The following is a 144,179-nucleotide window of genomic DNA, read 5'->3' on the forward strand; positions in this document are numbered from 1 at the left end:
CAGCGTGCAGTGCAGTGCAGAACAAATTTTTACTACACTAAGTCAGAAACCAGTTAAATCAAAATAATACAGATTATACAGATATTAAAATCAAACATTGAAGAAACTGTTACTGTATATAGTTCAGAAACTCTAACTGTGAGAATTTGGTGCTGATTACCTGAACATTAAAGGAGACTAAACCCTATATGATTGAAATTGTCCAAGACTATGTCAAGGGTCAAGGTGGGCTAACACTGCAACTTACAGCAACACACATCAAAGTTGCTGGTGAACGTAGCAGGCCAAGCAGCATCTATAGGAAGAGGCGCAGTCGACGTTTCAGGCCGAGACCCTTCGTCAGGACTAACTGAAGGAAGAGTGAGTAAGGGATTTGAAAGCTGGAGGGGGAGGGGGAGATGCAAAATGATAGGAGAAGACAGGAGGGGGAGGGATAGAGCCGAGAGCTGGACAGGTGATAGGCAAAAGGGGATACGAGAGGATCATGGGACAGGAGGTCCGGGAAGAAAGACAGGGGGGGGTGACCCAGAGGATGGGCAAGAGGTATATTCAGAGGGACAGAGGGAGAAAAAGGAGAGTGAGAGAAAGAATGTGTGCATAAAAATGAGTAACAGATGGGGTACGAGGGGGAGGTGGGGCCTAGCGGAAGTTAGAGAAGTCAATGTTCATGCCATCAGGTTGGAGGCTACCCAGACGGAATATAAGGTGTTGTTCCTCCAACCTGAGTGTGGCTTCATCTTTACAGTAGAGGAGGCCGTGGATAGACATGTCAGAATAGGAATGGGATGTGGAATTAAAATGTGTGGCCACTGGGAGATCCTGCTTTCTCTGGCGGACAGAGCGTAGATGTTCAGCAAAGCGGTCTCCCAGTCTGCGTCGGGTCTCACCAATATATAAAAGGCCACATCGGGAGCACCGGACGCAGTATATCACCCCAGTCGACTCACAGGTGAAGTGATGCCTCACCTGGAAGGACTGTTTGGGGCTCTGAATGGTGGTAAGGGAGGAAGTGTAAGGGCATCTGTAGCACTTGTTCCGCTTACACGGATAAGTGCCAGGAGGGAGATCAGTGGGGAGGGATGGGGGAGACGAATGGACAAGGGAGTTGTGTAGGGAGCGATCCCTGCGGAATGCAGGGGGGGGAGGGAAAGATGTGCTTAGTGGTGGGATCCCGTTGGAGGTGGCGGAAGTTACGGAGAATAGTATGTTGGTCCAACATATTATTCTCCGTAACTTCCGCCACCTCCAACGGGATCCCACCACTAAGCACATCTTTCCCTCCCCCCCTCTCTCTGCATTCCGCAGGGATCGCTCCCTACACAACTCCCTTGTCCATTCGTCTCCCCCATCCCTCCCCACTGATCTCCCTCCTGGCACTTATCCGTGTAAGCGGAACAAGTGCTACAGATGCCCTTACACTTCCTCCCTTACCACCATTCAGAGCCCCAAACAGTCCTTCCAGGTGAGGCATCACTTCACCTGTGAGTCGACTGGGGTGATATACTGCGTCCGGTGCTCCCGATGTGGCCTTTTATATATTGGTGAGACCTGACGCAGACTGGGAGACCGCTTTGCTGAACATCTACGCTCTGTCCGCCAGAGAAAGCAGGATCTCCCAGTGGCCACACATTTTAATTCCACATCCCATTCCTATTCTGACATGTCTATCCACGGCCTCCTCTACTGTAAAGATGAAGCCACACTCAGGTTGGAGGAACAACACCTTATATTCCGTCTGGGTAGCCTCCAACCTGATGGCATGAACATTGACTTCTCTAACTTCCGCTAGGCCCCACCTCCCCCTCGTACCCCATCTGTTACTCATTTTTATGCACACATTCTTTCTCTCACTCTCCTTTTTCTCCCTCTGTCCCTCTGAATATACCTCTTGCCCATCCTCTGGGTCACCCCCCCCCCCGTCTTTCTTCCCGGACCTCCTGTCCCATGATCCTCTCGTATCCCCTTTTGCCTATCACCTGTCCAGCTCTCGGCTCCATCCCTCCCCCTCCTGTCTTCTCCTATCATTTTGCATCTCCCCCTCCCCCTCCAGCTTTCAAATCCCTTACTCACTCTTCCTTCAGTTAGTCCTGCCGAAGGGCCTCGGCCTGAAACGTCGACTGCGCCTCTTCCTATAGATGCTGCTTGGCCTGCTGCGTTCACCAGCAACTTTGATGTATGTTGCTTGAATTTCCAGCATCTGCAGAATTCCTGTTGACTGCAACTTACAGGTTTTTTTTGACACTAGAGAATTTGATATGCAGTAGAAAATCAATACCTTTTGGCATCATTTCTGCGGTAACTTATGAAGACTAATTTATTCAGTGACATTGAGAAGAGCATTTATGATTTGACATTTGAGCTGTCCAATTGTTGCCAAACTGTTCTTATCAAACAAAAAAAAAATCAGCTTTGTGGTGACTTTCAACCGGATGTTTGAAGTGATTGTTCTGCCAAAGAAATGTCTGGCACCCTTTCTTCAGCAGCACACAGTGTTCCTTTATTTTATCCGTAGATGGTTTCTGTGACCAGGCCTCCAGAAATATCTGAGGAGCAGTTCAGGTGAATGCTCAGTGTAGCAGTACATTGTGTCCTCCATCATCCCCTCTCCACTACGCTCTCATTTGACATCCGGTATCCATTATGAACACTAATATCAGACTTGGTGAAGGAAAAGCAGGAAGTATTTTGCTTTCACTGCTGAAAGGCAATTGATCAGATTCTGTCAAGTGGAGAGTATGCACAAATCAACACAGCAGAACACGAAATAAAATTCTGCAGTGCTTAGTCACAGCTGAGGTATCAGTTGGGAATATTGAATACAGTGGATTCCAGTTAATTGGGCCATCAGTTAATCAGGGAAGCCACTTATTTGGGACAATCCTTAAAGAAGAAAAACTAAATTGAAAGTTAGCTGGATTTCCTTTGTATATTTGGGACTCAATGCCATTTAACTAGGATGGAGATTGTTGCCGAACAGTTTCTAACTAGTGTCATGTCAGTCAAGCTGTAAGGCAGTACACCGTGCTTAGAGTGAACAGTTTTTAAATAGCATCAGTTGCATGTGTTTCTTTCAAAAGTAGGCAGATTTGTCACTCATAGTTGGTAAGACAATTCAGAGCTGTTTTGCTCACTGCCATTTCAAGTATTGAGGCTTGGAGGTGCTAGAAAAGACTGGGAGTGAAAATGAGACAATTTCACTACTTTAACAAATCATGAACTGCAAAGAATTTGCAGGTATTGACTATCATCCTGAATATTACAATGAAAATGAAGATTTAGAGGAGGCAATCATCCAAAGCATTGTACGAAGGCAATCAGTTATTTGCATTAGGTGTCTATGCTGATTTTATTCATTTATAGTCAATCAAAAGAACATGGCAATGTACACTGGATGAATTCCTCTATCAATAACTATTAGGAACAAATACATAGTTTTATAGTACTGCAGTAGTATTGGTATTGTTCTAATTTGCACTGTTTTCTATTTAACTGCATAATTGTTACCAGTTAGGTAGTCTTTTTTATCCCTTTTTAACTATTTTCATGAAACTTTGGCTAATTTGGGCAGCTACTTAATTGGGACAAAATGAAATGGCCACAATGTGTCCCAATTAACTGGAATTCACTGTAATATGAAATTTTGATTTTCCTCCTTATGACTCATGTAGGGATGGATGAAATGTGATTTATGCAAACCAGCAAGACTTCTGAAGGATGTTCCCAGCCTGTCATGATCCTCCCATCACTTCTATTTGATCAGTTAGGAGTCCAGTGATTCTTCTACCTGCTTCCCATTTTGCTCTGTTGCAAATGGAATGAAATTCTGATGCTTTTAAGTACACCCCAAGACCTGGCTTCAATTGCATCATAAATCTGAAAGCCATACATAATCTTTAGTCTCCTTGGTGTAAGAATGTATTTCATATAGATCAATATTTTTCAGCTTATGCTGTATCAACATATTCCATTCAGCACTCCTGACGAAACATAAGCTCCAGATGTTTGGGTATTGATGAAAAGTTTCGGCCCGAAATGTCAATTCTATTCCTTTCAGGAACTGCTGAGTTCCTCCAGCATTTTGTGTGTGTAGCTTCAGATGCCTTTATTTTCCCAGCCTAATTTAATATTGTGAAGGCCTTCATTCACATCAGTCTTTTGCTTATAATGTTGTGGGCGTATTGAAATGTTCCAGCTCGTTCAAACTTACCTGTGCAAGTTGATACCCAAAATTATGTTTGAGCTAATAATATCTCCTGTGAGAAATTTGATTGATGCTGTACATTTGCTTTGAGAAAAAGAAAAATCCGTGAGATTCCAATGTGTTTACATCCACCTCCTGTTGAAGGACTGATCATCAGGGAACTGAGCCAGGCACTTCCAAATGCAGGTTTCACTTGTACATCAGATTTCCCATTAGCTCTGATGTCATTAACATGACAGTTTCATTTTAATTATTTAGCACAGAAATCAGAAAAACTCCCAACTATTGACCTTCATAATTAACTATTATTCTAATGATTTAAGATGTACTTGGTCTCTGCCTGAGATATCATGTTTATGTCTAATCAACTTTTTTATTTGTGTAACTTAAAAATGAACACATTCTTTGAGCTGTGAAACTTCAGACTGCTGCTAAGTGCAGTCTGGACCCATCAGAGTAGTGGCACAGTGGTTAAGATAAAGGACAAATGATCCAAATTCTTAGGCCAAAAATACAGAAATAGGGGTTCAAATCCCAGACCATCTGTAGAGTCTAAGTTCAGTTAACAACCTGGAATCTGGAAAAAAAAAGCGTAATTACTGTATTAGACTTGGTTCTGTTGCACAAACCTTACTGGATTTGCTCAAAGACATATCCGGCTCACTGACGCCCTTTGAGAGAGGGGAGGAACCAGAATCAGGTTCATATCACTGACATGAAGTCGTGACATTTGTTGTTTCATGCAGCAGTACCATGCAAAACAGAAAAGAAATGCTGTAAGTTATAATAAGGAATAGAAAACCAATGAAGAGTGTAAAAAGTGAGCAAACCAGTGAGGCAGTGCTCATGAAGCATTTGTCCATTTGATGGATTCCACAATCAGTGCATAATGGTGAATTGATGGAAATCCACCATCCTTACCTGGTCCGACCTTCATGTGACTCCTGTCTTATAAGGTTGACTCTTGAATAGCCTGGCAAATGCCATCTACAAAAAGCACTGCTGCAAGAAAGCAGCATCCATCATCAATGACCTCTGTCATCCAGGGTATGATCTCTTCTTAATGCTGCCATTTGGAACAAGATGCAGGAGTCTTAGGTCCCACATCACCAGGATCAGGAGCAGATATTACCCTTCAACCATCAGGCTCCCAAATTAGCATTGATTCACTGAATTGACTCCACCATCTATCGACCCACTTTCAAAGTCTCTACAACTCATGTTCTCAGTTTTATTTATTTAGTTACGTATTGAATTTTTTTTGTACTTGCATGACTTGTTTTCTTTTGCACGCTAATTGCTTGTCAGTCTTTGTGTGTATTTTTCACTAATTCTATTGTATTTCTTTGTCTTACTGTGAATGCCTGCAAGAAAATGAATCTTATAGTAATATATAGTGACATATATGTACTTTAATAATAAATTTACTTTGAGCTTTGAACTTTGACATCATTTATTTTTCACCACCCACCAAGGACAACTTAGGATGTTTAATGAGACACTTTGTTAAACATAGGGCATCATTGTCAAGTGTTGTATATTTCAGGAAACTCATTGGTGGTTTTCACCTTTCTCTATCTGCACGTCGCCTGACCTACCCTACCCTCAGAGTTTTCATCAGTTCTCCCCAGTTCTCCTTCATCTCCATGGCAACTACATGCTGTCTGTGAAACCTGAGACTCTTAAAGGAGAGCGAATCATGGTAATAATTTCTTAAAGTAAGGATTCCCAAATTCATGGTGTCCTTCTGTCATTGGATTTAGCATTAAGAGAAAAAGCATCACTCATTTTCTGCACCTAGATTACCTATAGCATATTTCGTAGGCATAAAACTCCGTAGTATTCAATGCAATGGAAAAATCACAATCCTCAGGCCTTCTTTGTGAAGCCTTCAATACTTCAGTATTATACTGTAAAGATATAAAATGATAACTTGATCAAGTAGAAAATGCACAACCAGCTGGGGGAACTCAACAGGTTGAGCAGCATCTATTCAGTGAACAGATCTAGACAGTCAAAGTTTTGGGTGGATAAGTCTTCATCTGAACTGGAGTGTCACTTCCCTTCATTGATGTTGCCTGACATGCTGATTTCCTCAGCTTCTTGAGTATTGCTCCAGATTCCAGCATCTGCAGTCTTTTGTGTCCCTACCAAATATTGTGCTTTTTCATTTTACATTTGCTGTATGTGCAATCTAGACACAATCTAAAGTTATTTTGGCAGAAACATCAAGAATCACCAAGTGTGGCTTGTTTTTATCTCAAATGCTACATCCTTCTTTCCTATCAACTGGATGGAGAGAGGTAAACCATTATGTTGCCAGTCTAGCTTAATGGCAGTGATCCCTGTTTTCCAACATGCTCCGGAATAGCTACCTCAAGATACTGATTAAAATGCTTGGTATTGCCCTCCTTCAGGCAAACTGAGGAAAGTCATAGGTAATCCTGTTTCTTTCTCCTACCCTAACCTTGAATGGGCCAAAATCTATAATGCTTAATTAGTCACTAGATAGACCTGCTTGTTGACCGAAGGAATGCAGTCAGGCCAGTATTATTCTGGGTGTCTAGAATTACTCATGTAAACAGCAGACCCATTTTAACTAAATGAACTAATTAAAAAGGATAAAAATAAATTCTGTGTTATAAAATATAAACTTCCTTTTTGTGTCAAGCATTGCCTTGATAGTTCCTATTCACTTCGGGGCTGCTTTCCACAGCTTGTTAGCTTTTAAGAGAGTAAGCACACAAACTATGAACCCTGTTGCCTTGTGAATAACCTTGGCCATGGAACATTCTGTCCTTCACATTACTCCCACTGAACCATATAAACACAGTTGAACTGAATGGGCATACCAACTCTAAAATTAATATTGGAATTAATTTACTTAGCCCCAGAGGAATTCTAAAAAAAATTATATTGGCAGCTGTTTGTCATTCCTATAAGAAAGCAATATTAGATTTGTGGGCACCCACAATCAGTAACATAATGAGATGTGCTGTGTTGCAACAGAGGTGGCCTGAAGAAGAACAGATTGCACATGGTACCTAAAGTAAGCATTACTACTGACAGCTGACCAAAGTGAATGGCCCAGCTGAACTGATTCGGTATAAAGACGACTTGCCTTTCCATTAACTGTAAGCCGATGGACAACAGCATTGCTTTGGAGAGGAACGGTAGCAACATATAAAAAATAATTGCAGCAGCTTTCAGCATTGCCACTGTGTGTCAAAAATGTAAGAGCAAATTCACACAGCTCTGAATGGAAGTGCAAATAAATCATGTGACGAGAATACACATAAATTAAAATGTGAGCTGGCCTGGGCTGGCACCAGTGGGATCAGCAGTTGGTCTGCCACCTGTCTTCAGGAGAAAGAGAGATAAGGAAAACAATGGAGCAGCATTTGGAGATGTTAATGAAGGGACAGAAGGAGAGCTGTCAAGATCGGCTCCCCCTTTGAACCCTGAACTGTTTGAAGTGATGGACAGGTGATACCCCAGCAGGGGGATAAAAAGGGACAGGTTCGCTAAGGCAACAGACACACGACACCCCGAGGTAACGAGACCCTGGAAGCAGTGCGTCTCCCACAAGTCGGTGGGAAGTTTTGGACGGCTGGTCGCGGGACAAGCCATAGACGCACAGGGTGGAAAGGCACGATCGGCGGGAACCTGGTGTGTGTCCACCCTTGCCTGGGTGCCAGGTTCACCGCAGAGAAACGATCGTATCTGGAAACGGAGGGGTCACGGTCGGTGACCTCAGATGACATCACAAAAGGGCTCGCCCGAAAGCTGACTGCAAAGGTCTGTGTGGAAGCCGTTTGAATATTCATTCGTTTTGCTCTCTCTCTCCTTCCCCCCACATTGTCCATCTCCCACGGCAGCGATTACTGCGAACTGAACTGAACTAAATTGAACTGAACTTTGCGTCACTTTGAAACTGGTCATTTACCCCTAGACAACAATAGAGCTTGATTGATCCTGTTATCTTAATTCTGTGTACATGTGTGTTTATCATTGCTGAACTGTTGCATTTATTATCCTTTTGATTAGAGTACTGTGTTGTTTGTTTCTTTAATAAAACTTTCTTAGTTCTAGTAATCCAGACTCCAACTGAGTGATCCATTTCTGCTGGTTTGGCAACCCAGTTACGGGGTACATAACAATCATGATCTGCTAATCTGTTGGAGGCCCTGTATGGCAACAGCAGATGTAAGTTTAACAGACATATGCAGCTTTCCAGGAGGACTGGAAAATTGCCCTATCTGGCAACAGTAGATGGAAATTTAACAGCCATATACAATTTTTCAGGAGGACTGGGATATTGCAAATGTCGCTCCACTCCTTAAGAAGGAGGCAAAAGGTGGAAATTACAGCCCATTTCACCTGACTTTAGTGCATGACAAAATGTTAGAATCCATTGTTAAGGATTAGATTTTGGGGTACTTGGAGGCACGTACTGAAATAGGCTGCAGTCAGCATGGTTTCTTTGAGGGGAAGTCTAGCCTGAGAATTCAATTTGAATTAATTCTTTGAGGAAATAACTGGCAGTATAGACAAAGGAGAGTCAGTAAATGTTGTTTACTTGGATTTTCAGAGGGCCTTTGATGAGGTGTCACACATGAGGCTGCTAAAGAAGGTAAAAACCCATATTAAACACAAGAAATTCTGCAGATGCTTCAAATCCAGAGTGACACACACAAAATGCTGGAGGAACTCAGCAGGTCAGGCGGCATCTATGGAAATGAAGAAACAGTTGATATTTTGGGCCAAGGCTCTTCTTCAGGACTGGAAAGGAAGATGAATAAAAGGGGAAGAATGGATGCCAGAATAAAGAGGTGGTGGAAGGGAAGGATGACTAACAGGAAGGTGGTAGATGAAGTTAAAATAGTTGTGAAAGGTAAAGGGCTGGAGAAGAAGGATTCTGATAGAAGAGGAGAGAGGACACTGGGAGAAAGGGATGAAGAAGGGGCATCAGGATGAGGTGATAGGCAGGTGAGGAGAAGAGGTAAGAGGCCAGAGTGGGGAATCGAAGAAGAGGTAAGGGGCAAGAAAAAAAATTCAGCAGGAGAAATTGATATTCATGCCATCAGATTAGAAGGTACCTAGGTAGAATATGAGGTGTTGGCCCTTCACTCTGACAGCGGCCCTGTCATGGCAAAAGAGGAAACCATGGATTGACATGACAGAATGGGAATAGGGATAAGAATTAAAATTGTATTACAAGGAGGATACTAGCATGGACAGAAGATTAGCTGGCTGGCAGAAGGCAAGGAGTGGCAATAAAGGGGATCTCTTCTCGTTGCCTGTTGTTGATGAGTGGCTTTCTGCAAGGGCTGTTGTTGAGACTGCTTCTTCTTGCGTTATATGTCAATGATTTGGATGTTGAAATTAATGGCTCTGAGGCCAGGTTTGGGGATGATACAAAGACAGGGGAGAGGCAGGTAGTATGAAGAAAGCAGGGAGTCTGCAAAAAAACTTAGATTGGGAGAAAATGTAAAGAATAGGTTGCAGATAGGATAAAGTGTAGGGAAGTATATGGTCATGCACTTTGGTAGAAGGGATAATGGTCTTGTAAGCAGAATGTGGAGCAAATTCAGAAATTGTACATGCATAAGGGACTTAGGATTCCTAGTGCAGGATTCCCTAATGGTTAGCTTACAGGTTGAGTCTATAGTAAGGAGGGCACATGCAATGTTAGCTTTCATTTCCGAAGTGCTAGAATATAAGAGTGAGGATGCAATACTGAGACTTTATAAAGCATTGATAAAACCAATGTAAAGTATTTTGAACAGTTTTGGGCCCCATATCTAAGAAAGGTTGTGTTGCATTGGAGAGAGTCCAAAGAATGTTTATGAAAATAATCCTGGAAATGAAAGGGCTATTGGATGAGGAGCTTTAGATGGTTCTGGGTCTATACCCACTGAAGTTTAGGAGGATGAGAGGGCATCTTATTGAATCCTGCTGAGTATTGGAAGGTCTAGATCATGGAAGTAGAGAGGATGTTTCTTCCGCACTTAGACATACACCGTGCTTAAAGCGAAGGATTTTAGAAGAGCATTAGTTATGTGTGTTTGTCTTCAAAGAGCAATGATTTTTGACACTGATAGTTGGTGAGAAGTAAGACGATTCAGGACCTTTTTGCTCACTGTGGTTTCAAGCATTCAAGCTTGGCAATGTCAGAAACACCCTGGAGTGAAAATAGTAGGAGATTCAAGGATCAGAAGTCACAGCCTCAGAATTGAAAAATGTCTCTTTAGAACAGAGGTGAGGAGGAATTTCTTTAGCCAAAGGGTGGTGAATCTGGAATTCATTGGCACAGATGGCTGTGACGGCCAAGTCATTGGCTATATTTGAAGTGGAGGTTGACAGGTTCTTAATTATTAAGGGTGTCAAACGGCAGGCGAGAGAGCAGGAGAAGGGAGTTAAAGGGAAAAGAAATCAACCATGATCAAATGATAGAACAGACTCGATAAGCCAAATAGTCTAATTCTGCTCCTATGTCTTATGGTCTTATGGACATTACCTACATTCGGTCCACATTCCACCTTGGTCAAACCCCACTTGGAGTACTCTACTCAGTTCTGGTCACCTCACTACAGGAAGGATGTTGAAGCCATAGAAAGGGTGCAGAGGAGATTTACAAGGATGTTGCCTGAATTGGGGAGCATGCCTTATGAGAATAGGTTGAGTGATCTCAGGCTTTTTTCCTTGGAGCGACGGAGGAAGAGAAATGACCTGATAGAGGTGTATAAGATGATGAGAGGCATTGATTGTGTGGATAGTCAGAGGGTTTTTCCCAGAGCTGAAATGGCTAACACGAGAGGGCACAGTTTTAAGGTGCTTGGAAGTAGGTACAGAAGAGATGTCAGGGCTAAGTTTTTTACACGGAGAATGGTGAGTGCGTGGAATGGGCTGCCGGCGATGGTGGTGGAGGCGGATACAATAGGGTCTTTTTAGAGACTCCTGGACAGGTACATGGAGTTCAGAAAAATAGAGGGCTATGGGTAATGCTAGGAAAATTCTAAGCTAAGGACATGTTCAGCACAGCTTTGTGGGCCAAAGGGCCTGTATTATGCTGTAGGTTTTCTATGTTTCTATGTTTCTATTCAATGCTGCTGCTAGTGAAAATATCAAAGCAGCCTGTGGAATGTACAATGGATTCTGGTTAATTGGAACAGCTGCTTATTTGGGGCAACTCTTAAAGAACAAAAACTAATCAAGAAAATAACTGGGATTCATTTTGTTTATTTGTGACACTGTGCTGTTTAATTGGAACAGGAGACTGTTGCCAAGTTGTTTCTAACTAGCATCAGTTGTATGCACTTGTACAACCATTAGACACTACACCGTGTTTAGAGTGAACATTTTAGATAATGATCGTTGCCTAACTACATCCATGATACACGCTTTTGAACTTTTCAATGATTTCTAGTTCCCTGGCCCTCATCGTCTTATTTTCACTATGGATGTCCTGTCCCTCTACACCTCCACCCCAACCAAGAAGGCCTCAAAGCTCTCTGTTTCTTTCTGGATACCAATCTAACCAGTTGCCCTCCATCATCCCTCCATCTGGTGGAACTTGTCCTCACTCTTAATAATTTCTCCTTCGGTTCCTCTGACTTTCTTCAAACCAAAGGTGTAGCCATGGGCATTTGCATGGGTCCCAGCGTGCCTGCCTTTTTGTCAGCTGCATGGAACAGTCTATGTTTTAAGCCTACAATAGTATCGCTCCCCAACTTCTCCTATGCTACACCAACGCTGCATAGCTGCTGCTTCCTGCACCCATGTAGAGCTCGTTGACTTCATCAACTTTGCCTCCAACTTCCACCCTGCCCTCAAACCTACCTAGTCCATTTCCAGCTCCTCCCTTCCCTCTCTCTATCTCTCTGTCTCTGTCTCTGGAAACAGCTTATCTACTGATGCCTATTATAAACCCACTAACTCTCACATCCACCTGGACTACACCTCTTCCCACACTGTTACTTCTAAAAAACACCATTCCCTTCTCTCAGTTCCTCCATCTCCACTGCATCTGCTCTCAGGATGAGGCATTTCACTCTAGAACTAAGAGGGTGCCCTCCTTCTTCAAAGAAAGGGGCTTCCCTTCCTCCACTATCAATGCTGCCTTCAACCAAATCTCTTCTATTTCACACATGTCTGCCCTCACCCCACCAAGGATAGGATTCAGGTCCCCCTTGCCCTCAACTACCACCCCACCAGCCTCCGCATCTGGCACATAATTCTCCTCAACTTCTGCTGTCTCCAAATGGATCCCAGCACCAAGCGCATCTTTCCCTCCCCCCACCTCAATTTTCTGTTTTCCACAGGGATCACTCCCTACATGACTCCCTTATCCATTTGTCCCTCCCTGCTGATCTCCCTCCTGGCACTTACCCTTGCGAGTGGAACAAGTGCTACACCTGCCCCTACACCTCCTCCCTTACTACCATTCAGGGCCCTAAACAGTCCTCCCAGGTGAGGTAACACTTCATCTACTGTATCTGGTGCTCACAGTGTGACCTCCTGTATATTGGTGAGACTTGACACAGATTGGGAGATGCTTCGCCAAGTACCTATACTCTGTCTGGCAGATAAGGTAGGATCTCCGTGTCCACCCATTTTAATTCTACTTTCTATTCCCGTTCCATCATGTCAATCCATGGCCTCCTCTGCTGTTGCAATGAGGCCACACTCAGGTTGGAGGAGCAAACACCTTATATTTTGTCTGGGTAGCCTCCAACCTAATGGCATGAATATTAATTTCTCAAACTTCCAGTAATGCCTCCCCTCGCCTGCTTCACCATTCCCCATTCTGATTTCCCTCTCTCACCTTATCTCCTTAATTGCCTATCACCTTCCCCTGGTCCTCCTCCCCCTTTTCATTCTCCCATGGCTTCCTGTCCTCTGCTGAAACTGGGAGGGTGTGGGGTGGAGTAAAGAGCTGGGAAGCTGATTGGTGAAAGAGATACAGGGCTAGAGAAGGGGGAATCTAATCGGAGAGGACAGGAGGGGGGAGGAGCACCAGAGGGAGGCGATGGGCAGGTAGGAGATAAGGTGAGAGAGGGAAAGGGAATGGAGACTGGTAAAGGGGGCGGCATTACTGGATGTTCGAGAAATTGATATTCATGTCATCAGGCTGGAGGCTACCCAGACGGAATATAAGGTGGTGTTCTTCCAACCTGAGTGTGGCCTCATTGCAGCAGTGGAGGAGGCCATGGATAGACATATTGGAATGGGAATGGGAAGTGGAATTAATATGGGTGGCCACTCTGAGATCCCGCTTTTTCTGGTGAACGGAGTGTAAGTGCTCAGTGATATAGTCTCCCAATCTACGTTAGGTCTCAAAATATACAGGAAGCCACACTGGGAGCACCAGAGACAGTATATGACTCTAACAGACTCACAAGTGAAGTGTCGCCTCACTTGGAAGGACTGTTTAGGGCCCTGAATGGTAGTGAGGGAGAAGGGGTAGGGGCAAGTGTAGCACTTGTTCCACTTGCAAGGGTAAGTGCCAGGAGGGATATCAGTAAGGAGGGACAAATGGACAAGCGAGTCACGAATGGAGTGATCCCTGCAGAAAGCAGAAGTGGGGGGGGGGAGGGGAGGATGTACTTGGTGGTGGGATCCCATTGGAAATGGCAGAAGTTGCCATCCCCTTCTCTGAATAACCTCCGCCTCTGTTGCATCTGCTCTCAGGATGAGGCTTTTCACTCTAGAAAGAAATAGATGTCTCCCTTCTTCAAAGAAAGGCACTTCCGCTTCCCCCACCAACAATGCTGCCCTCAAACACATCTCTTCCATTTCATGCACATCTGCTCTCAACCCATCAAACCCTCTATCCTACTAGGGATAGGGTTCCTCTTGTCCTCACCTACCACTCCACTGGCCTCTACGTCCAACATGTAATTCTCTGCTCCATCACCATCTCCAATTACAAGTTCAGGGTCCCCCCACCAATTACAGCTTTCCCTCCTCCACACTTTCTGCCTTCTGCAGGATCTCTCCCTACCTGACTCCCTTGTCCATTCAGCCCTCCTCACTGGTCCCTCCTGGCACTTAATCTTGCAAGCAGAACAAGTGCTACACCTGCTGTGACACCTCCTCCCTCACTGCAATTTATGGGTCTAAACAGTCCTTCCAGGTGAGGCAACACTTCACCTGTGTGTCTGTTGGGGTCACATACTGTGTCTAGTGCTACCAGTGTGATCTCCTGTACATCAGTGAGACCCGACATAGATTGGGAGACTGCTTCGTTGAGCACCTACACTGCATCTGCCATCCATTTTAATTCCACTTCCCATTCCCATTCCAATATGTCTATCCATGGCCTCCCCTACTGTTGCGATGAGGACACACTCAGGATGGAGGAACAACACCTTATATTCTGTCTGGGTAGCCTCCAACCTGATGGCATGAACATCAATTTCTTGAACTTTGGGAATTTCCCCCCTATTCACCATTCCCCCTCCCCTTTTCCCTCTCTCACCTTATCTCCTTACCTGCCCGTCACCTCCCTCTGGTGCTCCTCCCCCCTTTTCTTTCTTCCATGGCCTCGGTGCTCTGCTATCAGACTCCCCCCTTCTCCAGCCCTGTATCACTTTCACCAATCAACTTCCCAGCTCTTTATTTCACCTCTCCCCCTCTCGGTTTCACCTATCACCTTGTATTTCTTCCTCCCCTCCTCCCACCTTCTTTTCCTGACTACTCACCTTTTGTCTCCGGTCCTGCTGAAGGGTCTCTGCCTGAAACATCCACTGTACTCTTTTCCAGAGGTGTTGCATGGCCTGCTGAGTTCCTCCACCATGTTACATGCATAGGTTAGTTGATAGGTATGTCATTTAATGTCAGCAGGGCATGTTTTTGCTCTTGTGCTTCTCAGCGGAGCATCATACAGTATTTATGTAAAAACATGGAAGAAAAATACCCACCTATCTATCCCATCCTATTCTGACACAAAAAAAAAATCCATCAGGTAAATCCAGCATCATCAGTGCCCCTCAGGTCTAATGAGAAAGTAAAATAAAACAGGCTCATTTTGGAAAATACAGAGAATTTCCTTTTAAATGCCTGAAGATGATCAAACAAACTGAGGAGTTGTTGTTCATTTATTATTGTCATGTGTAGCACCATACAGTGAAAGCTTGTCTTGCTTTCATGCAGGTCAAATGATTACACAGTCAACTGAGCTTGTGTGTGATAGCGTCACTCCCAGCCATCCTATGTATAGAAGTTATCTTGTCTTATATAAATGGGAAAGTTATCTACTCCCTTAATCCATGTAGATGTTTAAGTAATGAAAGATTAGGCTTTGTTGATGTTCAAATATATCTGGATATGCTTGTACACAGGCTGTTTAAGGATAACATGCAAGTGTGTTAAGTATTTAAGATGGCAAATTCAGCCTGTTGGCCTCTATTACCAGAGGATCTGAATGCAAGAGTAAGGAAGTTGGATTCCAACCGTACAGGGCCTTGGTGAGATCACTTGCAGTATTGGGTACAGTTTCAGTCCCCTTTCCCAAGAAAGAGTAATGCAGCAAAAAAATTATGAGACAGGTTCCAGGGTGGATAGCACTGCCAATGTGAGCAGAGATGGAGTACGGCTGGGACAGTGCTCTGAGGAATGAGAGGAATTGAATTGACTTTATTACTTACATCCTTCAAATACATGGAGTAAAAATCTTTATGTTATGTCTCCATCTAAATGCACAATTTATAGTAATTTATAATAAATATGTACAACAGGACAGTCAATATTCCACAATTGTATCAGCATGAATTAATCAGTCTGATGGCCTGGTGGAAGAAGCTGTCCCGGAGCCAGTTGGTTTTGGCTTTTATGCTGTGGTACTGTTTCCCAGATGGTAGCAGCAGGAAAAGTTTGTGGTTGGGGTGACTTGGGTCTCCAATGATCCTTCAGGCCCTTTTTATACACCTGTCTCTGTAAACATCCTGAATAGTGGGAAGTTCACATCTACAGATGCGCTGGGCTGTCCGCACCACTCTCTGCAGAGTCCTGCGATTAAGGGAGGTACAGTTCCCATACCAGGCAGTGATGCAGCCATTCAGGGTGCTCTCAATTGTGCACCTGTCGAAAGTTCTTAGGATTTGGGTGCCCATGCCGTCTGAGGTGAAAGAGGCACTGTCGTGCCTTTTTCGCCACACAGCTGGTATGTACAGACCACATGAAATCCTCAGTCAATTCCATTCCCATTCCGACATGTCTGTCCACAGCCTCCTCTACTGTAAAAATGAAGCCACACTCAGGTTGGAGGAATAACACCTTATATTCCGTCTGGGTAGCCTCCAACCTGATGGTGTGAATATCGACTTCTCTAACTTCCGTTGAGGCCCCACCTCCCCCTCATACCCCATCTGTTACTTATTTTTATGCACACATTCTTTCTCTCACTCTTTTTCTCCCTCTGTTCCTCTGAATATACCTCTTGTCCATCCTCTGGGTTCCCCCCCCCCTTCTTTCTTCCCAGACCTCCTGTCCCATGATCCTCTCGTATCCCCTTTTGCCTATCACCTGTCCAGCTCTTGGCTCCATCCCTCCCCCTCCTGTCTTCTCCTATCATTTTGGATCTCCCCCTCCAACTTTCAAATCCCTTACTCACTCTTCCTTCAGTTAGTCCTGACGAAGGGTCTCGGCCTGAAACGTCGACTGCGCCTCTTCCTACAGATGCTGCCTGGCCTGCTGCATTCATCAGCAACTTTGATGTGTGTTGCTTGAATTTCCAGCATCTGCAGAATTCCTGTTGTTTGAAATCCTCAGTGATGTGTATGCCGTGGAACTTAAGCTGTTCACCCTCTCAACCCCAGATCCATTGATGTCAATAGGGGTTAGCCAGTCTCCATTCCTCCTGTAGTCCACAACCAGCTCTAGAGGGAGAGGTTGTTTTCTTGATACCACTTTGTCAGGGTGATGACTTCTTCCCTGTAGGTTGACTCATTATTATTTGAGATTAGGCCAATCAGTGCAGATCTCAATAGAACATACAAAATTCTCAAAGTGCCTGAGAGGCTGGATAGAGATAAGACTTTCCTTCTGGCTAAGGAGTCAATGATGAGGGGCATACTTCCACATAATAGCCAAGTTGTCTAGGACTGAGATGAGGAGCAATTTCTTCATTCAAAGTGTGGTAAATGTTTGGAACACTATCCTGGGAGGGCCATGGAAGATCAGTCATTGTAACCATTCAAAACACAAAAAGAACCCTGAATATTAATGGAAACAAAGGTCACAGCAGCTGATAAATGGGGCTGTCACAGACTAGTATATAAAATAGGAAATGGATCTGAAATTGTATTGGTGATAGAAGGCAGTGATTGTTTATAGGATTAGAAACTCATGCTCAGTGATGTGCCACACATATCAGCACTCAGACCTTTGTTGTTTGTTCTATACATTAGCAATCTTGAACTGAAATAGGAAGCACAGTATGGTTGGTAAATTTGGAGATGTTATGCAAATATCATCTCAATATGGTATGGAGATGGTATGAAAATAGTGTTGCTGATTGAAAGTGGGTGGTCATCGGAAGAGGGGGAGGGTCTAACATGTCAGAGGAAGCACAGGAGAGAAGATCTGAAGTAACACAATATTCATAAGACCACAAGTCTAGAAGACATTTCAAAAATATAAAGGACAAAATCAAGCTAGAAGAATAGAAGTACAGTTTTTTTTTCTTTATCTGTGGTTTCTGCTCCAATAGTGACAGAACTCAGCACCAGCCTGAATGAGAATATCACCACTGTCATGGGCATCATCAGCAAGTATGTTGTAGACTGTGTACCAAAGTGGACAATCCTGGTATTCCCAGAGTAGAATCTGTGGATAAACTCAGAATCCACTCACTACTGAAGTCTAGTACTGTGACATTACAATAGCACAACAGGTCCACAGCAAATGGCTCTTCACTCAACCCTTGTACACCTGGACAGCAAAGATGTCACAATGGGGTGCTGGAAAACAGACTCAAATGTGAGACACAGACACTGAAGTACAAGGAACAGGACTTGACTAGAGTAGGGATGTGACAGCATTCAGACCAGGAGTAGGGACAAGAACACAGACTGGGGAAAGTGGGACCAGGACTAGAAACCATGGACTAGGAGACAAGGCTTTGACTTTGAGCCCGAGACTGGACAAGGACCCAGAACCTGGGTCTTGCCTCAGGCTCAGACCCCAGAACCAGGCAAGGACATGACATGGCTTCAGGACAGGACATGGCTGGGGATTAGAGGCCAGAACTTGGCACCAGGATCTTCAAGGCCTGGGCTCTTCATCTTGAAATGCAGAAGCTGGAGCTGAGAGACTGACTGGGAACTGAACATCAACATAGAGCCAGGACTTGTCCTGCAGAAAGCCAGGGCTCATCATTAACACAACACCAACATGAGACAGGACAGTACATAGACATAGAGCCAGGACTTATACTTAGACAAGTCAGGACTCAACTTCTCCACACCTAGGTGGGACAGGTCCACTTATTGGGTAACAGCAGAATGGCCAGGCTTACCTAACAGAGGCAAAGACAAGACATGTCCCCCTGCAGGGCAACAGCAAAATGGCCTGACTTACCCTATGGAGGTAAGGACAAGGCAGAACAAGATGAGACATAACCCTTCCCCCCCCCCCCCCATAGGGCAACAGCAGAACTGCCTAACTTACCCCACAGAGGCAAGGACAAGAAGGGACAAACACCAAAGAACAACAGACAGTTCCATCTCTGCATTAGGGTTGTTACAAGTCACAGTTACAGTCAGCAATCTCCACTAGCTACAGAAACAACCAGATCCCTACCTAGCTCAAAGTGGCTGATAGCCACTCAACTGGCCTGGGAAACAGCCAAATCCATACCACAAAGACTACTCCAACAAGTGGCAACAAGGCTGCATGAAGTAGTTGCCCTCCAACCAGGCCTAGAAATCACAAATGATTTCACTATTATTCCATCAGCAGCTTGCTCCAATGGGGACTGACAAGACAAACCAGCAGCCCACACTCAATCCCAAGGCTACTTATATTCCAAGCCCAAAGATGGGGATCAGGTGCATATGCTTAACTCAATCAAACAAGGGACAGCTGGAAGACCAGGAGTCCTGAGTCCACAGACCTGACCGTGAACCGGAATGTGGACTTCACGGACCGGACTATGACAAGAGGTGCATACACCTGGATGCTTTTTATTGATTACAACTCTACATTCATTACTATCATCCCCTCTAAACTAATTAATAAGCTTTAAGACATTGGCCGCTCCTAGTGCAATTGGATCTTCGATTTCCTTACTTGTAGACCCCAGTCAGTTTGGATTGACAGTAACATCTCCTCCATAATCTCCTTCAGTACAGGAGCGCCACAAGGCTGTGTGCTTAGCCCCCTTCTCTACTCACTTTGTACTTATGACTATGAGGTGAAGCACAGCTGCAATGTCATGTAAGTTTACTGATGACACCACTGTTGCTGGCCAAATCAAAGGTGGTGAAGAATCAGCATTTAAGAGGGAGTGTGAAAATCTGCCTGAGTGGTGCCACAACAACAACCTCTCACTCAATGCCAGCAAGACCAAGGAGCTGGTTATTGACTTCAGGAGGAGGAAACCAGAGGTCCATGAGCCAGTTCTCATTTGTTGATCAGAGGTGGAGAGTGTCAGCAACTTTAAATTCCTTGGTGTTATCATTTCAGAGGACCTGTCCTGGGCCCAGCATGTTAGTGCAATTATGAAGAAAGCACGACAGCACCTCTACTTCCTTGGAAGTTGGTGAAGATTTGGCATGACATCTAAAACTTTGACAAACTTCTATATATGTGTAGTGGAGAGTACATTGACTGGCTGCATCACAACCTCGTATGGAAACACTAATGCCCTTGAACAGAAAATTCGACAAAAAGTAATGGATACCATCCAGTCCATCATGGGTATAGTCCTCCACTACATGACAGGCTTTTGTAGGAAAGCAGCATCCATCATCAAGGACGGCCACCATCCAGGCCATGTTCCCTTCTCATTGCTGCCATCAGGAAGAAAGTACAGGAGCCTCAGGACCCACACCACCAGTGTCAGGAACAGTTATTACCCCCTCAACCATCAAGCTGCCAGTGGAGATAACTTCACTCAACTTCACTTGTCCCATCCCTGAATTGTTACCATAACTTTCATTGTCTCCTCATCTCATGTTCTTGACAGTTTTTATTTAATTATGTATTATTATTATTATTTCTTTTTCTCTTCTTTTGTATTTGCAGAATTTGTTGTCTTATGCACATTGGTTGTTTGTCTGTCCTCTTGGGTGCAGTCTTCCATTGATTTTGTTATGTTTCCTGGATTTACTGAGTATACCCACAAGAAAATGAATCTCAGGGTTGTATATCGTGATATACAAGTACTTTGACGATAATTTTACTTTGAACTTTTGAACTTTGAAGTTGAACTTCAAATCAGGTGAGTTTCACCTTTATAAGAAATTTAGATATCTCCTCTGTAAAGCTAACAGGATGCCAAGAGATAACAACAGTCCAAGCTACAGTAGAGTCTCAGTCATGCTGGCAGGACTTGTGTGCCTTCAATACAATGTGAGGCCACCTCACCATCAACAGTGCATTCTTTCCTGATGAGCTTAATGCATTCTATGCATATTTTGAACGGAAGGAAATTGGCATATTACCACCCATTCCAACAACCTTTAATCTACACTATCTGAACATACAGTCATCATTGTGGATGTAAAATCAGGTTTTCAGAGAATGGGGAAAGTAACTGCCCCAGATAGTGTCCCTGGCATGTCCTTAGGTCCTGTGCAGATTAGCTGGCAGGGTATTTGCAGACATTTTAACCTCTCCCTGCTCTAAACTAAGGTTTCCGCCTGCTTTAGGAAAACCACAATTATCCTAGTACCTAAGAAAAGCAAAGTAGTGTGCCTTAATAACTACCACCTGGTGGCTCTGGCTTTCACCCTCACGAAGTGCTTCAAGAGGCTGACCAAGGCATGCATTAACTCTAGCTTCCCAGACAACCTTGAGGCATTGCTGGAACAAGGGTCATGGTCTGGTCAGTGAAGTCTGCGTTCTGGTTCACGGTCCAGTCCATGGACTCCGGACTCCGGGTCTTCCAGCTGTCCCTTGTTTCAGTCGGGCTTAATCATAGGCACCTGATGGCACCCCTCAAGGCTGTGTCCTCAGCCCCACTCATCTACTCCCTTGATCTACACTCATGACTGTGTATCCAGATTTTGCTCTAACTCCAGATAAAAATTTGGATCATAAGATATAGAGCAGAAGTAGGCCATTCGGCCTATCGAGTCTTCTCTGCCATTCAATCATAGGCTGATCCAATTCTTCTAATCATGCCCTCTTGCCTGCCTTCTCTCCATACCCTTTGATGCCCTGGCTAATCAAGAGCCTATTTATCTCTGCCTTAAATGCACCAATGACTTGACCTCCACAGCGGCTCGTGGCAGCAAATTCTACAGATTTACCACCCTCTGATTAAAGTAATTTCTCCACATCTCATTTCTAAATGGACGTCCTTCAATCCTGAAGTTGTGCCCTCTTGTCCTAGAATCCCCTACCATGGGAAATAACTTTGCCATATCTAATCTTCTCAGGCCTCTTGATATTTGGAATGTTCCTTTGAGCTCACCCCTCATTCTCCTGAACTCCAGGGAATACAGTACAGCCAAAGAGCTGCCAAACATTCCTCATACAGTAACCTTACATTCCTGGAATCATTCTTGTGAATCTTATCTGAACTCTTTCCAATGTCAGTACATCCTTTCTAAAATAAAGAGACCAAAACTGCACATAATACTCCAAGTGTGGTCTCACAAGTGCCTTATAGAGCCTCAACATCACATCCCTGCTCTTATATTCTATACCTCTAGAAATGAATGCCAACATTACATTCGCCTTCTTCCCCACCGACTCAACCTGCAGGTTAACCTTTAGGGTATCCTGCACAAGGACTCCGAAGTCCCTTTGCATCTCTGCATTTTGAATTCTCTCCCCATCTAAATAATAGTCTCCCCATTTACTACTTCCATCAAGGTGCATGACCAGACACTTTCCAACATTGTATTTCATTTGCCACTTTGCCCATTCTGCTAAACTATCTAAATCTTTCTGCAGGCTCTCTGTTTCCTCTACACTACCCACTCTCCCACCTATCTTTGTATCATCAGCAAATGTAGCCACAAATCCATTAATAATGTCAAGTCTATGGTATTTCCAGTTGAGATATTTGGCTGTGAGTACTAGACTATTAGTAAGGAAGATAGACAATACTTTTTTTAATCCTTCCCGTTCTGCTCCTCAGGACCTAAATACCAGGTGAAAGGACAACTAAGTTCACTTGTCATGCTCTTCCCTGCATTGATGAAAACAAGCAGTGAATGCAGAACAACTTCATGGTCGTCCAGTGATGGGAACCTCCAACTCCAGTCACCATCACTTTAATTTTCCATCTCACTCCCATGTCTGGCATCTCCACTCAGTCTCTTATGTAGTTCCAATGAAGCTCAATACAAGGTTGAAAAACACCACCTTGTCTTCCACTCACATACGTTGCAGATTTTTGCAGTAACGTTGAGTTAATCTGTTTCAGATAATCAGCCTGTACAGCCTTGTACCTCTCATTTCCAACATTCAGGTTTGTTTTCCTTGGCTCTCTCTCCTGTAAATTCAGATTGCACTCATTCCCTCCTATTTTAACTTCCCCAGATGTCTTTTTGACCAGAAGCAATATTTTTACTCTTTTCTCCTTCTGGTGCAGCCTATCTACTGAGTAGTTACAACATATTTGACTAATTCTGTGAATTAGAAGTGGCATGGTAGCATAGTGGCTAGTGTAACATTATTACAGCACCAGATCTCACCTTCATTTGCTGTGATGAGTCTGTACATTCTCCCCATGACCGCATAGGTTTGCTCTGGGTTCTCTCACATTCCAAGCATTTACAGTTAGGGTTAGAGAATTGTGTGCATGCTACACTGGTGCCAGACGTGTGTGTGATACTTGCAAGCTGCCAAGCACAATCCTTGCTGATTTGATTTGACATAAACAGCACTGAATGTTTCAATGTACATATGACAAAAAAAAGCCAATCTCTTTTTATCTCTTAAACCTCAAAGGCAAAGCACTAATGTGACAGCAAGTCTCAAACCCCGAACAAGGTAGTAATTGGTGTGCTCTCTTTATAAATACATATCAATCCTTCAGGATGTTGATGCCCAGGAAACTGAGGGTGCTCACTCTTTCCACCTCTGACCCATCAATGAGAACTGATGTGTATTTTCTCAACTTCCCATTCCTTGGTCCTTGGTCTTGTTGGCAATTCTTACAAAGCCATCTTTGTGAAGTTGAATTCAAAATATTCTGATCATCAGACCATTATCTATCGAAGGAGAAGCCAGAAAATTGCTGGCCTGTTGTGGAACATCAGCTGTGGAAAAGTTAATGACAAAAATTTCTCCTGTTTTTTTTTCAGTAGTGTCATTAGCTATTTCATAAGCAGTTAAAAAGGGAGGTCAGGGCAGCAATAAATCAAAAGGGACCAAGCCTGCAGTACATTGTGTGGATGTCAATGGAATGAGTTAAGATCTTGGAGGGCCAGCTGGAGAGAACATCAACAGGATTGCAACTATTCTGCAGCAAAATAAAGCTGCTACAAAGATTGATGAATCCATATGGACTGTGGCAGTTTAAGAAAGCTCTGCCTTGGGATAAGGCAACTTAAAAAGTGAAAACTCCAGGCTCTTGCCAATGCTGCCCACATTCTGAAAATGGATAACCATGTACAGTAATTTGTATTTTAAATTGTGATGATGCACAATTTTACGTATAATATATTGGGCTAAAAATACCAGATTATAATTTTATTTGACAGTGCATAGTTTGCTTTACATCACAATGCATTTATAAGAGTTTTGCCAAGTATACCAGCACAAGTCTAATAACCACTCTGCATATTATGGGATACTTGCTTGTACCTTTTGAATGATCCTGTAACATGTTGTGATGCCAAGAAACACAGAGTTCATTTGAGACAACACTACACACTACATTTACTCTACAACAAAAATATTCACTGTTTTAACCAGTTTTTACTACTGTTGTGTAAAGTTCCAGGTGTCCTTTTGGCAAACCACAGATAGTTTAACATTTAAAGTTCTTATCCCGGGTGGTTCAAATGACCTCAGTCAACAGTTACCACAAAACATTAATATTTGTCTACTGCTGGAGTAATCACATCACTATAAAAGCTTGGGATGTGTATAGATTCCAACACTGAGTTCAGCTTCTCAATAAAGGGAGAGTTCTATCAAAGGTACCAGTATTGTGGGTAATCTCAATACACCAACCCTTCAATTAGCTTTTTCTGGTGATTTTTTTGGTATTCTAAATAAGTAAAATGGAATAACTTTCTATTAGTTACGTACATCTTTCTACTTTCCATAATGCTATTTCCTGGCATTTCTCTAAACTTCTGCTTGAAAGAATTTTGATGATGTCTGACGTCCAGTGACATAGTGATGCCTGACTGACCCAGCAACTGAAGCTTTCTGAAATCAGCTTGGTCTTGATCTGAGCGCTGTTTGAATCCTGTGAAGGTTCTTGCAAAGTCTGTGCTGCCCTTTTAGATGCATAGACAGCTAGATACACCAAACTAGCATCCAAATCTTAGGGACCCAATCAGAGAAAGCTCTTGGAGACCAAAGAGAGTGCAAATGCTGGAATCTTGAACAACAAGTTGAAAGAACTTAGTGGGTTGAGCAGCACCTATGGAAGGAAGAGAATTGCTGAAACTCTGCATCAGGACTGAAGCGGGTACTAATAATATTGATACCTTGTATCAGGAAAGAGAACTCTTTGTCAGCAGCTTGATGAACAACATCACAACAACAGTTCGTAGGCACACTGTACGTCAACTGATCAGAGAAGGACACATTGGGATTCTGCAAAGTTGCCTTGCATTGATGCTATTAGAAACTGATTTCTATCAATCTCCTGAAATAGATTTCCAAGGCTTGATCAAAACTAAGCTAAGGTATACATTCTTTTGACTTAATGACAGAACTGGAAATCTCTTGTGTCTTCAGCTTCCTAGGAAGTTAGGGTAGATGAAAGTGTTTGAGGCGCTAATTTACTCCATGACAATATGGATACTGCCACTGCAGATGGTTCTGGAATTCATTTGAAGTGAAGACCTTCAAATTTCTCTGTGCAGTCCTTATTAGTTCCACATGAACCTGAGGTTGATTCAGTGCCTGTCTTCGTGAAGCATAGAGATCTGAGACTCTGGCTTAAGTTCAAAGTGCACTTCTGAATGAGCAATCCAGAAGTTTGAATCTAAAACCTTATATACTAACAAGGAAATATGAGAATGTGAAGTACTTCTAACACCACCTTCTAACACCACCACTTCTAACACCATTTAAACAACTCCTGATATCCATTTGAGTACCCATGAAGCTGTTAGGTTAGATAACTACCACTTTTAAGGAAGGAATGTTACCATCCTTGATCTGGCCTGTCGATGATTCCAGATCCAGAATGCTGTGGTTGACTTTTAACTACCTTTGGAAGCGTGCCAGCAATCAAATCACTAGCATCAGAACATCCAAAAATAATGTTATATGAACAACAGACTGACACTGTCTTCTAATCAGATCTACAGGCAGGCAATAAGTTCAAGCGATGTACTGAGAATGAAGTGAAATATGTGGTGTTTCAAATTCATCCTAGGAATGAAGATTATACAAATGTTTCTTATCCTGACTAGTTGCATCATGGTCTGGTACAGCAATTCAGATATGCAGGAATGTAAGAAGCTGTAAAGAGTAGTTAACTCAGTCCAATACATCACAGGCACATCATACCCCACTATCAAGCGTATCTACATGAGACATGCCTTAGGAAGGCACCATCCATCATCAAAGATCATCACCATCTCGGCCATGCCATGTTCTTTCAGCTATCATTGAACAGATGGTACAGAAGTCTGAAGTTCCACACCACCAGGTTCAGGAACAGTTTGCTTTAGGTCATATCTGGAAATTCCAGTTGGCGGACAATTTCCCTCCACGCTGCTCTGACATATTGGGAAATCATGTACTTGGCAGATTACAGCAGTGGTTTGCCTTTGCCTACTGCTGGGTGAGTTTAAAGAGATCACCACCTCTTGCAGTGGATGACCAGGACGTCTAAGTGCCTTGTCGTGCTCTTAGCACTCCACAAACGCCTGCTGACCTGCCTTCTTGACCGTTGGACCATTAATCGGTCTCCTCTGCTCAATCTGCCAGGGCCAGACTTCACACGCTGGGATAGACAGATCCCCTACCTTGTCGAGGGTCGAAGACCCGTCAGCTACCCTCACCTGGTTTGGCCTGTCTTCTGAGATGGTTTACCGGGGTGTGGCCACTGCACCTGCCACAGGTGAGAGCTGAGCGCTGGGTAGGGACCAAAGGTGGAAGAGCTGCCCTGAAAAAGGGCACAGCAGGCCCCCCACCAGAGGTGCTACCCCTCCCTAGGCACCCCATACACCCCCCAAGAACAGTAACTTGCCTTCAACTATTCAGTTCTTGAACCAACCTCAGAACCCTAATCACTGCCCATGCTAATCATAGCAACATTAACTACTTTGACCATTTTACAATATTGTGGGCTTCTTTTTTTGTTCAAATTGTGTCCTTTCTTCTGCAAATTGTTTATTTTATTTCTAGTGAATGTTCTGTCTGTAATGCTCTGTGCCTGTGATGTTGTTACAAGTTAACTTGTCATTGCTTCTGTGCATAAATGAACTTGAGTTTATGATAATAAACTTGCCTTTGACTTTCAAATTCAGAGTGAATGAACAGCTGGGGAAGAATCTAAAACTGAAACTTCAATTAATGGTGTCTGGTGGTAAATCACCTGAATGGATATTAATTACCTTGCTGCTTTTGAGATCAGGAAGTCCGGACACATCTACCACTCTATGTTAGATAGGTCAAAGTGACAACAGTCACGTCAAGGGAAGGAATAAATGCATGGACATTTTTCTAAATGGGGATCAAATTCAGAAATTGAAATTGCAAAGGGAATTGGGAGTCCCAGTGCAGGATTCCCTAAAGGTCAACTTGCAGGTTGGACTGGTAGTAAGGAAGTTGAATGCAATATTAGCATTCATTTCAAGAGAACTAGAACATAAGCGCAAGCATGCATTGGTGAAGCATTATAAAGGTGAGATTTTACTGCTCTTGGAGACAATAAAAATCGGCTGAAGACAGAATTGTTTCCTTAAGGGGAAATCTTGCCTGACAAATCTGTGTAAATCAATTGAGGAAATAACAGGCAGGATAGACACAGGAGAGCAATTGGATGTTGTTTTCTTGGATTTTCGGAAAGCCTTTGACAAGGTGCAATACATGAGACTGCTAAACAAGATAAGAGTCCATGGTATTACAGGAAACATTTGCATGGACAGAAGATTTGCTGACTGTCAGAAAACAAAGAGTTGGAATAAAGGGGGTCTCTTCTGTTTGGCCACTAGTGACTAGTGGCTTTCTACAAGGGTCAGTGTTGGGTCCACTACTTTTCACATTATACTTTAATGATCTGGATGACAGAATTGATTGCTCTGTAGCCAACTGGATGATACAAAGATAGATGGAGGGGCAGCACACACAAAATGCTGGAGGAACTCATCAGGCCAGGCCCCATCTATGGGAAAAAGTACAGTTGACATTTCAGGCCAAAACCCTCCAGCAGGACAGGTAGTGTAGAGAAAGCAAGGAGTCTATAAAAGGACAGATTAGAAGAATGGGCAAAGAAGGAGCAGACAGAATCCAGTACATGAAAGTGTACGGTCATGTACTTTGGTAGAAGAAATAAAGGCAATAACTATTTTCCAAACAGGGACCAACTCAGAAATTGGTGGTGAAAAGGGATTTCAGAGTCCTAGTGCAGGATTCCCTAAGGTTAACTTGCACATTGAATCATGAATAAGGCAGGCAAATGCAATGTAAACATTCATTTCAAGAGGACTGGAATATAAAAGCAACAGTGGGAGAGTCTAGGACCAGAGGGTATAGCCTCAAAATAGAAAGACATCTCTTTACAACAGAGATGAAGTATTTCTTTAGCCAGGTGAGGTGAATCCGTGGAATTCATTACCACAGATGGATATGGAGGTCAAGTCATTAAGTATATTTAAAGCAGAAAATGATTAATAAGGGCATTAAATGTTATAAGAAGAAGGCAAGAGAATGGGTAGAGAAGGAAAATAAATCAGTCATGATTGAATGGTAGAGCAAACTCAATGGATTGAATGCTCTAATTCTGCTTCAATGTATTATGGTCTCATGGAGTCAAAGACTGGAAAATTACCAAATATTTTTGAATGCTATTGCTGGAATGGTGCTTGGGGATAAAGTGCTGAGGGACAAATTTGGACATTAATGAGTACTGTATGGTAAAGCTGTTGAAGGAAATATATTGCGTACCTTTGGGCAGGACTAAATCAAACTGAGGGGCTATGCTTTTGTGGCTGAACTCTGAAGAATATAGTGAAGGTGAATGGTTGGATGAAAATGCATCCAAAATTGTCATGAGCCCTGCGGACCTGTGCACCTGTATCTGTTAATTGTTGCCTCATCTAGAGTTGTTAAACCCTTGTGGTTTCTGTTTAATCCTGTCAAATTTATTTTGACTGGCATGGGTTTTCCATGCACTGTGATTATTTAAAGCGGTCTCCCAATTAGCACTTATCCTGGGGCCCTTTTATTTCGAAAATGTTTCATCTCGTGGTATTGCGCAGTTGTGTGACCGATGTTCTGTCGGTCTGTTGAATAAACTCATACTTCTGTCTCCACATGGAGTCTGTTGTTCTTCTGCACCTGGGTTCAGTCGTCTGTCAGTGGACATCAGGATACAAAATATTCTGAGTATTCCCAACTGTTCAACATTCGGTCATGAATCAGAGAATCCCCTGTCATAAAAATGCTGGTATTTACAATTCCAAAACATCCAAATACTCCAACAGGATCAATCAGTCTCTCTTTAAATATAAAATAGTAATAGACTACTTAGTTTTATATTCAACATTTGGATTAAAAACCCAACATAGATAATATTCCACCCTGAGATAAAACTCCACACTTGAGTAGTATTAAATTCTGGGATAATGTTCAACACGTGTAAAATTTCACATTGAAGTAATATTGAGCCATGGGACATTTCTCTGTGCTGCAATCATATTCCAAATGGTTACATTTTATATTGATGTAACACTCCATATGTTTATAGTGCATGCTGTTTTATATCTCACACTAGATCAATAGTGTACAATGAAGACATGCACCACTTCCTTTCTGACTAATTTCCAGACATAGCTAGAGGGCCTCCTGCACCCCTAAGGTCTTGAGTAGCTCAATAACGTTTGTGATGATGCCACCGTTCATGAAGGTATTGGCTACAAGTACAGAGCAATCAAACTTCACAATTACACAGAGCGTAGCCTTTACCAAAAACTTGCATACTCTGAATGGAACATTAACTGGGATGACAGCTATCTTAACTATTGCCTTTCAACACCCCACTGTGTGGCAGCAAAGTGTCCACAAGTTTATTATTAGCAAACATGTCTATGAGTGCACAGGATGCCGAACATTATGTACTTTAAGGAACCATTTCATATCTTTCGAGATTTAGTATGGTAATTATTTCTTTCCCAACTATCCTCTGGGGTCATCCTGAACTAATCTTGCTGGGGTACAACGAGTCACGTTCACTGAACAACACCAGAACTAACATAATGAAAATATTATATTAGTTTAACCCCTCCACCTCTCTTACACTCCTTTTTATCATGTTGGTAGTTTGCTGACAAGATGTCAAAATGGTTTGCATCTGAACTGGAAGGTGCCCAGTAGTTTGATAGTGCTGTTTGGGAGGGTTTTAAATAGAGGGGCAGGGGGATAAGAACCACTGGAACAGGGCAGAAGGTGGGAAGGTTGAGGGCAAGAAAGATGGTGAGACATGTAAGACTGATAGAAAGGGGAAGCTGATGAACAGTGAGGGATAGAGGAGCTGAAATGTGTCTATTTCAGTGCTAGGAGCATTATGGGTGAGGAGGATGAACTTAGACCTTGGATCAATACAAAGAATTATCATGTTGCTGCCTTTACACAGACTGGTTATGTGAGGGAGAGTTCTGGCAGTACAACATTCCTGAGTTTTGTTGTTTTTGATGTGACACAGAAGGGGTAAAAGAGGTGGAAAGGTTGGACTACTGATAAATGAGAATGCCTCAGCAGTGCTCATTGAGGGTTCATCCACAGAGAGAATTTGGGTGCACTTCCAAAATAAGAAAGATGTAATTACGATGATGGGATTATACTATAGGCCACCGAATAGGGACCGAGAGGTGGAGGAACACATATACAGTATAGACAGATCATGAAAAGTTGCAGGAATGATGAGATTGTCATAGAAGGGAACTTTAACTTCTCCAGTATTGACTGGAATTTCCTTACTCTGAGAGACTTGGATAGGGTGGGATTTCTTTGTGGATCGGAATCAGAATCAAGTTTATTGTCGCGACCTTCTATGACATGAAACTTGCTGTTTTGTAGGAGCAGTATCCTGCAAAGACATAAAATTACTGTAAATTACAACACAAAAAAAGAGTAATAAGCTAGTGCTTGTGGGTTCATGGACCTTTCAGAAATCTGATGATAGAGTGGAAGAAGAAGTGCTTGAATTATTGAGTATAGGTCTTTAGGCTCCACTTTCTGATCCTTCTATAAATAATCTTTGGAATTCTTATCAAAGAAATCTGTGGAAGTTCAGTCGCTGAGTATACTCGAGAAAGAGAGTGATACATTTTTGGTCAATAAGGAAATCAAGGGCTATAGTGTTAGTATAGGTAAATGGCATCACGATTGGCCAAGATCTTATTGAATAATGGAACACACAACCAGGGCAAGTGGCTTACCTCTGCTTCAAGTTGGTATATTCTTTTATACAATCCATCAACATCTACTTATCAGTTCTACCATTGACCCTTTTGGATTCATCTGCCACAGACACCATCAGACGCCCGGCTACCGGCGTCCTCATTGGGTGCAGCCTTTGCCTGAAGAGGCATAACCTACGAAGTAGCAAAGGCATGCTTACCTCCTTGCAACACACATCAAAGTTGCTGGTGAACACAGCAGGCCAGGCGGCATCTCTAGGAAGAGGTACAGTTGACGTTTTGGGCTGAGACCCTTCGTCAGGACTAACTGAAGGAAGAGCTAGTAAGAGATTTGAAAGTGGGAGGGGGAGGGGGAGATCCAAAATGATAGGAGAAGACAGGAGGGGGAGGGATGGAGCCAAGAGCTGGACAGGTGATTGGCAGAAGGGATATGAGAGGATCATGGGACAGGGGGCCCAGGGAGAAGGAAAAGGGGGAGGGGGGGAAAAACCCAGAGGATTGGCAAGGGATATATTCAGAGGGACAGAGGGAGAAAAAGGTGAATGAGAGAAAGAATGTGTGTATATAAATAAATAATGGATGGGGTACGAGGGGGAGGTGGGGCATTAGCAGAAGTTAGAGAAGTCAATGTTCATGCCATCAGGTTGGAGGCTACCCAGACGGAATATAAGGTGTTGTTCCTCCAACCTGAGTGTGGCTTCATCTTTACAGTAGAGGAGGCCGTGGATAGACATGTCAGAATGGGAATGGGATGTGGAATTAAAATGTGTGGCCACTGGGAGATCCTGCTTTCTCTGGCGGATAGAGCATAGGTGTTCAGCGAAACGATCTCCCAGTCTGCGTCGGGTCTTGCCAATATATAGAAGGCCACATCGGGAGCACCGGACGCGGTATATCACCCCAGCCAACTCACAGGTGAAGTGTCGCCTCACCTGGAAGGACTGTCTGGGGCCCTGAATGGTGGTGAGGGAGGAAGTGTAAGGGCATGTGTAGCACTTGTTCTGCTTACAAGAATAAGTGCCAGGAGGGAGATCAGTGGGGAGGGACGGGAGGGACGAATGGACAAGGGAGTCGTGTAGGGAGCGATCCCTGCGGAAAGCAGAGGGGGTGGGAGGGAAAGATGTGTTTGGTGGTGGGATCCCATTGGAGGTGGCAGAAGTTACGGAGAATTATATGTTGGATCCGGAGGCTGGTGGGGGGGGGGAGATGGGTAGGTGAGGACCAGGGCAACCCTATTCCTAGTGGGGTGATGGGTGGATGGAGTGAGAGCAGATGTGCGTGAAATAATGGGGGAGATGCACTTGAGAGCAGAGTTGATGGTGGATGAAGGGAAGCCCTTTTCTTTAAAAAAGGAAGACATTGACTTCTCTAACTTCTGCTAATGCCCCACCTCCCCCTTGTACCCCATCTGTTATTTAGTTATATACACATTCTTTCTCTCTCTCTCCTTTTTCTCCCTCTGTCCCTCTCACTATACCCCTTGCCCATCCTCTGGGTTTTTCCCCCCCTCCCCCTTTTCCCTCTCACTGGGCCTCCTGTCCCATGATCCTCTCATATCCCTTTTGCCAATCACCTGTGCAGCTCTTGGCTCCATCCCTCCCCCTCCTGTCTTCTCCTATCATTTTGGATCTCCCCCTTCCCCTCCCATTTTCAAAGCTCTTACTAGCTCTTCCTTCAGTTAGTCCTGACGAAGGGTCTCGGCCCGAAACGTCGACTGTACCTCTTCCTAGAGATGCTGCCTGGCCTGCTGCGTTCACCAGCAACTTTGATGTGTGTTGCTTGAATTTCCAGCATCTGCAGAATTCCTCGTGCTTACCTCCTTGACTTAGCTAGCCATGATCCTACTGCTAGATCTCGTCTAGTTGCATACCGGTAGAACAGCACCTTCACAGCTATTACACATCAAGGGGCAAGAGAGGGTTCCAGATGTGGAGGTGCTCAAACGTGCTGGGGCAGTCAGCGTAGAATCGCTCATTACAGCTCCTCAGCTGTGTTGGACTGGTCATGTCACGAGAATGAGCGATGATTGTTTACCCAAAGCTGTTTTCTATGGTGAGCTACATGAAGGAAAAAGGAAGCACGGTGGTCAGAATCTGCCCTACAAAGATGTGCTCAAGCACCAGATGAAGATCACTGACATGAATGTCAACAGCTGGGAGAAAGATGCCTTGGACAGAAGAAGTCGGCACTGCGTTGTCAAGAAGCCAATCCCAGCTACCAAGGAGAAAAGGCAGAAGAAATATGAAGCAGACATTCGGTGCTAGACTAGTCAAATCACAAATGCAACCGATGTGGGGGACAGTGCCAATCCAATGCTGGTCTTGTGGCCCATAAACGTGCCTGCAGAGACTAAACTCTCAGCACAGTCAACATTGAAATCGATGGACAGCCGAAGAACAAGACATCAGTTCTATCTGAAGAGATAATATTGATAGAGTTTTTGATTTCTAGAATGTACTTACAGTATAAATCCATTCTGTGTGTTGGACAATGGTTCTGTAAATACTTGCTTGTCTTGGTGCTGTGTGTGACCTGCTTTGTGTTTCATGGAATCTTTTGATAATTCCAGCATATAAAGAGGCTATTCAGCCTATTGTCTCTAAGATCAGCAACTGAACATAACAGTGTAAAAAGTCTTTTTATCACAGTTTTCCATGACCTGAGGCCATCAAATTGAATATACATCTTCTGATCTTGGTGACAGCTTCCCCCCTCTCTCCCACATCGAAACTGATTTTGAGCTGTCATTTCTGCTCTCAACCTTCGTTACTATGAGCTGGTGCTTCTCCAGTCCAGTCTTACATCTGGTATTCCCTAGAAACATCCTCGTAAATCTCTTCTACTGGGAAAGTGGTAACTGGATGGTGTTTTCTGATAATAATCTAACCAATTTACAAATTCAGCACGAGCTCCTTTCTTTTCCACTTGTTAGCCTCTGGATGTGAATCCTAGGAATCTTTTTGGTTTAGCAACCATTCTCAATACGTGCCTGCCATTTTCAAAGATATCTTCACACACCAAAGTCCCTCTGCTCCTTCATACCTGCAATGGAAATGTAATTTAGTCAATATTTGTTCGCCTCATTACTTCTGCCAAAGTTGATCACTTCACATTTCCATACATTAAATTTTGTCTGGCCTATTCCACGGGGTTACATGTTCCACATTCTAACCACTCTCTAAGAACGATCTCTGAATTCTTTAATAGATTTATTGGAAAGTATCTTGAATTTTGAAGTATACTGTACATTAGAAAAATGTTTCTACTTTTACTCCAAGTAACCTATTTATAATTTTAAATATCTTTGTAGGTTATTCTCAAGCTTGACTTTTCAAAAGAAAAGAACTTAGTGAGGCACACAAAGAGAGCCATGAGATAAGCATTTCCATCATCCCCATATATTCACAGTCTTTTTCATTATATGCAGATATGATGCCTGCAGCTCTCTTGACCCATGACAGCACGTTATAAAGCCATCAGTACTGCTGAAGTATGCTGCAAAAGACTATGTGGTGATATAAAAATTACAACTGAGCTGCCCCTGTGCAATCCTTCGAATTCATTGGAAGAATAAGTGAACCAATTATTTGTGTTCATTCCCAGACAAACATCCTCGGCGTGGAAGCATTCAGTTGCCTACACTGTTGCTGTGCAAACCACCAGACTCCCAATCAGACCATGCTGTTCCAACTCTGCCTCGGAAAACACTGGAAAACAGAGGAAAAGATGCAAGGATGTGCTCAAAGCTTCAATGATTAAAAGAAAAAGTGCTGCTGGTTTAATAAGGCGCTACCTGAAAAAATGCTACATCCTCATTGACTCTTGAGTATCATTGGCTCATGATCACTCAATGTGGAGGAGGACAAATCGAATGGTAATGATAATCATAAGTTCTTGTTTTGGAAGCATAATACACTCAGTATAAATGGTGGTTACTCAAAAATTTTCCACCGATGACCGAATTGCCTCACTATCAACCTTGTTATGATCTTGCACTTTTTCATGTACTTGCACTGCACTTTTTTGGTAGCTCTTACATCAGCTTTTCACTGTAACATAAGAGATTCTGCAAATGCTGGAAGTCTTGAGCAACAACTACAAAATGCTGGAAGAACTCAGCAAGTTAGGCAACATCAATAGAAGAGAATAAACAGACATAATTTTGTGCTTATTGAAGGATTGCAGCCTAAAATGTCAACTGTTTACTCTCCTCCATAGATGGTACCTAATGTGCTGAGTTCTTCCAGCATTTTGTAGATGTTGTTCAAGCTTTTCACTGTATCTTAGTACTTGTGACCAATACCAATACCTGTCCACTGCATCAGGCAATACCTGGCACGTTGGTGGAAGAGTCCTTGGTTCTCAGATCGGCCTCATCAGTCATCTCAGAACTAAAGTGAAAGCAAGTCATTCTCAGTTCCAGGGGATAACTTAAGGAGGGGAAGGGGGAAACAAAGTGAGCAAGTTACTTGTCTTAGGCTCTATTGCGGGATGTACAAAGCAGCACATCATGAATAGTAGTGGAAAATTGTATGCTTTATCAATTTGCAATGAAAAAAGTACTCAAGTCCTGTATGCTGCAATATTGCTGCCAACGACAATGGTTGTGTAGAACATAAATCAATATCAGTGGTTCTTGCTATTAGACAGCTGCAATCCAAATTCATCTGGGATATCTTTGCAGAAACAGATGATTGTATTTAAGAAAACTCAGCCCTTTAGAGATCATCCTGTTCTCACAAAGGTCTCCAAGGTTTAATTAAAATCTGTTTCTTGGAGTTAGCCATCATTGCATGGTCTTATTTTCAATCCAATTAATGAGATGTAGGTGCACTCCCTTGGCTCTCCCTGGACTGCTGAGTGCACAGCATTGGATGAATGGTTAGAAGGTTGAATTAATGCCAGTGTAGCCAGACATAAGGCAACTGAAATCACGGTGCCATCATCACTGTTCTAGGAGGGAAAATCATTATTGCTACCTTGGGTCTTTCCAGCTCACTATCTTCAACAACTACAAAAAGCTGAGCAGTTCAAGAAATGGGCTTATCACCAGCACCTCTGCCTTGCAGGAATGAATAAAAAGATAATGGGTCTTCCATGAGGGAAATGCCCCTTAGAAGGGTTGAACTACCAGGTAGTTATTTTCTCACAGGTCCTCCGGGACAATATTGCTGCTATATAATTCTATTTACAAATGTCAAGACAAAGATGGTTCTGTTGAAAGTATTTCTAATTTTGAGCAAAATCACATCATAGGAAGATAATATTCTATAGGCCCTGTTTTTCCTTTAAATTGAAAATGATCATTCCCCTCCACCCCTATAGATATATTGGTTATAATGCTGATATCTCTACTTTCTTCCACACAGCTATGGGTATTTCTTGATAAAATAAGTTGGTTTCAAGCAAATCAACACCTTGCAGTCATGATCCACTAGGATTTATGGAATGATTGCTAATGACAAGAGATGAATTGGATCAAGGTTACCATTCTTCCATCATACTGACAGGTTGTGACTGGAGGGGAGAAAATTCAAACGATTGAAAGTGCATTTATTATCAAAGTGTGTATGCAGTACACAACCCTGAGATTCATCTTCCCCAGACAGCGGCAAAACAAAGAACCATGAAACTTGCTCAAAGAAAAAACCTACTGATTAATATATAATCTTCATTGTACTGCAGAGTATCGGACATGAAAAATTACAGTGCTTCTGAAACCAAGGAACTGGAGGCCACCACTACTACTACTACATCAACTCAGGCCTAGGGGGCTGGCGTCGGGCATGATGACGAACTCTCCATTTCTCGCTCTCCCTCATCAGTGTGTTCAGTTCATCTACATTAGCCGCGCCGCTGACTTCTAGGAGCGTGTTCATCATAGTCATGGGAGGGCGCCCAGGGTTTACCCTCCCATGCTTGGGCTCTCATATGATGACCGGGCTGGCAAGTAGCTCGGGGTGGCGTAGACAGTGCCTCGCTAGTTGTAGTCTTCTCGCGAGATCAAGCGTTTCCTTAAACAGGGCTCTTGAATAATGGGAGAGTAAACACTTCAGCTTCCCTCTGTTTCATAAAGTGTTCCTCTTTACCTCCTCTTATTCAGTGTCTTGAAATGGTGTAAGGACATTCAAAGTGACTACCACATGCTTCTCCTCCTTGTATAACTCATGCTCCAGCATTTAGTGTCATCTTTCATCAGCTTTTCTGATAGCAAATTTGTCACGAGAGATGGTAAAATAATTTGCCTTTATCTTGCAGCTGCTGCAACAAAGACCTGACCCAAAATGTTAACAACTTTTTCCCCCATAGAAGGGGCATGAGTTCCTCCAGCGCATTGTTTGTTGCTCCAGATCCTAGTGCCTGCAGTCCCGAGTGAATTTATCTGCAGCTGCTATTGTGTACCTTCTTTCATATCATTCTCAACTCTTTAACTTGAATTGGTTCTTTACTCTGCACTTTGCTCTGCTCCCATTCTAGCTTTTCTGACTCATTTGCCCAGTGCTTTTCCCACTCCTGCAGAAAACAAAGCTGACCTTGGCAATCGCAAGGACGCCAGAAACCCAAAATACTCATCTGCGTGCTGTAAGTTTGAGATGTTGCCAGCGATGAATGATGGCTGGAGTTGTGTTAATAAAATGTTTATGATAATGTGCAAAAATTAAATGAGAACTCTTAAACTAACAGTGCATCATTAACTTATCAGTCCTCTGACATAAAAAAGAATCGTTCCACCATGTGTTTAATCTTAGCATCTCTATCCCATAGGCTAAACGTAAAGTTGGAATTGCTGCAATTTACCCTGAAGGATGCAACCATAAAAATGAGTCATCATTGCTCCTTAACTATTAGTTGTCTTGTTGCTGCTGTTATAATTTAATCTTGAAGGTCGTAATCCAAACTAAATATACACAGCAGAGGGATACCGAGTGGGTATATGTGGCATGTGATAAAATACAGGGGAAATTGAAAAAAACACAGGGGACTCTGAAGATGCTGGAAATCCAAAGCAACACACACAAAATGATGGAGGAACTCAGCAGATCAAGCAGCAACCATGGAAATGCATAGGCAGACCACATTTTGGGCCAAGAACCTTCTTCAGGACTGGAAAGGAGGAGGAAAGATGCCAGAACAAAAAGGTGGGGGTAGGAGAAGGAGGACTAGCTGGAAGGTGATAGGTCAAGCCAGGTGGGTGGGAAAGGTAAAGGGCTGTGGAAGAAGGAATCTGATAGGAAAAGAGAGTGGGCCATGGGAGAAGGAAGAAGGAAGGGACCTAGAGGGAGGTGACAGGCAGGTGAGAAGAGGTAACAGGGCCAGAGTGGGGAATAGAAGAGGGAAGGTGGAGAGAAAGGAGAAATTGATGTTCATGCCATCAGGTTTGAAGCTACCTAGATGGAATATGAGGTGTTGTTCCTCCACCTGAGCGTGGCCTCATTGAGGCAAAAGAGGTGGCCATAGACTGACATGTTAGAATAAGAATGGGGAGAAGAATTAAAATGGTTGGCCACCAGTAAATTCCGCTTTTGGTGGATAGAATGGAGGCGCTCGACAAAGCGGTTCCTGAATTTACATTGAGAATCCTCAGTGTAGAGGAGGCTACATTAAGAGCACCATATACAATAGACCTCAACAGAGTCAATAATGTAGTGTCACCTGGAAGGACTGTTTGGGGACCTGAATGGAAGTAAAGGAGGAGGTGAATGGCAAGAGTAGCATTTCTGTCATTTACAGGTATATATGCCGGGTGTGAAATTAGTGGAGAGGGACAAGTGGACAAGAGAATCACAGAGGGAGCAATCTCCACAAAGCAGAGATTGAATGCAGAGACTCATGGGGTGCTAGGTGAGGACAAGAGGAACTCCAACTCTGTTAAGAGAGTGGGATGATGGGGTTAGTGCAGATGTCCGGGAAATGGAAGAGATGAGGGTGAAGGCAGCATCAATTGTGGAGGAAGGTAAAACCTGTTCTTTAAAGAAGAAGGACATCCCTGATGTCCTGTGAAGGAAAGTCTCATCCTCGGGAACAGAGACAGTGGGGACAGAGGAACTTAGAAAAGGAAATAGCATTTTTACAGGAGACACAGTCAGAAGAAGTATAGTCAACATAGCCATGGGAATCAAAGGTCAAAGTTCAAAATTCAAAGTAAATTTATTATCAAAGTACATATATGTCACCATATGCAACCCTGAGATTCATTTTCTTGTGTGCATTCACAATACAAGAAACATAATAGAATCAATGAAAAACTATCCCTAACAGGATGGACAAACGAAGTGTTAAAGACAGCAGAGGGTGCAAATAAAAAAAGAAACAATAAATAAATAAATAAATAAATATTCAATAACTATCTAGAACATGAAATGAAAAATCCTTGTGAGTCCATAGGTTTTGGGAACTGTTTAAGGATGGGGCAAGTGAAGTTATCCCCTTTAGTTCAGGAGCCTGATGGTTGAGGGGTAATAACTGTTCCTGAACCTGATGGTGTGGGTTCTGGGGCTCCTATATCTTCTTCCTGCTGGCAGCAGCGAGAAGAGAGCAAGGCATGGATGATAGGGGTCCTAGATAATGAATGCAGCTTCCCTGTGGAAGAACTAATAATAGATTGCTCAGTAGTGGGGATGGCTTTAGCCATGATGGATTGGTCGTATCCACTCCATTTTGCAGGATTTTCCATTCAAAACATTAATGATTCCATGCCAGGAACACTGCAACCGGACAACATACTCTGCACCACATATCTATAGAACTTTGTCAAAATTTTAGATAACATCCCAAATCTTGGAAAACTCCAAAGAAATTGGAGAAACTGAATTGCCTTCTTTGTAATGGCACATATGTGCTGGACCCAGGACACATCCTCTGAAGTGATAACACCGAGGAATTTAAAGTTGATGAAGTCTGTACCTCTGATCCCCCAAGGAGAATTGGCTCATGGATTTCCAGTTTCCTCCTCCTGAAGTCAATAATCACCTCCTTGGTCTTACTGATGTTGAGTGAGGTGTTGTTGTTGTGGCATCACTTAGCCAGATTTTCAATCTCCCTCCTACACGCTGGTGTGTCACCACTTTTGATTGGGCCAATGACAATGGTGTTATCAGCAAAATTTAATACGGCATTGGAGCTGTGCTTAGTCTCACAGTCATAAGTATAAAGCAAGTGGAACATGGGCCTAAGCACACAGGTTGTGGTTCACCTGAGCTGCTGGAGATTATGGAGGAACTGGAGGTGCCAAACCGAACTGACTGGGGTCTACAAGTGAGGAAATCAAGAATTCAGTGGAACAAGGAGGTATTGGTCTTGAAGCTTATTGTTTAGTTTTTAGGGGATGATAAGGTTGAATGCTAAACTTTAATCAATGAAAAGCATCCTGATGCATGCATCTTCACTATCCAGATGTTTTAGGATAGAGTGAAGCACCAATGAAATGACATCTGCTGTTGACCTGTTATAATGGTAGGCAAATTGGAATGGATCCAAGTCATCTTTCAGGTAGGAGTTGACATGTTCATCACCAACCTCTCTAAGCAGTTCTTCAGAGTGTATGTAAGTGTTACTGGACAATAGTCATTAAGGTAGGTTACCATGTTCTTCTTAGGCACCGGTATAACTGAAGCCTGCTTGAAACAGGTGAGTACTTCAGACTGCTGATGTGAGAGCTTAATGATATCAGTGAACACTCCAGCTAGTTGATCAGCACTGGTCTTCAATACTAAGCCATGTACCCTGCCTGGACCATATGCTTTCTGTGGGTTTACGCTTATGAAGGATGCTCTTATGTTGGCCTGAAGGACTGAAATCACAGGATCATTGGTTTCTGTGGGAGTTTGTGAAGGTTTCTTCATGTTTTGAGTGTCAAAGTGAGCATAGAAGGTATTGAGCTCATCTGGAAGCAAAGCCTTGTTGTCACCTATGCCATTTGGTTTCACTTTGTAGAAGGTGCTAACATTTAAGCCCTTCTGCCGCTGTTGAGCATCCTTCACTAATTCAAGATTGGTGTGGAATTACTACTTCACAGTGAGATAGCTTTCTGGAGATCATTACTGGACCCCTTGCATTTTACTTGGTCGCCAGACCTGAATGTCACTGATCTGGCCCTCAGTAGATTGTGGATCTAATGGTTCATCCCAGGGATCCTGGTAGGAGAAGACTCTGAATGATATTGTGGGGACACACTCATCTATGACTGTTTGTAGAAACTCCATGAAAACATGGTGTTGTCATGAGGGGGCGCTGAAGGCAGACCCAAGTGCAAGACAGAGACACTGAAGTACTAGGAACAGGACTAGGTTTGTCAAGAAAGCAAGGGAAGAAACGACACTGGACATTGACACAGGCCCTGGATGAGACTAGGATTCAGGACCTGGGCTAGGACTTGGACTAGAGACACGGAACCCGGACGGGGAACTAGGAATAAGGAGCCTGGACTAGGAACACAGAACTCTGGAACCAGAGCCTGGACATGGACCCAGAACCTGGGTCTTGATTGGGACTCGGAACTGGAACCTGGGTCTAGGCTAGGACTGGGGACTAGGATCTTGGCAAGGACAGGATGTGGCTACAGGACTGGACGAGGTTCTTGGACGTGGCTTGGACTGGACGCGAGACCCCTGGACAGGACGAAGGAACTCCAGCACCAGGCTGGGCGAGGAATCTCCAGCACAGGACGTGGCTCTTGGACTAGGTTTGGCTCGGCTCTTAGACTCGGCTTGGTTAGGCTCTTGGGTACGGAACTGGGACTCCTCCTTGGAGCGCAGGGCCAGGGCCCTTTCTAGGATGCAGGGCTGGGATGACTGCTGAGGACACTTATCGAGGGAACTGCTGAGGTAAACTGCCGAGGGACTCCTGGACTGGATGAGAACATGAAGCTTTGGCTTGGACAGGACTGGAACACGGCACCTGGAACTTGGAGCACAGGAAGGCAGAACACAGAGCTGGGTCCGCTCCTTGGGAACAGGACTTAGGGCCGGGACTCTTCTTTGACACGGGCACTAAACATGGGGAGACAAAGAGATAGTTCCAAATTCAACAATAGATAGTTCCTTATCTTGGTACGGCAAGGCTCCGGTCTCACTTCAGCAGATGAACTTGACAGGGATGCAGGCAAGACTTCAGAAGGAAGGGGAAGGGAAGGGAGCAATCCAGCCAACAGTCCCTGGTTTGCAGAGGTATTTATGTGCCAGATCGAAATGAGATTAAGGCACCCAACAGAACAAGGGAGAAAACAGGAAAACCCGGAACAAGGATCGATGTACCGGACTGTGAACCGGAATGCAGACCTTACGGACCGGACCATGATAGGTGTATTAGTTCAGATCCTCTAATTGTTCTTTGAACGTGGCCCTATCCTCCTACTTAAGCAATCCCGTAGCTGCTCCTCTGCCTCCTGCGACCACTGCCTTACTGTCCTTATCTCTGAAGCTTTGTTCTTTAGCATCCTCCTTTATTCAATATGACAAGGACAGCCAAGTGATCAGATTTACTGAAATGCAGTCTAGGCATGGAACGGTAGGCATTCCTGATTGTAGTATAGCAGTGTTCAAGTGTATTGGGCCCCCTGGTGCTGCAGGTGATATGTTGATGATAACTGGCAGAGATTTCTTCAAACAAGCCTGACCAAAGTCCCTGCCAATGATTCGAAGGGTGTTGGGTAGATTGTTGCTTGTTTGCTGATGGTGGCCTTATGTTTTGTAACTTCAAAATATTAAACTAATTGGAAGAAACTCACCGGAGTGCAAAAATAGGGATGTTGTTCGAGTTTACTTTAAGCGAAGCACGTACATGTCATGTGGTAGTGTCATGTATACAATTAACACATTTTACATATGACTTGTAAATAATTATTTGAACGTACAAGAATGCTTAATCAAACAATATATATACAAGATCACTCAAATATTATTGAAATATTAAATACACAACACTCCTCCCTGCTTAGCTATAAACTCAACTCAATAGAGATCGCATCTCAACTATATACACAGCATAATATATACAGTAATTCAACTACTAAATACAGACATCCACAGCATAGTAAATGTTAAATAGTTCCAGTCAGGTTTAAAAGTTTAATTACTGTGAAGGATTTCTTACTCCTGTAGGATAACATTTTTTCTGACAAGTGGGATTACTCTGCTTGGCAGGTGAGACTTGCGGCTATGAAATAATCTTAGGTTCTGGGGCATCCTCTGTGGTGATTGAAGGAGCTGATGCTGAGACTGCCAGAAGTGGTTCTGACAGCTCTGGATACCTTTCATCTCCTTTCTTTTTCTTTTTCTAGTTTCTGCATCTTGATCTTTGGAAGGTGCATTTAGTTCACTGGAGTATTCTCTAATTAATCCTTCTATTGCTCCCTTTACAATTTGATCTCTCCTCGTGGTTTCCTCATCTATGATATCATTTGATGAATCATCTGTTTTCATATTCTATTGACTCCTTTCTTTTTAGCCTTCCATTAATCCATCTGGGCTTTGGCCTTTACATCTATTTTTACAAGCAGCTTTTTGTCTCCCACTTGAAGTTTGTGCAATAACATTAACACATGCAGAGTCGATTCTGGTTCTTTATACTCACAAAAGCCGAATGCTTGCAACTTTCCTGAAGCTTCCTGAACTCTCTTCCAGCTTAAAACCAAGTCACATTTTGCAAGAAACTGCCTGATGAACATATCAGAAGCCAACAAATCCTGTTGCAGTCCGACTATTGCTTTCATCATTTTTGCAATTCCGCTGAGCAACATGGTTCTTCCTTAGTCCAATAAGCTTTCCAACCAGAGGCACAGAGGCTGGCACGAACACCTGTTCATCATCTGTTGGGCAAAGGTTCGTGGTGTTTGGCATGGAAGCAGTTGTGGCATCATCCAGTACCTTTCTTGCAGTTGACTTTATTGCTGAGGGTTTGGCATGCAAATAGTGGGTGGGTCTCCAGTCTAGCTGTAGTTGACTCAGCCGATCACAACCCCCACAATGCTGGTCCTGGCTGACCACGTACAAGCCTAATGTGGCTTGTTGCTTGCTGTATGTCACAGTTACGAATGTCATTCCCACTGGAGTTATCTTTTCTCCAGCATAAGTTCTTAATTGTGTATCTGCAGGCTTCAGTTTGGTATCTCTGAAATGCCATTCAAACTCATTTTGCAGAATGACAGAGACAGCTGAACCAGTGTCCAATTCCATTTTAATTAATTTCCTGTTCACTTCTGGCATAATCCACATTGCTAGTCTGTTAATTTTCATGCTGTTAAACTCCTATTAAGCACTGTTAAACTCCTACACAATCCTATGTCACTCTCATCACTATCAGATCTTTCATCAACAGCATGCAGTTTAATGCTCTTTTTGAAACCACAGCTTGACTTTGCAGCTTTTTCCCTTCCCTGAGCGGTCCATTTATTTTTGTCTGCCCGACATACTCTTTGTATGTGTCCTACTTTGTTGCATTTTCTGCAAGTTTTGCCTTTAAATCTGCACTTGTTTGGTGTACAGTATGTGATCCCCTGCCACAACAGTAGTACAGTTTATTCGGTCAGGCTAGTTTCTGTTCAGACAATGCAATTTTGTTCATGATCACTTTCATTACTGATGGCAACTTAATTGTGTCTCCGTCTGTAGTTTCCACTGCTTCTTTGAATGTAAGCTGTATTTCAGTAGAAACCAGTTTCTGAATGCTTTCTTTTAAGATTCCACAAATTAAATGATGTCTTAGTGTATCATTAAGACCATTACTGAACTGACATTCCTCAGTTAATTGCTTCAATTCAGCCATGTACACTGAAATGGACTCCCCTTCTTTTTGATTCTGCTTATGAAACCTAAAGCTTTCTGCTATTAACAATGTATTTGGTTCTAAGTGTTCCTGCGTCACTTCTGCAATAGTAGAAAACCTCATTTCTGATGTTTTGGTTGGGGCAGTCAAACTTCAAAGAAAACTGTATGCCTTTAACCCTAAAGCAGCTGGCAAAATTGGCACTCACTTCCACTAGGTTATTCCATTTGCTTCAAAATACTGTCCCAATAGTTCAGTATACATGAGCCAGTTACACGTTGTGTAATCAAACTCGTCAATCTTTCCGATGTAGCCAGCCATTTCCAATTTTTTTATGATTATTATCACCTGGTACTCACTCTTCCTGAACCCTGAATTCTTCTGTTCACGGTCTATTTAAAAAAAAAATTCAATTGTACCTTCCCTTCCAAAGGCTGTCTCTCCAGGTGCTGTGGTGCTTCTTTTAAACTCAACCATTCCTCGCACATTTCATTTTATTTTGAATGTCTCCCTTGCTTTATCAGGTCAGTAGTCATGTCCGGTTCATTTTAAAACTACCTCATCACTAATGTTATGTTTTGTAACTTTAAAATATTAGATTAATTCAAAGAAAAGGAATCCAAAAATATGGGTGTAGTTTGAGTTTGCTTTAAGCGAGGCACGCGCATATCATGTGGTAGTGCGATGACGTATGTAATTATATTTTTATATATAATCCATAAATTATCCTTTAAATTAACAAGAATGCTTAATCAAACTATATATATAATACAAGATCACTCAAATATTACTGAAATATTAAATCTTCAACAGGCAGCATGCAATACATTGAGTTTAACATTGGTTTTTGTCAGTATATAGACCATGGTCAAGATCATGGAGGAGAAATCTCTTATTAATTAGAATTACTGGCACTTAATCATTAGATGTTACAGGTTGGGGAACAAGAGTGCAACAAGACCACCGTATTTGAGCGCCACAAAGAGCTTATTATGAAACACAGACCCCTATCATTCGCCTTCTCCGAATCTGCAAACTGGTCCATCCTGTGTGTCAAGAAGCCCTTGTGTCTGATTGCTGAAACTGGCTTGCCTGGAGTGAGCCATATCTCTGTGAAACAGAGAACACAGCAATTCCTCATTTCCCTCTGATACAGCAATCTTGCCTTTAGGTCCTCAGTCCTGTTCTTCAGTGACTGTACATTTACTAACAAGATGCTGAGTAGAGGAAGTTTCATTCCCCTCCACTTTAGCCTAGATTGGAGTGTTCCCCTCCTCCCTCTCTATTGGCTGTGGCGATGTTCCCTTGTCTGCTTAAAGTGTGCCTGAGAATGAAGTCCACCAAGTCCTTTAGAGGATTGTGAAATCATCTAGTTTGTTAAAGGCTGTTGAATTGAATTGCCTTTATTTCTTACATCCTTCATAAACATGAGGAGTAAAAATCTTTACGTTATATCTGTCTAAATGCGCAATGTGCAATCATAGTAATTTATAATAAATATTATGTACGACAGGATAGTCAATATAGCATAGAAATACAGTTGCATCAGCATAAATTAAGCAGTCTGATGGCCTGGTGGAAGAAGCTGTCCCGGAGCCTGTTGGTCCTGGATTTTATGCTGCGGTACTATTTCCCCGATGGTGGCAGCTGGAACAGTTTGTGGTTGGGTGACTCAGATCCCCGATGATCCTTCAGTCCCTTTATACACATTTGTCTCTGTAAATGTCCTGAATAGTGGGAAGTTCACAATTACAGATGCGCTAGGCTGTCTGCAATACTCTCTGCAGAATCCTGTGATTAACTGAAGTACAGTTCCCATACCAGGCAGTGATGCAGCCAGTCAGGAAGTTCTCAGTTGTGCCCCTGTAGAAAGTTCTTAGGATTTGGGGGACTTATGCCAAACTTCTTCAACCATCTGAGGTGAAAGAGGTGCTGTTGTGCCTTTTTTACCACACAGCCGCTATGTAGAGACCACGTGACAGCCTCGGTGATGTGTATGCCGAGGAACTCTCAGCCCAAGATCCATTGATGTCAATAGGGGTGAGCCTGTCTCCATTCCTCCTGTAATCCACAACCAGCTCCTTCGTTTTTGCGACATTGAGGGAGAGACCATTTTCTTGACATCACTGTGTCAGGGTGTTGACTCCTTCTCTGTAGGGTGCCTTGTTATTATTTGAGATAAGGCCAATCAGTGTAGTGTTGTCAGCAGACTTAATTAGCAGTTTGGAGCTGTGGGTGGCTACACAGTCATGGCTATACAGAGAGAAAAGGAAGGGACTTAGGACACAGACCTGAGGGGCACCTGTGTTGAGGACAGAGATAAGGGAGGCCACTCTTACCACCTGCTGGCAATCTGACAGGAAGTCCAGCATCCAGCTACATAAGGCAGGGTGAAGGCCAGGATCTCTGAAATTCTCGTGAAGCCTAGAGGGACTTATGGTGTTGGATGCTGAACTGTAGTCCAAGAACAGCATTCTCACATAAGCATCCTTTTTCTCCAGATGTGTAAGAACGGTGTGTAGAGCAATGGCTATTGTGTCATCTGTCGATCGGTTGTGTCGGTAGGCGAATTGTAGGGGGTCCAGTGTGGGTGGTAGCAAGCTGCAGATGTAGTCCTTGACCAGCCTCTCAGAATATTTGTTTATTATTGAGGAGAGTGTGACAGGACGCCAGACATTCAGACATGTTACCCTGGTCTTTTTAGGTACCAGAACAATAGTGGATGTTTTGAAGCAGGAGGGCACTCTACATTGAGAAAGGAAGAGATTAAGAATGTCTGTAAACACCTCTGCCAGTTGTGTCGTGAACATCCTGAGTACCCGCCCTGGGATACCATCTGGTTCCTCAGCCTTGTGGCTCTCCACTCATTGGAAACACCTGCGTACTCCAGCCTCAGCGATGACCAAGCTGCAGGTCACTTCAGCGGCTCTCCTCACGCTCGGTGTTGTCAACATTGAACCGAGTGTAAAAAAGTATTAGCTCATCTGGGAGAGAGGCAGCGATGTTGGCAGCACCATTGCACTTAGCTTTGAAGTCAGTGATGGTGTGCAGACCTTGCCATAAGCTGTTGGTGGGGAGTTGTGTCTGGTTCTTGTCCCTGTATTGTCATTTCACTGCCTTGATGACTTCGCGTAGATTGTAGCTACATTTCTTGAGTTCCTGTTGGTTACCGGCAATATAAGTTCTGTCTCGTGTGGTAAGTGCTGCTCGCATGGAACTGTTGATCTAGGGTTTCTGTTTTGGATAGAGCCTGACTGATTTTTGGGGTCAATATCCGCGGTGCACTTCCGAAGCAGCTTGTGACCCCATCCATGAACTCAGAGGCATCCTTATCACGAAAGACATTCTAGTTGATGTCATCAAAGCAGTCCTATAGCATGGAGACTGATTGGTTGGACCGGCAGTGGACGGTTTTAACTATGGCCGCCTCGTTTTAGCTTCTGCCTGTACATTGGAAGAAGCAAGATGGAGGAGTGATCCGACTTTCCAAACGGTGGACGAAGGAGCACTTTGTAAGCGTTGCAGAAGGGAGAGTAGCAGTGGTCAAGTATGCTATCTCCCCATGCCAAGACTTAGGAGAGACTTTAGTCGGCGTAGCCAGTGGTGATGAAGGCAACCTCTGGGTGTGCGGTCTCCAGGGTGCTGATGGTCTCATACAGTTCTGTGAGAGACAGGTCAGTATCAGCCTGCGGTGGAATATACACAGCTGTGATAATAACAGCTGTGTACTCTCTAGGCAGCCAGAAAAGTCTACACAGCTGCACGAGGTACTTCATATCTGGAGAACAAAAAGATTTGAGGGCATGCACATTCCGGGGGTCGCACCAAGTATTATTGACCATGAAGCATACCCCACCTCCTTTACTCTTCCCAGAGAGGTTTTTGACCTGTCCGCCCAGAACAGGGAGAACCCAAAGGGCTCGATGGCGTGATCCGGTATCTCCTCTAACAGCCCGGTATCCACGAAACACAAAATGTTACATTCCTTTGTTTCCCACTGGTAGGATATACTGGCTCTCAGTTCACACAGCTTGTTGTCCAGGGACTGAATGTTAGCCAGGAGTACGCCAGGGAGCGGCGGCCGATTAGCACGCCCACTCAACCTCACCAGGACACCTGCTCTTCTCCCTCACCTCCAACACTGTTTCCATAGTAGCGGCATTGTAATAAATGGGCCTTCCATGGATCGCATAAGCAGGGCTTCCCAGTGTAGAAAAGGCAGCATGTTGTGGGTAAATAGAAACATAGAAACATAGAAAACATGCAGCAAAATACAGGGCCTTCAGCCCACAAAGCTGGGCCGAACATGTCCCTACCTTAGAACTACCGAGGCTTCACCCATATCCCTCTATTTTTGAAAGCTCCATGTAGCCATCCAGGAGTCTCTTAAAAGACCCTATCATTTCTGCCTCCACCACCGCCGCTGGCAGCTCATTCCACACACTCACTACTCTCTGCGTATAAAAACTTAGCCCTGACATCTCCTCTGTACCTACATCCAAGCACGTTAAAACTATGCCCTCTCGTGCTAACCATTTCAGTCCTGGGGAAAAGCCTCTGACTATCCACATGATCAATGCCTCTCATTATCTTGTTCACCTCTATCAAGTCACCTCTCATCCTCCGTTGCTCCAAGGAGAGAAGGCCGAGTTCACTCAACCTATTCTCCTAAGGCATGTTCTCCAATCCAGGCAACATCCTTGTAAATCTCCTCTGCACCCTTTCTATGGTTTCCACGTCCTTCTTATAGTGAGGCGACCAGAATTGAGCACAGTACTCCAAGTGGGGTCTGACCGGGTTGCTATATAGCTGCAACATTACCTCTCGGCTCCTAAACTCAATCCCATGATTGATGAAGGCCAATGCACTGTATGCCTTCTTAACCACAGAGTCAATTTGCGTAGCAGTTTTGAGTGTCCTATGGACTTGGACCCCAAGATGCCTCTGATCCTCCACGCTGCCTACAGTCTTACCATTAATACTATATTCTGCCATCATATTTGACCTACCAAAATGAACCACCTCATACCTATCTGGGTTGAACTCCATCTTCCACTTCTCAGCCCAGTTTTGCATCCTATCAATGTCCTGTTGTAACCTCTGACAGCCCTCCACACTATCCACAACACCCCCAACCTTTGTGTCATCAGCAAATTTACTAACCCATCCCTCCACTTCTTCATCCAGGTCATTTATAAAAATCACAAACAGTAGGGGTCCCAGAACAGATCCCTGAGGCACACCATTGGCCACCATCTTGGATCAAAAGTAAATTACTTAAATGGAAATGACAGGCTGCAGATTGCTGTGAGTAATTCAGAAGAAGTATATTTAGAAGTTTTGTAAACTGCCTGCAACATATTGCTGTGGTTCGCCAGCACTATCTTGCCAAGTTTAGATTATATGATAAAAATTGGCAGTTTATAAAAGCAGTCGATAAACAGTTTGTCACCAGAGATGGAGACGGGGAGATCAACAAAGGGGAGAGAGGTTTCAGAAATGGACCAGGTGAATTTAATTTAAGGACGGGAGAAAGTTGAAGGCAAAATTGATGAAACTGATAAGCTCAGCATGTAAGTGATGGAAAATGATTGCAAAACTGAAGGCCAACTAATTTGTATTTTCCCAATTTTGGATGATTTTCATGCTGGGTTGATACTTATAGAAATGTAAATTCTCGATAAAAATTAAAACTCACTTTTTCTGACATTGAAATGTTCTTTTAGGTAGAAAATTAGAAGTATTCACCAAGCACTGTGAGAAGAAGCCCTCCTTCATAAATTGTCAACCACTTACTCTTAATACTCTAACCTCTAAGTCACAGATTCTCCCATGAGGGGGGACGTCCTCTCGGCATTCTTTTTTCTGACATACCTTCTCTGAATTTTAAATATTTCACTGAAACATTTCTATTTTTCAAAGTTGCAATCAGCATAGGCTCAACTTGCTTTGTTATAGTGCAGCACCTTCATCCCAGAAATCAGCCAAGTGAACCATTTTTGAATGTATTCCAATGTAGACATATCCATCTTTAAATAATCTAAACTTGTGTTCACTTCTCCAGGAGCTATCTCTCTAAAGCCTTGATTACTGCAACAAGATTTCTTTAATTTTACACATCATATCTTTTATAATAGAAGTTAACATTCCATTGTCTTATCAAATTACTTGTTTGACCTGCTCAGTAATATTCATGTACCAAGCATCATAATCCCTCGTAGTCCATTTGTAATTAAGCTTCATTAAAACAATATTCTGCTTTCTCTTAATCCTCACAAAACAGCTGCACTTGTAATATCCACTTTATACTCAAAGAACCCTACATGAAAGGGCATCATGTATGAAAGAAACAAAGTTGCCATTTTGATCAAGGATTCTTCATTAGAACCAGAAAGACAAGAACACTTGCATGTTTTAAGCTGCTGTGTTGTTTGTCTTCTTATTTTTCTGGCTATAGTGGCCGCTCTTCACAATAACAAGTATATTGTTTTGGGTAGCCTCCAACCTGATGGCACGAACATCCATTTTCTCTCTTTGGTAAAAAAAAATGTTCACGCCCTTCCCTTCTTCTTCTGTTCCTCATTCTGGCCTTTTACCTCTTCTCACCTGCCTATCACTCCCCCCTGGGTCCCCTCCTCCTTCCCTTTCTCATGTGGTCCACTCCTTCCTCTCCAGCCTTTTACCTTTCCTACTCACCTGGTTTCACCTATCACCTTCTAGCTATCCTCATTCCCCTCCCCCCTCTTCTTTTTCTGGCACCTTCCCCCTTCCTTTCCCGTCCTGAAGAAGGGTCTCAGCCCAAAACATCGACTGTTTGCTCACTGCCTGACCTGCTGAGTTCCTCCACCATTTTATGTGTGCTGCTTTGGATTTATAGAATCTGCAGAATTTCTTGTGTCTATTATATTGTTTTGGGTGATGTTTTGGGACAAATTAACAGAGGATAGCCACAACGGTCACATCTTTGGCATGTGCCTCTATGGCTCAGAAGGGAAGGTGAGGGGAGGTCCATAACCCCCAAAATTTCCTTTATTCATTTTTCCATTCTTCTGCTAGACCCTGTGAGAGCTTCCAACATTTTTTTTACTTTTGTGTTTCCAACATCAGCAGATTTTTGTTCCAAAAAAGCACCTCGCGCTACTTTAGCAAAATTCTATCAATTCACTCATCACACCAAAGTCAATTTGCAGACTCTGTATCTTCCTCACAATTTATTTTCCGAGCCACTTTTGTATCATCAGCAAATTTGGCTACAATACACTAGATCCCTTCATCTCAGTCATGAACATAGATGGTAAGTAGTTGAAGCCCCAGCACTCATCCTTGTGCTCACACTAGATATGGGTTATCTAGTAATCTGCATCTAAAATTACTCAATTATCCCAAATCTTGAGTTTGTTCTCCTCAGTTAGTTACTTTACTGCATTATCTATGCTGACATGTTACTCTAATGCTATGAGCTCTTTCTTTGTGTGATCTGAGTCACACCTCATTGAAAGCCTTATAAAAACCTATGTCCCCATTATGCATTCCTTTAGTTACATTCTCAAAGGGCATTAACAATTTGTCAGTAATATTTCCCTTCATAAACTCAATCCGTACTGTATTATCATTTTCTAAGTGAGCTGCTACCGCACTTCTATTAAAGATTCCAGAGTCGGGCAAATTTTCTATGGCTTCCGTGTTGTGTGATCCAAAGCTTATCACAGAGTTAAAAGCAGACACTGAGTTTTGAACATGTTGGTTCAGAGTCATGTTTTTAAGCGTAATGTAAATAATGGTCAGGTAACAGTTTGTGAGGGGATCCAACTACAACTGTGCAATCGAACTACAAAGCTTCAATTTCAACACAGAAAGAAAATTGTACAACACAGGGTATTCCATTTACTTCACTGCTGTCAACATCATTACCTGAATTCAAGGCAAAAACTAATAAAGCAATATCTTCAAAGATGAACATTCACCATATTATCAATATGACAGATGGTCTGTAGATGAAAGATAGTTTAAGCAATAAATATACTAATTTATTTAAAAGTGAATTACTCGTGCTATATTTTGGACCAAACACTAATAACTGAAGTGTAGAAAGCTCTGCCTAGGAAACAACCATAGAACTGGTGAGGAATTTTGTTATTGACTGCAAGGATGTTACTGCAACTGGAAGGCCGAGTTATAAGGAAGGATTGAATAGGTTAATACTTTTTTCCTTGGAATGTAGAAGATTGAGAGGAGATTTGATAAAGGTATACAAAATTCTGAGAGGCATAGATACGGTAAATGCAAGCAGGCTTTTTCCACTGAGGTGGGGTGGAACTACAACTGGTGGTCAGGGGATAAGGGTGAAAGGTGAAAGATTTAAGGGGAACATAAGGGGAAACTTTTTCGCTCAGAGGGTTGTGAAACTATGAAATGAGCTGCCAGCACAAGGCAGTGGATGTGAACTCAATTTCAACATTTAAGGGAAGTTTGGAGAGGTACATGGATGGTAGGGGCGTGGAGGGTGATGATCCCAGTGCAGGTCAATGGGAGTATGCAAGTTTAAATGGTTCAGCATGGACTAGATGGGCCAATTGGCCTATTTCTGTATTGTACTTCTCTATGACTCTATAATTGCTAACACTAAGTTAATAACCATTGCTGGTTACACCCACACCCATATATTCAGCTCTATTGATGTTTTTCCTTGTGATGTTGGGAAAGCAAGGTTCTTGTCAACTTCGATCAAAGATGTTCAAAGTTTTGATCAAAGCTTGCAAATGACAAAATAAGTGCCTGAATGATCCAAGGGTTATGTAATGGGTCCTGTCAAAGGCAATATTTTTCAAGTTTTATATTTCTAATTTATGGGATTTGTGAAATGTAGGCAAGGTTGAAATTTATTGCCCATCTAAATTGTCCTTGAAAAGATTGTGCTAACTTATCTTCTTCAACTATTGCCATCCTTCTGGTGAAGGAACTCCCATATCATCCTTGAACACACCTCCCACTGGTTCCTCTCTGTGACTGCTTCATATGCGGTCCCACCTCCCTCGTTTATTCCATGATTGTTTCTGATAATCTTCAACCCCTTGTGCAAAGAGAAAACAGTCAGTATATAGAAGTGAGGATGAGGGCTGAGCCCGAGGCTGGTGGGCAACTAGATTGACCCAGATAAGGAAGGAATGATGGGTAGATAGAAGCAGATGGGGAAAGGATAGGTGTTGAGGTAGATAAGGCCTGGGAACATTCATCCTTTACTGCGGTGCTAGAAAGTTTGTTAATCCTGTAGAACTTTCTCTATTTTTGCATAAATATGATTTCTACAAACCACACCTTCAATCTCATCTTATTGATTGGAACATCTGACTCCAAATAGCTTTTATAGAATGTTGCCCCAGAGGCTCTCATACTTTATCCAACAAATACATGTAATATTGGATCATTTTTCTCAATAAATAAATAAACAATATAATTTTTTTGTATTATTTATTTAATTGGGTTCTCATCATCTAGGTTTAGGAATTACGTGAAGATTTGATCACATTTTAGCTCATATTTATGCAGAAGTATAGAAAATTCTGCAGGGTTCACAAACTTTCTAGCACCACTGTATATCAAAAATCCAAAGATTCAAAGTACATTTACTACTAAAGTATGTATCCAGTATACAACCTTGAGTTTCGTCTTCCCACAGACAGCCACGAAGCAAGGAAAACCATGGAATCTGTTCAAAGAAAAACATCAAACTCTAACCGTGCAAAAAAAACACGCAGATGGCAAAAAGAAGAAACAAAGAAAAACACAGAATATAAAACACCAAATCATAAAGCCACTGAAAGAGCCTAGTCCAGCTCAGTTCAGCCCAGCTGAATGCTATGTCTTCGTTACCAGCAGGCAACGGAGCCAATTAACCCCGATCAGCGTCGCACAAAATAGCAACAAAAAAGGAGCGACCAAAAAACAGAAACACATTAAAACGTGAATGACAGAGTCCAATCCACAAACTGCCTTGACTAAACTTTGTCCAAGACCCAGGAATCTGGCACCATCCTCCAGCAGTATCGAGTAAGAGGGCAAGAGAGACCTTTTGTTACCAGGCACCTTCCTCCCAGAGCAGTGGGCAAGAGGGAGAAAGGGGCTGGTCACACACAAACACCTTCTTCCGGCAGCTGCGAGTGAAAGGGAGAGAGAGGGACCCTTCAGCTGCAGGTAGTCGGTTGTGGAAACTTGCCGCCGTCTGCTCTTGTCCAATGCTTTAATCAGCAAGATCGGAGTGAAATGGAATCGATCATGGGCTCGCTTCCCATCTCCAGGCTTCTTGACCTCCAGACCACACACCTTGCTTGAAACCTCTTTGAACTCTCTCGGAGACAGCAAAACACCAGATCGCGCAATCGTCCTGAAAACAAACCACTAAAATGTAGATCAGAAACTCCAACAGTGGCATAGCCACATTTGAAAGAAAAAGAAGTAAAAGAATTTGTTCTGTGAACCACCTGGAGGATAGTTTCACTGTCTATGCTTACAAGGAAATGCATAAATACAACCTGGTTTTTGGACCAGCATTCCCTTTTACAATAATCTTATTGCTGTTAGTTGCACATGTGTGCCACAAACACTTGCCTGTTTCTAACCTTCATTAAAGTCATCCATTGTGTAAATCAGAAAAGTTTGTTTATCTGCATGATTGCATACTCTTTCCCATTATCAGTACATATGAGCATGGTATGAGGAAACACAAACTCTCATTACCAATGAGGAGCTCTTCCCATCATTTACCAAACTTTTGTTGCTATCTCAGAACCTTTTCTGTCTGACTACTTTCAAGTCACATACATGGATGTCTTGTATGATTTTCCTTGAAGTGCAACTGGTGGTCAAAGGTTATGAGTGTGATGAACACTTGCCTATGATCCCTTCCTTATGCTCATGAGAGTGAAGACAAATTGTACTATTAACAGAAGCATCCTTGAATGTGAACAGAAGCTACAGTGACAATCTGTATGATCTAAATATTTAACTGCTAGATAGTCTTGGAATATTTGAGCCATTTCTTTAATGAGCACAGACACACAAAAGCACTAACAAGAAAATACATGGGGTAATAAGCATAGGCAGCAAGAATATTGGAATATATTTACTGAGGAAATTATGTCAAGATTTTCATTACAGTTCTTTGATTGATGGAACTTCCTTCTGCTGCCAATAACCAGGCAGAGGACTCACTAACTTATGGGTTAGGAATAACTGAAGGGCCACTCAAACTCCAAGTTGCAATTTCTAAGTGTTAAGAACAGCAACATCTGTAATGCTCAGTATTTACATCTAATCCCGTACACCAGTGAAAAATCTAATAATGGTATGATTGTTATTTCAGTCTCATTCTGCAAAGAAAATAAAGTCACATGTGAGGAATTTTCGGTAGCGTGTCCAGAGTCACATGGATATAATTAAACATGGTTTACTATGAACCTGCCAGAAGGAGTGGAATCTAATCAGTTATCTTTCAGGACATACAAGTATATCCACACTACAAGTGTGTGGGAGAGTAACTGCACAGGCAATTTCACAATCTGCAACGGGGAACCAAGATCAATAGGAAAGCTTCCCTTGAAGGCAATGCATGTTTACACACTGAGTTACTGAACTGAGCACATTTTCAAAGTCGATAACCAGAAGAAAATTTATCTTGGTAATTTCAAGATGGATTTCCAGTAGATTTCAGTTGCTGTGTAAATTGACAGGAGTTGTCTTATTAATTTTGTATTCATCACCTCACTGTAGAGAGCAGATGAAAAATAACTTATCAAAGAATAATACTTCCATATTTATAAAACTAACCAAAACCAATTAAATGTCATTCAATAGCTCTTGGAAAGCTTTAGAATAGGCAGTTTCATTCAGCAGATAGTTTTTTTCTTTTTTCTTAATTGGTGTCTACCTCAGTCTGTTTTGGTCTATCACTCAGTCTTTGTCAATTTCTCTCTTCAATTAGCCTCCTATCTCCCTTTCTTGGTTACTCTTCCATAACTGATTACCTAGTCTATCTTTCGATCCCTTTACTTTTCTGATGTTTCATAACTTTATTAGCTCTCATATATATAATCTTTCACCCTTTTAATCAATATGTTACTTTGCATGAAAATGGACTTCGTTTTTTGTTGTAGTTGTGTTTCTTTCTTGCAAAAATGTGTATAAATAATTTTTAATTTTGTTTTTTTTCCTGAGAATGCTGCTTATATGAGGCTTTGTGCTGCAAATAAGATTCTCATTACACCTGTGTACACACTTACTTGTGCAGATGTCTATAAACTCAACTTTGCATCTAAAGTGGAAGCAGAAGATAATTACAATTCATAATCAGGTGTGGTTGGATTTAAAATTTAAAATCATGCGTAACTAAAACATTAGAGCATTAGAAAGTCTTTGACAAGAACAAGCCATTTGGCCCAACAAAGCTTGCCAAATTCCTATTCACATAGTGTGTTGAGATAACTATCGAGTTTAGATTTGAAAGTCTCTAAGGAACTACCGTCAACTACACAACTCGCTCTGTTAAAAAATGTTTGCTGATGTTAGTCTGAAATCTCCCTTTAACCAGTCTCCACCTATGCCACCCATGCCCTTGATGAATTAATTTTAACTAGCAGCTGACATCCACCTTACTGAAACCTTTAATGATCTTGAACACTTCTAAATTGTCTCCTCTCTTTCTACATCTACCTACGCTAAAAAGATCTAATTCCCTCAATCTTTCTTCATAGCTCATGCGCTGCAGATCTGGAATGGGTCTAGTCACCCTCCTCTGGACATTCTCCAGTTCCTTTACATCCCTCACACAATATGGAGACCAAAATTGTACACAGTATTCAAGGTGTGGCCTCACAAGCACACTATATGGCTTAAAGAGAACATCTCTAGACTTGAACTCCACTGAGTGCATTTCATAGCCCAGTATTCTACTAGCCTTCCAAATCGCTTCTTTACATTGTCTAGATGTTGATAGTGATGAGTCCACCAGGACTCCCAAATCCTTCTCGTACAATGCACTTTCCAACTCAGGACCCCCCCCATTGAATATTTATATTTAATATTTTTACTTCCCATATCTGATACTTTACATTTACTTACATTAAATTCCATCTGCCATTTATCTGCCCACATCAGGATTTCGTTTAGATTTAACTGTATTGACTCTGCTGCCTGAATGTTATTGGCCCATCCCCCTAATTTTGTGTCAATGGTAGACCTTATAAGTTTACTTATTATGTGCTTATCCAAACCACTAATGTAAATTAAATACAGTAGCGACCCAAAAACTGATCACTGCAGAACACCCCTTTTAACATCTTCTCGGTGTGAAAATGATCCTCTCACCATAGCTTGTTGGTTTCTGTTTTTGAGCGAATTTCTGCACCGATTCACACACCTTACCCTGAATCTCTACTTCCTGTAATTTGATTATTAGCTTCTTGTGGGGTACCTTGTCAAACACCTTCTGAGAGTCCAAGTAAATGATATCAATCGCTCTACTGTTATCATAAATTTTAGTTGCTTCTTCATAGAACTCCAGCATATTAGTAAAACATGATTTCCCCTTCAGAGTCCATGCTGACTTTCTGCTAACATGCCTGTTCTTATCAGCTGTTTTTCCATCTTATTCTTTATTATTGTTTCCATTATCTTGCCTACAATAGACATATTAAGCTTACTGGTCTATAGTTACCAGGGTCAGTCCGGTCACTCTTCATATATACTGGGACAACATTAGCCCATTTCCAGTCCTGAACGGATTTCACCAATCTTCAATGACATTTGAAAAACACACGTTAGGGGTTTGTATATATAATCACAGACCTCTTTAAGTACCTTCGGATATATGTTGTCAGCCGTGGAGATTTATTAACTTTCAGCCTTTTCCCCCTGAAGCAGGGTCTCACTTTCTAAGATCTCTGAGTCACTTAAAACAACCTTATTTTTCTGAACAGCTACTGGCATATTCATCGATGAATACTTTAGCAAAATATGAGTTAAGAGTATCTGCTATGTTCTTCTTTGCATAATTTAACATCCCAATATTATTATTAATATATTTAACTTCCTCGTTGACTTTTCTTATACTACTAAAGCATTGAAAAAATCTCTTAGGATCAATCTTGCCTTTTGGCAATCCAAATTTCCTTATTGACTGTAGCTCTCATATTTTCCTATGGTTAACATTATTACTATTTTTTCTATATTCCTTATGTAGCTGTCTTTTCTACAATACTTTTATGTACATCTTTATTCATCCATGTAGTTGATCTATTGTTTTTAATTGATTCTCCCAACCTTGAGTATGAACATTTTGTGCACTGTGTGTATTACCTCTTTAAATCGACCCTATTGTTCCTCAACTGACTCAACATCAAGCAGTTCCTTTCAGTTTACCTTCTGAAGTCTTTCCCACATCTGCAGAAACTTTTCTTTTCCAAAATTATATTCTATCCCAAAAATCTTCAAGATTAACTATTCATAAAACACCTGTTCCTAAAATCTCAACAACTTCCGTACTCAAAATTGTATACTGAATGTTACAGTCAAATCTAGACAGGCCTCCCGTTTTGCTGGTGCAAGAACATACTGAATCAAAAAGCAATCATTCAATAACTTAATGAATTCATTTTCCTGTCGTTCGTTAGTCATTGGGTTCTCCCACGCAATATTTGAGAAATTAAAGTCATCCATAATATAATATCACCCTCAGAACTTGCTTTTTCAATATTCTGATAGAGTTGTTTATTAAAATCACTATCATCATTAGGGGGTCTATAACATACTCTCAATATTATTAGTGCTGAGTACTAATTAAACAGGCAAGTTGATCTGAGGACATGGTAAGGAGTATAAAAAAATGAGTTGATAAATCCGCACTGGGATTTTGCATGATACTGCTTTAAAAGACCAAGCATCAACAACATCACATTGGCATATTGAAGTCAATGTAGCTGGTGCCAGAATATTGTACATTAACTTGGAGAAATGGGAACATTGGGTTCATTCATTTGGCTCAGGAGCATGAATTTTCATTCTGTTGGATCATATCTGATCTCTGATCAATTAGAATTCTGTCATTTCTCCACACCTGTATATACTCAGTCCTTTGTACATTAAACGTAATCAATCTTTTCTTCCATCTATACCATAGGGTTGTTCCTGCGATTCAAAGTAAAATTTATAAATACGTGTGGCTTGAGAGTTGTGTGTCAGGCATGGCTATAAGCAGTACTGGGACTCATAGAAACATAGAAAACCTACAGCACAATACAGGCCCTTTGGCCCACAAAGCTGTGCCGAACATGCCTCTACCTTAGAACTACCTAGGCTTTTCCCATAGCCCTCTATTTTTCTAAGTTCCATGTAGCCATCCAGGAGTCTCTTAAAAGATCCTATCGTTTCCGTCTCCACCACCGCCGCTGGCAGCCCATTCCACGTACTCACTACTCTCTGCGTAAAAAAACTTACCCCTGACAACTCCTCTGTACTCTATCACGTCACCTCTCATCCTCCGTCGCTCCAAGGAGAAAAGGCCGGGTTCACTCAACCTATTCTCATAAGACATGCTCCCCAATCCGGGCAACATCCTTGTAAATCTCCTCTGCACCCTTTCTATGGTTTCCATGTCCTTCCTATAGTGAGGTGACCAGAACTGAGCACACAGAGGACTTCATTGGCTCCCTTCCTGTTTACCGCGTATACCTCGGACATTAGATATAACACTGAGTCAGGTCATCTGTAGAAATTTTCTGATGACTCAGCAATAGTTGGGTGTATAAAAGGAGGACAGGAGGATGAATACAGGGTGGAGGACTTTGGCAAATGGCACAAGCTGCATCATCTGTAGCTCAACATCAGTAAGACAAAGGAGATGGTGATGGACTTTAGGAAAAGTAGGCCTGCACTGCTCACAGTTACTAATGATGGTGAGGACATGGATGTGGTGAGGACCTTCAAGTACCTGGGGGTGCACCTGAATGACAGACTTGAGCAGAGCTCCAACACAGAGGCTGTGTGCAAGAAGGGCCAGAGTCACCTCTACTTCCTGAGGAGACTGAGGTCATTTGGAGTATGCAGGCCTCTCCTTCACATATTCTATCGGTCTGTTGTTGCTAGCATAATCTTCTATGTGGTGGTGTGCTGGGGCAATGGCATCAACATGGGTGATGCCAACAGGCTCATAACACTGATTAGAAAGGCAGGCTCTGTTATAGGAGTCAAACTGGACACACTGGAGGCTGTGGTAGAACCAAGGACCTATGGAAAATCCTGGCAATTCTGGACAATATTTCTCACTCGCTGTATGCCACTTTGGATGAACAGAGGAGCACATTTAGTATTAGACTAAGACAACAGCACTACTCCAAAAAAGGATGTATGAGGTCATTCTTTCCCTTGGCCATTAGGCTCTGTAATGAGTCAACCTATAACCGGAGATGTGATGACTGCCTCCTGTTAGACTGTTTGAGGTAACTTATTTTTTATTCTTTCTGCTTCTCTTCTAATATTTATGTATCTGTGCACTTAATGCTACTGTGACACTGTAATATCCTTTGGGACCAATAACGTATCTATCCATCTATCTAAAAACCCATATTAACTTTCTCAAAGCAGTGGAAAGTTATTTAATGCAGCATTGACAGCATCACTGACTCAGTGGATGGCATCCGTTAGTCTCGTGAGACCATGGATGTGCTCCTGGAAAGTCTTGCTTCGGTCTCTCCAGGGCACAGGCCTGGGCAAGGTTGTATGGAAGACCAGCAGCTGCCCAAGCAGCAAGTCTCCCCTATCTATGACACCGACGTTGTCCAAGGGAAGGACAAGGGCCGATATAGCCTGGCACCAGTGTCATCGCAGGAGTTGCCAGAATGAGGCTGAAAGCAACGTCGGACTGCCTTAGGGACTCCAGCTCCGGATTTGTCCTCAGGGTTTACTCCCGAAGCCTTTCCCATAAGTGGGTATGGCCACAAGGCAGCGGAGGTTTGAAATCAGAGTTTTCCCTCTCTTAGATGGACTGCCTTCCCAGGCTGACGAGCTCTATCTACCCGAAGCACTGGTTTTAAGGTGCCAGGACCCGACTTCACCCCTTCTCCTGTCAGTAGAAACAGCTACACCGGGCTTAGAGGCTAAGCCACATGAGAAGGCCGGGGGTTGGACTTGGTTGTCAGAGGATATTTGAGGCGCATGCTGTGAGGAGCACTTTTAGGTAGTGGGAGCTTGTCCCCACTGCCACTCCTCGGCTTGACAACCTTGGAACCACTGACTCAATAACACCTATAAAAAGTGTTGCACAAATTAACTCTTTAAGCCAAGTTCATGCTAGTTTTCTCTCAGTGTATTTGACTGCGTGGCTGAATTCTGATTCTGATTTTGATTAGGCCAGGTGTCAGGTGGTTGTTCAGAGAAAGTTGCATAATTAATCACAGTTTTAAAATTTTAAAAACTGGCCAAAATGAGTGCCATATCAGACTCCCTCTGCAGTCCCAATAAAGTTCGAAGCATCAGAAAAAGAGGCTGAACCTTAGAAGTGAAATATTAAAATCTGTTCAAAAATAAAGTTATCGTCAGATGAGAAAATCACAAAATTGAAAAGAAAAGTCTTTACCCTTATAAAGATCTGTTCTAAAATGTGGTAGTTAACAGGAGAAAATATCTGCATCATTGTGTAGGTAACTTTATATTATTTTATAGTGCATACAATTTCAAATTAAGTGAGTTTTACCATGGAAACCTATCAAAGCCACTCTGAAAAACAACCTCATTGCACAAGCACAGAAAGACATCCTTCACCATTATACCATGAGATGATTTGGACTCCGTCCATCGTCCTTTTACCAAACTCTCTGGAAGCTTGGACTCAGCACTCAGTCCTAATCAATCCCAGAAGTGAATTTAGATGCATACAGATTCCTCTTGAATTAGATCATCAGGGAACTTAGACACAAATCTCCGCTGTCAATTGCAACAAGGAGCACTGACACAGGTCTGCTTTTTTCTGCACCTAATGCTAAGTAAGAATTATTTGATAAGATTAGTTTTGATTTGTATTGCCTTTTTGAAGAATTCCTTTTCTCCCACTAGACGCAGAGAACAAAAATAGTCCCTAAACATTACATGTTTCTATTTCTCTTTTCCAGGTGTGTGACACTCATAAGACTATATTTATGACATCTCTTATCCCTTACTTCCTGGGTCATTTGGAAGTCCAAGCACAACTGTAATATTAAAAAAAACTTAATATTTAACTGCCTTGTACTTCAATCTGATGTGACAGTGTGCATTCTCTCCAACCAAACCACAATTATTATCCTATAAAACTGTGGATGTGAATGTTAATAGAAGCATAATCATCATTAGTGATGGGAACTTGGTTTTGTATCTGGTGCTGCTTGCTATTCAATTATATCATTAGAATTGATAAAGGCATTACGTTAGATAGTGATGCCATTTAAACATTTGCAAATGAATTGGATGCTAATATGCAATGTTATGTGCAAAGAGTGAACACTTGATTCAGCTGTCAGTGCCCCTGCACTTTGGAAATGCCAGTACAAATGGGGAATATCAGGTAGGTTTGAATGACCAATTTTTCTTTGTGGAAGTGGTGGGAATAACATACATAATCTATTTCCAGTGTCTAGTGTCCTGACGAAGGGTCTCGGCCCGAATCGTCGACTCTACCTCTTCCTAGAGATGCTGCCTGGCCTGCTGCGTTCACCAGCAACTTTGATGTGTGTTGCTCTATTTCCATGTGTTCTTTGGCAGTTCATGACAGGAGAGAAGATTGGAATGAGTTGGCTATGAGCTGATTTTAATTTTTGACTAAAATGTAATTCATTAAAACTAGTTTGTATGCACCATTAAGGACTGACATTTGGGCGGAGCTGACAGGAATGCTGAGGGTATGCTTTGGGGAAGTTCAGTGGGGAATGGGATTGGTCTGTGCAATGATTTAGACATAATGGTTCAAAATGGCCCACTGCCAAGTTGTAAGAAAAGACAATAATAGTAATTTATTTATAGAGCACTTTTCATACAGACAATGTAGCTTAAAGTGGTTTACAATGGGATAAAGTGCAAACTTAAAAATAAAAATAACAATAAATATGAAAATAAAAGACAAAAAGGTGTTGGTTAAAAGCATGGTTGCATAAATAGGTTTTGAACAGGTGTTTAAAAGTGTCAAATCAGTCTGTATCCCTTATAGTTTTATGTGTTGAATTCCACAGTTTAGGAGTGTAGTTCAAAAAAGCTTATCTTTTGAGGGAGATTATTTAAATTTAAGAGACTGGCGGTCTCTTAATTTAGATACTTTCTTTACAATCTCACCTTAAACCAATGTGCGTACCACCATGTCATTACACTTCATATCAATGGGGTCAGAACAGGTGGCTGGGTAATCCCATCAATTTTGAACTACTGGCAAAGTCAGATTTCAGTCTGTGTTTGTTGATACGTATATAATGGGATAACATTCTTGCGCTGTAAAATATGCTGGTGGCAGCCATAAACTGTCTGGAAAAGAATCCACAAAACTAATCAACCTAATGAAATGGAAAGCTGTTTAGAAACAAACTTGGAAAAAGACCAATTGATACTAACAAATGTAAGTAAAGAACTTTGAAAAGACTAACAAGATCTATCACTCAGCAATGTTTGAGTTAAAGTGAAAGTCATAGTTGAAACTGATAATTGGGATAGAACTATCTGCTCCAAGGATAAACAAATTAGTCTAGGTTGGTAGAATTTGGTAGTGAATAAAAATCAAACTTGTTATCTAATGAGAGAAGTGAAGTTTAGAGTCATAGAAAGATACAACATAGAAACAGTCCCCTCGACCCACTGAGTCTGCACCAGCGATTACACTAATCACTAATACGACCCACTCACACAAACCTTATATGAATTAGATTGTGAGGACACTCAGTCCTCATTTATTGTCATTTAGAAATGCATGCATGCATTAAGAAATGATACAAAGTTCCTCCAGAGTGATATCACAAGAAGAACAAGACAAACCAAAGACTAACACAGACAAGACCACATAATTATAACATATAGTTACAGCAGTGCAAAGCAATACCATAATTTGATGAAGAGCAGACTATGGGAACGGTAAAAAAAGTCTCAAAGTTCCGATTGACTCCCGATAGTCCCCAATAGCAGGCGGCAGAAGAGAGAAACTCTCTCTGTCATAAACCACCAGGCTCTGACAACTGTTGATGCATTGGAAGCACCCGACCATAGCCAACTCTGAGTCTGTCTGAAAGCTTCGAGCCTCCAACCAGCCCTTCGACACCAAGTACCGAGCACCATCTCTGCTGAGCGCTTCAACCTCGTCCCGGCCGCTGAGGATTTGGGGCCTTCCCCTCCGGAGATTCTGGATCACACAGTAACAGCGGCAGCGAAAAAGGCATTTCAGAAATTTCTCCAGGTGTTCCTCCATTCTCTCACGTCTGTCTCCATCAAATCAGGATTGTGCACGGCACCCTACTTGACAGTTTACAGATATCATTCACCAGAGGGGCCGCGCAAGCTGCGTCATGCCGCCATCTTCTCCTCCTCCTCCTTTTAATCTCCACATTCTCATCAACTCTGCAAGATTTTACCATTCACTTTCACACCATAGGTAATTTACATTGGCCTTCTAACCTGCACATCTTTGAAATGTGGAAGGAATCTAGAGCCCGGCGAACACAATGGAGAAAGCACAAACTTCACATTAAAGGTGCCCAAAGTCAGGATTGAATCTGGGTCTCTGGCACCGTGAAGGATTGGTTCCACTAGCTGTGCCACTCTGCCATATCTAATTTAGGGTATTGTATGTAACAGCCTAAACCTTAGTTGTTAATTAAATATTCATATATATATTCCTAAATGACTGTAAGTTTTCCATTACCTTGGCTCAGCACTTTAAAATATGTTTGGGCATTAAGAATCAAGCTCGTGTAGAAAGGTAACAGAGATTTCTCTTCAAAACTGAGCCAACACAATGTCATTTCTGGCAAAAGGTGCAGTTGCTGTATGAGATATGTTCGCAGACAGCTACTACCATGTATTTACGATTTTGGATTGAATGATGGAAAGTTTTGTCAGTCAGTGGATAATATATAGTGTTTAATGCTTTATGGATGAATAAATGTGACAGCAGCCTGTTATTCCACAGATACAGTACACTACTATTGGGAATAGGTGGGTGAGAGGTGGGAACGTAACAAGGCAGAGGAACAGTCAGGAGAAGATACCTTCGAATCGTAAAAAACTTTGATTTTCATTTTCATGGTCATTCAAGCGAAGTCCTCTTCGCCTCTGAGAGAGACTAAATGCGTGTTATGAACTATCAATTCCCAGCCTATGACAGAGTGCCAGGCATTGCAAAGTGCTGTTGCATTACCAATTTCACTGAGTGTTGATAAGAAGTACACTCCATATTACAGCATTATTTCAGTTAAAACAAAGTACTGCATCGAGCAATGTGCTATCTATCAACATACATCAAAGTTGCTGGTGAACGCAGCAGGCCAAGCAGCATCTATAGGAAGAGGCGCAGTCGACGTTTCAGGCCGAGACCCTTCGTCAAGGGTCTCGGCCTGAAACGTCGACTGCGCCTCTTCCTATAGATGCAGCTTGGCCTGCTGCGTTCACCAGCAACTTTGATGTATGTTGCTTGAATTTCCAGCATCTGCAGAATTCCTGTTGTTTAATGTGCTATCTATGTTTGTTTACAATCCTTGCAGAAATATCCTGGCACACAGTTTTCATACGACTCATTTAACTTGGGAGCTCCAATTTTTTTTCAATTAATTTCCAAAGCGAGTTGATCAAAGACATTCTGCAGCTTCACCTCCTGGGGGAGTTTTTAGTTTAATCTGCATGAACTACCAAATCAAAATTATAAATACTAGTAATATGAGGCTATTTAATCAGAAACTGGCAGAAGAGGAGAGCATCTTAAAATGATTCAGATATGCTGGGCTTCATTTTTTAAATGATTTTTTAAGTTCTAAAGCTCTGTCAAGCTTTCAGCGAAAGTATCCTAAATCCCATCAATCTTTGAAATCTGCAAATGGTTCTCCATTATAGTACTTCAATTAATTGTTTCTTATTTTGAGAGGCAATTTAAAGCATTACATAAGGTTCAGTGACTTCACTCTGAAAACTCTCAAATAGTGGAGAAGGAGGTGGTTTTGTTGGTGGAAGGGAGGATATTGACTCAGCTTTCATGATAAAGTCTGTATCTGGTACTTGGCAGCTTTGGGCCATGAGTATGAATCATTAGCTTCCTGAAAGAATAGAAATTAAATATAAAGCACAGAAGATTATTTTCTAATGTACATGCTGAAATTGTGAGACTGAATCTCGCTTATTAGGAGTGTGGCTCAGAAAAGTAGGAAAGTTGGAAGCGCCTGAATGACTTAAAATGGCTGATTTAAAATTTAGATGGGGTAGGGGTGTTGGGTGGAATTCCTGAGCTTGCACTTTCACTTCAGAAGCCTGAATTTGAGGATATTTTAAACAAAATCTAAGACTTGCATTTATGTTTTAACCTCCAGAACCACAGCATGTTCCATATGGCTTTACGGCCAATGTGATCATTGTGGAACTCCAGATTGACAGGAATGAAAGTTATTTATTTCTCTTGGTAGTAGTAATCCTAATTTATACGGGATTTATATACTCAACTTTGTCTCACCTAGCTGTATGCAGCTGAAATATTTTGCAATTCATAAAGTTGAAGCATACCTAATCAAATGTAATAAGATATCATCCATACTCCTTGTTGTAATGGTCATAGAGTCATGGAATGAACAGCATAATAACTTAACGGCCCATTTAACCCTCTTCTCCTGCTTTCTCCTGTAATCTTTGATGTCCTTACTAATCAAAAACCCATCAAACTCTGCTTAAATATACATAATGACTTGGACTCCACAGTGATCTGTAGCAATGAATTCACCACCAGGTTAAAGAAATTCTTCCTCATATCTGTTCTAGAAGTCTGCTGGTGACTAATAGTGTTCTTCAAGGTTGATGTTGGCTAACATTGCATGGTAATTATCTGCACGATGTTTTTGTGGTCATGTTGGCCGATGATACAAAGATAGGTTGATCATTTCAGTGAACTTGTCATGGGTTCAGCACACAAGTGCAATTATGAAGAAAACATGGCAGCATCTCTACTTCCTTAGAAGTATGTGAAGATTTGGCATGACATCTAAAACCTTGATAAACTTCTATAAATATGTGATGGACAGAATATTGACTGGCTGCATCACAGCCTGGTATGGAAACACCAATACCCTTGAAAGGAAAATCCTACAAAAAGCAGAGGATGCATCCAGTCCATCACAGGTGAAGCCCTCCCCACTGTTGAGCACATCTACACAGATTGTTGTCGCAGGAAAGCAGCATCCATCATCGGGGAACCCACAACCCAAGTCATGCTCTCTTCTTGCTGCTGCCATCAGGAAAAATATACAAGAGCCTCACTGTAATTTCTTCAACGGTTTGATCGGGGCACAACTGCACAAGCACGTGGATGTCAGCCAGTGAGAACAGTGAGAAGAGTTTAAAAGGAGACAATTATTTCTTCAGCGGTTTGATCAGGGCACGACTGCACAAGCGCGTGGATGTCAGCCAGTGAGAGCAGTGAGAAGAGTTTAAAAGGAGACAGCTTTACAGAGTGGGCATTAGTGTAGAGGGAGACAGAGTAGGAAGGCTTTAGCTCAACGGGGCTTAGGTGATAGTGGGTCGAGGCGAGGTAGGTTGCCTGTGTAGAATGCAGACGGGAAGTATGTGTGTGAGGCCGGTGTTCTGCGCTGGGTGTCAGATGTGGGAAGTCTGGGAGACTCCCAGCCTCCCAGATGGCCACATCTACACCAGATGCGTCGAGCTGTAGCTCCTTGGGGACCACAATAGGGAATGGAGATCCAGCTCGAAGACCTTCGTCTGCTCAGGGAGAGTGAGGAGGTGATAGATAGGAGCTATAGACAAGTAGTCACACTGGGGCCTGGGGAGACAGATAAGTGAGTAACAGTCAGGAGAGGAAAGGGCAAGAGGCAGATACTAGAGAGTACCCCTGTGGCTGTACCTCTTTAGCAATAAGTACTCCTGTTTGAGAACTGTCGGCATGGGTGGCCTAACTGGGGGAAGCAACAGTGGTTGCGCCTCTGGCACAGAGTCTGGCCCTGTGGCTCAGAAGGGTAGGGAAAGGAAGAGCATGGCAGCAGTGATAGGGGACTTTACAGTTAGGGGGTCAGACAGGCGATTCTGTGGACGCAGTAAAGAAACACGGATAGTAGTCTGCCTCCCAGGTGCCAGGGTCTGGGATGTTTCTGATCGTGTTCACGATATCCTGAAGTGGGAAGGAGAACAGCCAGAGGGCGTGGTACATATTGGTACCAGCAACGTAGGTAGGAAAAGTGAGGATGTCCTGAAAGCAGACTACAGGGAGTTAGGAAGGAAGTTGAGAAGCAGGACCACAAAGGTAGCCATCTCAGAATTACTGCCTGTACCACGTGACAGTGAGTATAGGAATAGAGAGAGGTGGAGGATAAATGTGTGGCTGAGGGATTGGAGCCAGGGGTAGGTTCAGATTTCTGGATCATTGGGATCTCTTTTGGAGCAGGTGTGACCTGTACAAAAAGGACAGGTTACACTTGAATCTGAGGGGACCAATATCCTGGCGGGAAGTTTGCAAAGGCGATTGGGGAGAATTTAAACTAGAAATGGTGGGGGCTGGAACCAAACTGAAGAGACGGAGGAAGGGATGGTTGGCTCACAATTAGAGAAAGCTTGTAGACAGTGTGAGAGGGAGGATAGGCAGGTGATAGAGAAGGGATGCACTCAGATTGATGGTTTGAGATGTGTCTATTTTAATGAAAGGAGTATTGTGAACAAAGCCGATGAGCTGAGAGCGTGGATCAGTACTTGGAGCTATGTTGTTGTGGCCATTAGAGACTTGGATGGCTCAGGGACAGGGATGGTTACTTCAAGTCCCAGGTTTTAGATGTTTCATAAAGGACAGGGAAGGAGGCAAAAGAGGTGGGGGCATGGCACTTTTGAACAGAGATAGTGTGATGCTACAGAAAAGGAGGAAGTCATGGAGGGATTGTCTACTGAGTCTCTGTGGGTGGAAGCTAGGAACAGGAAGGGGTCAATAATTCTACTGGGTGTTTTTTATAGACCACCCAATAGTAACAGGGACATCAAGGAGCAGATAGGGAGACAAATTCTGGAAAGGTACAATAATAACAGGGTTGTTGTGGTGCGGGATTTGAATTTCCCAAATATCGATTGGCATCTCCCTAGAGCAATGAGTTTAGATGGGATAGAGTTTGTTAGGTGTATTCAGGAAGTTTTCTTGACACAATATGTAGACAAGCCTACAAGAGGAGAGGCTGTATTTTATCTGGTATTAGGAAATGAACCTGGTCAGGTGTCAGATCCCACAGTGGGAGAGCATTTTGGAGATAGTGATCACAATTCTATCTCCTTTACCATAGCATTGGAGAGGGATAGGAACAGATAAGTTAGGAAAGGGTTTAATTGGAGTAAGGGGGAATATTGGGCTATCAGGCAGGAACTTGGAAGCATAAATTGGAAACAAATGGTCTCAGGGAAACGTATGGAAGAAATGTAGCAAATGTTCAGGGGATACTTGTGTGGGGTTCTGCATAGGTACGTTCCAATGAAACAAGGAAAGGCTGGTAGGGTACAGGAACTGTGGTGCACAAAGGCAGTTGTAAATCTAGTCAAGAAGAAAAGAAGAGCTTACGAAAGTTTCAAAAAACTAGGTAATGATAGAGATCTATAAGATTATAAGGCTAGCAGGAAGGAGCTTAAGAGTGAAATTAGGAGAGCCAGAAGGGGCCATAAGAAGGCCTTGGTGAACAGGATTAAGGAAAACTCCAAGGCTTTCTACAAGTATATGAAACGCAAGAGGATAAGATGTGAGAGAATAGGACCAATCAAGTGTGACAGTGGAAAAGTGTATATGAAACCAGAGGAGATAGCAGAGGTGCTTAATGAATACTTTGCTTCAGTATTCACTATGGAAAAGGATCTTGGTGATTGTAGGGATGACTTACAGTGGACTGAAAAGCTTGAGCATGTAGATATTAAGGAAGAGGAAGTGCTGGAGCTTTTGGAAAGCATCAAGTTGGATAAGTCACCGGACCTGGATGAGATGTACTCCAGGCTACTGTGGGAGGAGAGGGAAGAGATTGCTGAGCCTCTGGTGATGATCTTTGCATCATCAATGGGGATGGGAGAGGTTCTGGAGGATTGGAGGGTTGCGGATGTTGTTCCCTTATTCAAGAAAGAGAGTAGAGAAAGCCAAGGAAATTATAGACCAGTGAGTCTTACTTCAGTGGTAGGTAAATTGATGGAGAAGATACTGAGAGGCAGGATTTATGAACATTTGGAGAAGCATAATATGATTAGGAATAGTCAGCATGGCTTTGTCAAAGACAGGTCATGCTTTATGAGCCTAATCGAACTTTTTGAGGATGTGACTAAACATATTGATGAAGATAGAGCTATAGATGTAGTGTATATGGATTTCAGCAAGGCATTTGATAAGGTACCCCTTACAAGGCTTATCGAGAAAGTAAGGAGGCATGGGATCCAAGAGGACATTGCTTTGTGGATCCAGAACTGGCTTGACTAAAGAAGGCAAAGAGTGGTTGTTGACAGGTCATATTCTGCATGCAGGTCAATGACCAGTGGTGTGCCTCAGGGATCTGTTCTGGGACCCTTACTCTTCGTGATTTTTATAAATGACCTGGATGAGGAAGTGGAGGGCTGGGTTACTAAATTTACCGATGACACAAAGGTTGAGGGTGTTGTGGGTAGTGTGGAGGGCTGTCAGAGGTTACAGCGGGACATTGATAGGATGCAAAACTGGGCTAAGAAGTGGCAGATGGAGTTCAACCCAGATAATTGTGAGGTGGTTCATTTTGGTAGGTCAAATATAATGGCAGAATATAGTATTAATCGTAAGACTCTTGGTAGTGTGGAGGATCAGAGGGATCTTCTGGTCCGAGTCCATAGGACACTCAAAGCTACCGCACAAGTTGACTCTGTGGTTAAGAAGGCATACGATGCATTGGCTTTCATCAATCATGGGACTGAGTTTAGGAGCCGAGAGGTAATGTTGCAGCTACATAGGACCCTGGTCAGACCCCACTTAGAGTACTGTGCTCAGTTCTGGTCGCCTCACTATTGGAAGGATGTGGAAACCATCGAAAGGGGGCAGAGGAGATTTACAAGGATGTTGCCTGGATTGGGGAGCATGCCTTATGAGAACAGGTTGAGTGAACTTGGCCTTTTCTCCTTGGAGCAATGGAGGATGAGACGTGACCTGATGGAGGAGTATAAGATAATGAGAGGCATTGATTGTGTGGATAGTCAGAGGTTTTTTCCCAGGACTGAAATGGCTAACACGAGAGGGCACAGTCTTAAGATGCTTGGAAGCACGTACAGAGGGGATATCAAGGGTAAGTTTTTTTTACGCAGAGGGTGGTAAGTGTGTGGAATGGGCTGCCGGCGATGGTGGTGGAGGTGGATACAATAGGGTCTTTTAAAAGGCTTCTGGATAGGTACATGAAGCTGAGAAAAATAGAGGGCTATGGGTAACCCTACGTAATTTCTAAGGTAAGGGCATGTTCGGCACAGTTTTGTGAGCTGAAAGGCTTGTATTGTGCTGCAGGTTTTCTATGTTTCTATGACTCACACCACCAGATTCAGGAACAATTATTGCAGCTCAACCATCAGGCTCTTCAACCAGAAGGGAGAACCTCACTAGTCCCATCACTGTACTGTTCCCACAACCTGTGGGATCACTTTCAAAGACTTCATCTCATGTTCTCAATTTTCATTGCATGCTTATTTATCAATTTATTTATTTATTTATTTATTTGACATTATTTATTTATTTATTTTGTATTTGCACAGTTTGTTGTCTTTTGGACTCTGGCTGTCTCCCCTGTTGGGTATGGTCCTTCATTGATTCTATTATGATTATTGTATTTATTGAGTCTGTCTGTGAAAAATTGAATCTTTGAGTTGTATATGGTGACATCTAAGTAATATGATAACTACAGTATACGCATATCGAATAGAGTAAAAATCATGCAAAAAAACAGAAATAATATATATTAAAATGGTGAGGTAGGGTTCAGGGGTTCAATGTCCATTTAGGAATCGGATGGCAGGGGGGAAGAAGCTGTTCCTGAATCGCTGAGTGTGTGCCTTCAGGCTTCTGTACCTCCTACCTGATGGTAACAGTGAGAAAAGGGCATGCCTTGGGTGCTGGATGTCTTTAATGATGAACGCTGCCTTTCTGAGACATCGCTCCCTAAAGATGTCTTGGGTATTTTGTAGGCTAATGCCCAAGATGGAGCTGACTAGATTTACAACCCTCTGCAGCTTCTTTTGGTCCTGTGCAGTAGCCCCTCCATACCAGACAGTGATGCAGCCTGTCAGAATGCTCTCCATGGTACAGCTATAGATATTTTTGAGTGTATTTGTTGACATGCCAAATCTCTTCAAACTCCTAATGAACTTTAGCCGCTGTCTTGTCTTCTTTATAACTGCCTCAATATGTTGAGACCAGGTTACATTCTCAGAGATCTTGACACCCAGGAACTTGAAACTGCTCACTCTCTCCACTTCTGATCCCTCTATGGAGATTGGTATGTGTTCCTTCGCCTTACCCTTCCTGAAGTCCACAATCAGCTCTTTCGTCTTACTGACATTGAGTGCCAGGTTATTACTGCGACATCACTCCACTAGTTGGCATATCTCACTCTTGTACACCCTCTCATTACCATCTGAGGTTCTACCAACAATGGTTGTATCAACAGGAATTCGTAGATGGTATTTGAAGTATGCCTAGCCACACAGTCATGGGTATATAGAGAGTAGAGCAGTGGGCTAAGCACATACCCCTGAGGTCACCAGTGTTGATCGTCAGCGAGGAGGAGATGTTAGTCATATTTTATTGATCCCGGGGAAAATTGGTTTTCATTACAGTTGCACCATAAATAATTAAATAGTAATAAAACCATAAATAGTTAAATAGTAATATGTAAATTATGCCAGGAAATAAGTCCTGGAAATATATCACTAATCTACACGGATTGTGGTCTTCTGGTTAGCAAGTCGAGGATCCAATTGCAGTGGGAGGCACAGAGTCCCAGGTTCTGCAACTTCTCAATCAGGATTGTGGGAATGATGGTATTAAGTGTTGAGCTATAGTCGATAAGGTGCTTGTGTTCTCCAGGCTGTGTGAAGAGCCATTGAGATTGCATCTGCCATTGACCTATTGTGGTGATGGGCAAATTTCAATGGATCCAGGTCATTGCTGAGGCAGTTCAGTCAACACATTTCATCACTATAGATGTGAGTGTTACCTGGTGATAGTCATTAAGGCAGCTTACATTATTCTTCTCAGGCACTAGTATAACTGTTGCCTTTTTGAAGCAAGTGGGAACTTACGCCTGTATCAATGAGAGGGTGAAAATGTCCTTGAATATTCCCGCCAGTTGGCACAGGTTTTGAGAGCCTAACCAGGTACTCCTTTGGGACCTTCCACCTTGCAAGGGTTCACTCACTTTAAACACAGCCTAACATTGGCCTCTGAGACAGAGATCGCAGGGTCACCGGGTGCAGCAGGGATCTTCACAGCTGTAGTTATATTCTCCCTTTCAAAGCTGGCATAGATGGAATTGAGTTCATCTGGTAGTGAAGCATCACCACCATTCATGCTATTGGGTTTCACTTTGTAGGAAGTAATGTCTAGCAGACCCTGCCAGAGTTGCCATGCATCCAATGTCGCCTCCAACCTCGTTCGAAATTGTCTTTTCTCCCTTGAAATAGCCCTCTGCAAATCATACTTGGTTTTCTGAACAGGCCTGGGTCACCAGACTTGAATGCCTCAGAACTAGCCTTCAGCAGATGACGTACCTGCTGGTTCATCCACACCTTTTGGTTTGTGAATGTACAGTAAGTCTTTGTGGGCACACACTCATCCACACAGGTTTTAATGAAGTCAGTAACAACTACAGCATACTCATCCAGGTTCAAAGATGAATCCCTGAATACAGTCCAGTCCACCGATTCAATGCAGTCCTGTATGCTCCTGTGCTTCCCTTGTCCATACTTTCTTGGTCCTCACTACAGTTGCTGCAGACTTCAGTCTCTGCCTATACTCAGGGAGTAGAAGTACAGCCAGGTGATCAGACCTCCCGAAGTGAGGGCATGGAATAGCACGGTAGGCATTCTTGATGGTGGTGTAGCAATGATCTAGTGTGTAGTTTCCTCTGGTATTGTAAGTGATTTGTTGATGGTAATTGCTTAGTGAGTTTAACAGACTGGCCTGGTTAAAATCTCCCAAAATGATGGTGAAGGCGTTAGGGTGTGCTTTTGTGCATGTTGATCCCATTGCTCAGATCATCTAAAGCCTGATTGACATTGGCCTGAGGTGGAATGTGTACTGCTACCAAAATGACCCAGAGAACTCCTGCAGTAGATAAAAAAGGGCATCACTTCACTGCTAGATATTCTAGGTCTGGTGAGCAGAATTGGGACAGCACTGATCTTGTGCACCAAGAAGAGTTGATCATGAGGCACACTCCACCTCTGCTTTTGAGAGATTCTATAGATCTATCCTGACGGTGTACAGTAAACCCATTGATCTGAATCACTGCATCCGGTACGGAAGGGGTTAACCAGGATTCCATGAGACAAAGGACACATACGGTCCTAATGTCCCTCTGATTCAGCACCCCAGCTCTGAGATCATTGACTTTATTCACCAGAGACTGCACGTTTGCTAGCAAGATAGTTGGTATTGGGAGTTTAAAACCCCGTTTCCTTAAACGCACATGTATCCCTGATCTACTGCCATGTTTCCTCCGTGGAGTCCTACGTGGATGCTTCTGTCCACAATCAGTATTGTTTCCATCAATTTTAAGCAGTGATACTTCATTTAAACACATTATAACATCTTTGTTGACTGTACTGACCTTGGAAGCAGTTGTGCTTTTTAGCTGTAACAGGCTGAAACAGGAATATTTAATTGTATCCACTGCTGCTACTCGAGTCACCCCCTAGGTGCCCCGGAAAGTGCCAGAAGCAGGCAAGGTAGCCTTTGTTTATCACAGAGAACACTGTCTGTTTCTGTACTACATTATGCATGATGACCACTAAATTTCTCCTCTCTCACCCAACTAGAATGTGCTACACATCCTCTTTGTAGTCCCCACCCTTGTGCAAGAACCTTCAGGATCTTTCAGAACAGTCTTTTCTATCCCTCTCCCTGCCTCTCTGCAGTCACATTTCCTTGTCCCTGACCATTCACGAAATTTGAAGTAGTTAATCTAATGGAAAAGGGCTGAAAATATATTCGATTAAGCTTTCATTCCTCTTCATTGTCCTGTTGGTTCTGCATTATTCTTGATAGGAAAGGAATGGGGAAGGATTTGTGTTGGTGGTGCAAGTCAATGCCTAGGTCTGCCATAGGCCCAGGCTTGGCCTAGTGATGGAGATTTGTAGTTATCTCAGTTCCATTCATGATTAATGCTGAAATAACCTGATGGCTGGACTTAACCTGAATACTTCGAGCAGATTATAAAAGTAAGCACCCCACAATGAATAGGTTCTTATTTATTTGAGTACATAATGTAATTTCAATATTGAAAGACTTCTTTCCAACCTTCTGCAATTTACAGCCTGCATAGCTCTCAGGCCAAAAGCCAGGTTTGCATCTCCTAACCTCTCAGTCCAGTAGCCACACTCCAATAACCATGTGCTGGTTATGTGCTCCCTGTGCTGGAAATGACAAGTCTGGTAAATGTAGTTTCATGGCCACCAGCCAAGCAAAGTGAGGGCATGTTACTTGTGGGATTTCAGTCCCAACATTCCTTGATTTTTGGAGTGGTAAAAAACAATGGTTAGCAACCATTCATCACATTGGACACTGTCCCACTAGCAAAAACAAGACTGGGGCAAAGTTCATATGTTCCAGTAGGTTCACAGTCCTTGTGAATTTCCAGTTCCTTCTCTTGGTTATAGATACCACTAGCTCAGTCAGAAATTGTTTTAATTAATGGTGAATGGTTCACATCACTTCTCCCTAGTGAATGGTATAGCTATCCTTGACCCATTAATCAGCAGGACTGGCTGTTAAGTCAACAATAGCTCTCTGGAAATTAGGAGCCCATATACCCGAATCAGGTATCAAATTGCTGAGTCTGCCATCAAAAAAAGGTCAAGCTGATTCAATCTCCTGATCTCAGGAGCAACATCTTGCAGCCAGCTTTATTTTGAACAGATGCAATTTACCACCCATCACCAAGCAGTCATTTTTTTTTGTTGTTAGATAATTTGTAGATGTGAATTACAAGACCACCAGTCTAAACTGAAAGAAACTTATTTCTGTTCTTTAACGGGCACAGACCCTCAATAGTGAACCTCTTTCAAATGATGTTCAGTTTCAAGTATTAAAGGTTGCATGTTCAATGAATCCTTCAATTAACTATGCATGAATTATACTGCACCAATTACTCTGTTCAATGTATGGGATCTGCAATAGACTTAAATTAATCCTCTTTCGATAAACCTATTCTGACTTTAATAACCAAGGTTGAAAATCCCACTCAAATAAAAATAGTTAATTCCAATTGCGTCTTTACCAGAATAAAACTTTTTAAAGAGTCAGAATAAAGTGAGCTGAATTATTTATGAGGTGTATTATTTGGTTGGAGGAATTTAAATTGCACAGTGAGGTATCAGCACTAACCTGCCAACCTAATCAAAGGTGATAAATATGCAGAGCAAAATCAGTGGTAATCTCCATTCTGATCAAGTCGCTGCTGCTAGCAGATTTTATACACTTGTCATCTAAACTGAGGTAATTTATAAAATAGCACTATTAAAATTCCAGGCAAAATGTTCAATGAACCAAAAGTCATATACAAATCTTAAGGATATTTGGAGCACCTCTGCAAAACCTATTCACATAGTGATTAATCAAATGAAATGATTGTTTCTTATCTCATAAAAGATCTTTACCTCAATGTGTTTCGTGCACCAATCAATAATATTGCAGGCAGCATCATGTTAATATAATCATGGCTAAGTACAGAGCCAGGACTGAAAACAACCTGAGGCATGAGATCAGATTATGGAGTGACAGCTGGGCAGTTTAAATTCAGTTAATTAAAAGAAAATGGACTCAAGCAATACCAGGTTAAAGTCATGGTAATCATAAAATTGCTGATTGTTGTAAAACCCAAATGATTCTCTAACATTTTTTGGTCCCATAATTACCCTCTCAGGCCTAAATAGGATTTCAGGCCCACAATAACCGTTAACTGTCTGCTGAAGTGGTCCAGCAAATCTTTCAGTTGGATAGACCATTGACTCGGGGATTGGATTTGAGTACAATAATGATACACACAGTCCTTCTGAGAACATCTGGTGATAGCTGTCCCACAGACAAGTCAAGCACCACCCCATTCATGGATATACACAAAATCATACGTTCAAATCAATGACCTGGACTCTTCCTTCAGTGAATATAGAACGTAAACATATACAAAGCCGGTCACGAGGGTAGCATAGTGGTCAGTGAATGCTGTGACAGCTCAGTGCTTCAGAGGTTTGGGTCCAGTTCCATCACCATTTGTAAGGGGTTTCTCTGTCCTCCCCGAGAAACGTGTGGGTTTCCTCTGGGTGCTCTGGTTTCCCCTCACATTCCAAAGACACACTATTTAGTAGGTTAATTGGTCATTGTGAAATTGTCCTGTAATTAGGCTAGTGTTAAATAGATGGGTTGTCGGGTGGTGCGGCTCGTTAGGCCTAAAAGGCCTATTCCACACTGTATCTCAAAAATAAAAGAAAATAAAACATGACCTTCAGCCTGTCGGATATCTATACTGACAATGATGTCAATTCAAAATAATCCCATCAGTCTGAACATGATCCATATCCCTTAATTCCCTGCCACTCAGTTGCCTATTTAAACGTCTCTTAAATGTTAGTGTATCTGCTTGCACCACTTCACCTCCAGCAGCTTGTTCCAGATACCTACCACTGTCTGTATAAAAACCTTAACACAGAACATAGAATCTACAGCACAGCACAGGCCCTTCAGCCCACAATGTTATGCCAACCTTATAGACGACTCCAAGATCAATCCAACTCCTTCATAGCCCTCCATTTTTCTATATTTCATGTGTCAATCTAAGAGTTTCTTAAATGCCTCTGATGTATCTGCCTCCACCACCCCTCCTGACAGTGCATTCCATGCACGCACCACTCTCTGTGTAAAGATCTTACCTCAAACATCCCCTCTATTTTTCATTTTATTTATTGAGATACCGCACGGACTGGGCCGTTCCAGCCCTTTGAGCAGCGCCACCCAGCAATCACCCAATTTAACCCAAGCCTAATCAGGGGGCAATTTACAATGAGCAAGTAGCCTACCAACCAGTAATTCTTCGAAAGGTGGCAAGAAACCAGAGCACCTGAAGGAGACCACACGGTCACAAAGAGGACATACAAACTCCTTCCAGGCAGACGCGTCAGTGGTTCGGGTTCAGTTCTGTCCTGTAATTAGGCCGATTAGGCTAGCCTTTCCTCCAGTCACTGGAAAGTTATGCCCTCTGGCATGAGCCATTTCCTCCCTGGGAAAAGGTCTCTGCCTGTCCACTCGATCTGTGCATCTTATCATTATGTACACCTGTATCAAGTCATGTCTCATCCTCCTTTACTCAGATTGCAGAATTGCAACTGGGCCGTTTAAACTTAGTTAATAAACAGAAAATGCATTCTAACAATATTGGTTAGAGCCAAGGAGGATGATGGGTGACTGGAGGATGAGGGGTAACTAGAGAATAAGGGGGTTGATGGGAAAATGAGGGTGACAGGAAGATGAGGGGAGTGATCGAGGATGGGGGAGTGATCGAGGATGGGGGTGTGATAGATGGATGACAGGGTGACTGGAGGATGAGGGGTGATGAGAGAAATATCTTCCCAGGTAAATTGCTTTTAAACTTTTGTGTTTTCATCTTAAAGAAATGTTCTCTGGCATTTGATATTTCCATCCTGGGAGAAAGACGATCTGACCTATCCAAAGTATACCTCTCATCATGTTATATATTTCTATCAGGTCTTCTGTGTGACACGCCAGAGAAAACAATCCTAGTTTGACCGAACTCTCCCTACAGATAATACTCTTTAATCCAGGCAACATCCTCTCCAATGCATTCACCTATCTTTTGCAGTGCCATGATCAGCACAATGCACAGTATTCCAAATGTAGCCTAACTAAACATTTTACACCCTCAGCATAACATTCTGACTTCTTTACGCCATGCCCTGATTGATGAAGACAAACATGCCGTACACTTTCTCTACCTCCTTGTCTACTGATGTGGTAACTTCAGACAACAACAGACTTGCAGCCCAGATCCCCCTGTACTTCAAGGTTCCCAATGGTTCTGTCATTTACAGTATTCTTTCTTCTTACATTTGACCTCACAAGATGCAACATCTTATATTTCTCTAGATTAAGCTCCATCTGCCATTTTTCCATTTCTCTGTCTGCATTTCCGGTTGATCTACATTTTATACAACATAGAAAATTGAACAGTATAGCCCTTTGATCACAAAGTTGTCCTGAACTTTTATCTTACTCCAAGGTGTATCTAATCCTTCCCTCCCATATAGCTTTCCATTCTTCTTTCATCCGTGTGCCTATCTAAGAGTTTCCTAAATGCCCCTAATGCCTGTACTATCACCCCAGCAGAATGTTCCATGCATGTACTGTTCTCTGTGTGAAACACCTGCCCCTGAATCTCTCCCATATGCTTCCTGCCAACCACATTAAACCCATGTCCTTTTATATGTACGGGGTCTCTTCTTTGTACGTTAGATTTAAAATGGCTTCTATGTTATGTTAAATGCTGAGAAAGTCTCCAGCTGGACATTTGCTTGGGTTAATACAGATAGCAGGCTGCTATTAGCCAATAGGTGTTCATGTTATCATTACTTGGGGTGATAATGCTGTCTCATATGATTGGGAACGGGGTCTTTGGCGGGGAGTCGGAGGAGAGACGGAGAGGACGGCGGACGTGCGAAAAGGCTCCGATTGATCACTCCGGGCGGTCCCGAGCCGGGAGCGGATAGGGTCCGGGCGGTCCCGAGCCGCGAGCCGACGGGGTACGGGTGGTCACCAAGAATTTCTGAGCTCCAACTTGTGCACGAAGAACTTGAACTTTGATAAGTCTGGTGCCTTTTTTCCATTACTTCCTTTTCTGTATCGAACTTATATTAATTTCATAGACTTAGTAATATCTATAAAGTGTACTTGGTAAAATGTACTGTGTGTGCTGGCTGATGACTGATGTTGGGGACTGATTCGGTGATTTGGGTGACATTGGTACAGCAACCGACCCAGCGGGAAGCGACCAGGCCGGTGCCGGGCAGGATTTCCCCTAGACATATACGAGTCAATATAGCGGAGCATTACAAGTAGGGGCTACGTCCGGGATTTGGATCTTCGGTAAAGCTGTAATAGTCGCCACATTAAGTAGTGCGAAGATGGATGGAGATAAGATTGTAAGCTGGTGTGAATTAGAGGACGTACCGGTGAATCATGCGTGCGTGCTAAGTGGGGTGGATTTCTGCATTTCGGGAGATGTACTGGTGGGAGGGTTGAGTTTGATTAAAGGTATCAGGCAGGTAGAACTTACAGCTAGAAGGTGTGGGAAAGAAATGGACTCTAGCTGGGTGTTGGTTCGTACGAGTGCTGACGTCATGATGTTGGAACTGCCAGCGACAGTCAGCTTCCAGGGGGAGGCGGGGCCGTGGTGTCTCCACACCCTCCCGGAGGAATGAAGTGAGGAGATATTGGAGGAAGAGCTAGATGACCCCAGGGGAGGTGCCAGTAGCCAGTGGTTGAGGGTTAGAGTGGGAAGGCTTGGCCACGCCCCGTCCCCCAGTTAGGGGTGAGACCTCCGAGTTAGCGGCCGCCATTACCTCCCTGGTGAGAAGGGTCGAGAGGCCCCGCCCGAAGCTGAGAATTTTCTCAGGAGCCACGCCCACCCCGGAAGGGGAGGACGACTATGAGGTATGGATTGAGAATATGTCCCAGTTGTTGGAGGCGTGGTCAGGTTCGGATGAGGAAAAGAGACAACGATTGGCGGAAATTTTGAGGGGCGGGGCAGCCGGTGTAGTCCGTGAGCTGAGGGCAGAACGATCCTCAGCTTCCCTGACGGAGTGTTTGGACGCTTTGGAGATCCCTGGCGACTTTTAGCGGAGTTTCAAAACATGGGGCAGGGAAGAGAGGAAAAGCTCTCAGAATACATTTTCCGGCTGGAAGGAAGGCTTACTGGGTTGCGGCATCGAGGAGTAGTGAAGGCGGACAAAGTGGCGAAGTTAAGGATGAGTCAGATATTTAATGGTTCCCTGGAGGAGGACAGGGCGGCTTGGAGTACCTGGCAATCATATAAGAGGAGCCCCCCTCCATCATTCGGGCAGTTGATTAGAGAGGTACGGGAGGAGGAGAGTGCTTCGGGCCGAAAAGGGGGCTCGGACCACCGGGGACGGTCTTCAGTGGTTCAGGAGGTAGTAGCTGGTTTTGAGAACAGAGAAATCCAAGGGGTCCTGGGGGGGTGGGGTAGAGGGGGAATACCCCCTTTGGTGGGCGTCCTGGGAGGAGAGGGGCGGCGGGTAGGGTGTGCTATAACCGTGGGAAAGAGGGGCATTTCTGGCGGGAATGTGAGTGGACGGGGGTGTGCTACAGCTGTGGGGAAGTGGGTCACTTGCGGAGGGATTGTGAGAGACGAGATGCTCCGAGGGGGGAGGACCCCGGGCCACTAAGAAGGGAGAGATGTCGGGAAACTTAGGAAAGGCTCAGTGAGGGAACGGACTGGAGTCTCAGGAGGAACACGTTCCCAGAAATCAGCCATGGAACCCCCAAAAGCACAAGCCCTTATTCCGGATGGACTGGTGGGACCCCATTCCAGCGTGTCCCTACGGATAGAGGGAATCTTTGCAAGAGCCACCCTTGACACCGGATCGCAGGTTACCTTACTGTACCGGTCGTTCTACAACAAATATCTGAAGCATTTGCCAGTAACCCCGTTTAATACACTGGAGATTTGGGGCATAAGTGATGGTGATTACCCATACGATGGGTACTTGTCAGTGAGATTGGAATACTCGGAGGGCGATGTGGGAGTGGCGGAAGCCCCTGAGTTGTTGGTGTTGGTTTGTCCGGACCCGGTGGAAACCGGTGGCGCTGCCCTGCTGGTGGGGACTAACTGCCCTCTGGTGCGATGGCTCCTGGAAGCTTGTAAGGAGAGGCGGGGGAGAACTTTCCGGAGGCCCTCTTGGTACACCCAGTGTTTCGAACGGTGTTTGAAGAAGTGGGTGACACCCAGGGACGGGATCCTGAGTGCAAACGAGGGGCGGTGTGGTGTACTCAGGCGAGGCCTAAGGTGTTACGTCCAGGGGAGGTGGCACTAGTGATGGGGACCCCCAGATTCCCCGGAGTACCGACAGGCGAGGCCCTGCTAGTAGACGCCCCAGAAGACCTTGAATGGGAATCCCAGTTCCCGGCTGGGGCGCTGGTGAGACCTGAATTGAAGAGGCCCTCAGCTGTACAGGCACGGCGGATGGGGGTGATGGTAAGGAACAAAACGGAGAGGGAGATCACTTTTAAGTGCGGGATGCCCCTTGCGCACTTGTTCCCGGTTACGGTGATGTCTAGCGCCCCGTGAAGCCCACTGGAGGAAAACTATTGGAGAACGGGGGGCTGACCGAGGAGGCCTTTAATTTTGAGAACTCCCCTGTACCACTGGAGTATAAGAGCAGGCTGGTGGAGAAGATGCTGAAGCTAGGGGATGTCTTTTCTCAGGGCGAGTTTGATGTAGGGTGTTCCAAGAGCACTCGGCACACCATTCGGGTAACAAATGACACCCCGTTTAGAGAACGGTCGAGGCGGCTGGCCCCAGCAGATGTGGAAGATGTGCGGCAGCACTTGCGGCAGTTGAAGGATGCAGGGGTTATCGCGGAGTCCCGGAGCCCCTATGCGTCCCCCATAGTGGTGGCAAGGAAGAAAAATGGGAAGGTACGCATGTGCGTGGACTATAGGACCCTGAACCGGCGCACTGAACCCGACTGGTATACAGTCCCGAGGGTGGAAGACGCATTGGCCTGTTTAAGTGGGGCGCAGTGGTTTAGTGTATTGGATTTGCGGAGTGGGTATTACCAGATTCCAATGAGTGAGGTCGATAAAGAGAAGACGGCCTTTATCTGCCCCCTGGGATTTTTCCAGTTTGAACGGATGCCCCAAGGCATATCGGGAGCCCCAGCCACCTTCCAGCGGCTCATGGAGAGGACAGTGGGGGATATGAACTTGCCCGAGGTGTTGGTGTATCTGGATGACCTGATAGTGTTTGGATCTACGTTGGAGGAGCAGGAGGAGCGGCTACTGAAGGTGCTGAGTCGGCTGAAGGAGGAAGTGTCACCAATGATTTCTGAGCTCCAACTTGTGCATGAAGAACTTGAACTTTGATAAGTCTGGCGCCTTTTTACCATTACTTCCTTTTCTGTATCGAACTTATATTAATTTCATAGACTTAGTAATATCTATAAAGTGTACTTGGTAAGACGTACTCTGTGTGCTGGCTGATGATTGACGTTTGGGATTGATTTGGGTGACATTGGTACAGCAACCGACCCAGCGGGAAGCATTCAGGCCGGTGCCGGGCAGAATTTGCCCTAGACATATAGGAGTCAATATAGCGGAGCGTTACATATATTAGCCATTGCCACCCTGGAACAAGGTGCTAGCTGTCCACTCCATGCTTCTTAACATCTGATACACCTCTATTTAGTCTCCTTTCACCCTCTTTCACACCAAAGAGAAAAGCACTAGCACACTCAACATTTCTTCATATAAGACATGTTCTCTAATCCAGGCAACATCCTGGTATATTTCTCCTGCACCATTTCTGAAGCTTGTACATCCTTCTTATGATGAGGCAATCAGAACTGAACATAATATTCCATGTCTGGTTCAACTAGAGTTTTATAGAGCTGCAACATTACCTCACAGCTCTTGAACTTAGTTTCATGATTAATGTAAGTCAACATACCATAGACCTTCTTATCAACTCCACCAACTTTGAGGGTCTCTGAGCATGGACCTCAAAATCCATCTGTTCCTCCACACTGCTAACAACCCTGTCATTTAACATAGTGCTTTGCTATCAAGTTCGACCTTCCAAAGAGGATCACTTACTACTTTCCTGGATTGAATTCCATCTGCCCAGCTCTGCATTCTGTCAATGTCATATTGTAAACTACAATAACCTTCTACATTTTCCACCACACACCAAACTCCGTGTCATCTGCAAACTTACTAAATCATCCCTCCACTTCCGTCTCCATGTTGTTTTTAAAAACCACAAAGAACAGGGGTCCCAGAGCAGATCTCTGTGGAACACTATGAATCACAGAACACTCTCTGTCTTCTGTGGGCAAGCCAATTTTGAATTCATGCAGCTATATTTCTCTGGGTTTGATTTCTCTTGATTTTCTGAATAGACCTACCATGGGGAACCTTGTCGAACACCACATCCACTGCTCTACTGTCATCAATTTGTTTTGTTACTTCCTCGAAAAATTTGATCAAGCTCATGAGGCATGATCTGCCCCTCACAAAACCATGCTGACAATCTCTAATGAGACTATGCCTCTTCAAATGTTTGTAAATCCTGTCTCTAAGAATCCTCTCCAACAGTTTGCTCACCACTGATGTAAGGCTCACTGTCTACAATTATCTCTGTTAACTTTCTTGAATGTATCCTGCTGAATTATTTGCCAATCTTCCCCATTATCCAGATGTTTGCCAACTTTCATGACATCTACAAACCTACTAATCAGCCCATCAATATTTTAATTTATATGCATCACAAATTTCTGACTCTGAGCTTAAATTTTCTCCTTTGTCTTCAGGATGTCCTAACCTTTCCCGAGTTACACTCTTGACTTTAATGTATATAGAAAATGTACAGGGATTGAGATTCCATTTAATCCAAATGTATGTAGAAAATGTATTGAGATTCCCTTTAATCCAAATGTATGTACAGTAGAAAATGTATTGAGATTCCCTTTAATCCTATTTGCCAAGAATATTTCATAGCCCCTTTCAGCCCTTCTGGTTTCCTGTTTAAATTGCTTTTTGCTTTCTTTATATTCTTTAAGAAATCTGTCTGAAATAAGCTTCCCAAAAATTACAATACTTCCTTTTTGACTAAACGTGCAACTTCTCTTGTCATCCAAGGTTCCTGAACCTTGCCATTATGTTTCTTTCTCACAGGAACACTTTGATCCTGAATTCTGACCAGCTGGCCTTTAAGCAACTCCCACACATCAGTTATGGACTTGCCCAATAACAGCTGCTCCCAATCTTTTTGTTCCAGCTCCTGCCTAACAGTGTCAGAATTAACCTTTCTTATTTTAGACATTTGCGCTAAAGTTCAGTTTCATCCATTTCCATAACTATTTGAAAACTTGCAGTTATGATCACTATTCCCACTGAAACTCTGATCACCTGGTCAGGCTCATTTTGCAGAGCAAGGTCTGGTACGCCCCTTCCCTGGTTGAACTATCTACATACTATGTTAAGAAAATCTTGAATGTAATTCATTACAAGGGTTTTCTTTGGGTTCGGTTTTAGGGACTTCACTTCCTTTCATTCTTTCTAAACTGTATAAACGAATGAATAATCCAATAGTTAAGCATACTTTACGTATATGGTTTCAATTTCGGAATTTTTTTGGGTTGAATCAATTTATTTTAGCAAGTCCTATTATATCTAATTTTCCACACTTATATCCCATGGATACTTTGGAAAAAATTTTAGATTTAAAGCTTTCTCAGAAAGGTGTTGTAGCAATTATTTATAATATAATTATGAATTTATGTCCTGATGTATCTAATAAAATTAAAACTGATTGGGAAAGAGAGCTTAAGATTATTATACCGATTGAAAAATGGGAAAAAATTCTTCAATTTGTTAATTCATCTTCTATATGTGCTAAACATACATTGATACAGTTTAAAATAGTGCACAGAGCTCATATGTCCAAAGATAAATTATCTCGTTATTACTCTTATATAAATCCTATATGTGATAGATGTCATTCCGAGATAGCTTCCTTAACTCACATGTTTTGGTCATGTCCTTTGTTGGAAAAATGTTGGGAAGATATTTTTGATAATATATCAACTGTTTTGAATATAGATTTATAACTTCACCCAATTACTGCTATTTTTGGGCTACCAATGATAGAATTAAATCATTTAACCTCTTCAGCTCGTTGGATGATTGCATTTCTTACTTTAATGGCTAGAAGATCCATTTTGCTGAATTGGAAAGAGATTAATCCTCCTACTATATTTCATTGATTTTCACAAACTATGTTGTATTTAAATTTGGAAAAAAATTAGAAGTGTTGTTTATGACCCTTCCATTAAATTTGAAAAGACTTGGAGGCCATTCATTCAGCATTTTCATATGATGTAATTTGACCATTTCCAAACTTATTTTACTTCTCTGTAATGTTGGTTGAGAGGAATGGAGTCGTCGACACTAAGGTTTTCTTTTCTCCTATTTTTTACGATGTTAAAACAGCCCAGGTCTTTTTTTTTAGTGTAGTTGATTAATTCTGTTTAGATTAGTTTTTTTGGGGGAGGGTTATATATATATTTTTTTCCTTTTTCATGATTTTTGTCTAGATGTTTCTTTTTGTTCTGTATTATTCATTGGTATCCTGTATGATTGGGAGTTTTGTCAATCAAGTATTTTTTGGTTTTATAATTACTCATGTTAATTACAACAATGTATTCCCAATAAATTTGTACTACCATTATGTTATGTTTATATTTTATGAAACTAATAAAAAGATTGAAAAAGAAAGAAAGAATACGTTAAGTTCGTCAGGAAGAGAAGTGCCACAGTTATTGATATTCCCAGCCTTTTCTTTGTGCCCAGTGATCTCATTTAGACCCTGCCATAGTCTACTGGCATCCCTCTGGTTAGCCTGGGCTTCCAACTTGGCTCGATATTGCCGCTTGGCACCCTTAATAGCTTTCCAGAGTTCATGTGTGGATTCTGTGTAGCGACTGGTATTCCCGGATCTAAAAGCCGCAGCTCTAGCCTTTAAAAGGGGCTTGACCTCATAATTTATCTAAGGTTTCCAGTTAGGGAATACCCGGATCGTCTTGCGAGACATACAGTCCTCCGTGCATTCCCAAATAAAGTCCATGACAGCTAAGGCATACTCATCGAGGTTAGCTGCCGAGTCCTTGAATACTAACCAGTCCACCGATTCAAAGCAGTCACGGAGGACCTCATCCGTTTCCTCCGTCCAACGCGACACTACTTTTGACACCGTGACCTCCTGCTTCAGTTTCTGTTTGTCAGCTGAGAGGAGGAGTACGGCCTGATGGTCCGATTTTCCGAAGTGAGGTCGTGGGACGGAACGGTAGGCATCCTTGACTGCTGTGTAGCAGTGGTCAAGTATATTCGGGCCTCTAGTGGGGCAGAAGACATGTTGGTATAACTTTGGCATCACTTTTCTGAGGTTGGCCTGGTTAAAGTCCCCGGCTGTAATGAGCAAAGCCTTCGGATACCTGGTCTCAAGTTCACTGATGTTGGCATACAGTATGTTCAGAGCACACTCCACATCCGCCTGGGGGGGAATGTAGACCGCTGTCAGTATGACTGAGGTGAATTCCCGTGGCAGATAGTAGGGACGACACTTCACCGACAGGTGTTCCAGGTCCGGGCTGCAGGAGCTTGTCAGTGCCACTGTGTCAGAGCACCATGCAGTGTTGATCAGTAGGCAGACACTACCTCCCCTCGTCTTGCCCGAAGACGCCGTGCGGTCCATCCGATGGATCAAAAATCCCTCTGGTCGGATGGCACAGTCGGGGGTGGCAGAGGCAGGGGAGAGCCAGGTCTCGGTGAAACAGAATACACAGCAGTTCTGCATCTCCCTGCAGTAGGTGAGTCTCCCTTTAAGAACGCAGAGCCTTGGTCCAGGGGAGGGCAGGAACATGGAACACAGAACCAGGACCCCTCCTTGGGAACAGGGCTACCTAGCGAAGGCGTGGACACAGAGACAGTTCCTACCTCAAGGTAGCGGCAAACGGCCGGACCTACCTAGTGGAGGCGTGGGCACAGAGACAGCTCCAAACAACGAAAGACAGTTCCTTATCTAGGCACAGCAAAGCTCCGGTCTTGCTCCAGCAGTAGAAATTGACAGCGATACAGGCGAGGACACAGGCAAGTCTTCAGGGCAAGGCTCCAGACACATGTTGTAGGGCTCAGCTCCAGACATAGGTTGCAGAGCAAGGCTTCAGAAGGAAGGAGAAGGGAAGGAACAGATCCAACCGCGGGGTAATGGCAAAGATGGCTTAACCTACCCCAGGGAGGCGAGGACAGGATACTGACAAGACGAACCAGCAACCACACTCGAACCCAGGGCCACCTATATTCCCATCCCCAAGATAAGCATCAGGTGCCTATGATTAAGCCCAACTGAAACAAGGGACAGTCAGAAGACCCGGAGGACGGAGCCCACAGACCGGACCATGAACCGGAATGCGGACTTCATGGACCGGACCATGACAGCTAAACGGACAAGTTAGGCTTACCCTTAAGTTAGTTTTAGGCCCTTTGTTTTAATCAGACCACCAAACAGGTTTGATTAAGGACAATTTCAGATCCTTTTTTCATGATGAATTCTTTCCTTCAAGGTGCATCAAAGGCAAGAAAGAGTAGATTTATTTATTTTTTTGAGATACAATGCTGATTAGCCCCTTCTGGCCCTTTGAGCCACGCTGGATAGCAATCCCTGGATTTAATCCTAGCCTAATCACAGAACAATTTCCGATGATAAATTAACCTACCAACCGATACACCTTTGGATTGTGTGAGGAAACCAGAGCATCTGGAAGAAACGCTTGTGGTCGTGAGGAGGACATACCAACTCTTTACAGCAGTGGGAGTTGAACCTGGGTCACCTGTCTCCTGTACTGTACGCTACGCTACCATGCTGCCCTTGATTTGACAGTTAACTCCACCCTCATGTTGTTGTGGAGGACTGTACTGTCCAACTATGTATTCCACCTGCCTTCCACCATCAGTGTCGTTAATAGATCTAATGGTAATGTCCGAGGACAGTGAAATGCTCCTTATCTTCTACCATCGGTTACCTCATTTGCCAAATAAGAAATTTCCAGCTCAGAAAGTATATTACTTGCACCTTATTTTTGTTCATTGAAACTTGGATGTAATTATCCGTACCCACTGTTTTCAGCAACATGCAGCTAAGGTTAATTGTAGAATACTGTGCAATCCTTCCCTGCAATGCTGGTGGTCATCCATCATTCACCCTGGATTGTTTCTCACTTCAGGCAATTCACCAAACTTGTGTTTATTCACTAAGATCAGGGGCCATGTCAGATGAGGCCATACAAGTGCAGCATAGTTGGGATTATGAAATGTGCTGGCAGCAATTACAGATGGAGAAAGGCCAAGATACAGATATAACTACATTGGGACCTACTCAGCCTCCAATTAGCATGATAATTTGATTAGTATGAATATTATTTTCACATTCAGTGTCCTGAGTCTCTAACAAGGTTTATACAGGTTGAGCACTCCTTATCTAAAATGTTTGAGACTGGAAGTGTTTTGGATTTCAGATACTTTTGGATTTTGGAATATTTGCATCTATATAATGAGATTGCTTGGTAGCTTGGGGATGGGACCCAAGTCTAAACTCAAAATCAATTTATGTTACATATAGAGCGCATTCATATACTCTGAAGGTAGTTTTTATATAGTATTTTAATAATGTTGTGCATGAAACAATATGTACAGTACATTGAGCCATCAGAAAGGTAAGGTATCACTACCTTGGCCGCCCAGTTGGACAGTCAGTGGCTGTTTGGCATCACCATCATTCCCGACTTTGTCTTTCACCTGTTCAGCACACTTACTGTATGTACTGATGCAGCCATTCAGTGTGTTTGACTTTCATCAGTAAAGTTCTTGGCAAATTCATCAATGAATTTCTCTGCTGCTTTTAAGGTCAGCTGCTTCTAGGAGTTGTAACACAGCCAGATTGCATGACCATAAATGCCGTGCTGTAATTTTTCCCAAACAACCAAAGTTGAGCAAGATATGGGAGGCACTCTATTGTTAGCCTGTGGCATGATGTATTCTTTGTAACTTTGTTATAAGAAGAGTGCTCATTGTGCGGTGTGATGTGCTAGCCTGATTCAAAGCAATCAGTATGTAATGGCTGAGAGTTTGTTTTCGGGGGTTATCCTGCCAACAGATAACAGGAAAGCAGTAACAAGAAATGCTCTCAAATTGAAGTAAATCCTATAACAGACCATGAGCAGTGATATCAGTGCTCAAAGTTCCTTTCTATTTATAAGGCAACATCAAATTGCTCGCTATTGAATTAATCACCTTTGCACCATTTGATGAAATCCTGAGTCCTAGCCACCATGAAAATAGTAAAGAATACTAGTTGTAGTGAACAGCTGCAAATGTAGTTATTCTTCATGAAGGATGCACTGTTCCTTCCCAGCCTTCACTGGCATTTCCAATGTTTAGTGTAATATTGTGATTATTAATAGTAGTGTTAAGGACAGGAATTCACTTATTTTATATTTGGCACTAAGTGTTATCTCTCAATTTTTTCCTATTGGATGTAAAAACCCTGAAATTCTACTCAGAGATTTGCAACAGTCCAGCTGCCCTCTGATTCATACAAATGACTTCCATTTCCTATCCCAGAAATGCCTTGATGGGAGTTCCTGTAATATAAGTATTCCATTTTACTTAAAAAAAAAGAAATCACTTACTTAAAAATAACTGGTGTATCAATCAAATCAACAGAAATTCTAGAAACACTCAGTAAATCAAGCAGCATCAGTGAAGAAAATGTTTCCAGTTAAGGGCTCTCAGTAGGAATGAGAAACCTTTTGATGGGTCTTTGACCAGAAAAGTTAACCTTGTATCACTTTCCACAATGGTTGTCTGATCTATTGAGTATCTGCAGTAATTTTTGATTTTTATTTCTGATTTCAAGCACGGGTCCTATTTTGATTATGAATCATGAATATAATTTAAAACTGAATTATTTCCCATGCTGACCGGTAACCCAAAACATTTACTTTTAGTTTAAAATAAGCTTTGTCCAAACTGATTTCTTCTTGTAACTGGATAGAGAAGTACAGCTACTAAATTAAGACCTTTCATTTTTTGTCACGTAGATTAAGAAGGAATGGAAAGATAAATACAAAAAAAGTCAATACTTTTTTTTTATTTGAAATAAATCTGTTAGACTATTATACCACCTAGGAGATAAATGGTGTAAGATTGCAATGGTGAGTGAAGATGGCAGTTGAGATATTTCTAACAATTATTAATGTATGACAAACTACATTCAGCAAGTGACAGGTGTCCTGCACACAGCAGCAAATATCTTTATAAATTTCCAAGTGCAGGCTAGAGATGTTCACAAACAAAAGAATGTCTGCAGATGCTGGAAATCCGAGCAACACAGACAAAATGCTAGAGGAACTCAGCAGATCAAGCAGCATTTATGGTCAGATGTCCAATACTGAGCTATATAATTTCTTATCCATTATTTGTGAGATTCTCAATCTTCATCACATTAAGTCATTCCACCATTGGTTGCTATGCTTTTAACATCAAAGACCTTAAGATTAGTGATCTCCTCCCTAAAGCTCCCAGTCTGTTTACCTCTCTTCCTTCCATTAATATAATGCTTAAACTTATCTCAGTGATCAAGTGTTTAGTCATCTACCCTAATATCTCCAATCATGATTCTTGGGATATTCTGCTAAATTAGTGGCATAATATTAATGCAAGTTGCTGGATTTCCCAGAGCATAGGCCTATGCAGAGTACCTTGATAACATTTAAACACTTTGTAACAGGAAGTAGACAGGGAACTCTCGATGAACGAAGAATGCCTTTATTGATCACTTATCTATAACGATCCAACCTGTCAGGAGATACAGAGGCTTACACCTTTAAAAGGGCTGTTGTAAATGATATCATGAATCATTTGGATCATTTCAGGACTGCAGTACAACAAGAAAACAGTAAAATGCATCTCAATAGTTTTGAGGACTATTTCCATTGTGTTCCCTTCCTTATTTATCTTTTTCTTCATTTTTTAAGCCCTGTGGTGCTTACAGAGAGGACAATAGTAAAAGAGAATATAAAAATAGATCAGAAATGCTGAAACCTGCAATGTAACATCTTTCCTATGACTCTGTAAGCAGATTAACATATTTCTACTATAGCCTTCTATTCAGCACCTATCTGACTCTCTGCAATAACCACATGTCAACCAATTCAGCTTGGACAATCCAAAGTGTCAAAAGTATTTGAAATCGGAATGCCAAATATTTTGCACATTTTTCCAACCTTGATAACTTAGCTTCTCTCAAAGGAAAGGTGTGGGGGCTCTGCAAGGGGTTGCTGTATGCAGAAAGCTCTAGGCTGTTAACTAAGAATTGGTTTCAGAGTGACCCTGCTTTGAATACAATCTCCAAGGAGAACCTACAATTGAGATACATCAATGGCCCATACTTGGTTATGTTGAGCATAATGCCAAAGCTGGCAGAAATATCGAAAGCAATGGGGAAACTGGTGAAATTTAATGGCAGTCCCGGAGGAGGTAAACAGTATTGTGAAATTGGCAGTCACATTAACTAAAACTTTACATAAGAAGGAAACCCCTTCTGGGAAAAAGGCAGTGCATTGGGAGTAATGAAATAAATTTCCTCCCATAAGCCAGCACATGAGGCTGACTAGCCTCTTTCTAAATGGCCCTTTCTCTCCCTGATTTTCTTGAAGTCAAATCCATTCACTATCTTTTCCTTAAATTCATGAAGTACATCATCATGAAATTACTGCATGAATTATTTCTTATCACTCCTCACGGGCAATTCTATAAATAAAATGATCGCTCTATATCTATATCCATGCACAATTTGAGTCTGCATAACCTGATATTTTTACGTGGAGCTCTGACCTTGTGAGCTGAATTTGGATTGTGCATAGCCAGCATACTTAATTTCCAGGAAATACCAGCACTGTTCAGTCAGCAGTTTCTGTACAAAAGCATTTGTGAAGTACCTAAACAAGGAGAACCAGTCTTAGAAACGTTCATCCAGGTAGTTTTTAATTTAAGTGATATGTTTTTTTTAAAAAGTGCTGTGTTTATAATTAATTCTGCGTCTGTAAATTTTCCTGAAGTTCAAAGGTTGTCAGTTGAGTTTATTGAACCAGTGTGTGAAATATGGGGTTATTAAGAAAGCTGCAGTGAATTATGCTTCTTCACCAGAGCTGAGCAAAACATAATAGATTTTGTTGCTCATAACAAATGAAACTGATAGCTATTTCTGGACATTTTTTGTCAATTCTAGATAAGTGCAATTTCAGAGAAAAGATGCTAACATAATTCCAGCAAAAAGAAAAATGCATTTATGTTTTAACATCAAGACAAATGCACTCTATTTCCTGTCAAGGTGATAGATATCACCCTAATAGTGAGACTATAAGCCCTAAGTCCATGACGAAACTATAAGCAAACCCTTTGTCAAAGACTCAGTGAACGTTAATGGCATAAGAGCTATTTATTTGATGTACAATGCCAAATCTCTTCCTGGCTGTGAGTGCAGTTTGTTAATGCTACATGCTATGTGGTATCCAATCACAAACAAGAGAAAATCTGCAGATGATGGAAATCCAAGCAACACATACAAAATGCCGGAAGAACTCAGCAGGCAAGGCAGCATCTATGGAAAAGAGTAGAGATGGCATTTTGGGCAGAGACCCTTTGGCAGGACTCACCAGAAACAACGACTGTACTTTTTTCCATAGATGCTGCCTGGCCTGCTGAGTTCCTCCAGCATTTGGTGTGTGATGCTATGCGGAATATTAGCTTTCATGATCCTCTGCAGGTCAACACTTGACATCTAAAGCTCATACAATTTCTTTACCTTGTGTACTGACCAACTGTTCCATTATATTTCAGTCATCAGACCACATAACAAGTCAATGTTTGTGGTGGTATATTCCATATACCTGTCCACACTCGGAACTCCATAGTGTTATGCCAAATGCTGTTATGAGACAAACATGTAGCATACCTCTGGTATGCTGATGCAATGATTACATCACTCAAATCCACTACAATCTGCTCAGTGTATCTTATCCCATGATGTTCGCTCACCGCAAGCTGCCTTTCAAACACACCCAGCCCTTGCCAGGTATTTTACAGCAGAAGGAGGAGCATAGCTGTGAACAGAAAGATCAAGGTAGGAAGTGATGATGGGAGACCATGTTGAGAAGAAAAGTCTCTACTCGCTGAACCATCAAAGCCTAGGTATTGAATGCCACAAAATATGGACAACATTTAGATTTGGGCACACATATATTAAACTTCATCAAAAAAAAACTAATTGTCTTCTTCATGAATTCAAAGATGGCTAAAGCTGGACCCTGTCATCAGTGTCCTGCGGGTTACCATTATTATGGTGTGTTTTCTATTAAAGATGAGGTAGAGATCAGCAATACAGAATAATAGAATCATAGAGTCATACAGTAAAGAAAAAAGTCCTTCAGTCCAACCTGCCCATGCCAACCATGGTACCCATTTAGCTAGCCACAATTTCCTGTGTTCAGCCCATAGCCTTCTAAACCTTGTCTATACATTAACATCCAAATGTTTTTTAAATCTCATTAACGTACATACCTACCTCAACTGTCCTCTCTGACAGCTCGTTCCATATACTCACCTTCCTCGCCCTCAGGTTCCTTTTAAATTGCTCTCATCTTACCCTAAATCTATCCCCCTAGTTCTGAAATGACTGTTATGCCTGCTTTATCTATGCCTTTCATAATTTTAAACATTTCTGTAAGGTCACTCCTCATTCTCCTAAGGAATAAAAGCCTAACCTGGCCAACCTCTCTCTATAACTCAGGCTGTATAGCTTTGGCAACATCCTTGTAAATCTTTGCACTGTTCCCAGTGTCACCAACTCTTTCCTGTAACAAAGTGACCAACACTGTACACAGTACTCCAGGTGCAGCCTCATCAACTGCAATATAACATCTCAACACTTACACTCAGTGTCCAGACTGATGAAGGTCAACATGCTAGATGCCTTCTTCATCACTCCAAGCCCATAACATTTAAATCCAGCTGGACAGTCAGCCGTTACATGGGAAGATCACCAGCTATGACTTTGCCTCCAAGGCATTTACCATCCTGATCTGGGAATATATCTGTACTTCTCTGTTGTCACAGGTTAAACACCTTCAATGCACCACCCATAGAGCTGGGTTAGAATTAGCATTTATTGCCTGTCTTCCACAAGGCTTTGAGTCCCCCAGGGTTTGCATGCAGTGCTCTTCAAGTAGTTGCAGCCCAGCTCTGCGAAGTTGCTGGCATGCAATGGAGCAGGCTGCAATAATCTTGAAGGATCAGAAGCAGCATTGCAGGCTAAAAGTCCCTTTATTATGGGCTCTCCAAAAACCTTGTAAAAAAAAAAGTATGGAATATTGCCCTCTGAATAACTTAAGTGTCTTGGGATGTTATTTCAAGATTTAACAAGTTACAGTTGCTCATTTGCCTCATGAACTTTCCCCTTTATTGTAGGGATTTCCAAGAATCTGTCTCCAATTCTGCTTTTAGAAAAATAATGAAGACTTTCCCATTTATCATGCAGACTTGCATTCTCTGGCTATATCCACCAAAAGTCCTTCTATAAAAACACAACCTCACGAATCCACAGAGCTTAGCGTATGAATCACTACACTGCTTGATTGTCCCGAAGGCTACTTGTCAAAAAGTTGTAGGAATGCAGCAGCACCTTATATGGATGTATGGTGAAGTTGAATCATAAAATCAAATGCAGGAAGGGTTCCTGGATCAGAAATTTGAAAAAAACAAGCTTTCCTGTCATCACATGCCTAGATCCCCCTAGCTTTATCCGACATACAATATCAGAAAAGAGTCAATCGAGTGATAGAACATGAGTTGATAACAGATAATGGGACTGTGATTTAAATGGTGGAAGGGAATAATACTCTTAAGGATGTGATGATCTTAAGCATATATTCTGGGAGAAAGAAAGATGGAAATTGGTACCTGCATTTTAGCTGATGATAAAACTACATCAACAGTAAACTAAAACTTATACACTTGTAAGTCAAGCTAACCTCGAATTTGGGGAAAATTGATGCTATTGTCTTTATATTAAGGTTGAAGAATGGGCTTTCAACTGAGTATTAATGCTGAAGATTTTTCATTTTCAAGTGATTTGCACATCCAAATAAAATGCAAACAATGGCAATGTTAATTGAAGTCACTTTGACAAAGTAACATGGCTGCGCATTTAAAATATACAAATGGGCAAGAATAATTAAACAGAAATGCAAACCCTGAAAACAATCTATAATCCACCACCAGATTCTATTTTAGAATAGTTTTCTGAATATACTGTAAATAAATAAGAAAATATCATAAATATAATGCAATAAAATTAAAAAAAAAGTAATTGCAAGTTTAATACAAACATTGTTTACCTCATTGATAGGTCTTGTGCATTTAAAATTAGAGTTTGATTGCAGTGAAAGAAGAGCTTGGGCTTCCTTTTCCCTTTAGAAACAAAGGCATTCAGAACTTGTGCTGAGAATACCAGTGAGGCAATCAGTACTCACGATTATAATAGAAGAAACTAAGGAGAATGCATATGTGCAGTTAAATGCAGAAATTTGGTTTCTAAGGGTTTGTTGTTCCCTGATCCAGAACATGATGTGATATCTTGCAGCTTCTACATGAAATCTTCAGAATCATTGTACTTTGAAGCTGTAATGAAAATATTTTCAAACTTGTTCTGTGTTCTTTTCTGATTCAACAGTAGGCATGCATGTATGTATTTGCTAGCAAAGGAGACGCATTAAACAACAAGAAATCATTTTATTAGAGTTATATAAAATATGCAATAGAACAAGGAAAACAAATGGTTAATGAATGAGCAGTACAGAAAACAAACCAATACTTTTTTAAAATTTAGTGATACAGTGCAAACCAGCCCCTCCGTCCCAACAAGTTGCACCATGCAGCCACTGACCTATTTAACATTAGCCTCATCACAGGGCAATTTTCTCCGTCTCTCTCTCTCTATCTTTATTCCTATCTTCTCCAACTCCTTACACTTCCACCAGTTCAAAGAGAGGGTTCTGCCCTTCTCTCTCTTCCTCTCTCTGCTTACGCAAAGAAATTATCCCTCGTTATACCCCCCAAAACCCCTTACACTTAGTATATTTCCATGAAATTCCCATGAAGTGGTACCTGCATCTGAGCAAGTATCTCACCTTGCCCAGACAAAGATATTTTTCATCCACCATTATGGTGAAATTAACATTCCTTTAACTTTCTCAAAGCATTGCTGTGGACTGTTTCTCTCGTCACAATCTCAGTCCAAGCTAGCACCATTTTGTCTGGCAGACATCAATTTTATTTTAGCATATACCAAGGAGGAATCTCATTTAACTCTTTTCTGAGAAGATGATATTTTAGAAAATGCAGAAAGTATTACAATTTGTTGCACGGAGTTTAAGTGAGTGTAAGATTGTGTGGTTAAGCACAATACCAATGCCATATTTAAGTTTGCTGCTGACACAACTGTTACTGGCCGAATCAAAGGTGGCGATGAATTAGGAGGCAGACTGAAAATCTGGTTGAATGGTGCCACAATAACAACCTCTCACTCATTGTCAGCAAAACCAAACAGCTCATTATTGACCATAAGAGGAAGAAGTTGTAGGGTCCATGAGCTACTCCCTATTAGCAGATTGGTAGTGGAGAGAGTCATTAACTTTACATTCTTTGGAATTTCAAGAGGGTCTCTCCTGGACCAACACTTAAGTACCATCAAAGAAGACGTCAGCACCTCTACTTTCTCAAAAGTTTTGCATCGATTCAACATGCCATCTAAAACTTTAACATATAGATGCACAGTGGAGAGTATGCTATCTAGTTGCCTCGTAATCTGGTATGGAAACACCAACACCCAGGAATGGAACAGTCTACAAAAAGTGATGGATATAGACCAGTCCGCCACAGGCAAAACTCATTGAGCATGGTTACAAAGAGCACTGTCACAAGAAAGCAGCATCCATCTTCAAGGACCCCTGTAATCCAGGCCATGCTCACTTCTTGCTACTACCATTGGGCAGGAGGTACAGGAGCCTTAGGTCCCACATCATACGGTTTAGGAACAGTTATTACCTTACAGCCAAAAAGGTTCTGAACCAGCAAGGATAACTTCATGCACCTCAATGGTGAACTGACTCCACAACCTATAGAGTCATTTTCAAGGACTCCACAACTCATGTCCAGAGTATTGTTTGTTTATTCATCTGTTTCTATATAGTGTTTCATAAGTTAATTGTATTTCTTTATTTTCCTGCAATGCCGTCATGAGAATTAATCTCAAGTTAGTATATGGTGACATATCTGTACTTCGATAATAAATTTACTTTGAACTTTGAAGTGAGTGTTTGATGCTCCCAAACTCTCTAGCCTAAACATTTAAAAAAAGAAAAATTATTATTTTCATTCTGTTTTGACTTCTTTCTTAATCTCATGTGTATGCTGTTCCATGTACAAAGCTTAAAGGTCAGATAAACATTATGAGCCTTGTGCTTTTTAACTTGCTCGCAATGAGAGCTCATTGAGGTGATAAGCTGTGATACCTGCATGGAGAAATTATTGCTACGTCCCAGAGATCTCCTAGAACGTATGCCCAACAGCAATGGAGAATTAAAATTTACTCCGCAGCGATCAACGGAAGGCGATTTTCCTTTGCTATCCAATGTAAAATCCGGGCCTCAGAAACCAGTGGATTGCAAATTATTCACATCATTTAGATTTTTTTCTACAAATGCCTCAATAATTTGAAAATCAAAAGCTGCATATGCTGGAAAATTGAAACTAAAAAAAGACCAGAAACACTCAGCAGATCAACAACATTATGAGGAGAAAAACAGAATTACCACTTCAGATTAAAGATATTTGATCAAATGATATGCTTAGTGTGTCCAGAATTTTCTGATTTGATTTTGCTGCAACATTATTTAGCATTGTACACCAAATAAAGAGCTAAAAATATTTTCAGTAAGACGTCACTCCTTTGAAAAATGGAATGATGCATAATTCTTGGTAAGTAGCAATCATGTGATATAATCAACATATCGTCAAGGTCACGAAATGTTCATCAAAGCATATATTTCTTGCTTGGTTCCCATGTGTGATCTTTAATTTGCATTGTTTGAATTAATGGAGCTGACCTGAACTTGACAAGTTGATGACAATGTAAATCACGACAGCACATCACTCCAGGCAACACAAATGGGAATCCAAGACTCTGCTAACATATTGTGGATTATCCCTGAGGCCTTTTTATTTCGTGCAGTTAATGGAAAATTAGTGCCGAGATGCAATTTCCTGATACAAAGACGGCTCAGTGGAGCCACAATGATAAAATATTCAGTCCGTTTCCTCCTCTGATGCTAGTAGGACAATGCATTAACCCCATCCCTGATTCTATCCTAAATCCTGGTGCTTGGATAGTCTGAATAAACAGAAATCTCTGAGGTCAAATCCCAGATGATTTTAGATTGCTATTTTTCTACTCTGTTGGGAAGACACTGCACTTTGGCTTCACTTTATAACCCTTTAATTGCTGTCAGATTCCTTTTCTATGCATAGAATGAACAAATATCTTTTATTGATCTTTTGCAGTCAAAATGAAAGCAACCAGTTTTACCCATGAATGGCAACAAAGGCTTATGAGCATAGTTCCTTCTAAGCTGTGTGTGTGTGTGTATGCACGCACACATACGTTTTTCAACCAGCGTACAAAGGAAATTAATGTGCACACAAAAGGTTGGTTACCTAAAATACTGTAGTAGTTAATAATTATACTTACTGAAAATAATCTTTTAGCTAACTGTTTCTGTTAACTAGTTAGTCGGTTTTTCAAATACCACAATGCACGTCACTAATTTACGTCACCTCACCTATCCTGTTCCGGTTTGTACAGCTGCATCACGGCGGCAGCCATGTTTGGTGGACAGTGTTCATATTGTAAAGTTTACAAAGATCTGTTTCAAGTCCTGTAGATGGCTTACTAAGTTTTTATTGAAAAAAATATTGATTTACTATGTTGAATTCAAAAGAAGCGAAGAACGGAAGGACAAAAGAACTGCAGATTTGTTTAAAGTTGAATGGCTTAACAAAATAGTAGAAACTATTACACCAAAAGCTCTTGAGGTCATGAACATTCAGTTACGAGAAAAACTTATGTATGATTCGGAAACTGGAGTTATCTGTTTTGTATTGTCGTGATGCGAAAGTTGCTGGAGAATTTGCTAGTGGAAAGAAGTGGGATGATATTTGGAAACTTGACTTTTTGAAGCATCATTTGGCAAGTAATTCACATTTGGATGGTGTACAAAAAGCTCAGGCAAAAGAACCCGTCATTACCCGTTACAGCAGTGCTACGCATGTTACGGTTGAGTGCAGATGAACAAGAGCAAAAACGATCAAACCCAGAGGAGATCAAAGTTGAGGTACAAGAATGGTCAGCTTTTGATTCCTCCGCATTTGCAGATTGTGCCTTCACATTTAACGATGCACAAGTTAATGCCTTATGTCTATAATATCATGATTTTCTAGCTGAAAATATTGTAATAGTTAGACAGCTTAATGATTTCAAATTTTCCATGCAAGAAAAAATTAAATCCAAACCGATTTCAAACTTTGCTCAAATGATGACATTTGTACTTCAAAATGAACAGTTTTGCGACCTTGCACAGTTGATGGACATTGGGGGAAACTTTCTTGCATCTAGTGCGGACTGTGAGCAAGGTTTTAGCTGAATGAATCAACTCAAAAACAAGCTGAGAAACCGTTTAGGTGAATGTCATTTGGACATGTTAATGAGAATCAAAAGCTATTTTACAAAGAATGGGTAAATGCCAAAGACAGGAGAGAGAAAAAACAACTGAGTGATTTAAATATGATGAAAATTAAATATCTCCAACCTGATGGCATGAACATTGACCTCTAACTTTTTGTTAATGCCCCTCTTCCCCTTTGTACCCCATCCCTTATTTATTTATTATTATCACTATTATGATTTTTTTCTTTCCCCTTTTTTTCTCTCTTTTTTCTTCCTCTGTCCCTCTCACTATAACTCCTTTCCCATCCTCTGGGCTCCCCCTGCCCCTCCACCTTTCTTTCTCCCTAGGCCTCCCGTCCCATGATCCTCTCCCTTCTCCAGCCTCATATCCCTTTTGCCAATCAACTTTCCAGCTCTTAGCTCCATCCCTCCCCCTCCTGTCTTCTCCTATCATTTCGGATCCCCCCCTCCCCCTCCCACTCTCAAATCTCTTACTATCTCTTCTTTCAGTTAGTCCTGACGAAGGGTCTCGGGCCGAAACGTTGACTGTACCTCTTCCTATAGATGCTGCCTGGTCTGCTGTGTTCACCAGCATTTTTTGTGTGTGTGACTTAAATATGTATGCTATTTTGTTGTTGTTCTGTGCAGTTTTATGTCAAATATTTTGTAAACCTACATAAACTGTCCCATGAGTACATTCAGTGCGCACATAGAAACATAGAAAAACATAGAAAATAGGTGCAGGAGTAGGCCATTCAGCCCTTCGAGCCTGCACTGCCATTCAGTATGATCATGGCTGATCATCCAACTCAGAACCCTGTACCTGCCTTCTCTCCATACCCCCTGATCCCTTTAGCCACAAAGGCCATATCTAACTCTCTCTTAAATATAGCTAATGAACTGGCCTCAACTGTTTCCTGTGGCAGAGAATTCCACAGATTCACCACTCTCTGTGTGAAGAAGTTTTTCCTAATCTCGGTCCTAAAAGGCTTCCCCTCTATCCTCAAACTGTGGCCCCTCGTTCTGGACTTCCCCAACATCGGGAACAATCTTCCTGCATCTAGCCTGTCCAATCCCTTTAGGATTTTATACGTTTCAATAAGATCCTCCCTCAATCTTCTAAATTCCAGAGAGTATAAACCTAGTCAATCCAGTCTTTCATCATATGAAAGTCCTGCCATCCCAGGAATCAATCTGGTGAACCTTCTTTGTACTCCTTCTATGGCAAAAATGTCTTTCATCAGATTAGGGGACCAAAACTGCACACAATACTGCAGGTGTGGTCTCACCAAGGCCTTGTACAACTGCAGTAGTACTTCCCTGCTCCTGTACTCGAATCCTCTTGCTATGAATGCCAGCATACCATTCGCCTTTTTCACCGCCTGCTGTACCTGCATGCCCACTTTCAATGACTGGTGTACAATGGTACCCAGGTCTCGTTGCAGCTCCCCTTTTCCTAATCGACCACCATTCAAATAATAATCTGTTTTCCTGTTCTTGCCATCAAAGTGGATAACCTCACATTTGTCCACATTAAATTGCAACAGCCATGAATTTGCCCACTCACCTAACCTATCCAAGTCACCCTGCATCCTCTTAGCATCCTCCTCACAGCTAACACTGCCGCCCAGCTTCGTGTCATCTGCAAACTTGGAGATGCTGCATTTAATTCCCTCATCTAAGTCATTAATATATATTGTAAACAACTGGGGTGCCAACACTGAGCCCTGCGGTACCCTACTAGTCACTGCCTGCCATTCTGTAATGGTCCCGTTTATTCCCACTCTTTGCTTCCTGTCTGCCAACCAATTCTCTATCCACATCAATACGACACCCCCGATACCACATACTTTTGTCACGGGAAAAAATTTGCACAACTTAAGATTTTTGCTCACCATTGACTACTAAAAATTAGAGGGAACATTGCTTATGAGTTAGCTTGCTGATGTCCAAATCACAGACAAAAAAATCTGGTATGTATTATGTGGTACAATATATTGAGTGAGATGGTTAGAGTGAGCACAGCTAAAGCCTGCAGATCCATGCAGAATAGTCAGTTTGTAGAATCAATCAGCATGTCTCTGCTGCTACAGTCAGACAGGTCCAGCCCAGGTGTCACTTACAGTGGATTCTTATGGGGTGCTTAATTGATTTAGATTTAGATTTTCTTGGTAAACGCTTCAGACAAAAGAATTACTAGATCCTGGATTTTGGCCCATTCAGTGAGTAGGAATTGGGTGTAAAAAGTGGAAACTGTTCGATTGACAATCTGGTTAGTACTCCCTCATACCTCAAATGATCAAGAACACATGAGGACATCTCTTTTCAATTGATAATTTATTTCTAGAAAATATATCATCTCTTATTCTATAACACTGATGATTTAGCAGCACATTTCCAAGTGTCCAATATTAGGATGAGAATCAAAGAATTACCTTGTGTGAAGCAACTAGCCACAAAGCCTGTAAATACAACTGACATGAAATTACTCTTTTCATTACTGACCTAACCCAGTAATGATGTTGCTATTTTTCTACTCAGTTGGGAGGACACTGATCTTTGGCTTGCCTCTATAACACTTTAATTGCTGTCATATCCCCTATCTATGTCATAGAACAAACATCGCTGCCACGCCTCTGCCACTTACCCAACCCCACTGATCCCATTATCAAAGTACGTTTATTATCAAAAAATGTATACTATATACAGTCTTGTGATTTGTTTTCTGACAGGCAGCCACAAAACAAAGAAACCCAATAGACCCCATTAGAGACCGTCAAATACTCAATGTGCAGGAAAAAAAAACAAATCACGCAAACAATAAAAGTAAGCAAACAACATTCAGAATTGAAGTCCACGAAAGTGAGTCCACGGCCACAAAGCCAGTCATCACTGCAGCCGACTCAGGAGCCCATTAGTCGCAGGCCACAGCCCCAGTGTTCAGCATAGAGATGAGTAAACCTTGCAGAGCAGTGGCTGAACACCAGCTCATCCCTCACCTCTGGCCCCAATGTCTTGACCTTTTCAATCTGGCCCAGCGCTTAAACTGTCCAAAGCTCGGGTCACTCATCACTCTCTTATCCGGGTCCTGCTGCTTCAATATGCTCTCAGGCCCAGGCCCCTCAGCCTCGATTTGGCCCATACCCGACCTTTCCAACTCAGTCTGATACTTAAATTAGTCAAACCTCGGGTCTTTTCTTGCTCTTGGGCCTGAGCCTGGGCCCCACTGCCTCAAATCAGGCTCTCCTCCACTTGCCTCACCTCGGTTCTGCCACTTCGAATCATCTTCAAGTCCACTCCTTCAATGGTCAAACATTGGCTCATTACCCACTCTCGGGCCTGAGTCTTGCCGCCTCGATTCAGCCCGTACCCACCACGCCACAACTATCCTGCACCTTCAAGACCAGCTCACACTGCAAAAACGCCAGGTCGTACGGGCGGTTCAAAAACTTAACTCCAAAAGGTAAGTCACAGGCGATTGATTGCAGTGATCGTATCCGAGATAAAGTGTGATTGGTACAGTAATCTATAGTTTTGTTTGTGTTTTTGCTACCAGTAAGATGTTGCTGTGCATCACCAGCACCGTCAGAAACTGGATCTGCAGCTCTTCCCACTGCAGCAAGGGCAGTACATATTCCCTCACACCCACAAGCACCCAGCTGACTGCCTGCTAAGAGAAGGGATATTGCTGGAAGGCCTGCATAAAAATTAAATGATCCAGATCCTGGTTAAAAAAAGTCACGGATAGGTCAATACTCAAGGAAAAGGCTGGATAGGATCTGAAAGAATCCCAGTGGAATAGTATGGCTTTATTTTACATTATCTGCGATACAGCAGTGCCAAAATAGGGACAAAGATATAAAATTATGAATTTGCCAGCACAAAACAGGTCCTTCAGACAATTGAGTCCCTGATGAGTGTCAAAAGTCCGTTTGTTCTAATTCTACACCAATGTCATATTCTCTCCGCATTCCCATCAACTTCCCCTACATTCTCCACATCCCCCACACACTAGGAATAGTTTACAGTGGCCAATTAAACTACCAACCGATACATCTTTGGAATTTTGGAGGGAATCGGAGCACCCAGCAGAAACCCACAAGGTCACAGGAAGAACATGCAAGTTGTTATGCAATGAACCAGAGTTGATTAGAGGGCTTAAGGTAAAAGAACCCTTAGCGGTAAGTGATCATAATATGATCAAATGCATCCTGAAATTCAAGAAAGAAAAGCTAAAGTCAGATGTATCACTAATACAGTGAAGTAGGGGGAATTACAGAAGCATCAAAAAGGAGCTGGCCAGAATTGATTGGAAAAGAACACTGGCAGGGATGATGGCAGAGCAGCAATGGCTGGAATTTCTGGAAGCAATTCAAAATGGAAAGAAGAAATACATCCCAAAGAGGAAGAAATATTCTAAAGGAAAGATGACACAACATGGCTGACAAGAGAAATCAAAGCCAAGATAAAAACCAAAGAGAGCAAAATTAGTGGGAAGTTAGAGGATTGGGAAGCTTTTTAAAACCAACAGAGGGCAATTAAGATGTCATTCAGAAGGTAAAGATGGAATACGAAAGTAATTAGCCAATAATATTAAAGAGGACACCAAAAGTTTCCTCTGATACATAAAGTGTAAAAGAGAGGCAAGAGTGGATATCGGACTGCTGGAAAATGATGCTGGAGAAATAGTAATGGGGGAATATGAAATGGTGAACAAACTGAATAAGTATTTTGCATCAATCTTCACTGTGGAAGACACTAGAAGTATGATGGAAGTTTCCACTTGTCAGAGGTCATGAAATGATTGAAGTACCATAACCAGAGAGAAAGTTATTGGGAACCCGAAAGATCTGAAGGTAGATAGGTCATCTGGAGCAGATGGTGTACACCCAAAAGTTCTGAAAGAGCTGGCTGGAGAGATCATGGCGGCATTAGTAATGATCTTTCAAGAATCATTAGATTCTGGAATGGTTCCAGAAGACTGGAACATTACAAATGTCACTCTACTCTTCAAGAAGGGAGAGAGGCAGAAGACAGGAAACTATAGGCCAGTTAGTCTGGCCTCAGTGGTTATGAAGATATTGAGTAGATCTCAGGGTACTTGGAGGCATATTTTAAATAGGGTTTAGTCAGCATGGATTCCTCAAGGAAAAATTTTGCCTCACAAATCTGTTGGAATTCTTGGAAGAAATAACAAGCAGGATAGACAAAGGAGAATCGGTTGATGTTGTGTACTTGGATTTTCAGAAGGCCTTTGACAAGATGTCATACATGAGATTGCTTAACAGGCTACAAGCCCATGGTATTAGAGAAAAAATTCTAGCATGGATAAGGCAGTGCATGATTGGCAAGAAGCAAAGAGTGGGAATAAGGGGAGCCTTTTCTGACCTGCTGCCGGTAACTAGTGCTGTCCCACAGTTCCACAGGGGTCTGTGTTAGACCGATTCTCGTTATGTTATATGCCAATGATTTGAATAATAGAATTGATAGCTTTGTTGCCAAGTTGAAAGACAATATGAAGATAGATGAAGGGGCAGGTAGTTTTGAGGAAGTAGTGAGGCTACAAGAGGACTTAGACTGATTAAGAAAATGGGCAAAGAAATGGCAGATGAAATATTGTGTCGGGATGTGTTTAGTCATGCACTTTGGTGGAAGAAATGAAAGAGTTGACTATCTTCTAAATGGAGAGAAAATGTGCAGGACTCCCTAAAGGTTAATTTACAGGTTGAATCAGTGGTGAGGAAGGCAAATGAAATGATAGCATTCATTTCAAGAGGACTAGACTATAAAAGCAAGGATGTAATGTTGAGTCTTTATAAAGCACTGGTGAGGCTTCAGTTGGAGTATTGTGAGCAGGTTTGGGCCCTTATCTTAGAAAGGACGTGCTGAAGCTGGAGCGAGTTCAACAGAATTTCACAAAAAATAGTTCCTGATTGAACAGCTTGTCATATGAAGAGACTTTGATGGCTCTGGGCCTGTATTCACTAGAATTCCGAAGAATGAGCTGTGATATCATTGAAATCTATCAAATAGTGAAAGGCTTTGATAGAGTGGATGTGGAGAGGATATTTCCTATGATGGGAGAGTCTAAGACCAGAGGACACAGCCTCATAACAGACAGGTATCCTTTTAGAACAGAGATGAGGAGGAATTTCTTTAGCCAATGAGTGGTGAACTTGTGGAATTCTTTGCCACAGGGAGCTGTGGAGGTCAAGTCTGTATGTATATTTAAGGCAGAGGTTGATAGATTCTTGATTGGTCAGGGCATGAAGGGATATGGGGAGAAGGCAGGAGACTGGGGCTGAGAGGAAAATAGGATCAGCCATGAAGAAATGGCAGAGCAGTTCTTATGATCTTGTGAAATGCAGGAGTGAACCCAGGTCCTTGGAAATGTGTGTCAGCAACTTAACTAGATGAGGTAGTGCCTTGCCCCTGAAGAACAGGAGTACTTCACTAGCTTTATAAAATTCAGAATGTTCTGAGGTAACTGGCAATGGCAAAGTCAGGTATTACAGATGTATTCAGTTGTTCAAAACCTGGGAAAATTCCTAACCCTGTTATTAAATGATGCATATCTCCAGGAAATTAGATGGTTAGAAAGATGGGTAGATGAAACGACTGACCAAAATCACAGGGCAGGGAGAGGGTGGAAGCAGAAATGACAGTGATGTTCAATAGACTTTTAGGTAGACGATAATTATTCAGGAATGGAAAGATATGGATCACGCGTAGGCAGAACACTCGTTACATTTGGCATCATGCTCAGTACAGTCTTCATGGGCGGAAGGGCCAATTCCTGTATTGCACTGTTCTATGTTCTGAAACTTCAGCTATTGCCAAAAGATAATTTTATCATCAAGTTTTGAAACCCTAATAACGAATTTATGAAGAATCTGAACTGAGATTAATTTTAATAATTTTACTAACTCTAACATAACGTTCTACTTCAGCTTCCCTGGCACATATTTTGGACAGGTCTTTGTATTGCATCCTTCTACAGAACGTGATGTTAGCAAAGTATGGGGGATTCACTAAGAACCCAATGGTTCATTTTGAGATGATCATACCCAGAAGAGGCACCCCGACTTCAACACCTCACAGACTTCCAATACTCAGCATCTCAGATGATATATAAACAAAGGCTAGTTATATAAGTTCTCAGAATACTCAGGACATCTTTGAATCTATGCTCTGGAATGGGAAAAAAAGTGAAAAGCAATAACATTTTATTGAAAGTTAAATATCAAACTGCCACGTGACAGTGTAAGGACGAAATGTGTCATGGAGAATCAAAATGAATAGCTAATAAACTGGGTGCATGAATCTGAATTACTGACTGAGTCTAGTTGAAAGCCTAAGAGTCTATCATATGCAGTGTGTTCTGTCCTGATACCACTCTGTGGCATGTATAAAGCAGACATTGTCAGGTGACAGTGTTTCAGACATTCATCAAAAGAAACTGAGTGTGCATGCTCAATCTAACACAGTTTAAGAGTTTACAAATTCTGTACCTGTGGTGCTGCACAGGAAACTCTCAGAAGCAAGGAAATTTTTATACATTATGTAAAAGGAACATTGATGTATATTCATCCAGAGTAAAATGAACACAAGATAAGAGTTTTTAAGTTCTATTCTCATTATTTTCCTAACAATTCCTGAAATTGTACATTTGCCTGTAACAATAGAGCATAAACATTTTCTAGACTGGGAACAAAAAGGTTTGTAAACTTCTGATATATAATATAATAGACAAAATAGTTCAACAAAAAAGTACAAGGAAGAAAAGCAGTGTCAGGTGAACGCTGGAATAGCCACAATGGAGACATTAAACACATACTACAAAATGGAATAAGGAAATCTATGCTAAAATAGAAAAATAGTGAATGCAACAAAAATAAAAATTCAGCTGATTCAGTTTTTTTAAAATCAATTCAGACTCTATTTGGAATTAACAGGGATTTGTCACATTCAAAGATTAGCATTAATGAAGAACAATAAATTAACAAGCAGCCATATGATAAAATATTCTCTTGAGCTAGAATTCTTTCTCTATTCACATGTGAAATGTACAATATATAAATATTAGCTTTCTTTGTCACATATACATTGGAACATTGAAACATACAGTGAAATGCTTCATTTGCGCCAAGGGTTGGCTGGGGGCAGCCCACAACTGTCACCATGTTTTCGGCCCTAATATGGCTTAACCACAACTTTACTGACTCTAACTCAAATGTCTTTGGACTGTGGGAGGAAAGCAGAACACCTGGAGGAAACCCACATGGTCATGGGGAGAATGTACAAACTCCTTACAGTTGGCAGCGGGAATTGAACCCTTATCTTACAGCAGGTGCTGTAATAGCATTACGCTAACCACTACGCTACTGTACCACTCCGGATGTGCTAGATCCACTTGAGTTGGATGTGGGTTCAAATTCAGACTAACGCTCACTTGCTCTAGTGTCCGGTAGAAGCTACACACCAAACAGATTTTGCCCTCTTTATCTCAACCAGACCTTCAAGATGACGATGACTTGCTTCCATTCCAGTTCAGAGGATTTTGTGAAATAGATGGGACCCACAAACTCTGCCTCAAATGAAGATGGGGTGGGGGGGGCTCCAAATTTGAGATTATCAATTCCATTCCAAAGGCACTTTTGCCACTTTAAAGAATCCTGGCCAAAGACTCCCATGAGTCCATAGCTACGTGACACATTTCCAAGGAGGCGCTGAGAATGCTTTGTGTGTATTTCTGAGAACAGCCTTGAGTTACTTCCTTTATCCACTTGATAATCTCTGACCCTGGTGGAACTCAAAGTAAATTAAGTGTAATGAGGGATTGAGGATGTTGATATGGGAGAGGATACAGACATTTGCTTCTTATTCTGCCAGTGGATGTGGAGGATTTTGCAGGGGCAATATTGGAGCCATTATTCCAATGATTTAGGTGCCAGCTGGTGGTAGACCATGTCTCAGGCATGTAGGAGGCAGGGATCACTGCTTCCTGATAACTTATCAATTGTTCCAAATTTAAGATCTTGATCTTCAAACACGTTTTCCTCAGATGGTCGAAGGCTGTGCTGGGAGACTGAAGAAGATGGCTATCACCAGAATCCATCTTAGCTGATGGTGGTCTCCAGTCTGGGAAGACATCCACATTTTCCAAATTTATGACCACTTATTATAAGAGGGGATGATATTGATCAGAGTATGCAAGTTTTGAAAGGATCTTTGTTTGAAAGATGTTAGGTTTAAGGCCCATTTCCCTGTATGCTTCAGTGAGTGAGCAGACAGTGACTGGGAACTTGTCCTCTGAATGCATAAATGTCCAAGTGTCGTCTGTGACACTGCAGGTTGATGGCAGTTGCATATGTTGGAAGTGGTGGTGCCCTTCATTATGGAGTGGAGGCAACATAGATGGACTAGTTTCCTATTGTCTTGGTAGATTAGCTCCACTCCAGTGTGAAGCTTGTTGGAGGTATGGCTTGACAGACTGAGGGAAGTATTGGGCACACTTTTCACTTGTCCGACCTGAGTCTGCATCCGTTGTGGGCCAGTTGGTTAAGCTCACTGCTTTCATGTCTCCGTGGAGAGATGAAGATGGACTCCTGCAGGTTGTCAGGTTTGAAAATAGTGCTCCACTTCTCTCTTGATTGATGGAGTCAGAGGATAATGGTAGGTGCTGCTCCCTGCACTTTTCTTGGAATTGAAGGTAACATGTATTGTGTTCCTAGTTGGACATATCCACATTCTTGGTTCAGGGACAGCCCTTCAGTCACTGGGAGCAGGCAGCTGTGGAAGACATTAGCATTGTCTTTCCATGTGGCAAAAGGTTGGGAGGATCCTCGGCATCATGACTAAAACACCAGTGGTGGCTAGTTTGCTCTGGTGACTAATTGATAAAATGTCCACTAACTCAAACGAAGAATGCCCTTTGGAACCATCTTACCAATGGAAGTCAGAATGACTCCTGGGAAACCTGAACAAGGCGAGGAGTTGATTGCAAATGATTTTAGCAGTTTGACAACACAGAATGCAGGCCCCGCCTAAGAAAATAATGGAGAACGTTATGCACTAACAAACTGTGCAGCTGTCTTGGTGCTGTTTGAAGTTAAACACCATGTTAGATAAAGCACCTGTATGAGGTAAAATTGTCAAATGTGTGCCCAGTTCATTCATCTCAGTTTTATGCCAAGTCTTCAACTATAAGTGATTTCCTGAGACACTGGAACTCAGACGTGGAAAGAGGTCAGTGTCTACAGTTGCTTTCCCACCTGGGAAAGTCATTGGAGTAAATCACTGTGTGCTGTAAACAAGAACACCCAAATGCCATTAATTTCTTCAATACAGGTCAGACAATTTAAAGGATTTATTTATACAGTATGGCAAAAATTTGCGGTTTGCTGCCACATGGAGTGATTGAAGCAGTCAGAATTTATGTATTTGGTTCAGAACCCACTTTTGTTCCTCATTCATCACAGAGACATTTCAGCAGCCAACAAAGTCAGTAATTTTCTCCCAGTTTGCTCATGATATCACCATTTGGCTATCCACCAAATTTTGAAAATAACATCAGGATAGCTCCTGTATGTCTGAATAGTACTCTGTTGAGTTTCTGGAAAACTGGCTACGTCAGTAACTATTTCTTCTGACAATCAGAAAATCTCATAGTTTGTGTTTCAAGGACCAGAATCTAAAGAAATATAGACCATCAACATTCAATCATGATCAGTGAAAAACAGAACCTACAATCCATAATTTTCTAGTAGGCTCAAGCTTAGATTTGACATTTTGAGGTCAGCTGGGCCAATTCTAAGTTCTTGTTTAATCATTTGATATCAGTTGCCAACCTTTCTCTAGATTATAGGAAACCATCCAGTCCGGATTTGGCTCACCAAGTGATAAAGATGATATGCTTTATGCAGAATGCAGAACCAGAAACGAATGTTCCAGGCAACGTGCTTGCATGCTATCTGTGAACTTCTGATGTTAGAAGGAAGACTCCACTTCAATGTCATAGCAGAAATTTCCTCATCAAAAGAGGCCAGAGCTGATGGTAGGAAGACAGAAGTCCCACTTGTACTTGTGACACGACGCACTGCACAACACAACACATGGACCTTGAGCACATTGATGACAGAAATTAATGTTCACCTGAGCCTGTAGCCATGAAATCCATCAGAAAGGACAGCTACAACTCCCACAATGTGCCCAGTATAAAAATAATACTGAAACAATAATAAACCTGGGCCCTGATTTGCAAGCTGCCTGTGGTCTGAACAATTAGCACATATCCTCTTCATTCCTGACAGGAAATCCTTAAAGTGATGAGTTGCTGGAGGAACTGCCAAATCCCCCATTCATTATTAGGAACTATGTTACAGAGTCAATATACTGTAACTCCATCACACAACCCAGACTGTTCAATAATCTGTTGAAAGTCAAAGCACAATGACATGATGCTGTGTGTGTATACACACACATATCTCAAATTGCATTCTCAACATTCCAATGGGCAGGAACTATATCATTATCAGTAATTATGACAATTGGGACTAGAAATAGTTTCTCTGTGAAGTCACTGGATCCTTGTGTATCATGCAGGCTATTATATGCTTGCGACTACCACGGGCATCTCTGTTAAAGAATATTCACATTCCACATTGCAATATTAAGACTAGCATTTAACATTTTCCAATCATTTAAATGCTCCAGAACAAATTAATTATCTTTAAAGGCACAAGAGATTGCTGATACTGAAAATCTGGGGCAATGCAAGAAGTACTGAAGGAACTCAGCAGGTCAGGCAGCATGTATGGAAGGAAATGTTTCAGAATGTTTCAGAATGATGAAGGGTCCTTCCATAAATGCTGCCAGACCTGTAGAGTTCCTCCAACAGTTTTTGTGTAATTATGTTTGAAATGTTGTTGCATTAGGTGCATAATAACAGAAATGCAATTTAGCTTTCTGAGTCTATCAAACCATGGCAGATCTGGGGGCCAACCCACCTACCTCATCCCATGTTCTTATTTGTCTCAGATTTACAGTTTAGATAATTCTGCTAATTGCACAATAGACCTCTGTTCTGTGAAGATGTGTAGCACAACTTCATTGCTGCAAGTCTAAGTTTTGGCATTTAGTCCCACTTCCCTATCATCACCCTTAATATTTTCAATGTTAATTAGATTGACGATTAACAGTAGAAATTCTAGAAGTCAAAGTGCCATGAATCCATATTTACCTAATGTTTTGGTTGTAGATAAATATTAACGTGCATTTTTCACACACTGTAAAATTAAGTGACACAATTCTGAACACTGGCTATGTGCTCGCAATATCAATTTCATGCTATTTCATTGGCACCTGTCTTGTCAAACAGATTTTTGAAAATGCAATTATCAGACAGAGTAGCCTATGTTTGGGAGGCTTGGTTGGAACAGCAGGTAGAAATCCTAAGCAACACACACACACACACACACACAATGCTGCAGCCACTCAGTAGGTCAGGCAACATCTACAACATCTATGGAAAAGAGTAAAAAGTCAACATTTAGGGCCAAGACCCTTGTTCAAGACTGAGCAGGGAGGGAAGGATGCCTGAAATTCTGCTCGTTGGTTATTTAATGAGATGGTTGAACCCACAGTTTAGCCAGGGACTGACTTGGGAGAAAAAAATGCTTGGATTCAATAGACTTTGGATTGCAATGATGGAAGAGGTTATTATTGCTCATAACTGAACAGAAACTTCTCCAGATTTTTGTGCAAAATATGAAATGTTTAGTGTTAGTCCCACTGGGCCTGCAGTACAAAAGCAGCAACAGCAGGGGGAAGGCTACCTTGCTCCGAATATTCCAGATAGAATACTCCCATTCCCTCCATTGTGGGAAAGGTTTTCAAAGCGAATGGTAAATGGTGTCTGCTACCTGCTATCAACTGTGGTGCAGCAAATGTCTGTGAGTAGACCTCTCTGTTTGTTGCACTGAAACACACAATAGCTCCAAGCTTCTGGACTTCTGGATTATTTGTAGCGGTGGCAGACAATATCTATTTCGTCTCCCATTTTGCAATGCATCATCCTGCTGCTGATTGTGATGTCACAGATTTACTCCAGTGATGAGGAATTAAACTCTTTCTCCTAAAGTAGAGAGCAGCAAATCACACGTGCAAGTGGTGATGAACCCCCTAAAGATCCAGAGAGCATACAGGTGGCACTGTGCACTCAACACAAGAATCTGAGCTTGTTCCGATGAAGGGTTTTGGCCCAGAACATCAACTATTTGCTCTTTTCCATAGATGCTGCCTGGCCTGCTGAGTTCCTCCAGAATTTTGCATGCATTACTTTGTTTTCCAGCATCTGCAGATTTTCAATCACAAACATGAGAAAATCTGGAGATGCTGGAAATACAACCAACACTCAAAATGCTGGAGGAACTCAGCAGGCCACGCAGCATCTATGGAAAAGAGTACAACGTTTTGGGCTGAGACCCTTTGGCAGGGGAGTCGACTGCATCTTGTGCGTGTCTGCAGATTTTCCCTTGTTTGAACGTAATAACCCTTTTATCCCAGGCATTCTGTCTTCTCCCCTCTCCCATTGGACAGAAGGTACAAAACCCTGAAGGCACATATCACCAGGTTTAAGGACAGCTTCTATCCTGCTGTTATAAGACCATAGAGTAGACACTGTGCAGGATAAGGTGCACAATCTACTTCGTCATGGCCTTGCTCTCAATATTTCTGTAAATGACACCAATGCTGTGACAGAGAGAGGGTGATAAAAGCTGGTTAATTGCCCCCATTTTGTCTGGAAGAGGTATTAAAAGAGGGAGATAAGAGAGAACAGAGGTGAAGGAGGTTAAAAATGCTGGTAGGGTGAAATATGGTTTATTGTCTTTGCTAGAAATCTGAAAAAAAGAGGAGAATGTATTTTCTAATGCAAACACGAGGAAATCTGCAGATGCTGGAAATTCAAGCAACACACACAAAGTGCTGGTGGAACGCAGCAGCATTTTATGTGTGTTGAATGTATTTTCTATTCACCTTGAATGAAAGAACACAAATAAAGAAAAACTCCAAGCCCCTTAACCACATAATTCCCAGATTGCCACCACCGTGCTGAAAGGCATCTCAGCATTCCTTTGAGCACTGAGTATGAATAGAAGAACCAATTAATTGAACTTGTGGAGCCCCTTCTACATAGAACCAATGGCAAAACATTCAACACTTAATAAATCAAGCTTATCAGCACTTTTCACTACTTCTCCTGAACGCTCCACCAGAGATAAGAAGTACCTAAACTGCTGGATGACAGCAATGGAGGAGATTGAAGGTAACCCAGAGAATGATTTTAACCAGCTTTGTGTCTGGGTGGTCTTGCAGAACTTGGTTGCCAATGCTACCTGCAGAGGACAGGGTTACAATGACAGGACTTGCTGTGGGTAGACTGCTGATTCCTAGTGGCACCCTGAAACGCCCATGGTGAAAATGAGTTAGGAAGCTGAAAGGTGTGGAAATAATGGAAGTAAAGCAAAAGGTTTGAAGACTGTAATTTACACATTAAAATAATAATTGTGCTTAAAAGCACCCATTTATACTAATCCAACACTAATCCCACTTTATCTTCTCCACATCCCTATCAACTAGCCATCAGATTTTACCTTTTAGAATCAGAATTAGAATCAGATGTAATTGCACTGACAAATGTCATGAAAGTTGTTGTTTTGCAGCAGCAGTCCTGTGCAATATATAAAAATACAACAAATCACTATAAGAAATATATGTAAAAGTAATCAAATAAATGCAAAAGGGGGCAAAATAGTGAGGTAATTTTCATGGGTTGGTTCATGTCATTTCAGAATTCTAATGGAGGAAGGGAGGAAGCTGTTCCTAAAACATTGAGAGTGTGTCTTCAGCTCTTGTACCTCCTTTCTGATGGTAGCAATAAGATGGTAATAGGTTCCTTAATTTTGGATGCTACATTTGTGAGGTATTGCCTTTTGAAGATGTCCTTGACAGTAGGGGAGCTAGTACCAACGATGGAGCTGGCTGAGTATGCAACCTTCTGAACATTTTCCGATCCTGTGCAGCAGGCCCTTCATATCAGATGGTGCCGCAACCAACTATAAAATTGGTATTTGTTGCATCTTGTAACCACCATCTAAACAGTCTATTCCATACATAAGTATCTTAAGGTAATAGAAAGGAAAACAAAAGGAGTAGTAGATTGTAGGATATAGTGTTGCATTTACAGAAAAAGTGCAGGTAGACAGTTAAGGTGCAAGGCTATGATTAAGTAGATGTTTATCATACAATAGGTCCATTCAAGAGCCTTATAACAAGATAGAAACTGTCCTTAGGCCTGGTGATTTGTGTTCTCAAGTTTTTGTATTTTCTGACCAGTGGAAGGAGGGGAAAAGAGGAAATGACTGGGGTGGAAGAGATCTTTGACTATATTGTCTGTTTTGTTGAATCACCCTCACAACCCGCACAGCTTCTGGATGTGGGAAGAATTTGGAGTAACAGAGGAAATCTATGCGGTCAGAAACTGTACAAACTCCATGTTAACAGCACTGGAGATCAGGACTGAACTTCTGCGTCTGCAGCCACGGTGGTGCCAACATGCTGTCCTTAGGTGGAAGGTTTTATCAACTTCATTAAGGTGAAGTTGCCCACAAATTCTCCTCATTCTGCAATAGAATTAGCTGGTCATTTCTAGACTGGCTTATTTTGTGAGCAACTTTCTCTGACCACTTAATACATACAGATTTATTTGCTCATTTATACAACTGGCACTCTCTCCAATCTCCTTCCAATTAAAATATGTACCCAGCTCCATTTCTTTACTCTCATTCCAATGCCCCAGTTTTAGAGTAGAATTCCCCAAACACTGTAACCAATATCAAAGAGTTGTGCTAGATCACTAAAAATTATTTCACATAATATTGGTCTTGATTTCCCTCATGGCAGTAATCCAGGATGTGGCTGTCACCAGATGTTTGAGATACTGCCCTGTTATACATAATATTTTGGCCTGGAGAATGCTAGTGACTATCTTCCTGTCGGGAAAACTGTTGACATTTCACCGGAGGTTTTTCAAATGCACGGCTGGAGAGTGGACATCTTCAGGAAGCAAGTAACTCCATTCCCCTCAAAGATCAGACTGGAGGCATCTCTCTGGAGAGCATTTTGCATCAAACAATGCTTGTTTTAAGTGACAGGGTGAAACAATAAAGCTATTTAACTTGTATTCCTGTTCACTAGATCCTAACTTGTTCCTAGATCAGAATAATCCAGAATTCTGTTGTCTCACCAGCTACATTAGGCAAGCGTACATTTAAACATACAGAGCTGTAAAATATATAAAAATGATATCAGTGTAAACAACTGGTGAAAAAAAAATGTTCGATACGATTATTCCCGACTGAAATAAAAGGATGACGCTGGAAATATTCTGCAGCCACACCACCTTTATAAACCCGAGGGAAACACCTTGCCTTTGATACTCAAAGCCCACATTACAGCTTTCAGGTAGCTGTCTGAATAACATAGAAACATAGAAAACCTATGGCACAATACAGGCCCTTCGGCCCACAATGCTGTACTGAACATGTACTTACTTTAGAAAATACCTAAGGTTACCCATAGCCCTCTATTTTTCTAAGCTCCATGCACCTGTACAGGAGTCTCTTAAAAGACCATATTGTATCTGTCTACACCACTGTCACCAGCAGCCCATTCCACGTACTCACCACTCTCTGTGTCAAAAATTTATCCAAGACATCTCCTCTGTTCCTACTTCCAAGCACCTTAAAACTGTGCCTCTCATGTTAGCCATTTCAGCCCTGGGGAAAAGCTTCTGGCCATCCACATGATCAATGCCTCTCATCATCTTCTACACCTCTATCAGGTCACCTCTCATCCTCCGTCACTCCAAGGAGAAAAGGCCGAGTTCACTCAACCTATTCTCATAAGGCATGCTCTCCAATCCAGGCAATATCCTTGTAAATCTCCTCTGCACCCTTTCTATAGTTTACACACACCTCCTGTAGTGAGGCGACCAGAACTGAGCACAGTACTCCAAGTGGGGTCTGACCAGGGTCTTATATGACTGCAACATTACCTCTTGGCCCTTGAACTCAGTCCCACAACTGATGAAGGCCAATGCACCGTATGCCTCATATGAAGTCTCACACATCGTATCCATCACAATTACAACGCTTCCAAGCAAAGCACTGAAGTAGTTCAGAGAAATTTCAATGATTGTGCTGTGTACTGGTTCTGTCACTACAATGCCCCATTTCACATGTTTAACATCTGAAGATAATACAAATCCTGATTGAAAAATCAGCTATGTTCGAGGGAGGAATAGTTTGACAATTTCCCCCTGACTTAGCCTCCATGTTCAAATGGGTGGACTTTGGGCCATGCAAGCGCCACCCCTTTGAATCTATGATTAAGTGGCCTAATCCACCTTGGAGCACAGCTCAAAACCTCAAAAGAAACCCAAAGAGTTCCCACCTGAGCAAGCATGCTATGTCTGATTCAGTAACATGTGCTTCAACGCTCTCCCTTCAGCCATCATCCAGCTCACTGTTTCCACCAGTCAATTCTCTGCAAAGCGGCAGGACGCTGTAGTGCCTATTCTGTGCCCACAGGTCACTGCTGAATGGGCAGGAAACTCAGGCTTCAGGCTTCATACAAATTGAATACTAAGATGGCAGGTTCACTGTTCGCTTTGGGTGAAAAGCAAAACTGTTTTATCAGGTCTGTAAAATGATTTAGCATTTTTTCTAGGTCTCTGACTACAGGTATTTCCATACTGATTTTCATATTCTGTTACACAATGGGAGGCCTCTTCGTCTCTGCCAGCTGACAGAATATTCCATTCCTCACTAATGCTTTTGTAACCTATTCTTTCCACAGTCCCGTCAACTCCTTCCCAGATGCTACAAAATAGGGGCAAAATACAGTGGCCAATTAAACTACCAACATAAACTTCTTAAGGATGTGGAAGGAAAATGGAGTATCTGGAAGGAATACAAAAGCACCATGCAGTTAACACCCAAGGTTGGGATTCCACTCAGGTTGAAAAGGTGGTGAGGCAGCAGCTCTACTGACTTCACCAAAGTGCCATCCTGGTTTCTTTACCTATAGTGGTGTTTCCTGATGTTAATTTATAACCACATACCAAAGTAGAGAAAAGGAAATCCAAGTATCATGTTTTATTTTCTATTGGATTCATGAAAATACTTTCAGGCCTGGACTGTTACAATTCTGCTCCCTCTTGGATAAATGAAGTGTAGTGTGAAGAACAATTTGTTTTCTGTGTCCAAGCTTTGCAGTATTGATTTACCATGAACAGTGACAGCAGGATCAGCAATTAAGAAGGCTCCCATGGTAGCAACAACAATGCTCATCCAGTGGTCCCACTTGCCTAATGCACAGAAATTCAAAACCGGTTGAGAAAACAGTTAATTTAGTTCAGTGCAGCAGCCTCCAGCCCCATAATGACATAAGACCATAAGACCATAAGACAAAGGAGCAGAAGTAGGCCATTCGGCCCATTGAGTCTGCTCCGCCATTTTATCATGAGCTGATCCATTTTCTCCTATTTAGTCCCACTGCCCCGCCTTCTCACCATAACCTTTGATGCCCTGGCTACTCAGATACCTATCAATCTCTGCCTTAAATACGCCCAATAACTTGGCCTCCACTGCTGCCCGTGGCAACAAATTCCATAGATTCACCACTCTCTGACTAAAAAATTTTTTTCACATTTCTGTTCTGAAAGGGCGCCCTTCAATCCTGAAGTCATGCCCTCTCGCTCTAGACTCCCCCATCATGGGAAACAACTTTGCCACATCCAGTCTGTCCATGCCTTTTAACATTCGAAATGTTTCTATGAGGTCTCCCCTCATTCTTCTAAACTCCAAGGAATACAGTCCAAGAGCGGACAAACATTCCTCATATGTTAACCCTCTCATTCCCGGAATCATTCTAGTGAATCTTCTCTGTACCCTCTCCAAAGTCAGCACATCCTTTCTTAAATAAGGAGACCAAAACTGCCCACAGTACTCCAAGTGAGGTCTCACCAGCGCCTTATAGAGCCTCAGCATCACATCCCTGCTCCTATACTCTATTCCTCTAGAAATGAATGCCAACATTGCATTTGCCTTCTTCACTACCGACTCAACCTGGAGGTTAACTTTAAGGGAATCTTGTACGAGGACTCCCAAGTCCCGTTGCATCTCAGAACTTTGAATTCTTTCCCCATTTAAATAATAGTCTGCCCGTTTATTTTTTCTGCCAAAGTGCATAACCATACACTTTCCAACATTGTACTTCATTTGCCACTTCTCTGCCCATTTTTCCAATCTATCCAAGTCTCTCTGCAGACTCTCCGTTTCCTCAGCACTACCGGCCCCTCCACCTATCTTCGTATCGTCAGCAAACTTAGCCACAAAGCCATCTATTCCATAATCCAAATCGTTGATATACAATGTAAAAAGAAGCGGCCCCAACACTGATCTCTGTGGAACACCATTGGTAACCGGCAGCCAACCAGAATAGGATCCCTTTATTCCCACTCTCTGTTTCCTGCCAATCAGCCAACGCTCTATCCATGTATGTAACTTTGCTGTAATTCCATGGGCTCTTATCTTGTTAAGCAGCCTCATGTGTGGCACCTTGTCAAAGGCCTTCTGAAAATCCAAATATACAACATCCACTGCATCTCCCTTGTCTAGCCTACTGGTAATTTCCTCAAAAAATTGCAATAGGTTTGTCAGGCAGGATTTTCCTTTAAGGAATCCATGCTGAGTTCTGCCTATCTTGTCATATGCCTCCAGGTACTCTGTAACCTCATCCTTGACAATCGACTCCAACAACTTCCCAACCACCGCCGTCAAGCTAACAGGTTTATAATTTCCTTTTTGCTTCCTTGCCCCCTTCTTAAATAGCGGAGTGACATTTGCAATCTTCCAGTCTTCCGGAACCATGCCAGAATCTATCGACTTTTGAAAGATCATCGCTAATGCCTCCACAGTCTCTACAGCTACTTCCTTCAGAACATGAGGGTGCATTCCATCTGGTCCAGGAGATTTATCGACCTTTAGCCCATTCAGCTTCCTGAGTACTTTCTCTGTCGTAATTGTGATTGCGCACACTTCTCTTCCCTGCCACCCTTGAGTGTCCAGTATCCTGCTGTCTTCCTCAGTGAACACTGATGCAAAATACTTGTTCAGTTCCTCTGCCATCTCCTCATCTCCCATTACAATTTCTCCAGTATCATTTTCTATCGGTCCTATATCTACTCTCACCTGTCTTTTACTCTTTATATAATTGAAAAAGCTTTTAGTATCCTCTTTGATATTATTTGCTAGTTTCCTTTCATAGTTAATCTTTTCTCTCTTAATGACCTTCTTGGTTTCCTTTTGTAAGGTTTTAAAGACTTCCCAATCCTCTGTCTTCCCACTAATTTTTGCTTCCTTGTATGCCCTCTTCTTACCTTTAACTTTGGCTTTGAGTTCTCTTGTCAAGCACAGTTGCATCCTTTTTCCACTCGAAAATTTCTTCTTTTTTGGAATATACCTGTCTTGCACATTCCTCATTCCTTGCATAAACTCCAGCCACTGCTGCTCTGCCGTCTTTCCCGCCAGTGTCTCTTTCCAGTCAACTTTGGCCAGTTCCTCTCTCATGCCACTGTAGTTTCCTTTACTCCACTGAAACACCGACACGTCAGATTTCGGCTTCTCTTTTTCTAATTTCACAGTGAACTCAATCATGTTATGATCACTGTCTCCTAAGGGTTCCTTCACCTCAATCTCTCCAATCACGTCCGGTTCATTACACAATACCCAATCCAGTACAGCCAATCCCCTAGTGGGCTCAACAACAAGCTGTTCTAAAAAGACATCTCGCAGACATTCTACAAATTCTCTCTCTTGAGATCCAGTGCCGACCTGATTTTTCCAATCTACTCGCATGTTAAAATCCCCCACAATTATCATAACACTGCCCTTCTGACAAGCCTTTTCTATTTCCTGTTGTAATTTGTGGTCCACATCACTGCAGCTGTTTGGAGGCCTATAAATAACTGCCATCAGGGTCCTTTTACCCCTGCTATTCCTTAGCTCAACCCATAAAGATTCTGCACCTTCCGATCCTATATCACCTCTTTCTAATGATTTAATATCATTTCTTACCACTAAAGCCACGCCTCCCCCTCTGCCTACCTTCCTATCCTTCCAATACACTGTGTATCCTTGGACGTTCAGCTCCCAGAGACATGCATCCTTTAGCCAGGTCTCAGTGATGGCCATAATATCATACCTGCCAATCTGTAGCTGTCCAACAAGATCATCCACTTTATTTCTTATGCTGCGTGCATTTAAGTACAACACCTTAAGACCAGTATTTGATACTTTTTGCTTTGATTTCACTGCAACTTTATTGCACTGCAACTCATCCCAATGGCTACACATTTGCCCCATCACCTGCCTGTCTTTCCTGACATCTTTACTGCTCACTATCTTAGATGTATTTCTGTTTTGCCCTTCCTCCGCTCTATCATTCCGGTTCCCATCCCCTTGCCAAATTAGTTTAAACCCTCCCTAACAGCTCTATTAAACTTTCCTGCCAGGATATTGGTCCCCTTTGGGTTCAGGTGTAACCTGTCCTTTTTGAACAAGTCATACTTCCCCCAGAAGAGATCCCAATTATCCAAGAATCTGAAGCCCTGCCCCCTACACCAATCTCTCAGCCAGGCATTCATCTGCCTGATCCGACTACTCTTGCCCTCGCTAGCTCGTGGCACAGGTAGCAATCCCGAGATTACTACCCTGGAGGTCCTGCTTCTCAGCTTCCTTCCTAACTCCTGGAAATCTCTCTTCAGGACCTCCTCCTTTGTCCTATCTATGTTATTGGTACCAACATGTACCAAGTCAACTGGCTGCTCATCCTCCCCCTTTAGAATATTCAGGACCCGATCCGAGACATCCCGCACCCTGGCACCTGGGAGGCAACACACCATGCGGCTTTCTCTGTCAGGCTCACAGAATCTCCTGTCTGTTCCCTTGACTATGGAATCCCCCACGACTACCGCATTTCTCTTCACCCTCCTTCTCTCCTGCACAACAGCGCCAGGCTCAGTGCCAGAGACCCGGTCACCGTGGGTGTCCCCTGTCAGGTCATCCCCCTCAACAGCATCCAGAACAAGATATTTGTTGCTGAGGGGGACAGCCACAGGGCTGCTCTCCACTATCCGGGCATTTCCCTTCCCTCTCTTGACAGTGACCCAGTGTTCTGACTCCTGTAGCCTAGGGATGACTATTGACTCCTGTAGCCTAGGGATGACTACCTCCCTGTAGCTCCTGTCTATCACCTCTTCACTTTCCCTGACATGTCGGAGTGTCTGACAACCTTTTGTTATGAAGGGAACAGCTAGAAGTCTCACACATCGTATCCATCACAATTACAACACTTCCAAGCAAAGGACTGAAATTTCAATGAAATTTCAATCATTGTGCTGTGTATTGGTTCTGTGATTACAATGCCCCATTTCACATGTTTAACATCTGCAGATAATACAAATCCTGATTGAAAAATCAGCTATGTTCAAGGGAGGAATGTAAAGAATGCAAGCTATATTGGCATTTGCTTCAGGGAAAAAGATCAACTTTCCAGCATAATGCTCCCTTGAGAAAAATAAAGAAACAAAACATAGATGCAGTAAACACAGGGATTAGCTGTCTTGACATAAAATTAATACATACTTTCCCGGCATCTCCTTGAACATGTAGAAAGGTAACGGGAGAGCAGGAGAGTGCGGTGCTTTCTGAGCGATTACTGCCAGTGAAGTAGATGGAATCTGTTGTGTCTGTGCACAACTACATATCAATTAAATAAAAGCACGCATGCAGGTGAAGGCTTTAACCGGTGTATTCACATTGCAGCAAGAGTGTGTGTGTGTGTGAGAGAGAGAGAGGGAGAGAGAGAGAGAGAGAGGGAGAGAGAGAAAGAGAGAGAGAGAGGGAGAGAGAGAGAGCAATGTGCATGCATAGACACAGCCAGAACAATACATAGTGCTAAGGGAGGGGGGGGGGAATCATTGCTGTAAAAGAAATAAATCCATTTATTACGCTTCCTCCCCCTTTAGAGTAATGCAACTGCGTATGTAAAAAACATTCAATTTCACCTTCATATACACATTCTCCAAATAAACATGCTTTCACAATAACAGTCCATAACTAACTTTGCAGTTCTTTGAGGTGGCGCTCTGTTTCATTCAGGATCATGCCTCTGGACCTGTGGAGTGGCATTAGGTTCAGCAGGTGTCTTGTCAACGATAACGTTCTCATCACGCCCCTGGACCTGTAGCATGGCATTGGGTTTGGAGGGTGTCTTGTCTGAGACAATATTCTTGGTTTCCAGTGTCATGTTGCAGTCAGTGACATCATCACCGAGAGGTAAGTCCGGTGACTGTAATGTGGCCGTCTCATTGAATGCAGTCAACTCAGTTGTGTTCTTCAGTTGAGCATCCAGTATCTGGTCCGCATGATATCTCCATGTCCGATCTCCAACATCCACTGTGTACATCAGTGGTCTAGTTCTTGTAGCTATCCAAACAGATGTCCACATGTCTTCTCGGTGATCACGCGCTAGGACTTCCTGTCCAATCTTGAGGCCCAACTAACTGAACTACTTATCTCCATAGACCTGGTTTCAGGAGGTCTATGCGAGATCTCAGATTCCAGTTCATGAAAACAACATTGCAGGTGTTTGATTTGTTGTCACATAAACAGACTTCTGATACACAAAAAGGAAGTTGTCCACCTTGTGCTGTACAGAAATGTCCTCCTTCCCTATCACTTTAAAGGATTTCTTGAAGATTTGGATAAATGTTTCAACCACCCCATTCATTGCTGAAAAGCTGTTTTGAAATGCCTGATGCTATTTTTCTTCATGAATAGTTAGAATTCTTCTAACTTGTATTGGGGTCTGTTGTCACTCACATCTTGTTCTGGTAAACCATTCCTGGTGAAGATAATCCTCAGAGTGGAGACAGTCTTTACCAAGGTGGTTGACTTCATTGGTATAACCTCTGGCCACTCTGAATGGGCATACACAGCAATCAGAAACATGGAGTCATGAATGCCCCAGCAAAGTCAATATGCACTCTTTGCCATGGTGTTGACGGCCATTTTCTGATTCGTAGCGGTGCCTGTGGGGGTACATTTTGAACTTTTTGGGCATCTCGAATAACTTTTGGCCAAGTCTTCAATCTGTTTATCTACTCCCAGCCACCACATGTAGCTCTGAGAGAGACTCTTCATTTGGACTATATTTAGGTGTTCTTCATACAGATTTTCTAACACTCTGCTGAGCAGTTTAGAGGGAACGACAACACAAGATCCACATATCAGAGTTCTTTGACATACCAACAGTTGGTCTCATCTCACTGAGAAATCTGGAAGCATAGGGTTACCGCGAGCGGGCCACCCTTACATGGTGACCTCATTGACTTTTGACAATGTCAGGTCATTCCTTGTTTCCTATTGTATTTCGGAATTTGTTTCCGGTAACTGGTTCGCAATGCAGTGTAGAACACTTCTGCTGGGTCACAGTATGAAGACTTTACTTCTTCAGTGGCCAATAGTGGAAGACATGACAAGACATCAGCGTTGCTGTGGTGCTTGATATCCTTGAACTCTATGTCATAAGAATGGGCTCCTAGGAATAGTACCCAACATTGTAACCAGGTAGCAGTCATCACTGGAATTCCCTTCCTGGGATTGAAAACGGACACAAGGGGTTGATGATCTGTCACTAGCATAAACCTTTGTCCATAGAAGTAGTGGTAGAGTTTCTTTGTGCAGATACGGATAAGATACAGATGCATTGAGTCAGAGGAAGTGTATTGGCATGGATTGTGGATTGGTTAACCAATAGAAGGCAGAGAGTTGGTATAAATTGGTATTTCTCTGGTAGGCAGTCAGTGGTGAGTGGGGTGCCGCAGGAGTCGGTGCTGGGCCCACAGCTGTTTGCCATTTACATTGATGATCTGGAAGAGGGGACTGAGTGTAGTGTAGCAAAATTTGCTGATGACACTAAACTGAGTGGAAAAGCAAATTGTACAGAGGATGTGGAGAGTCTGCAGAGGGATATAGATAGGTTAAGTGAATGGGCCAAGGTCTGGCAGATGGAGTACAATGTTGGTAAATGCAAGATCATGGAAGGAATTTGGAAGGAATAATAGAAGAGCAGATTATTATTTAAATGGTGAAAGATTACAGCATGCTGTTGTGCAGAAGGACTTGGGTGTGCTTGTTCATGAATCGCAAAAAGTTGGCTTGCAGGTACAACAGGTTATTAAGAAGGCAAACGGAATGCTGGCCTTTATCGTTAGGGATTGGATTCAAGAGCAGGGAGGTCATGCTGCAACTATACAGGGTACTGGTGCAGCCGCACCTGGGAGTACTGTCTGCAGTTCTGGTCTCCATACTTGAGGAAGGTTATACTGGCTTTGGAGGCAGTTCAGAGGAAGTTCACCAGGTTGATTCCAGGGATGAAGGGGTTAACCTGTGAGGAGAGATTGAGTTGCCTGGGACTATACTCTCTGGAGTTCAGAAGAATGAGAGGGGATCTTATATAAACATACAAAATTTTGAAAGGGATAGATAAGATAGAATTAGGAAAGTTGTTTCCATTGGTAGGTGAGACTAGAACAAGGGGACGTTATCTCAAGATTCAGGGGAGAAGATTTAGGATGGAGATGAGGAGAAACTGTTTTTCTCAGAGAATGGTGAATCTATGCAATCGTCTGTCGAGGGAAGCAGTTGAGGCTTCTTCACTAAATATATTTAAGATACAGTTAGATAGATTTTTACATAGTAGGGGAATTAAGGGCTATGGGGAAATGGCAGGTAGATTGAGCTGAGTTTACAGACAGATCAGCCGTGATCTTATTGAATGGCGGGGCAGGCTCGATGGTCTGGATGGCCTACTCCTCCTCCTATTTCTTATGTTCTCACATTCTGATGTTCGTAGTCTGACGGGCAGGGATGGGGCAGTTCATCAAATGTTATTAGTCTCTTTGTTTTCTTGAACTAACATCTATCACTGTTACTATGCACTGTACTCACGCGTTTGTTAGTGTCTGTGACAGACTTCTCATGCTGTTTAACTCTTGCTGTTTCATCCCATAACTTGTCTTTGTCTCCAATTTGTTGTGTCTGTGCACAGCTACATATCAGTTAAATAAAAGCACACATGGGGGTGATGGCTTTAACTGGTGTATTCACATTATGCTGAGAGAGAGAGAGGGATGGAGGGAGGGAGGGCGGGAGAGAGAGAGCAATATGTATGTACAGACAACAGATCAGTACGTTGTGCGGGGGGCGGGAGTTTGCAAGAATCAGATGATGTTTTTCATGGGGGCAAGATTATTGATTATTATACCTATGATGGCAACATTATATTTTGACTAGGAATCTCTTTTTGTTTATAAAGTATTTAAATTATTTCTTCCAAGGTCATGAAAACACTGTTCCTTTCCTTAGGTGTTTGCCTTTAGAGATTTAGCATGTTGTACAGTTATGACCTCCAAGAGGACCACAACCTTGTTATGGTTTGGAAGCCTGTGTGCCTCAATGACTCAGGGAGCTGTGTTGGCTGAATTCAGGGCTTTATACTTTTGCTTTTGGTAGGGTCACCCATGCCAGACAGGTTAAAGTGTAGAGGCCAGACTAAGAATGGTCCACTCATTCACCAGGTTCAGGGGTTCAGCCCAGGGCCAACAAACCTGACTAGTAAAAAAAACTGTTATGGAAACAGCAATGAGGAATCCTACATCTGAGTGTGATGGAATTCCTGAGTCTCCACCCGGGACTTGCACGCCTGACAGTAGTGAAAACTGAGAGGAAGTTACTGACACGATGAAGGAAGCTGTGAGCACTGTTATGTCATCAGCGACAATGAATATAGAATTGAGTCAGGCTTCATAAATAAACATAATCATTTATTAAACTCTGCTCAACAATAGTGAAAAGTAAACAAACAACTAACTTAACCGGAAGTTAACTGCTATATGGCAATGTAACAAACAGCCGAATTCTGGAACAGTTCTTAAAGTGGTAAATTTGAACACAGTGTTAAAGTGGTAAATTCGAAAGTCCAATTGATTGATACAGTCAGTAAGGAGAGACTTCCCTGAAAACTGATTTCTTTGAAGTTGTGTCATTACTCCTGATCCCAGCTGAGAGATGCCTTGTCCAAAGAATTAACGACGAACGAAATAAAAAGCCTTAAAGGAACTGATCTTTCTCCTGGAGGGTGAACAATGCACAAACCTTCCTGATCTTGCAGGGGTTATCTCAGATGCAGGCCACTATTCCTGAACAAAGATTCAATAAGGTCAATCCTTTATTAAACCGTCGAACGACACCAACTTTACTCAATCCTTCGGGTTCCTGTACTTTAGTAAGGTATTCACTCTCCAATACTAGACAGTAAAGGTAAATCAAAAGTGCAACAACCAAAAACTGGCAGCAATTGGCAAAACTGCCAGCACAATGTTTTTGTACCTTACAAGAGAAAGTAAAAACTCCACTTTAAAACAAAAATGTGTCATGAGACGAATACGCAGCATAACGAAGTAACTAACGAATTAACTGACGAATTAACTCCATGACAACAGGGGTTTGCCCTTTATATAAGTGTTGGGAACATGTCATCACATGACCTCACACCGGCGGGAAAATTACATCATGTGACCTCACACTAGTGGGAAAATTACATCAACCTTCCAATACAAGACCATTACATCATGCTCACAAGATACTCAGTTACATCATGGTCATAAGACAGTCACAAGATACCCACGAGGTATGTAACAGAACCAATAGAGATGGAGAACCTTCATTGCTGCACTAAACACCAGGGGCGTGACGTACAAATGTGAGGAGGGAAAGCTATGAGGATTTTGCTTTCTTCTAAAGCTTACTCTGTATGGATTAAGAATTTTTTTTCCTGGATGTTGTGGAATAAGTGCCGTGTTGGCAGTGGGTGGGTGACTCCGTGTAGCTGGCAGAGGCAGCAATTTCTGTTACCGTACTGCAGCATTGGAATATGACTAGTAAGACAAAATAAATGTGATATGATGTGGAATACCCAATTTCAGCTGCAATGTCCAAAGGGTCAAGAGGGTAATTCTTGGCTCTCGGAAACCACTCTTTGATCCAGCTCGGTGACTCAGCGATAGACTGGTACAAATTAAAAGCGTTGTAAATACTGCCTGGACACTGGCCAGCAATACTATCCAGGATATCTAAACTGTGGCTTCATGCCAGCTGTACATGGAGTGAGAAGCGAGTACAGTCAATGACACCCTGCGTAATCAGTTAGTGCAAAATCCTGATAAGTTAATTTGTTCCTACTTCCTCACATGGGGGAAAGGGTCAACATAAGAGCAGATGGGGCTCACTTCAAGCAGGAGAGATTCATGAATGTAAACATTAATGGTCACATTTACAGCTAGTTCTGGTCCTGTTCTGTGGCTGCAGCATGTGGTTGCAAGAGGTGTGATACCTCAATCAACATCTCCTTGATGAATTGATGTTTCCTGAAATGCTCTTTTGTAAGCTGCATTGCGATAAATTCATTGCTCCCTAAGCTCCTGCTGATGAATGGTCCTCCATCACCTTCTGCTCCTCTTACCCTGTTCTGGATATCTCCGCATTTTCCTTTTACATTGTAGTAGTAGGCAGCCATCGATCCCAGGAGATCATGGGTTTGCGCCTCTGGTGGACTGCGTCCCCTCCAGGGCGCAAGCCTGGGCCGGAAGATTTGAAGAACGGGCTGTTGCCCATGCAGCGGGTTCACCGTCTCCACAACATTGATGTAGGGCAAGCACTGATACAGCTTGGCACCTGTGTCGTCGCAGAGTGAAGTTGTAAACAACATCAAACTGCCTTAGGGACCCCAGCTCCGGATTTCTTCCTTGGGATTTTCTCCTGAAGCTTTCCCATGGGAGTGTATGACTGTGAGGCAGCGGAGGTTTAAAATCAGAGTTTTCATTACATTATAATGCTGCAGTAATCATCACCAAAGCACAAATGCGTGGAGACAATCACTTCCATCAGTATTGCCACATTTCTTTTTGAAAAAGTGGCCACCCAAGCCAGCCCCTGGGGAAAAGGCTAATTCTCAATGTACTCAACTCACTAAATTGATGGGATGGAGGTTTGGTGTTCTACTTTCCACTAAACACTGGTCTTTCTGTATCAAATGAATGTACACATTGTTTAAGTATAACTTGAATCAAGTCAGCACCATGCACTTATTGTACTAACATGGGTACTTGCCCCTCTGCACAATTCCAGTGTGGAAAGATATTGTATGCAGAAATGCTTGTCCTTATATTATGGAAGGCATGACCCACTCTACAAAACATCTTGCTATGCCACATGGTAAATTGGGGGAAAAATCTGGCACTGAAACATCCAAAGAGTAGGGATTGTCTGCTGAACTTATGGTCCCAAAGTCTTAAATAAAATGATCAAAATGCTAAAGCAGCCAAACTGCCTCTTCCTATGGTTTTAAGTGTGCAACCTTGCACATTTGAGTTAACTAAGGAACTCAGCAGATTACAGAGGAGAAGCCATATTTAATGGAATTATTTTGTCCATCGGCTCTCAAGATTCCAGATGATAAGTTTTGTCAAATCTGGATAGATGGTGACCAGCTTGGGTATCATACCTTGAATGACTGCATACTGGGAACACTGATGATTAAGGCTTAAACAAGAACAACTTAGGGGAGTTAACACATCTAATACTGATTTTCATGGTACTTCCGATCACTTAAGTTGAGTATGATGTTCTCCTAAGCGGTTGTCTATAGGTAGGTCTTCAGGTGGCTCCAGAGTCCAGTCTAGGATACACATATTCTGGTGCAGTGTGCAGATGAGTAAGTGGTAGCTGTGGTTAGTGGTTGGGTCTTTTCATTGTTCAGTCTCTCCTTCTGCAGCTGCCGCTTCTTCTCTGTGGGGGAGTGGAGGTTGTTCTCATGTAGCAAAGCTCCGTCTTGAACAGAGTCCCCCAGGTGAACCTATTAAGTGCAATGTCTTCCCAGTTTTTAGATGCTATGTTGTATTTCTTCAGGCTGATTTTTATGTAATCTTTGAAGAGTTTCCTTTGCCCACCAGGGGCTCAATGACCTTCCTTCAACTGAGAGTAAAGAATCCCTTTGGGGAGACATGAGTTAGGCATCCAAAAGATGTGAGCTATCCAGCAGAGTTGATATTACTTTACATTTTGGAGATGTTGCTTATGCTGGCCTCTTCCAGTACACTGGTGTTGTGATGGATGTTTACTCTCCAGAGCTGCGATAAGGGCCTTTTCGCCAAACTAAGCTTTCTAACACAATAGCTGACATTTCTGGAGATCAAAGTGTTATTTCTGAGGAAGTTAAAATCCCAACCAATATTATTTGTTCAGCTTCTTGTCATAAATGGGAGCTAGTTTTCAGTTCTTAATGTAAATGACAAGCAATAATCAGTCTGAAGTTAAAAGGACAGCTTTGCAAACAGACAGCACTCTCTAAAGAGGACAGACTGCTGGCCCAGAGCATGGGGTGTACTGCTAAAGAGATGCACTGAAAGACAATGGGGTTATGTGAATTGTGCCTGAATCAAAACAGACAATACAGGCTAAGCTATCTAGTTCAAGGAAACTTGTAGACCAAACTAATACCATCACTGAGCACATCAAGAGCATAAGATATAGGAGCAGAATTAGGCTATTTGGCCCATTGACTCAGCTCCGCCATTTCATCATGACTGATGCAATTTTCCTCTTAGCCCCAATCATTTGCCTTCTCCTCGTATCCCTTCATGCCCTGACCAATCAAGAATCTATCAACCTCTGCCTTAAATATACATAAAGACTTGGCTTCCAGTAAAGAATTCAACAGATTCAGCCAGAGCAGCAGCCTGTAGTAAAGAATTCCACAGATTTACCACTCGCTGGCTAAAGTAATTCAATAGGTTGCACAAAGTCACCCCTCATTCTTCTGAATTCTAGTGAATACAGGCCCAGAGCTATCAAACACTCTTCATATGACAAGACAGTCAATCATTTTCGTGAATCTCCTTTGAAACCTCTCCAGTTTCAGTACATCTGTCATGGTCCCGTCTGGCAATCCCCCACCTTGCCATTTGCCTCACGATTTTAGCCTCCATCGCCTCATTTAGATTCCAATCATTCCCAGGTATCACTAACTACACGCACCTGCTTCCCATCAAACGGCAGGATAAGAACCCTGTGCCCACAGCAAGAAGCCACCAGTTCATTGGTCGACTCTTGTGAGACTCTCGTTTCCTATTCCTGAGAACTGTTAGTTCTAGCTTCGCATCGTCTCCTGGATATTGACTCCCCATTCACGGAGGGACTATGCCTAACGACTCTGCCTCAGCATCTGCGTCCTGCACTTGGGTTCGTCCCCAGCCACGTCCTTGCAACAGAACGAGCTGGCCAGCATGAACCCAGCGGACACGACTCCTCTGCAACAAGCCCTCGCCAGCCAAGGCTCCCTATTGGGCTTACACGACCGGCTGCTCCGGGAAGTCATGGACAACCTCCGTTGCCCGTCAGTAGACGTAGGAAAGGTCATTGAACAGGTCAACCGGGTATCCACCCATCTTACCCCGTCGACTCCGGGAGCACCATCTGACCAGCCCAGACAGTCTGTGGTGGCGAAGCCCGAGGTGTCAAAAACATGTCCGCTAAGGGAGCCGCACGTCCCAGAACCAGAACCACACGCCAGAGATCTGGGGAAGTGCCGGGCTTTCCTGCTACAATGTTCTCTAGTGTTCGAGCAACAGCCATCCACGTACGCCACGGACAGATCTAAAATAGCTTACATTATAGGGTTGTTATGAGGAAATGCCTTAGCATGGGCCACTGCGGTTTGGGATAGTCAGCCAGAGACCTGCTCTTCCTTCCCCACCTTCATCTCAGAAATAAGGCAGGTTTTTGACCATCCCGTCTGCGGTAAAGATGCCCCTAAACCCTACTCACCCTCTATCAAGGCTCACGCAGTGTTGCAGAATACGCCGAGGAGTTCCGGACGCTAGCGGCCGACTCGGACTGGAATGATGAGGCACTCCAGGAGGTATTCCGGCAAGGCCTCTGTGACAAGGTAAAGGATGAGTTGGCGGCTAGGGATGACACTAACAGTCTGGATTCATTGATCTCCTTAGCCACCAGGCTGGACAACCAATGCCAAGAACGACAGAGGGAGAAAACCGGTCGTCCTTTGGCCACCCCATGGCATGCTTTTCCATCTACTCCCAGCCCTAACCTCTCTCCTCCTCCCACTCCTAGAATAGCATCCGGCCCGGCCGTTTCCACCACCCCGGGAGAGGAACCAATGCAGCTGGGACGGAGCTGTCTTTCTCCCTCCAAGCGGCTCTGGAGATTAAGAGCCGGGGAGCGCTTCTATTGCGGTCAGTCTGGCCATTTTCATGACACCTGTTCCTTTCGGCCAAAAGGGAGGGCTCACCAGTAGAAAGGGGGACCCTGGTGAGCCAGAACACATTTCCTTCTGTCCCCCAATCCCAGATGCAAGTCCAAGCCACTGTAAGCCACAACCAACAGTCCCTGTCCTTGTCTGCCTTGATAGACTTCGGTGCTGGGGGGAATCTGTTGGATGAAGATATAGCAACCCAGGCCGGAATTCCTCGAGAGCCGTTGACTACCCCTCTGGAAGCCCGGGCACTGAACGGAAGACTTCTGGCCCGAATCACTCACTGTACCCCACCACTGTCTTTGATTCTCTTGGGGAACCATCGGGAACAGGTACAATTTAACGATCTCTTCCCCTCAAGCCCCAATAGTTCTGGGGCACTCATGGTTGAGCCACCACAATCCTTGCATTGATTGGTCCACCGGGAGGATAGCCAGCTGGAGTCCGTTTTGTCAGGCCACCTGTCTGCTGTCAGCCCTTTCCCCTGTGAAAACCACCTCGACCTCACCTGCAGTTGAACCCCCTGACTTGTCCAGGGTTCCAGCGGAGTATCACGACCTGGGACACGTGTTTAGTAAACAATGCGCCCTTTCCCTGCCTCCACACCGACCATACGATTGTGCTATCGGCCTTCTCCCCGGAGCTCCTCTGCCCACCAGTCGGCTGTATAACTTGTCCCGGCCAGAGAGGGAAGAGGTTACATCAGTGAATCTCTCGCGGTGGGCATCATCTGACCCCCATCCTCCCCGGTGGGCGCAGGGTTCTTCTTCATGGGAAAGAACGATGGTTCCCTACGCCCCTGCATTGACTACCGAGGCCTAAATCATATAACCATAAAGAACAAGTACGCACTGCCTCTGATAAGTTCTGCGTTCGAACCTCTCCACGGAGCCGCCATCTTCTCGAAGCTGGACCTACGAAGCGACTACCATCTGGTCCGAATAAGGGAGGGGGACGAGTGGACGACTGCATTCAATACCCCTTTAGGCCACTTCGAGTACTTGGTCATGCCTTTTGGCCTCACCAACACCTCTGCAGTCTTCCAAGCCTTGATTAACGAGGTACTACGAGACTTTATTAACCGCTTTGTGTTTGTCTATCTGGATGACATCCTAATCTTTTCCAGCAGTCCCCAACAACACGTTCTTCATGTCCGTCAAGTCCTGCAGAGACTGGGGGAGAATAAGTTACTCGTAAAGGCGGAGAAATGCGAATTCCACGTAACCCTCGGTCAGCTTCCTAGGTTATATCATCGAGAGCGGACAGGTGAGAGCTGATCCCGAGAAGATCCGGGCTGTGACGGAATGGCCCAAACTCACGGACCGCAAACAACTCCAACGGTTCCTGGGGTTTGCGAACTTCTATCGCCGGTTCATCAGAAACTACAGTCAGGTGGCGGCTCCTCTGACCCGACTTACCTCAGCTGCCACACCTTTCCTTTGGAACTCCGAGGCGGATTCAGCATTCGCGGAACTAAAGAGGCGCTTCACGTCTGCTCCCGTTCTGATTCAACCGGACCCCTCCTGTCAATTCATTGTGGAGGTTGACGTCTCCGACTCCGGGGTGGGAGCGGTACTGTCCCAACGTTCGGGCCTGGATCAGAAACTACATCCCTGTGCTTTCTTCTCTCGCCCGCTAAACGAAAATACGACGTGGGGAACCGGGAGCTACTGGCGGTCAAGCTGGCGTTGGAAGAATGGAGACACTGGTTGGAGGGGGTGGAACATCCGTTCATCGTCTGGACAGACCATAAGAACCTTGAATATATCCAGACCGCCAGACGCCTGAATTCTCACCAGGCCTGTTGGGCATTATTCTTTGGCCGGTTCAGGTTTACCCTCACATACCGTCCAGGATCCAAGAACGGGAAGCCGGACACACTGTCCCGCCAGCATGACTCCAAGGATGACACCTCCAGTTCCAAGACTATCCCCCCACCTTCCTGCGTGGTTGCCACCCTCACTTGGGAGATCGAGGCTAAAGTAAAGGAAGCCCAGCGGGACGACCCCGACCCGGGCAATGGACCCGGCGATCGCCTGTATGTGCCCACCTCCGTCAGGTCCCAGGTTCTCCAATGGGGGCACACATCCCGGTTCGCCTGCCACCCCGAGAGTGATTGGACCCTAGCTCTCTTGAGGAAGCACTTTTGGTGGCCGTCCATGGAGGGGGACACCCATTCTTATGTCTCAGCTTGCTCCATCTGTGCCCGGGGAAAAGTCTCTCATTGACCACCTGCGGGGCTACTTCGTCCTCTACCTGTCCCTGGTCGCACTTGGTCACACATTGCCTTAGACTTCGTCACCGGTCTACCCCCTTCTCGCGGCAACACCACAGTCCTCACCGTGGTAGACCGGTTCTCTAAGGCGGTGCACTTTGTGGCCCTCCCTAAACCTCCTTCCTCTCAGGAAACCGCAGAATCTTCTCGTCTGCCACGTCTTCCGCCTCCATGGAATCCCCTAGGACATCGTCTCCGATCGAGGTCCCCAGTTTGTCTCGCAAGTATGGAAGGCCTTCTGCCAAGCCTTGGGCACATCGGTCAGCCTGTCTTCCGGCTTCCACCCCCAGGCGAACGGGCAGACGGAACGGGCAAATCAAGACTTGGAGGCGACGCTACGTTGTGTAATGGCAAACAACCCATCGAGCTGGAGCAACCACCTCCCGTGGGTTGAGTATTCCCACAACTCTCTGGTGAGCTCTGCCATTGGGAGGTCTCCGTTCGAGTGCTCCCTTGGGTACCAACCCCCACTGTTTCCCGCGCAAGAAGAGATTGCAGTACTGTCGGTTCAGGACCATATTAATCGGTGCCTTAAGATTTGGGAGGAGACGCGCACGGCCCTACCGAAATCAACAAATCGAAATAAGGAGACAGCCGACCGACACCGCCCTGGAGTACCACCCTGGGCAGATGGTGTGGCTGGCCTCCAAGGACATCTCTCTCAAGAACGAACATAGAAAACTCGCCCCTTGCTTCCTGGGACCATTCAAGGTTGAAAGGGTAATCAATCCCACAGTGGTCTGCCTAAAGCTGCCTAGATCCATGCACATCCACCCAAACTTTCATGTGTCTGAGTTAAAGCCAGTTTCCATCAGCCCGCTGTGTCCCCCCGCCGGGACTCCCCCACCTGCCCGTATCATCGACAACCATCCGGCATACACCGTCCGATGACTATTAGATGTGTGCCGTCGGGGCAGGGGTCTCCAATATCTGGTGGACTGGGAAGGGTACGGTCCAGAAGAGCGTTCCTGGGTCCCCTGCTCCTTCATCCTAGACCCTTCCCTCGTCCAGGATTTTCATCGGGACCATCCGGACATACCTGGAGGATCTCCTGGAGGCTCCCATTGATGTGGGGGGGATACTGTCATGGTCCCGTCAAGCAATCCCCCACCTTGCCATTTGCCCCAAGATTTGGGCCTCGATCACCTCATTTAGATTCCAATCATTCCCAAGTACCACTAACTACACGCACCTGCTTCCCATCAAATGGCAGGATAAAAACCCTGTGACCACAGCAGTAAGCCGCCAGTTCATTGGTTGACTCTTGTGAGAGTAAACCTTCTTTCCTATTCCTGACAACTGTTAGTTCTAAGCTTCGCATTGTCTCCTGGATATCGGCTCCCCGTTCGCGGAGGTGCTATGCCTAACGACTCTGCCTCAGCATCTGTGTCCTGCACTTGGGTTCGTCCCCAGCCACGTCCTTGCAACAACATCCTTTCTAAAATAAGGGGCCTAAACCTGCTCACAATATTCCAAGTGAAGCCTCACCAGTGCTTTATAAAGTTTCAACAATACATCCTTGCTTTTAGATTCTAGTCCTCTTGAAATGAATGCATTTGCCTCACCACAGACACATCCTGCAGATGAAACTTTAGGGAGTTCTGCACAAGAACTCCCAAGTCTCTTTGCACCACATCTTTTTGTATTTTCTCTCCATTTAGAAAATAGGCAACCCTTCCATTTCTTCTAATAAAGTGCATGACCACACACTTCCTGATACAATATTCCATCTGCGATTTCTTTGTCCATTCTCCTAATCAGTCTAAATCCTCTTGTAGACTTTCTACTTCCTCAAAACTACCTGTCCCTCCATCTATCTTCACATCATTTGCAAACTTTGCACAATACGATCAGTTCCATCATTCAAGTCATTGATGTATAATGTAAAAGGAATCGGTCCCAACACAGACCCCTGTTGTACACCAGCCAGTCACCAGCAGCCAGCCAGAAAGGCTCCATTTATTCCCACTCTGCTTACTGTCAAACAGTCACTGCTTTTTCCTTGCAAAAACCTTTCCTGTAATACCATGGGTTCATAGCAACTTCATGTGTGTCACCTTGTCAAAGGTCTTCTGAAAATCCAAGTTCACAATGTCAACTGATTCTCCTTTGTCTATCCTGCTTGCTATTTCTTCAAACATTTGCAACAGATTCGTCAGTTAAGAACTTCCCTTGAGAAAACCTTGCTGACTATGGCCTATTTTATCATGTGACTTCAAGTACCCTGAGACCTCATTCTTAATAATTGACTCCAAAAGCTTCCCAGCCACTGAGATCAGACCAACTGGCCTATAGCTTCCTTTCTTCTGTCTCTCTCCCTTCTTGAAAAGTGGAGTGACATTTTCAATGTTCCACTTGTCTGGAACCATTCCAGAATCTAACGATTCTTGAAAGATCATTATTAAAGCCTCCACGATCTCTTCAGTCACCTCTTTCAGAACTCTGAGGTGTACACCATCTGGTCCAGGTGACTTATTTACCTTCAGACCTGTCAGTTTCCCAAGAACCTTCTCTCTAGTTATGGTAAATTCACACACTTCATGACCTCTTACACCTGGGACTTCCACCATACTGCTAGTGTCTTCCACATTGAAGACTGATGTAAAATATTTATTCGGTTCGACCGCCATTTGGTTGTCCCCAATTACTAGCTCTCCAACATAGCTTTCCAGCAGTCCGAGATCCACTCTTGCCTTTCTTTTACACTTTATGTATCAGAAGAAACTTTTGGTATCCTCTTTAATATTATTGGCTTGCTTACTTTTGTATTCCATCTTTACCTTCTTAATGACATTTTTAGTTACCTTTTGATGATATTTGAAAGTTTCCAATCCTCTAATTTATGCTCTATTATATGTCCTCTCTTTGGCTTCTAAGTGGGCTTCGACTTCTCATGTTAGCCATGGTTGTGTCATCTTTCCTTTAGAATTATTCTTCCTCTTTGAGATGTATATATACTGTGCTTTCTGAATTGCTTGCAGAAATTCCAGCCATTGCTACTCTGGCTTCATCCCTACCAGTGCCCCTTTCCAATCAATTCTGACCAACTCCTCTCTCATGCCTCTGCAATTCCCTTTACTCCACTGTAATACTGATACATCTGATTTCAGCTTCCCCTTCTCAAATTTCAGGGTGAATTTGATCATATTATGATCACATTCCCCTAAGAGTTCTTTTACCTTAACCTCTCTCATCAATTCTGGTTCATTGCACAACACCCAATCCAGAATAGCTGATCCGCTAGTGGGTTCAACCATGAGCTGCTCTAAAAAACCTTCTTCTAGGCACTCTAGAACTTCTCCCTCCTGCAATCCAGCACCAATCTACACACATATTGAAGTTCCCAATGTTACTATTGTAACATTGCCCTTTTGGCATGCATTTTCTATCTGTCGTTGTAATTTGTAGGCAACATCCTTACTACTGTTTGGGGGTCTGTATACAACTTCCATCTGGGTCTTTTTACACTTGCAGTTCCTTAGCTCTATCCACAATGATTCAACACCTTGCAACTCTATGTCACCTCTCTGTCATGATTTGATTTCATATTTCATCAACAGAGCAATGTCACCCCCTCTGTCTTCCTGCCTGTCCTTTCGATACAATGTGCATCCTTGGACATTAAGTTCCCAGCTGTAATCTTTCAGCCATGATTCAGTGATGCCTACGACATCATACCTGTTAATCTGCAACTGTGCTGCAAGTTCATCTACCTTATTCTGTATACTACGTGCATTCAGATACAACACCTTTGGTCCTGTATTCACCTTTTTCGATTTGTCCACCTTTTATGTTGCAACTCACCCTGTTGACTGCTATTTTGCCCAATTAATAGCCTCTCCTCGTGATACATGGCCTCTGTAAACCAGCTGCCTCATCTTCAGCACTATCATCGGCCTTTCCTATGATACCTCTTGCATTGAAATATATGCAGCTCAGGACACTAGTCTGTCTGTGCTCAACCTTTTGATTCCTAACTTTGTCTGCGGTCTTTTCAACATCTTCCTCCACAATCTCTCTGCTAACTGTTCTGGCGCTCTGATACCCATCCCCCTGCAACTCCAATTTAAACACCACCATGCAGCATTAGCAAACCTTCCTGCCAGGATCTTAGATGCCCTCCAGTTCAAGTGCAACCTATCCCTTCTGACAGGTCCCACCTTCCCTGGAAGAGAGACAAATGATCCAAAAATTGTATTCCCTCCCTCCTACACCCACTCCTTTGCCATGTATTAAATTGTATAATCTTCCTAGTTTTAGCTTCAGTAGCAATACTGAGATCATAACCCTGGAGTTCCTGCCCTTTAACTTAGCACCTTGTTCCCTAGTCCCCTGTGCAGAATCTCATCACTTGTCTTACCCATGTCATTGGTACCAACATGGACTGCGACTTCTGGCTGTTCACCCTCCCACTTAAGAATGCTGAGCACTCAATCCAAGATATCCCCCACCCTGGTACTGAGAGGCAATATACCATCCGGGAACCTCGTTCTCTCCCACAGAACCTTCTGTCCGTTCCCCTAACAAACGAATCCCCTATCACCACAGTGTGCTTTTTCTCTCTCCTTTCTTTCTGAATCTCAGAGGCAGACTCAATGCCAGAGACCAGACCACTGTGTAACTTTCCTCTGTCTGATCACCTCCCCTGAAAGCATCCAAAGTAATATAGCTGTTGTTGTGGGGGATGGCCACAGGTGTACTCTACACTGGCTCTTTAACCACTTTCCCCTTCCTGACTGTCACCCAGTTTTCTGTGTCCTGCACCTTGGGTGTAACTACCTCTCCATATGTCCTATCTGTCACCCCTTCAGCCTCCTGATTGATCCGGATTTCAACCAGTTCCAGCTCTAACTCCTTAACATGGAGTGTTAGAAGCTGCAGCTGGATGCACTTCGTGCAGGTGAAGTCATTAGGGACACTGGAGATCTCCTTGCCTTCCCACATCCTGGAATAGGAGCATTCAACTATTCTGCCTGGCATCCCTGCTCCTCTAGTATACAATTATAAAGAAGGAAACAATAAATAAACTGAAAAAATATATACCTATTACTTTTTTCCTTCTCTACTTGCCGAAGCCTCAAAGAGTTAAAGCCTCAAATCCTCACGCTAGTGTCCATTCCAACAATGGCCACTCCATTTGCAATGCTTTATTTTTATTTGTCCTTGCTGATGAATTCCAATTTCTGACTGACCGCTGTTCAAATGATGAATATCCTGCAATGTGCTGTTTTTCAATACACATTCGCCAACCTGTGTGAGTCACCTGTTCTCTCACTCACTATCTCTGAGTGGTCGCTGTTCAAAATTCCTTCTCATCTCTGTTCTAAATAGATGTTCCTCTATTCTGAGGCTGCTCCGAGACTCACCCACTATAGGAAACGTCCTCTTCACATCCACTCTATTTCAGCCTTTCAGTATTTGATTTCAATGAGATTCTCCCTCATTCTTCTAAACTCCAGTGAATACAGGCCCAGAGAAATCAAATTCTCCTTACATATTTAACCTTTCATTCCCCGATTCATTCTCTAGGACCTCCTTTGGATCCTTTCCAATGTCAGCACAACTTTTCTTAGTTAAGGGGCCCAAAACTGCTCACAATCCAATGCTAACATTGCATTTACCTTCTTTACCACTGACTCAACATGCAAGTTAACCTATAGAGAATCCTGTGCAAGCACTCCCAAATCCCTCTAAGTTTTGAATTTTCACCACATTTAGAAAATAGTTAATGTTTTAATTTCTTCTACCAGAGTACACAACCAAACATTTCCCCATACTATATAGCATCTGCCACTTCTTTTGCCCATTCTCCCAATCTCTCAAACTCCTTCTGCAGACACCCTGCTTCCTCAACACTACCTACCCTTCTGTCTGTCTTTGTATCATCTGAAGACTTGGCCACAAAGCTGTCAATTGCGTCATTCAAATCATTGATACATGACACAAAAAGAAGCAATCCCAGTACCAACCCCTGTAGAACCTGCAGCCAAGCAGAATAGGCCCCTTTTATTCTGATTGTTTATCTCCTGCCAATTAGCCAATCTCCTATCCATGCTTGTGTTTTTCCTGTAATACCATGGGCTCTAATCTTGTTAAGCAGCCTCATGTACAGCACCTTGTCAAAGACCTTCTGAAAATCCAAGGAAACAACATCCATGAGGCTGCTTAACAAGATTGTCCATTCTGCCTGTTGTTTCCTCAAATAATTCCAACAGGTTTGTAAGGCAAGATTTCCCTTTAAGGGACCCCTGCTGATTTTGGCCTACTTTATCAAGTATCCCAAAACATTATCCTTAGTAATGGAATTCATCATCTTCCCAACCATTGAAGTCTGGCTAACTAGCCTATGACTTCTTTCCTTCTGCCTCCCTCCATTCTGAAGAGTGGGGCAACATTTGCAATTTTTCATTCTTCTGGAACCATTCCAGTATCTTGTGCATCCATAATTTCTTCAGCTACCTCTTTTAGAACCCTGGGGTCTAGTCTGTCTGGTCCAGGTGGCTTATCCACCTTCAAACCTTTTAGCTTCCCAAGCACCTCCTCCTTAGTAACAGCATATACACGCACTCTTCCCCCTGACACTCCTGAATTTCTGGCATACAGCATTCGGGATCCTCTTTGATATTATCGGCTAGCTTACCTGCATATTTCTCTCTTCCAAGATTTTTTAGTTGCCTTCTGTTGGTTTTTAAAAGCTTCCCAATCCTTTAACTTCCCACTTATTTTTGTTCTTTTATATGCTCTCTCTTTTCCTTTTATGCTGTATTTGTCTTCCCTTGTCAGCGACAGTTGCCTCATCCTCCCTTTATAAAACTTCTTCATCTTTGGGATGTATCTACCCTGCATTTTCTGAATTGCCCAGGAAACTCCAGCCGTTGCTGTTTTTCTGCCATCCTTTCCAGTGTCCCATACCAAACAAATTTATCCAGCTTCTCTCTCATGCCTCTGTAATTCACTTTAGTCCACTGTAATACCGATATACCTGACTTTATCTTCTTGCTCTCAAATTGTAGGGTGAGTTCCATCATATTATGGTCTCTGTCTCCGAAGGTTTCCTTTACCTTAAGCTCCTTAATCAAATCTATTCTGTTATCTTGAAGTATCTGCTCCTTGGTAGGGAAAGTGGACCCACCATTCAAATAGTGGCTGTTGGCAGATAAACTCACCATGGATGATAAACAGGGATGTAATCTAGCCTTTGAATAATAGGTGGCTACAGTATAACCTCCCTTTAGTAAGGGTACCCATAACAATCTATATATACCAGATAGGGCTTAGGGTCTTTGTTTGAGTTTAGAACTTCGCAGTCTGCAAACATAATACCA

General features: G+C 42.8%; 1 long non-coding RNA gene and 1 pseudogene across 3 annotated transcripts; one reads left to right on the forward strand and one right to left on the reverse strand.

Annotated features, from left to right (window-relative positions):
- Window positions 1-20,536: 20,536 nt before the first annotated feature.
- Window positions 20,537-97,831, reverse strand: LOC134349569 (uncharacterized). 3 transcript variants are annotated; one of them, XR_010018712.1, is made up of 4 exons: window positions 97,675-97,831; window positions 54,574-54,625; window positions 32,975-34,200; window positions 20,537-24,980 (listed from the first exon to the last, which is right to left on the reverse strand). It is a non-coding gene; the product is annotated as an uncharacterized LOC134349569 (long non-coding RNA). The 3 variants fall into 3 exon arrangements; XR_010018713.1 differs by lacking the exon at window positions 54,574-54,625; XR_010018714.1 differs by lacking the exons at window positions 54,574-54,625; window positions 97,675-97,831 and adding an exon at window positions 43,729-50,282.
- Window positions 81,500-82,856, forward strand: LOC134349864 (modulator of apoptosis 1-like; annotated as a pseudogene).
- Window positions 97,832-144,179: the final 46,348 nt, after the last annotated feature.

This window comes from Mobula hypostoma, chromosome 7 (genome assembly GCF_963921235.1).
Source record: "Mobula hypostoma chromosome 7, sMobHyp1.1, whole genome shotgun sequence".
NCBI lineage: Eukaryota > Metazoa > Chordata > Chondrichthyes > Myliobatiformes > Myliobatidae > Mobula > Mobula hypostoma.